Below are 144,179 nucleotides of genomic sequence, written 5' to 3' on the forward strand. Positions count from 1 at the left end.
TTTGTTTAAAAGACAAGGAATTTTCAAATCACCAGAGTCTTAATAACCTTGAGAAAGGAATGATATTATATGCCAAGATAAAATTCTCTTGGTTTATTAATTTTAAAGAGGTCATTAAAAAACAAAAAACTATTCCAGAAACAATTTTATGAGAAGATATGGCAAAGGTGAATAGGCAACAACAGTGTGTCTTCATACTCAAAACAGTAATGGATGGTTTGTATTTAAGTGTAAATATACTTTATTAATATAATTAACTCAGTTTTCTGTGGTGGGTATTGTCCAGGTGTATATTTTACCTTCATTTTACTTTCAACCTTCCTGTGTTTTAAAGTTTTAGGTGTGCCTGTTTTGAACAGAATTTTACTGGGGAACCTGGGTGGCTCAGTCAGTTAAGCCTCCAGCTTCGGCTCAGGTCATAATCTCACGGTTCTGTGAGTTTGAGGCTTGCGTTGGGCTCTGTGCTGACAGCTCAGACCCTGGAGCTTGCTTACAGCTCAGAGCCTGCAGCCTGCTTCAGATTCTGCGTCTCTCCCTCTCTCTGTCCTTCGCCTTCTCGTGCTACGTCTCTCTCTCTCTCTCTTTCTTCTCTCTTAAAAATTAACATTAAAAAAAGTTTATGAACAGAATGTCACTAGCTGTTGAGATTATCTTAAATCCAATCTGGCAGTAGTGACCTTTTCAGTCTGCTTACTGTCTGTGGATTTATTGCCATCATTTCATTATATACAATATTTCCCCTTTGCTATGTTTTTAAAATTCCTCTTCTTTTTTATCGCGTTGAATTGATTGTATCTTACAGATTACAATTATCCCTTCTACTGGTTTAGAACAAGGGTCAGCAAAGTATAGTCTATGGGCCTAATCTTATCCCCACCTTTTTTCATAAGTAAAGTCTTAGTGGAATACAGCTACACGTATTAGTGTATCTATTTTTTTTTTTTAAATTTGGGGAGAGATGGAGAGAGGAGGACAGAGGATCTAAAGCAGGCTCTGTGCCAACAGCAGTGAGGCCCACACATGACTCAAACTCACAAATTGTGAGATCATGACCTGAGCAAAGTGGGCCGCTCAATCCACTGAGCCACCCAGGTGACCCTAGTGTATATATTTCCTATGACTGCTTTCACACTACCACAGTAGAACTGAGTAGTTCCAACAGAAACTTAAAACCTAAATTATTTATTATCGCATCTTTTACAGAAAAATTGTATCAATCCTGATTTAAAATACACACTATTTCGTGTTCTGAGGTTAATGAGTTTAATCATCATTAAATAAAATGCAAAACCATTTCCAACCATCCATCTTCCATTATATATTCCATAGTTGCACTGTATTTTACTCTACTTAACCCGAGTTAATGTTATTTAATTCTCTTCATTTTTAAAACCATGATTATTAGACATTATTATTTATTTTAGCCTACCGCCATCTTCTTGCTCATCATTATTGTATATATTTTGGGGTTAACTGTTTTTCTCCCTAAGGTAAAATCTTTAGCAGTGGTTTTGCTATTGATGACAAATTGTCTCTCCGTTTTACTTGCCTAAGAATTATTTTGCCCTAATGTTTGATATAGTTTTGATGGGTATAGAATCCAAACGATGGTTATTTTTCCTTAGCAATCTGAGGATAGTAATTACCTGTTGACCGACTTCCAAGTTGAGAAGGCGGCTCTGATAAAGAGGTCGGCTGTTGACCCAAAAATTGTCTCCAATTTTCTGGAATACTGATTAAATAGATGTTAGAACTCCCTTTGATCTTCATATACTTTAAGTTCTTTTAAATTTCTTCTTGCATGTATTTTTCCTTCCCCGAAGTTCATTTAAAATTTTTGTACTCCCGTTTTTATTCTCTCTTCTTTAAGACATACAAAATTATTGGGGCTCCTGGGTGGCTCAGTTGGTTAAGCCTCCAACTCTTGGTTTCAGCTCAGGTCATGACCTCAGGGTTTGTGAGTTCAAGCCCCACTTCGGACTCTGTGCTGACAGCTGCAGAGACTGCTTGGGATTCTCTGTCTCCCTCTCTCTTTGCCCCTCCCTCCACTCATTATTTCTCTCTCTCTCTCAAAATAAATAAACATTTAAAATAAATGAATAAAATATATAAAAATATGCCTATTCATATGTGTGCATGTATGTGTGGGTATATGTGAATTATTGAAGAAAGTATAAAGATGCATAATCTAAGACACCTCATTGGCCTTGTGGCTCAAGGTAGAGAATTATTTTCCTAGTTTGGACTTTTTCTAGAAGCATCCGTGGGAAAATAAACACAGTCCAGCTTTTTAAGTATGTCCTATTATATTTCACCGTCTAGTAGTAGCCACAATGAACTGGGGAACAAATACTGCTCACCTCAATAAGCTATCAACTTAGGTTCTGGTTCCAAACTGGCTGGGTCTGGGGGCTGTTTACGCAGTCTTTTGTCTCTCATCCTTCTACATATAAGTTCTAGTTTGAAGCTGTAGTGCTTCTACCCATGCTCTCCATTGTGTACCTATATTGACATCTCAGGAATGATTGGAGGTTAGCTGCCTCTGCAAAGTTGACACTGAGACGCAAAGGTTTTAAGGTGCATGCTTTAAAACTTCTGAAATGTCTTTGTTATTTTTAAAGGCTACATTTGATCCAGGTTCTTCTTTGAAACCCCCATGTTTCAAACACACTTTCACAAATGTTACGACAGACGTTGAGGCAGTTTTGCAGACCCTTTGCTCTTTTTAAATTGCTAACTTGGATAAAGTGTCACTTTTCTGCCTAAATAGGAATAAATACTGGCATTGATTGTTACTTTACCTACTTTCTTCTCAATTATGATCTTAACCAGTACACATAAAGTGTAGACGCATGGATGTATACTTATCAACATATATGTTTTATCAGCAAAGGCATTTTCACTTCTAACTTTAAACAAAGTTCCAGGCAAATAAAATAAAATAATAAAATAAAATAAAATAAAATATGCAAAAGAGAAACCATAGAAAAGCAGGTAATCTGAAATGGAAATTGGATGATAGATGGAGCACTTGACTGAGTAGTTATGAGATGGTGACTTGTGTTTGGGAATGATGATTTCTTCTGCCTTGCATGGAACTGCATCATAAACATTATTCATTGTAAATTTCTTGGGAGATGATATTTGCCAAACTGTAGAGTAGCCAGTAGACTCTGGCTCAGATTCGATGATGGTGATATAGGGATTATAAAATGACAGTTCTTGCGGAAAAAAAAAATAATTTTGGATATTCTTTACTGCATTTTTCTTATTTCTTTAGTTCGATGTAGACGATTTATTTTTGTCTTAATTTTAAAGAACTGGAGTGTTTGTGATTTATGCCCTTCTCCTTTCAAAAAGAATTAGGGCCACTTTACAAAGCAAAATGCATATAAAGCAGGAAATTTAAAAAACAAACACAAAAAGCCAATACCTAAAGAACTAAAAAGACTTGAGTTATTTGGATTCTATTAAAATAGGCCAAATTATTCTGGTTTCTGACAGCAGCTTAAGTATTACCAAAGTAATACTACAAATTTACTATAATAGTTCTTTGAGAATAATGTAACTGAACATATGTGCATATATGTACATATATTCATATATCTAATTTGAAAAAGTGGGAAAATACTGATGCTAATGATCTACTTTCTTAAATGAAAAAGAACCAGTGGGGTATTTTTCCATCCCTATCATTTTTGCTATTTTCAAAATCTCTTTGTTATTGGAGCCGATTAAGAAGATATTTAATTCATGGATTGTTGCTTTATCCATTTAACAGTGAATTATTTATTAAAAACACAAAAGTTAGTTTTGGCAATTAAAAACAGCATAAAGAGTCAAGTAACCCACGAACATTTTACATCTGATAGTCTTCTAGTCTCAATTCATAGCACACTTACATTTTTGTATCCCTCTTAAATACAGCACAGCAGAAACTAGCGTCACACATTTAATAGATTTTAAAATATAGAAATATATTTAAACAGCACATTTAGAGAATAATATAATAGACTTCCATTTCTTATTCTTACAATGGCACACTATTTATTTTAAAATATATTACTTAATGTACCCCCCAATATAGTTATTATCAAATTTTCTTTAAGATAAACTGTATTTTAAAACAACATTGCAATATACCTGAATTACAAATGAACTTATAACATTTTGGAAGCTATTTCTGATATAAGTTTGATTTGAAAGATCCAAAACATGATTAGAAAGTGGTGCTTTATGAATATTTTAGATGAACTGTAAATAAGCCTAACCATGGAACCACCAGAAAGAGCAAGTAATCCATCTAAATGTCATCCTTCCCAAAGTAACTGTGTGTTAAAGAGAAGCCTTAGAAGGCAAAGAAAGAAAATAAATTAATTTCAGAGGGAAGAATACACATGCACATACACACAACAGAACCTTCCCGTTTGGAATTATTTGCTCTTGGAGGAAGGTTTACAAAATCCCCTTACAAAATAAGGTTTTCATTGAGCTCATTCTCAAAGATATGAAAAATGGATTTCAGCTGTTCTTTCGAAATGGCAATTCTGTCAAAGCCATTCTGGGGTTTTTGGTAATTTCCTTCAGTTTAGTTTCAGTGCTTTCACCTAAATAAAATCCCTTGCATCACATCAATCAGCAAACTCAGTTTGAAAGGAGAGCTAAAGAAAATGGCTCTGTCGGCATCTTTGCTCCGGTATGTTTTATGTATGCAGTGACTCTTGTCTGTGGGGAGGGAAGCGGAGCGCATGTAAACGTTTCTTTATTTTGGACTGTTTTTAAATCTGGGGAAAAAAATCTGCAGAAGTCGTGTTCTAGATAATAGGCAGACGTGATTTATTTGAGGTAAGAAGGTTGTACTACGATTTTTTAGTGTGAACTTGGAAAGTTACGGACATAGGCTCAAGCCTGTCTCCACAGAGTTCCTGAAACTTTGAGTGCTTTGCAAAATCTCCAGTCCACAAGCCAGGAAGGAACATACTCCTCCAGTTACACCAATTCGGTTAAAGAAAACAGTTATAACAATTGTGTGTCATCTTTCGTCTTCTGTGTTCTGCCTACTGCTTATTTATTCAAATCCAGTTCAAGATTTCACTTTATCTAATGAAGCAGAAACTCTAAAAGAAAACTTGTGTTTATCCAAGCATTTTTGTTTGGGTTGTTCATCTTTTTTTTTTGGTTTTAGTTTTATTTCTAAATAAATATCCTATCACAGTTTTCACTGGCACAACATAACTAAATGCGTTCAATTTCCCTCACTGATGACAAAGGAGTCCTGTCTGATTTCAGATAATCATATAAAGATTGTATTAGAAAAAGAATGTTGAAATGGAATTGAATTGGACTTAGCATATCCCATTGAATGTCAAACTAGGCTATCTACACTTAATAGACCTATAAAATAGATTTTATTGATAAGGCATCCACAAAGGAGATACATACCATTAAATAAATAAAAGTGACTATATACATGATATCGTACATAGGAACAGAGATGAAATGAGTCAGACTAATTTTATGAAATTCCCTTTTTGTCTGAAAGCATACTTTTTATTTTAGTCATAAACCTTAACACAGATCTTTTTCTTATTACCATTCTTATTTAATATTAATGACAGCCGCATGAGCGCACTACCATATTTCTGTATTTTTTCAAAATGACATTGGAGCTGTCATCAAAGTACAGCACAGAGATGGCATTTAATTTGGTTGGAGCACAACAAGGCTTTGGCACATGGTCAGGAAACATCAGATGAACCTGGGAAAGAAAAACATGTTTTGTTTTTTTTTAAGAAATAAGACGTTTTGTCCACAGCTTTCAAATAATATTCCTGTTTTGTCACTCACAGTCAGGTACACCCTTAACCTATCACTCTTCTCCTATTTATGCTCAATGGCTGGGGTGGGGGTTGGAAACTGGTAGTGAAGAATGTATTTTTAAGCATTAACACCTAGAACCAACTCACCAGTTCTAATTATGTGTTGGGGCCTTGAAAAATATTCTACCAAGTAAGGAAAACTCCTTCTATGGAATATTCAGTGGAAATTTTCCTGGGGGAAAGAACATGGCAACCTGCACTGAGTTGCTTTGGGTTAAAAAGACAACTTCTATAGACTTCATGAGAAGTACAGAAGTTATAAATGCAAATCAGTGAAGTGACACCACGAGATTTGAATCTCAGAAAGATTTGAATCTAAGAATTATTTTTTAAAGGACAATTAAGCAATAAATCACTAAAGTTATGCCAACTCTTAATTTTCCACAGTTAAAGGAAGCATAAAAATCACAGCAAAATATATTCCAGGTACAATCCAAAACTTGTTTTAAAGCAATGATTTCAACTCTTCTCTATAGAATTTTTTGTTACCGGATTGGCTTTGACTTTCTTTCTCTCCTAGCCAAGCGCCAAAAAAGCAGGCCAAGCTAAATCAGAAGCAAAGAGCCTAGATATTTTACAAATTGAATATCCCTCTCCCCCAAAAGCCTAAAAGGTAGCTGTATACTGAAAGTGAAATACTTAAGTAAAGGGTTTACTCTCATTTCCATCAGACTGGCAGTCTGCCTATGATTTGCAATAATTGAGCAAGGAGCCAGAACATGGTTTCCCCTTTCCCACCCACCTACCCTGGCCCTTTCCCCAAAGGGGTTTATGGGAAGTCCCACTGATGAGTCCTGAGGGATGCACAAAAAGCAAATACAGACTCTTAGAGTTTTGGCTGCACAGTGTCCTGGCTGAAATGATATAGGAGCCCTGCATGTGGATAGAAACAGCAGGAAAAATGAGGTGATCTGACATGAACTTGAAATTTCCTAAGACCTCACAAAACTAAAAGTTGGATAGTTTCTACAAATTTCAGATGCAGCTTTTGTCCCTCATCAGCTTTATCTTCCATAACCCACACATACATGATTGATAACCCCTTGTTTCAATGGCCTTGGCAGCTTCACGAAGCAATCATTCTGAAAAAATGGATTGTTCTTGAATAGTTGCTCAAACATATTAGTCACAAATATGCTTGCCTTTAACAACAAACATGCCTGTCTTCTTGTTTCATGTCCTACACAGAACAAAAGTAGAGTGCACAATGCCAGGAAAAAAAAAATCAAACTTCCCATGTATGCTTCAAGTTTTGCAATGACTTATGTCCCATATCCCAGGACAGTGATACACAGCAGGGTCTTGTTCCAAGTCCATGTCAGATTTTTTTTTAAATGTTTATTTTTTGACACTGCCTTCCAGACTACAGCCCTAAAAGCTGACAGTATGTGCTTGTATATTTATAAGAAAAAAAATGAAAAGAAAAAATGAGAGAAAGGGAGAGTTTTTTGACAGAGTTTTTCAATAATTAAGCAATTCTTAGCCTGAGGGAAACTTTGATATATTAGATGCATATCTCATGAAGCAGAAGTCTGCTGAGTCATTGAGATGACAGCATAAAAAAGCAAAGAATTTTCTGAAAAAGTGTCATTTCTCTATAAGCTAATAGTGACTGTTGCTCTGACCCTACAAAAAGCCAGTGATCATGGCTATTCTTCCAAGGCTTAAAACAGTAGCATTTCTCTCTAAGTAATTGGCTTTTGGGTTATGATGAAGTTTCATAGGCAAGGATAGATGGCTAGAGTTCACATAGTCTTTTTACTGGAGGAGGTTTGAATACAACTTGAAGACCTGCCCATTCCCCAGAAATGATCTCCTGTATCAAGAAGTGCTTCTATTTATAAAAAGCAAAGATGAAAGCATAACAAATCTTAAAATTCTCACAGGAATTTACTCTATACTTTGCATATGGCACAGAAGTAGACAATCTCATTAGTCAAGCATAAAAAGAATATTTTAAATGAAAGCCTTTCAAAATATACATTTGTTTTATCTCTGGCTTTTTGTTTTGTTTTGTTTGTTTGTTTGTTTGTTTTTACTCTAAATTATTTCCAAAGTTTTTGACAATATGCATGCTCTAGTTGCCACAGATGTGTGTCTTTGGTGTCTAACTATTCTCTAGTACCTATGATGTCAGGGAAGAGAATAGAAAATACCAAGTCATTCAAGGATTAATCTGTCAATTTAGATATACCCTTTCTTATTCAGAAGAAAACTGGGATAGTCTTTCCATTAGCTTTAAATTTTAAATTAATTCTGAAACAATCTTCTGAAGAGTCAACTCACAAATTCTAATAGTTATGTTTCTTATTGGCCACAAACAAGACTCACCCACAAAGATTTTTTTTTTCTTATAGCTACTGCTCACCTACTGCCATCCACCAAATAACCACTCTGTCACTAAATCTTAAATCTCAAATACTTTGTTCTCTTCCTTCTATACTGATGACATACAGTTAAAATGTTCGTATTAACCTAAACATTACTTTGTAATGTTATCAGTCTATTGCACCTTCTAGAAGCCTTTCACTTAGTCTTCCAGACTGCCCCACTGCCAAATCCGTAAGTCATATACCATAAGGCAGGTATGTCAGAGTCTCAAGAGGTTTCTCGAGCTCATTAGATATAGTAGAATCATTTAGACAGCATGAAACCAACACTTAACTATTGTTTTCACAAAAATAAGCCCAGGTTATTGGAGATTAAATCACTGCTAAATTCCTGAGTGAGGAAGGGAAGAAAAGAAGATTAAATCCACCTTAAAGATTATTTAAAACAAACAAACAAACAAAAAAAACCTAGTATCAAGAAATAGAAACGAGTCTTCTACTTACATTCTATTCGAAGAACTTTCATAATATGAAAATATGTTGTGGAACATTCTTAAATAATTAGAGTAAAAGCGCTCAGATGAAATTCAGTAAGGCTATTATTCAATGTTTTTGCAATGATTACTAATGAATTGCTAGGTTAGAAATGGCCCTTGGGAACCTGTGTGGTTAGTCATATTGCATAGTGAAGAAATCAGTGCAGAGTGACTACTTCATGTGGTTACTCCAATTTTCCTAGCTGAATCCTTCCCCATTCTGGAATCAGGATTATTCTTTAAACAAGCCCAAATGTCCTGACTATATCCACAATTGTTAGTTTGGCTCTAAAAAATACCAAAGGAGTTTTAAAAGAAAAAATCATACATTTATAGCTATAAATGGATGCTTCCCTTTAAAATAACTTTTATATGATGCTTGCATCATAAACCACTTTCAATTCTACAAAAACAAAGCATACCAGAGTCTGAACGATGGCATGGTTGGTGGCATTCATGTGGGCATTGAGTGGAAAAGAACATTCTCCATCACAATAAAATGCAGCATATCCTTCTGGTGCTATAATCCAGTCCTAAAATACACACACACACACACACACACACACACACATAAACAGAAGACAAAACAAAACAAAACAAAGGAGGAGGAAGAGGAGGAGGAGAAAAGAAATCACAAAAATAAAAATAAAATAATTCTTGAAGAATACCCATATTTAGTTTAGATAGGTTTGTCTTCTTCATCCAACAATTATTCTAACATGACAGCCTTCCTCAAGCCATTAATTTATTTTTAGGTTCAAGTTTACAACACAAGTATAAATATTTTCACAAGAAATTGCCCTCTGTAATTTTTCCCAAGAGGTTGCTATGTAGGATATTCATAGTATGTATTAATTCATGTATTCATGAATAAAACCATAATCATTAAATAGCATTATAAATATTGTTTAAACAGGAAATGATGAACTTTGGAAAGTTCAAGTGAACCAGAAAGGAAAAGAAGAATAAACTTAATTGAGATAATTCCCATTACTTCTTAATAACTCATTCCTGGTTTTAGAAGTCTGACAACCTCCTAAAGCTTTAATATTTGTTCCTTTTTCTGTTTTTCTTTCCATTCATGTGTTAACTTTATAGTCTCCTTAGAAGAAATAATTTGGAGCAAACTCTTGAGAAAGGCACATGAAATTTTTTAGGAAGCCAAAAATTGGCATGTGGAATGGTTGTCCTGATGTTTTTTTTCCCCAAGAAGTAAAACTTGGTCCAAATATAAACTTACTGAATGAATCATGTTGAAGGTTTATCATAAAATTTTTAAATGCTTACATTTTATTATTACTTTTCAATGAGATAACTCAAATTCTGCAAATCCATTATAATCGGATAATATAATCTAAAAACTTCAATTTAAACTATCAATACATAAAGCCATTAAAAACTATTTTGGTTGGGGCACCTGGGTGTCTCAGTCGGTTAAGCATCCAACTTTGGCTTAGGTCAAAGCCACGGTTTGTGGATTTGAGCCCCGTTGGGCTCTGTGCTGACAGCTCAGAGCCTGAAGCCTGCTTTGGATTCTGTATCTCCCTCTCTCTCTCTGCCCCTTCCCCACTAGTACTCTGTCTTTCTCTCAAAAATAAATTTAAAAAAAATTATAAAAATTAAAAAAAACTATTTTGGTTAAATTCTCTTCCTTACCCTCTTTGTGAAGCATTTGTAAAAGACAGCAATAAGATTTTTTAAGTTCAAGAAAATGGTTTTTTTTCTGTAGATCTACTTATTAATAACATTATAGACAAGGATTCTGTTTCCTAGCTCTTGAGTTTGAGACCATAAGGGGCCAAATGCTGTTACTCAAGTAAATCTGAAAAATTGGTATAAAATTAAAACTTTGAGATATGTAAACAACAGCACCTGTTTTTCCACTTTCTAAGTATCATAGGATTATGTTTCTTCTTCAGGGTAGTTGATTTTTTCACTGTAAACCCTAATAATGATGTTTCAATGGCAAAAGGATAAGGGAGAAATAAAAATGATGTGGGTAACTTATATACTGAATAGTCATACCAAATATAATTGGTTAATATATTGGAAATATTACTAACAAAGATTATGAATAACTCTGGATTTATAATAAAATGGGAAAGAAGCACCCTAGTTAACTGACCATTCTTACCTGCCATCCCAGATCCCGGAAACTCACATAGAGTTCATGCTTCTTACAGGCTTGTTTTTGTTCACTTGTATTATAATCTGAAGGTAAAAATCAGATTTTAAAGACAAGGCAGCTTATCAGGTATCATAATGTTTCTTTTGTGAGATCACTGGTAAAATTAAAAAGAAGCTGTATTTAAAGTTGTAAACTAGGAGTTTGAATCATAGACTAGGAGTTTGAAGCCAGAGCCACCTAATTAATTATGTGAACTTTAGGCAAATCACTTGTCATGAGTTTCTTCTTCTGTAAAATGTAGAAGATACCATTTACCTTCTGAGGTTCTAACAAGAATTTAGTTAGACTCCCTGCTTTATGGTGCACGGTCTGATGCCTGCCATTCATTGAGTACTAGCTGCTCAATGAATGCTCATTTATTATTTCACACTGTAGTGGTACTTCTTATATTTGTACACATTAAATGCTCATACAATGTTTTTTTAACATCTTCCATGAGGTAGACACTGGGAAGGTACTAACTGGGATCTTACTGAGTTGATTTTAATTCACTAAATTCAGAATACTCAAAGTTGAGCTTTTGATGTTCTCCCAAAACCTGTCCAATCTGTAAACCCCTCCATTTTTTGACTGATGGCAGCTTCCCCCCAAAAAAGAGAGAAAGTGTCAAAATATACTCTGCTTTTTCCTCTTGCTCTTGCATCCGGCCTGCCAAGAAACCCTACACATGCTACCTTCGAAATGGTCCAAAATCCACCTACTCTTACCACCTCCCTGACTAGTCCTGGTTCAAGCCACGAGGGCTTTCACCCGAATTACTGCAATATTCCCATTCCTAATTCCCTTTGCTTCTGTTCTTGCTCTTCTACAACAAAAGCAGTCAAGTAGACCTTCTAACAAGTAAATCAAATTCTATCACTCCCCAGCAAAAAGTCCCACTCTGGTCTCCCCATATCACTAAGTGAAATATCTTTACAGTGGTTTACAAGTTCCTGTATGATTTGACCCCATCATCTCTCTCACTCATTTCCTATTAAACTTCTTCTCCTTTACTCCATTCTGGCCATTATACCTCCTTGCTGTTTTCTACCCAGGTCAGCTTCCGCCCATCTTAGGGGCCGTTATACTCACTCTTCCCTCTCCCTGAAATGCCTACCCCTTGGATTTGGATATATCCAAAAGTTATATATATCCAAAAGTTGAGGAAGCTATAGGCATTCCTCAACTTTTCACTTAAGCATCATCTTGTCCGTGAAGCCTTCACTAACTACCCTATTTAAGATCACAACTCCCACCATGATATTCCTGATATCCCTCACTTTGCTCTTATTTTTTTTTTCCATTTCACTTACCATCTTTTAATATGCTATAACTTTTATTCATTTATTATGTACATTGTTTCTTGTCGGTTTCCTCCCACTAGAGTATAAGTTCCAGAGGGCCAAAATCTTGTTTGGTTCTGTTTGGTTCACTGATATATCCCACATTTCAGAAATAGTTTCTGACATATAGTAGGTACTCAATAAATAGTTGAGGAATATATAAATGAATTCCTCAATGTGTTCCACAAATAACTTGAAGCAAAGGAAATATATTATTTCCTTTATATATTTTAGAATATAATTCGCAAAACTCACAATCTTTTATAATTACTTAAAAGAATTAAGAATTTTTTAAAAAGAATTAAGGTTAAATAGAGAGCCTCCATACTGTATCCAGACTAAAGCAAAACATCAAAGAAACACAGAACTTTATAGAAACTCTATGTTGCCTTCCTTAGAGCTTACTCACACTTTATACAAATAACATTCAAAAAACCAACCCATTTTTTATTATTTCCAATATGACATATGAAAGAGGAAAAAATGTAGGGTAAGGGAGCCAGCAAAATAACTTATTTTCAAAGAAGACAGCTATTTCTTTCTTTTAGGAACAACTGCTACATTCACTCTGACAGTCATCTCTGTTAAATCAGTGTAGTTGTTTACTACACAGAGTAGTCTGTCTTAAGATGTCACCTTCCAGTTTAATTATTCTCAACCTCTAATGAAAATGTAGACATTTCAAAGATCCATGGAGTCTGTCTTAGCAGGTCTTGCCATCCACTTTTCACAGTTACTTCATGTAGTTATTTATTTAATTTCTGCCTAGAGGGGCACCTGGGTGGCTCAGGCTGTTAAGCATCCTACTCTTGGTTTTGGCTCAGGTCATGATCTCACAGTTTGGTGAGTTTGAGCCCTGCACCTGGCTCTGCACTGGCAGCATGGTGGCTGCTTGGGATTCTCTCTCTCTCTCTCTCTCTCTCTCTTTCTTTGTCCCTCCCCTGTCCGCACTTGTCTCTGTCTCTCTCAAAATAAATAAATATACTTTAAAAAATTAAAAAAGAATTTTTAAAAATCTCTGCCTAGAAAACAAAATAATGATTAAATATTGAACTCAGGCTTTTTTACTTCTAGATCAGAGTTATCCCTGCTGTGCAATTAGCTTTATTAAAACAAATTAAATATGTAGACAATGACAGGAACTGGAGAAAAGAGAATTTATTTGAAATACAGCACTCTTATTCTTTGGGCAAAGAATATTCTTTGGGCCATACAGAATACAGCACTCTTGGGGCGCCTGGGTGGCGCAGTCGGTTAAGCATCCGACTTCAGCCAGGTCACGATCTCGCCGTCCGTGAGTTCGAGCCCCGCGTCAGGCTCTGGGCTGATGGCTCGGAGCCTGGAGCCTGTTTCCGATTCTGTGTCTCCCTCTCTCTCTGCCCCTCCCCCGTTCATGCTCTGTCTCTCTCTGTCCCAAAAAAATAAATAAACGTTGAAAAAAAATTAAAAAAAAAAAACAGAATACAACACTCTTATTCTTTGGGCAAATTCTTCTTGGGGCAGAATAAGAATTGCACAGGGAATCAATTTTGCCCAGGACAAAATTGGACAAGCATGCTGTAACAGTAAATACAAGAACATGAAATGGAATAATTGCCTGTGTAATTTTTAGGGGAAAGAAATAATTGATTCTGGTGTTATTTTGATTCTATAAATTCTTGAAATTCATAAGAAAATAAAAGTCAGCAATGCAGTAGACCAGGGGTCAGAAAACCTTTTCTTTAAAAAGATAGTAAATAGGGGCGCCTGGGTGGCGCAGTCGGTTAAGCGCCGACTTCAGCCAGGTCACGATCTCGCGGTCCGGCAGTTCGAGCCCCGCGTCGGGCTCTGGGCTGATGGCTCGGAGCCTGGAGCCTGTTTCCGATTCTGTGTCTCCCTCTCTCTCTGCCCCTCCCCCGTTCATGCTCTGTCTCTCTCTGTCCCAAAAATAAATAAACGTTGAAAAAAAAATTAAAAGAAAAAAAGATAGTAAATAGGGGTGCCTGGGTGGTGCAGTCAGTTAAGCGTCCGACTTCAGCCAGGTCACGATCTCGCGGTCCGTGAGTTCGAGCCCCGCATCAGGCTCTGGGCTGATGGCTCAGAGCCTGGAGCCTGTTTCTAATTCTGTGTCTCCCTCTCTCTCTGCCCCTCCCCCATTCATGCTCTGTCTCTCTCTGTCCCAAAAATAAATAAACGTTGAAAAAAAATTTAAAAAAATAAATAAATAAAAAAGATAGTAAATATTTTAGTCTATGGGGTCTACCATTACAATGAGTGAACCTTGCCACTACAGCGTGAAAGCAGCTATATACTAATGTAAATGGATAGATATGGCTATATTCCAATAAAACTTTACTTTTGGAGGCTAAAATTTGAACTTCATATGATTTCTACAGGAAACAATATTTTATCCTTCTTTTGAGTCTTTTTCAAACATTTAAAAATGTAAAACCTATTCTTAGAAATTGGGTCATACAAAAAGAGGCCCTGAGTCCTTACTTCGCCAACCCCTGCATTAGACAATAACAGGAATATTATTCATTCATCCTTGTCTTAATTAAAACCATCACATATGAATAAAGACATTGTAGCCAATAACACATACAAGTATATATGAAAAGCCATAAACTACATATATGGTTACATGAATTCCATGTTTATAAAAAGAGAAAGTAAAACTTAAAAGTCAAATAGATCTGTTCCATCTATGCAACTTTTCATGAAGGCTAAGTGATGTATATAATGTAACATCACATAAAGGTAACGAGCAATGAAATTTATAACAGAATCTGGTTCCAAGAGTCTGATTTCATAAAGCATTAGGACCATATGTTTATTCTGTCAGAAATAAAAATTAATGGATGAGTGAGGTGAATGTGGTACCAAAACCAGCAAAGCCTACAATTAGGTTTACTATAAATGGTTGGCAGAATAAACTAAAGGAGGAAGGGCAAGGAAATTAAATTTATATCTTTAAAAATTATTGATTGACAGCTCTTTGAAAATTATAATGAAAGGGACATAATGCCACTGTAGATTAACCTGCTGAAAAATGAAGAATTCTTCCAGAAATTATTAAAATGTTCTGTTGCCACAACCACACTAGAAAAGTATGCTAACATTCCTCAACCACAATGGAGGTGTTACAAATGCATCATCTTTGTTTTGTCTCATAACGGTAATAATATTGAGAAACCAGTGCCAATATTGCAAATATTGCTAAATACTTTATGCAAATTTCTTTATGATCAGTTTCTGCAAACAGTGCAAGTTTAATCTTTTCTTTTAAGGGGTTATGTTGTCTTAGAAAAAAATTGTGAAAAAAAATATGGAGGTTAAAAGTAGCAAAAATCGGGCGCCTGGGTGGCGCAGTCGGTTAAGTGTCTGACTTCAGCCAGGTCACGATCTCGCGGTCCGTGAGTTCGAGCCCCGCATCGGGCTCTGGGCTGATGGCTCAGAGCCTGGAGCCTGTTTCCGATTCTGTGTCTCCCTCTCTCTCTGCCCCTCCCCCGTTCATGCTCTGTCTCTCTCTGTCCCAAAAATAAATAAACGTTGAAAAAAAAAAAATTTAAAAAAAAAAAAAAAAAAAAGTAGCAAAAATCAATAATCCTGAACTCTACATAGGACTTCAATGGTCTGTCTACTAGTCTCTGAAAAACAAACATTCAAGTAAATAGACATGGGTTAGTTTAGCTATGAAGTAGGCCAGAAAAATTAAATCCAGACAACTCCATATACCAATATGGGTTTTCTTTCTTTCTTTCTTTCTTTCTTTCTTTCTTTCTTTCTTTCAAATCTAGTATGAGCTTCTTCAGTGGGTGAAATATAGACATACCTATAAAGAAAAGAAAAAAAAATACCCAAAACACAATTTAACACTCAAGCATGTCAAAAGCTTAAATAAGTCAAATATGATGAGAAACTATGCTTCAAACTAAAAGAGGTGTTAGCATTCTCATGCTCAGGGCCCAACAGAAAAATGGAAGTCAGCACCTAAGCAGCAGGGTTTTCACTAATTTATAGAAAATGGAAATGACAAGTGAATGAAGGTCTAAGAGGTAAAGAAGCAGGAATAATACTAAAATAGACTGATAATGTAAACCTTGATATGGCACTGGGGGGTACAGAAATTCATGATAAACTCCAAACACATAACAATCCCTTTCAAAGATAAGAGATTTTCAAAATGCTACCGCCATTCTATCTTAATCACCATCTTCTAAAGCCAATGAATCCCTCTCTTGAATTTATGCACAATCCGCTAGGAACTACTGTTATTGATTTGTGTAGCAGTAACTGTGTTCTTCTACGTACAGATGTCTGACACAGAACAGATTACAACAAAATAATAACTATCTGCTGTGTTTGTTGAATTCTGGTTAGCGAGGCATCTATGTGGGTGATCCAACTAATATCTTCAACTTTGAACTTACTGATGTAAAAACTGTCCAGAAACCTGAGTTTCCAACTCCCCACCAGGCATTTCTAAATAAAAGCTTCCTAAATGCCTCCTACTCACTATTTTTACTTCTGACCTTACACTCTTAAGATGCTACCCTTCAGATCACTACTTTGGTTAACAAGATCACTGTCACCTAGTGGCCCAAGTGAGAACGTTTAGTAAGTTTCTTGATTTTCTTTCTTTCTTCTTCATGTCCTACACTACATTAGTCCACAAAGCCCATTGACTGACCCATTTCTAGTCTAGATAACCTTTTGGAAACCCCGTGCTCTCTTGGTTACCTCACACTTCCTCAACATCCTCTTCCAGTAACTCTGACCTAGGATAACAGTTCATCCCTGCTTTCCTCCTCCATCTCTCACCATAGTCTTCTATCTCTTTTACGGAATTGCTTTTTGTCCTTGCTTATATTTAAAGTACTGATGCTCCCACAGGAAGCTCTATTTTTTTTTCTTTTACTTTATTTTCTGTGTCACTGTCAAGTCCTAACTTTCATCTAACAATCTGGGCTCATATCCATATCATTTTCCTATACCTTCCACTTATTCTTGACACTCTCATCTCCCAAAGCCCGTCTCACCACCCGCTGCTGGCCCCATCCCACATGTTTTGGTTTCCACTTCCCCTTTCTCCAATCTATAATCTTTGCTACTTGGAGTGTTGGACTAGCCTCCTAGTCATTATCTGTGCTTTCGATTTCCTCCCTTGGCATCCCATCCTTCACTCTGATGCCAAGTTTAACTTTTTAAAATGCATATCTGATTATGGTACTCCTTTTTCCAATTTCCGGATGAAGACACCATAGTTCCTAACTATCACATACTCTACTCTTTATAATCTGGTTCCTGCATACTTTTCTAGTTTTTCTCACACATCTCACACAAAGCAACTTGCATGCCCAGATATTTAACATGGATTCATGGCTCTGTAACTGCACATCCATCTGAAATGGCTTCACCTCCCTTTCCATTTCTGGAAAATGTCTATTATTTCTCATATAAATCCCTCATGAAGTCTTTTGAGCCATACTTGGTATTGGTTAGGTGCTCTCTCCTTCCTACTATTACACTACCTTATATCTACTCGAATAGAATTGACCTCCTAATAATTACTAACTCTCATGTCTTTCCTATTTCTGTGGGAGTGGTTTTTAAGAAGCAAATTCCTTAGTTATCCATCTTTTATCAGCATATAGTTAATACTGTGCTTATTGCACAATGGGTGCTTATTTATTTAAAAAAAATTTAATGTTTATTTATTTTTGAGAGAGAGTGTGAGTAGAGGAGAGGCAGGGAGAGGGGGACAGAGGATCCAAAACAGGCTCTGTGCTGACAGCAGAGAACCCAAAGTGGGGCTCAAACTCACAAACTCACAGACCATGAGATCATGACCTGAGTCCAAGTCAGACTGAGCCATCCAGGTGCCCCAATGGGTGCTTATTTAATATTGAATACATTTATTTTACAATAAATCATGCCCAGATGTATTCTCTCTATGGATTCTTTCTAGACAGAGAATTGGCAACAGACACAATCTATTAATGTCTATTGATGAATTTATTTTATATAATTAATTGCTCAGATAGACTGGCCAAATCAGTGAAGGCCTCTAAAATCTTTCTTGTGGGGCGCCTAGGTGGCTTGGTCGGTTAAGCGTCCGACTTCGGCTCAGGTCATGATCTCACTGTCTGTGAGTTCGAGCCCCGCGTCGGGCTCTGTGCTGACAGCTCACAGCCTGGAGCCTGTTTCAGATTCTGTGTCTCCCTCTCTCTCTGCCCCTCCCCTGTTCACGCTCTGTCTCTCTCTGTCTCAAAAATAAATAAACATTAAAAAAAATAAAATAAAATCCTTCTTGCTTCTGAAGTCTCAAAGGCCAAGAAACTCCAATAAGCAGGAATATTGGTACTTTTTAGGGAGAGAGCTTCTAGTTTTCTCTGATATAAGAGTCTGAACTCTTTATGCACCAGTTCTGAAACACCAAACCATATAACTCATTAAGAATTAACAGTGATAATGGCTTATACCAAATAAGCCATGTACCAATGTTCTCAGTTTTTTGTTAATATTAATTCATTTAATTCATTTAATTAATTAGCTCATTGAATTAATTTAATTCTCATCTGAGGGGGCAAATACTATGAACATTCTTACTTTACAGATGAAGAAACAGAGATAGGGAAAGGTAACATCTTGTCCAAGATTTTACAAATAGTAAATGGTGGACTCAGGATTAAATGACAAAATCCTAAATAGATAACAGATAAATAAATGTACAGATAGATAATATATGCACAAAAATAATTGTTGCTTTAGGAGGGATTTCCAAAATTTTGCATGATTCAGGGCACAAATAACAGTTTTTAGTATTAACTATTAAATAAATCAAGTGAATTAGAAACATTCTCACAGGTGCAGCCTTGTAGGGTTTCCACTGCAACCGTGATCTTGAGAGCCCCAATTTGGAAACAACCAAAATGCTGTTTAAGAGTGGCATGACTAAATCTACCCTGACACACACACTGCTGACTATATTGCAACAGTTAAAAAGAATGAGGTCACTCTATTTGAAAGATGGCTGAGACATATTGTTTTTTAAAAAATCCATAAAACCAACTCTATGACATTCTGGAAAAGCCAAAACTTTGAGGACAATAAGGAGACCGGTGGTTTCTAAGGGGAGAGAGAGATGAATAGCCAAAGAAAAGAGGATTTTGAGGACAATGAAAGTACTCTGTATGATATCATAATGATGGATACATATCGTTATATATTTGTCCAAACCCACAGAAGGTACAACACCAGGAGTTAACCCTGATATAAAATATGAACTTTGAAAAATTATAGATTCTTCCTTGTGATTCATCCTTGGTAAGAAAGGCACCATTCTAATGAGTAACGTTGATAATGGGGGAGGCTAAGCATGTCTGGAGCAGCGGTATGTGGGAAATCTTTGTACCTTCCTCTCAATTTTGTTGTGAACCTAAAACTGCTCTAAAATAGTCCTGAAAACTACATAAGATATATCATTTATGTAATTAAAAACACATAATAAAAATATATTCTCCACAAGAGATGTATATAATGAGGAAAAGATTTGCAAATACATGTACAAAGAAGTACAAATACCATGTTGATATGTGTATCAGAGTAACCTATTTCAAAAGTACTTAGGGGATCGAGAGAGAATTTTAGTTTTGCTTATTATTTGCTTATTTTTAAGTAATGAAAATATGTGGTAATTACATGATATAAAACCTTTTGGGGAAATAATTGTAATTAATTGTTCTTTCTGGTTTTGATCAACATCAGTCTGTCCAAGAGGCATGACTTTATATTGTATGTATTAGGCAAAAGATAGTGCCTATCAGAGTTGAAAATACGTACAAAATGTTTCCATTCCAATGACTCTTTGAACTAGTTGGCCTAAGAAATCACCAAAATCTTAGGCAGAGCCACTAATGACTGGATTCACCTTCAACTACACTGAGTATCCAGCACACAATAAGCAGACTTTTCAAGATCTGCAGTGAACGAGGACTTGCCATTTGTCTTACAGTTCTTCCAAATTCTTAATACTCTATTCTTTTCAGCACTGATATAGTCCTTAGAACGGCATCTTGTTCTCAGCAGATTCTTTACAATCTTATCAACCTAGTGCATACAGCGTTTTTAACCTAACTAATAAAATAGCTATTACTTCCAGTTCCTTCCTCCACATGTAAAATTCAAATAAACATCCATTGTGCTGCCTCATGGGGAGGCAGTATCTCCCGCAGTGTGTCTGCTCAAACTCCTTGCCAAAAATCTGAACAGAAACAAAGAGGGACAGGTTCTACAGAAAATCTGGGCACTGTGGCACTGTGTATACTCCCCTGAAAGAGGAATTTAGTTTTTTCCATACAATGGACACATTAATTTACTTAACAATTCCTATTTTGTGCTAGACAATGTTTGTTCTAGGCTCTTCCATAGAGCGAGCCTACAGAACAAAGGGTTACTAAGAAGTTGGAAGGCAAGAATCTTTGAAATAGAAAAGAAATTGGGTAGAGAAAGTGAGAATGACCTGGGTTTTAATTCTCCTGCATTAACTGAGACTTTTGACATTTGGCAATATGCTTTGGAGAAGAACAAAATGCAATCAGGTAAACATCTAATACAACTCTCTTCCCCCATTGGCTTCTTTCTTAGCCATGTAGTCTTCAAACAGTAATTTATTGTAAAGGCTTAGTGCTATTACAGCATTTATTATTTATATTTGAATAATTTTAAAATTTCACTGGCATTTCAAGTCTCCTAAGTATCAAATGTTGTGTTTATATTAGCATTCCCTTTCCTTAAACCCCTGTCTGTTAGGCCAAATCCTATGAGACTTCTTCCCGTCTGCTTGATTACTACCTATTGAAAGGTTACGTCTCCTAGACACAAACCAGCTACTTTCTTTCTTATTATCAAAATATGAACATGCTCCAAAACATCTACCACATATTTCACAGAAATGGCTGCCAATGACAAACTTTTTAAAAAGAAAATATTGGTCTGTATTAGAATAATTTTGTACTCTAAACAGTGTTAGGAAACTGGTGAAAAGTTACATGATTTCTGCTCCATGTGTTTTATTCATCTCTAGTTATAGAAGTACATTTGTTACTTGTGGTCAGAAAGAGAAGATAAATAGAGTTCACCAACAGGGAAAAGAACCTTGATGATTTCAGTCTCTGGAACGCCTCTGCCACAGTCGTTACAAGCTCCAATAATAAGTATGCAACTTGCACTTTTCCCTTTGTGACTTCCTAAAAAATTATTCACTATTCTGTCCATGGTTAACAAAACTTTTTCTTAATGCAGTCTGCTACATCAAATTAAAAACATTTCAACCAATTTCAGAACCATTCTACATGAAAAGAAAAATATACAACTTTGACAGGCTAGTATTTACAGGGAAGAAAAGGTCTTAGAAAGTTATTTTTCTCCATCTTTCATATGAAGCAATTATAATTTTTGCCAAACTAAATATCTTGTGAAGATCTTTATAAAATAGCTTTGTAACAAGGCACAAATATCATGTTTTACTTTCAAGTGAAAAATATGGCTAAACGTATTTGTTGAAAAATCATTTTAAAACATTGCTCTATATGTAGTATGTAGTTTAGTAAAATGTAATTTCATAAAGAAATCTATCCCCATTTCTGTTGCTGGATACATCAAATAGACTTCTTAGGAAGCTTCCAGTGAACTCCAGCTTAGTATGTTTGTGGAGCGTCCCAGGTGTAAAAAACTTAATCAAACGTGTTATTTTGGTTTTATTTATAATAATTTCTTAACACACATATACATGTGACTAACAAAAAAGTGCAGTATGATTTGTCAGTTTCAAGTGATTGAGGGAAAAAAATGAAGATTGCAGGAATAACGGCAAATATTGTCTGAATGTCTTTTTGGAAGAGTAAAGCATTCTAATTTGTTTGAATACCATATGCAGAGATCTTGTCTGTTTTGTTCACCAGCTCATCCATTGTGCCTGGCAAGTACACTCCATATGGTGGCCATTAACATAGAACACATACTTTTCAAATGAACAAACATATTGTACTCAGTTGGGATGTTCTAGGGTAAATTTTCCCCTTCAAACAGATTTATTTTTTATAGATAAAGAAAATTTCTTGGAATAAAATAGCCATCATTTCCATCTAAGAAAGGCTTACGAAAATCTGTTTGCAGCCTGGACTAAACAAGGTACTTACTGGTATAAATAATATGATTCAATAACTTCAGATTTTGGCAGTTAACCATTCATTCCAAGCTACTGTATTTTTATCTTCCTTTTCTATCAATTAATAGATTAACTTGCAAGTACATTGGGATAATTGTGCATCTGTAATATTTTGTTATTAAATGTTATACATATGTGTGTACGTACATACACATACTTAAAGCAGATTATCTAGACAATAGTGTCCAAATAATTAGTGGAAATGGAAATATTATCTTAATTTCCATTTAATCTGTCCTGCTTTTATTGTCAGAAAAAAAAATGTAAACTGCATGATTCACATGTATCGCTTCAAGTACTAAAGAAGTATTTTTCGGTTGAATCTACCTGGTTACCCATCCATATTTGAGAGGTTCTGGGAGATGTCAACTCAGCAAGTTGTGCAGTTCAGTTTTGGCTAGACTCTGTTGACGTAGCCATTTCATAATTTTATTACTGCCAGCTTGATTTTAATTTGAACTGAATCTTTCAACATACAAAGGCGAGTCGAGTCGTACTTATTTTGAAATGCACAACTGAGTGATTCAGTGATGAAACATTCTGAGGATGTTCGAAACATTGCTGCATGATTTAATAGACCAAACAAAGGTATATCCAAAGGGTAAATTTATTGTGGCTACTTGATTTGCAACATATGACCCCATAACTCTCTGCACACAACTGCTGCTCTGGTTTTATCTTACCTCCAACACTGGACATTCTGGAGGAGTCCTGATGAGAGTTGGATTTATTGCGGTTTTGATTTTTCCGTTTGTTCGCCGCTCTCACAGATCGAAGAAGTACCTCACTTGCCTTGAAGAAGGCCACCATGAACGGTTGTTTTGACTGAGGCCCATGTCTTCCCACGAGACCAGCGGATTTTACATTGATACTTCGTCCTAGAATGGAACGCACAAGCACTTGGTTTATGAAAAGAGCTAAAGTTTACCTGCCGTGAATGAATTCTGAGGGTACTTTGAAAAAGTAACATTACTTTTTAAAACATGATCAGAATGTTTTCTTTGCAGGCCACAGATTTTTATAAACATTGAGAGTTTGCTGTTACAGACAATTATCCATGCTTGGTTTTCCATTTTGCTTCATTCTTCACCACAGAACACCCTCAGGCTGCCTTCACTAGCTGATCCTTCTCAGACCTGGAAGTCAGCAATATTTTATATGGAAAGGCTTGACTACCATCAGCCTGGAAATGTCCACATTAAGTAACAATTTCAAAAATATTAGCTACGGGCTCTTCTGCATTAAATGCCCTATAATTTTCCTCTAAGTGAGAAAAGCCGAATGGCTGGCTGGGTGTTTCTACTTTCTCCAGCTTTTGCACGCCTTTCAAGTGTTAATTAGTGCTGATAGCCTTCCCCCTTCACCTCTGGCCTGTGCCCAGCAAACTTTACAAAGCTATAGCTCCACTAAAAGCTCCTCACGGGTCATTCTGCAAGGCCCTGCTGGGGATGGAGGTTTGCTTTAAATTCCAGTTTTCTCGACCTCAGAAGTATTTTGAAGTAATCATGGAAATGTCAGAGTCCCTCCCTTTCTGAGTTTTGACACACCTGGATGTTTACTCAAAGGATTTCACAAGTTGTTAACGGAGCCTGGAGATTCTCAGAAAGGAGACAAGACTCCAGGTGAGTTTGGAGACTCACCTTTGTCTCTAAACCAGCCTGCATCCCAGACCCTTCTGAGGCTGTCGGTGTGGTTGTGTATCAGAGAATGATTGCAACCAGAGCCTGTACCAGGAATGCATTAGAAGTCAAGGTGTTTTAGAGACTAGAAGTAGATGTTGATAAAGAACCTATCCCATTGGGTAGTAATACTAATACTTACAGTAATGCCAAATGTGTTTGGAACATTGGCAATATATGTGCCAGGCATTTTTCTAAGTGTTTTCCATATGATAATTAATTTGATTCTACAGATACTCTAGGAGTTAGGTGTTAACTATTTTCCCCCTTTGACAATTCACTCTTGTTCTGCTCTTCTAATTTAAAAAAATCACTGAAAATTATATATATTATATAAATATGTGTAATTTATATATGATTATAAAGAAATATATTTATAATTTTCAGATACATGCGTGTGTGTGTGTGTATATATATATATATACTTCCAGTTCTAGTCTGATATCTAGTTCTATGAAAATCACCCAAGGAGGAATAACTGTTTAACCTTAGGTTGTAAATTTAGTTGAGAATTGCTAAAAACTCATGCAAAGTTTCTACTCTAGATACAGAAGTCACCAATCTTTTAAGAGTAATATATATAATGTGGCTTGAAATATGTGCATGATTGACTCTGCCTCGCCCCCTGAGAGATGAGCATGTTTTCTTAAAATATTTATTCAGTAAAGACTGTGGAGTAACCTCAGTCCATTATAAGACCTGACCCACCTTAGAAGAAAGGGAAGGAAAACAAGTCCTTGAAACGGCATCAATGGCATTTTAGCAAATAAACTCTTGCTCTTAACAAAATTTATTTTGGCAGCATAAACACTTTTGTGTATACTTGTATTGTGCAGAGACCTTCTACCGTCAGAAAATGAGACTGTGTCATGTGAGGCTGTGCAGCTGTTGAGAGGGACACAGAGGTCCTTTAAATGTGGAGGTATTGGTTAAAAGGGGGGAAAAAAGAAGAGTGCGTGCTAATCCAAGCTGCATCCGTATCCTCATCAATTGTTCTACAACGTCTCAGGAAAACTCAGTTCCCACAGTTATGAAAATGGCTATCTGCCTCACAAACGCCACTAGGCTCAGTCCTACCAAAGAATTTACAAATAATCAAAGCAGCAAACCTTAAACAAATAAGCATATAGGTTCCTCTTTTTAAATGCAAACTTACAGTGGCTCTATGCCAGAGTCTATATTTCTTAGAAAAACTCTATCACTGGCATAAATGAAAGAGGCAGTTTGATTTGTGGTCAGAGCAGTTTCCATTCGACTTCCACTGTAACAAATGTATTAATTCAGCTCAGACTTCCTCCTTCTGGCAGCCCTTTTGCTGTAAAAAGAGAAATTAGAAGTTCCAGCCAAATACCATACCTTGAACTGACCCACTTCAATACATAAACACTTTTACAACATGTTTATTCAGGTGTAGCACTTGAAATTGGTTTAAGATGTTTCCAGTGACAGAGAGCTCAGCAAAAGAAAAAAAAAAAAAAGAAAGAAAGAACTGAGAAACTTAGCTGTTATGGAATAGAATAACTGGCAATCTGTTCTTCAAAATTTTTTTCTATCTTGCAGTACAACATAAAATGTATTTGTTGAGCTTTTATTTTGATTTTTTTAATGAAGTGTTAATTTAACAGGAACCAAATTTTTACTTGTATACATTGGTGACTGCAGAAATCATTTTTTAATATATGATCTCTCTAATACTAAAATAGGTTGCCACAAGATGTTCACAAATGGAATAGAGTAAAATCGGTTTTCCATTCATTACAACACACACTGCCCCTTTTATAGTTAAATAAGCACTTAACACAAAGTTCCAAGTTTCCTTTGGTTTGCTAGAGAGTATCTTTTATTATCATTCTAGAGATTTTCAAAGTTTTAATGTTTATCTGTGCAGAAATAATACCACCCTGAAGATTTACGTCCTGAAAACTGTAAAGATGTGTGTTGGTTACAAATACGGGTTTCTTGGCTTGACAAAGGTGGATATTGTGTGTGAAGAAAAGTAGTCTTCAAACCAATGTGAACTCCCTTTAAAATAACTTTTGATATTATTAAGTTTCCTTTTGGTTTCCTTTCTACTTCAGCAACGAGGTGACTATTAAGATTCCATAAGTTAATGCTTGTTCAGTTGCTCTGGGTCTTGAGCTACACCAATAGAACAGTAACTATGTGATCACCCCTTCAGACACAATATACCTGTGTTGATCATGTTGACTAACCCTTTTGAATGGCTGAACAGTTGTTTTTGCCAGAAGTGCTAATGGGACCCAGGCTATATTGCATGTATTAAAAAATAGTGAATCTTTTATTAAATGTGTTCGAAAATGTTGAATTTTCTTTTTAAAAGTCCAGCTTGTCTTATTTTTTTTAATATTTCTTAAGTTTTATTTATTTTGAGAGACACCAAGCCAGTGTGAGTGGGGGAGGGGCAGAGAGATAGGAAGAGAGAGAATCTCAAGCAGGCTCCGCACTGTCAGTGCAGAGCCCGCCGCGGAGCTTGAACTCATGAAACCATGAGCTCATGACCTGAGCTGAAATTGAGAGTCGGACACTTAACCGACTGAGCCACCCAGGCGCCCCAGCATGTTTTAGATATTGCAAATATATAAAGAAGGAAGCCTCCCTAAAACATTTGATGTAGAAAAATTTTATGTAGGTGTGTATCATAGTGGTTTTATTTTTCAAAGGTGATCCTTATGTTTGATTTCTAGCTAAAATCAATAGATATATAAGGGTTAAGGATTGGATGGATATACAGTGAAAATGGAAATGGGCTTGGGTAGTGAAAAGAATATTAAATAAAAGGATGATAAGGACACCAGCTTGAGCCCAACCTTCAGCTCCTTGGGATTTAGGCATGCTTAGGCATAACTAGAACGTTGCTAGGTTTAATGCACTAGGCATGGAGTATAGAGCAGCCTCATGAGAAAGAATTCATCCAAAGAAAAAGGTGAACCCAGAAAGTATAAATTCAGGACAATGTCCCAGTGAGTATAGAGAAATGAAACCATTTGAGCAGCAAATATATGGGCATATTATTTCTCAGTTTCATCAACCACACAGTGAGTAAAGATGGGCTTCAGGTGATACCTTCTAAAGAAATGATTATTATTCTCACACAAAAATCTGAGAGGGAAATATGTGAGGCTGGAACTCTAACCTAGTAAATTTTGCCATAGCTGAAGCTGGAGATTTGAGACTTTCAGACCCGCTACTCTGACCCTTATGACTTTGTATAAGCAGTGGGGTCAGGGGATTGTATTCACATGTGCCTAAGGGTACAACCATCCATTTCAAATTTACAGTCACTGAGAAGGTAGACTGGCAAACAAAAGATCTATCCCAAAGTTACTAGTGTTATATCTCAGGCCATTCTTTTCGGAAAATGTGACTTTCAAAATGTTTATTTCTTTAAAAAGAAGGTTATTAAAGGAGGCTCTGACATAAAACAGCTCTTCAGAGGCATGTTGATATTATAAGGATAAGTGGTTCCAAATTTGAGCATTTAGTTTTCCTCCAGAATACACAGTTTGAAAAACATTCATTTGAGGGTTTATCAGTCTAATGTTGATATCGCTCTAAGATGTTTGCATAAATTCCAGTTTGCTTTTTTTTCTCCTATAAACCCACGGTAATTGACTGCTTAACCCAAAACACCTGTGATGGAACTAGTGCCCAAATTACCTTTCCTTCATTTTGAAAAAGACTCTTGCAACATCCTTTATGGACTATTTCATAGAAGACAAATCATTCTATGTCATTCTATGTGCATTGTTTCTCATCCACATATCCTCTTGATCTGCCTTTATTTTCAATCTGTGATTAAATTTGATTCTGGTGCTCTTAAATTATAGTTTCTGGGACTCTAAATTATACTGGATTCTACCCTTTTTTTAGAAACAGATGATTTAAAATGTGCAGAATTCGCTACCCAGTATACAGACTAAATCCTTTTTATATCAGATTTTAAGGAATGTGGGGAAGAAAGAATTCTGTCTACTTAAATTCCATATGCATTCTAACTCAAATTGACTTAAATTAAGCATATTGTATTCTAGCTATAAATTTCAACTCCATTATAATTTGATCAAATTTGCTTAGTTTCTAGTTGTATAGTAAACTCCCTATTGCCAGTTATAAGCACGTGGATTTGAAGTATCACAAACATAATTTTACATTCGTGCTCAAAACTTTCTTGTGTTTAAGATGGTTTACATTGCCTTGTAATCTTAAACAAAAACAAGGAAAAGTTGGGACTTGAAACTATTTCATGTTGCTGGAAACTCACAGTTAAGTGGTAGCTGGAAAAATTTTTTGAGCTTTAGAATACAAGGTAGTAGGATCTTTGATTTGTTCTTCAAAGTAATTCTGGGGTCCTATTCGACGAGCTGGGCACTTCATGTAATGCCTTTGCTAGATCTTTCCATTCCCTTCTTCATACTGACATTTAAAAGAGTAAATTAAAAATAATCACTTTATTTTATACGAAATAATATATATGTGCAATTATATATTCATTATTAAAAAGTGTTAAAAACAAAAGAAGGGACAAATTTGATAATATATGTGAATAGGATAGGATTCTGTGGCTGATAATAAAAGAGAAATGACACACTGGAGGTATGAAATCCATGGAGGGCAATTGGGAACCAGATCTTGACACAGTGACATGAACTAGGAGTTCAGAATTATCTGCAGACAAGAACTGAGTTTACCATTCCTGGTAACATAACCGTAGGGGAAAAAAATCCATTTTCCTCTATCTAGTGTGTGAAGGGTAAAGAAGTTTAAAGAAAGAAGATATTTTTTAAAGAGTTGAATTTTTTTTTTTAAATTTTTGTTGAAGGGACTATAATGCCTCACAGTTTGAGAAAGTGGTGGGGATTAGAAAAAAAAGTGTTCAGAAACATTGGCATGATGAGTCAAGGCGCACGTGAGGGGTAAGGGTGGGGGACACAAACATTCAGAACTGAAACTCATGTGACTGCAGGAAGGAGGGCCTGGGGGAAGAAAGGCTGAGAACTGTAAAGGAGCAGAGAGGTTTGTGCCTAGTTGTGGAAGCTGTCCAGAACACTCAAGTGTTTTATTGCACCAAGGGTGGGACTGAGGTGATGGAAAACGATCGGTCTCCTTCCATAGGACATCATTCTGAAATGAGGAGGCTTACTGTCTCAAGCCTGACAAGCCCAACAAATGTTTTTTACTCAGGCCTTATTTTCAGCTTGTGAAAATATGAATCTCAAACTAGGAACTGCAGTTTACCTTCACATAAGCACTTATTTTTTAATAGCTCTTCTCTTTATATATAGCGCTTTTCCCCTGAGACCCTACAAGCTTTACAGACATCATCTGTCACATGCTCCCCAAAGATTGGTTAGCAGTTGGTCTTACAGTCCTCATTTATTTTAAGAAAGCAGAAACATTCTTTTCACAAAACCATGAGAAGAGTGGATTATTTTTAGCCCTGTTTCCAGTCTGATGTGACTTTTTAAAATAAAAAAGTCCACACTTCTTTCCTTTCAAATCATAGATTTAAATAAAACTATAACATAGCAGACTTTCCACAGAAATCGACAAAAAGCCTCGAAACACTATTTCTGTGGGTTAAGAAATCAGTGAACAGAAATTTTAGAAATCAAACATGTTTTAGTTTGTTTGATAGCAGTGAAATTAAGTTAATTGCAGTGAAATTAAATTATTTTCACACTTCGTTTTATCTCTAGTAGGTGAAAGTGGCCTTTGAAATGAACATAATGCAGTTACTTGGGAAACTGATAAGTGTCTAAAGGAATCATTCATTTTTACCAGTTTATATGATATATTATTCAAAAGAATTGTTATCATACAGAAAAAACATGGTTCATTAAATGTTTGATCTTTCCTTTCCGTTTGATAAGTAAGCCATGAAACCATCACAAGCTACTTGCAGAATCTTTAGACAAGTCCATACCACCAAAATGAAAGAAATTTATTTTGACACCTAATAGAGAATGAAGAGAGTAAAAGGTATTTTCCAAAATATGCAATGAAGACCTGATACTGAGATACCTAAAATGTACACCATGGTAAGTATCTGTTTTTGAAAAAAAAAAAAAAAGTTAAGACTTTTGGGAGTTAATTCTTTCCTTCACATATGAAGTTTGGATCACAAAACATTTTTTTTTTTAGTGAAAAAAAGCAGAACTTTTCTTCACCCGTTTCTCATGTCTCTGGCTATGGAAAGAACGTGAACTGGCCTGCCTCACATAAGGGAGCAGTCGCACGATGAGATCTCACACCACCATGAGGCCACGCGTGGTGTTCCCCAGAGCAAGTGCATCCTGCTGAGCTGTCTGCATGCAAAATAATAGCTGGGTTCCAAGAGCATTACCTTTTGGTTATCCTGGGTCAGCAGCATCATCTGATTTCATAGCCTAAGTAGATCTTTCATATTTCCATTAGCTCCATTACTTTGGAGAGAAATTACGTGAATACTTCCGCATATAAATATGAGTACCCATAATAAATAATAAGCATGCTCTTCAAAAGGATCAAGAAAAGTGGGAATTGAGAAGTTGGCTAAGTCAGTACTTCTGATGATAAAACTGTTGCCATCTATTGAAGGGAGGTACCTCACTAGATGTATATGCACCATATTTACACCTTGCAATCACACATGGGTTACACTTGAAAATTGAATAAAATAACAATCAGAGAAGGATCGGATCTTTGACTCAGCCCTGTCAATCCTAAAGTAGCATGCTATTCCTTTAAGTGTTCCCCTTTGTTGATGATCGGTTAGGCCTGATGCTTTGTCTTGGGTCTCTGCTTTCCACCTTGCAAAGACTCCAGGAAAACCATCTATCTCAGATCTGTCAGTGACACACACGTAGTGTCTGGAAGAAGTGTTACAGCTGCTTGTTTTGTTAAGTTCAAGGTTGGACTTTCCTTAGTAAGCAGGAAAATAAGGATTCAACACTTCTCACCAGCCATGAAAGGGCAACTGGTTTCCCCAGTGTCTATGCCACTCAAATTGCAATGTGTCACACTACAGAGAAATGAGCATTCATTTCTAAGCAGCTGAGATATGTCATCCCCTTATCAAAGTATTTTCCCTCTACTTTCAATTTCAAATTCTGATCACCTCTTGCAACACAGCTATTGGCTGTGTTTGTCAGACACTTTTGCTTCTCTTTTGGTTTTCTTCTCTCCCACTTGAGCTTACACCAGGTGTGCCAGAGGTGAATTCTCAGTTGCACAGAATACAGTGGCAGCTCATGCCTTATATTCACTAAAGCTTCTCTTTTCTTCCCACTGTGTTCTCTGCTCACGATGCAAAACAAGCACTGCTGTTATTTTCACAATGTGTCTTTAAGAAATATGGATCTGCAATAGGTGAAGTTCACAAAGAGAAGAGTGGGAAACACGGAGTTAACTCTAGTGTATGATGAGAATAAGGAGAATCTCATATTGTTCATGGCTCTAAATCAATATTACCATGAAAATATTTACCCTCAGATCATTAGTTAAACCAGAATTAGAGTCTAGAATAGGGAATATAATGAACAACAATAACTGGCATATGTTCCTGACATTGGCATTTGTTTGGCAAGATTGGTGATCCATGGTTACTGTTCTGAATTAGGGAAAATCAAAAACAGAAATACAGATGTAGCCAAACACTTCCATATCCTTTTTCATTAAGGGAAATCTAAAAAATGGTAAAATACATCTTTCACCAGATAATGAAGTAAGACTAACTCCTGTTTGTCTCTGCTTACTTTAAATCACTGATTTCAAAACTCTTTTTCACGTATGTTTTTGAGTTGTGATGATAAAATCTGGATAAGAAAATTATGTTTACCATGTGTCTCTCATTGAAATATCAACATACTATAAATTAAAACAAAGAAAATTGCCTTTAAAACCTAGTTTTAAAACATTGTATATATAATGGACATGGTAAAAGCAAATTCAAGTTCTTCCATTTATTACCGAATATATTCCATAATCAACATCTACTTATAAAGGAAAATTATTTTCTCTCTACGAACCATTATACAAGATTAAATTAGGCTATGAGAGGCCCATTTCAGCCTACTGATCAGATAAAAAATATAATGCAGACATTTTAGAAGAAATAAGAATCATGATTCTTCCTTTCTAACAGAACTAAAGGATCTATAAATTACATTCTGATCATTTTGTTCAAAGCACCAGGTTTTTAGAAAAGCAGTCATGGTTCACCCAACTAAGATCTGCTTATAGGGAAACAAAATGAAACAAAACAAAACACAATCACAAATTTTAAAAAACGTGTTTAATTGCCAGAGGATTTATTTTTCAATTTTGGGGGGAATATCACCCTAATGTGTTGATTCCAAAACACAATTCAGCTAGTCCAAGATCTCTTCAGGGTTGAAACAATACCAACTCGCCGTCAGCTTTGATGCTGGAAGGTGGGAAGGTGAGATGGGGGAAAGGATTGACTTCACACTGACTTTCTGTAAAATAATTTTAGAATTTGGAAACTGCATGCTTGACTGGCCTCAGGGCAAGTTTGCTGCACTCCGACTTAAACTACAAACTTAAGCACCAGTTGCCATTTAAAAAGGGCGGTGAGGGAGGTAGATATGAGGATTCCATGATGAGGAATATGGATTACGGGAGAGAAAATGACAGGAGAGCCTATCAAAATACATTAGTGAGATATGTACTGTACCAAGGAAAGACATGTTCATTATTAAATTCAAAATAAAGAAATTAAATTTGGCTAAATTTAATTACATGTTGAAGTGAATCACTACCTTTTCTACTTTTTGATTTATGAGTGTATCAAATTAACTATAATTGTGTAGGGGCTGAAAGAAATACTGAAGTAGTTAGATTTAGAAAACAAAAAAATATGGTTAAATTGCTGTTACTTTTTGTGGTAACAAAAGGTAGATCAAAATTCAATACCAGACAGAAAATATAAAAACTCAAAGGTAATTCCCAAAAGGTCCAACATAAAATTCAATTTTGTCCCATAACAATCATTATTAATAGCACTGTTTTATTTGGAAATTATAAAATTACCTTTATTTTTTCAGTTTGGAATTTGTACAGAATTCATATAATTTGTGGGAATCATAGTATATAAGAGCTGGCTCTGAAAATAAATCATCATTAGATTCATGGGCAAAATTATTAAACTTCCTAAGACTGAGTTTCCTCATGTACGAAATAGGATAATAGTGAAGATAAAGTAGATATTCCATTTAAAGAGCTAGTAAAATGTCAGGCACTTAATAAGCTCTCAGTAAATGTTAGATTCCATTAGTTATTAATATTATTGCAACTGACCATCACAGCAAATACACAGTTTGAATATTTATTTAAGATGAACTAAAGATTTACCTAGGAAGTAAAACTTAGGTTAATCATAAAGAACTAAAAAATATGAAATATTAGCCTGGAAGAATAATTGACGTTGGCAAAAAAAATATTGCCAAAATCAGGGTATAAAAAAGCATATCTTTATGTAGACAGAAGATAAATTTTGATGAATACAGTGAGCTTGAAAATACATGAAGTATAGTTTATGAAAACCATATATGACTAATAAGAGAATTAATAAAGTCTAGGGTTGAACAAAGTACAAATTTACCAGTGCTCCAATATTTATGTATAGTTACTCTAGCCATGAAAGACATATTGATGATTTTGCTCATTTTTATGCAGTGGGAAAATTGCAAAAATCTAAAGCACACAGAAAAGATTTATGTTCTCTGATGTGCTTTAAGACATTACACGAGTTCAAAAACCCATAGGTCACAGCCTACATGATTTTGGAAAATTAACAATACTTATTTTAAACCACAAGGGAAATCTATGTCGTACTTATTTTCAATAGACATTTTTACCATAAAGATACAGGAATTCTTCTCAATGGAAACTTTTCTGAATCATTCACATAAAGTGACCAATATAGTTTGTTTCTTCTAGCCATCTTTTATTTATTTTCTTAATTTATTTTTTTAATCTTTATTTCTTTTTGAGAGAGAGACAGACAGAGTGCAAGTAGGAAGGAATGAGAGAGGGAGACACAGAATCCGAAGTAGGTTCCAGGTTCCCAGCTGTCAGCAAAGAGCCCGACACGCAGCTTGAACTCATGAACTGCGAGATCATGACCTGAGCTGAAGTTGGATGCCTAAATGACTCAGCCACCCAGGCTACCCCTCTTCTAGCCATCTTCTAAATACCTCTCCATGGTTTGATTCATACAAAGAATGATTTTTTAGAAACTAATACATTTCCATAGATTAATTTATGCTTTAATGTTTTTGAAATTCTATAGAAATAGGATGGACACTGAAGCCACTTTAAAGAAAGTGTTCTGGAAAATTTTAGATTAAGTTTTATGTTTTGTTATGATACTGAAAAAGTTTTTGTGGCCCTTAAAGTAAAAGAAACTATAACCTGTCTAAATGCTGTAATAAGAACTCTCTAAAAACCTTAGTAATTATAGATTATCAACTGTGAACTTATATCTGATTCCTCCCATGATTACTTCAGAATGTGTTTATGACCAAATATTTTCCCTCTACACACACGTGTGTGTGCACGCATGCACACATTCACCTACATGCACTTATCCCAAAAGAAAGTTCATGAGATGTCTAACATTTCTTTCCTCTCTTTACCAGTTTCTCCATCTCTGGTTTTTATACAATATCTTTAATTTTGGTTTGAATGTAACTATTTAATACCAGGTTCCTTTAAGAGGGTACATTTCCACTAACTGCACCCTCTCTGAATATAATATTCATATATGTATAACGCTTAAAGTATAAATTTAAGCTCATAAATTACAATTACCTGATAACTTATGCAATGCAACAATCCTTAGAAAAAAGGTCAAATAAATGGTGAATTCTTCCAGTCACATGTAGCTCATTCTGTCACCATTAACGTCCACTTATTAGGCACTTTTTTTTTCTTATGCCTCAATCTGCTTCCCCCCTCCCCCCCACCTCACATTAATTTAATTTCTGGACTGTGGGGTAAAAGTTCAATTTTATTTATTTATTTATTTATTTATTTATTTATTTGAAGTCTGTTCTTCAACTCTCTTCCTAATTTATTCTTAAATATTCATCTAAAAGTCAAGCAAGTATGCTCTAAATATCCTTAACATGAAATAGTACATAAAGAATGACTTCCTTTATATTAATCATAGGAGTATATGCTCCCTATTATTTTCAGAACATTTAGCAAGATATGTGATTCTTGCAGTTTCTTGGATATGCAGTTTCTCTCATTTATTTATTTGAAACCAATTGTCATCATCATAAATTCAGCAAAAGGGAGCCATATGGTTTTATGAACAAAAATGACTTAATTACTTTATAAGATAAAGTTCAGATAAGGGAAGAGAATATTATCAATCTCAAAATGTTTAAAAGATCCTCTGATAAGTAGACATAATTCAACTTTTTGAACTTAGATAAATACTGAGAAACTATAGTCAAAACAGCAGGACAAAAAGAAAAATATCACCCTTGATCTCTGAATTTCTTCTGCTACTTATTAGCACTATGTCAGCTGATATTCAGATTAACTGGCCACATAGATCATCTGACCCTTGACACAGATAAATAGTCATTTGACAACACAGGCGCTTAATTTGGAGATTTTTCCCCTGTGGTAAAAACGACTCTCTTAGGAATCCTTAGGATAACACAACAAACTTATTTAACCAAATACTTCCATTTAAAAATAGCAGATTCTAGGACATTAAATGGAAACAGATACACATTAAGAACTCTTCATCTATCTCACATCAACATGCTCACATTCAATAAAGTTTAAACGAGTATCAACTTAGTAACTTACACGTCTGTTTAACATATAATGACACGAGGACTGTAGACACCAGGATATATTTTTCTAATTAGGAATAAATATTCTGTAATTCGAAAGGTGCCAGTGAATTTTTTAAAAATCTGACTTTTTAACATAGCATATTTAAAAGATATAGCACGATATTGCAATTTTGAGGAAAATTTTTATCAGTATGTTGAATTACTCTTCACTGAGTAGGGAAAATTAGCAATTAACACAGACCTCATGGCTGTAGAAAAAAAATGAGTAATTCCATTCCCTATCATTAATGTAGATGGAGTAGCTGCTAATTCCCAGGAGTGAACAGTAACAAAAACCCATGAGTAGGAACCCTGGGTAATAAAAGTTCAAAAATACTTTCAAGATAATAGTACTGATAACTAAAGTTGACTTTTTTTTTTTTTAATTTGCACAATGTTGGTGAAAATAATAGAAGATTAAATTGTGTCTTTAGAAAAGCTCTGATATGTGTGACTTCTAAAAATACAACAGAGAAAACCCTTGTGCACTAACAAGCAGAAAAAATGCTCCAATTTTACTCCTTTACAATGTCTGAGAAATAGACAGCTGCTGACCAGCATGGGTCAGATTATAATCTGAGGAGGAGGAACATTTACAATGGTTTGTTTCCTTCACTTTCAGGAAGGTCTTCTCTGATGTTCTTCCAATGAATTCATATGGTATCTTCCATTTTCTGATTATTTTATAGAAAATGGCATTTATAGAGTGGGAATTTTATGCAATGTGCTATAAATATCAGCATGACATGTTCAGAAAAACCCTTTAGCAAAGACCATCAATATTTCTTTAGCCACGTGTTCTTTGAACATTAAAATACTGCTTCTAATTCTACCTTCTTTGTAAGAAGACATCTTGATGCTAATAGGTTTATGAAGCCAAATACTAGTAATTCATACTGAGGCATCTTTGGTTTGGAAATTGTTTCTAATGGTAATATAGGCTAGCCTTTAATCAATTATCCCTATATGGGTAAGTTTATTAAGTGACAAAAACTTGTTTCCATTATATTCTTTTTTTAAATTTTTTTAACATTTATTTATTATTGAGAGACAGAGACAGACCGTGAGCATGGGAGGGGCAGAGAGAGGAGAAACACAGAATTCGAAGCAGGCTCCAGGCTCTGAGCTGTCAGCACGGAGCCCGATGCCGGCTCAACTCACAAACCAACAGATCATGACCTGAGTGGAAATCGGACGCTTTACCGACTGAGCCACCCAGGCGCCCCATTCATTATTTTCAATGAAGTCATTTGTTATCCCCAAAATATCTATAATATGTTTTCTAAGAGTAAGATGATTGGGGCTCAAGAATGCTACTATATTAGTACTAATAATTTTATAATCTCTGGTACCTATCAATAACCAATATAAGGAATCAATTAATCATGATGTGTATCTCTGAGTGTTCATTTCTATTGGCTTCATACTCCAGATTGGAATATATTTAAAAGTTTCCTATCAATAATCACTTTATCAACCCAAGTTATTAGACATGAGCATAATGTAGCTACTTATACATTTGGCTGCCAACTCAAAGTTTAAGAACATTTATCAATAATCTCACCTTTTTCCAGTGGACTATCATTTGTGAATTTATCTAAAACTTCCTTAAATCATCAGTACAACCTCTATATTTAAAAAAAAATGGTCCTAAGTTAAATGAGTGTCACCTGGAGTAAGTGAAAAGTCTGTGTGCATTCTCTAGTCCTATTCAGCATAAAGACCTTTTATTCCTGTCTTACCATATGCCAGGTCCTTTCAACCAATACAGCCTCACACAGTCATTGTAAGTAATTAGCACTAATACTCATTCTATTAATGCTATGGCTAAAACATGAACTACTTTGTCAGAGCCAAGATTTAAAAATTTTTTTATGCTTATTTCTGAGAGAGAGAGAGTGAGGGAGAGAGAGAGAGAGGGAGATAGTGTAAGCAGAGGAGGGGCAGAGAGAGAGGGAGACACAGAATCTAAAGCAGGCTCCAGGCTCTGAGCTGTCAGCACAGAGCCTGACACAGGGCTCAAACCCACGAATCATGAGATCATGACCAGAGCTGAAGTCGGACGCTTAACCGACTGAGCCACCCAGGTGCCCCAAACAGAGCTAAGATATGAATCTAGTTTTCCTAATAATTTCTTCTTAGAATTTATATTTCTAGAATGGAGTTATTTATTCTATTTCTTTATCCTTCTTATGTCAATTAAGTATGAAAAAATTAAGTATACAAACTAAATTCTATGTTATCTGTAGTAATAACTATGTTTCTCTATCTTATATTTAAGCATCAATCATGATGGAATTTTATTTCATAGTTAATACCTCTGAAGTTTGTTTTCTTGAATTGGCTACAAAATTCAGTGAAACGTTGAAATCTGTCTTTAAATCTGAATTTTTACCTTGATATGCTTGGAAATTATGCCACAACTTCATTTGAAGAAAAATGGATATTAGAGTCTTATTAAAAAAAGAACTTTATAATGTTTCTGGGACATTAAACAGTACTCTGACAAAACAACATTTTGATGACTTGAATACAAATGAATCAGAAACATACGGATTGAATTTTCTTTGACGTATAAGTGGGTTTGAATAGAAAGAAAAAAAAGTCATTGGCAAAATTCATTCTGAGTATTGCCAAACCTAAAATGTCTGAAAACATAGGATTTTTTAAAGACATTCTAATGAACCCAAAAATACTCTCTTTGTTTTTCCATCTCTATAAACCCAAGTTTGAAAAAAGGATTAATGTACTTGGAAGGTTTAAACTATATAAAGCATCAAACAGTGGGAAATTGTAGTGTTTTGGGGGAAACACTTAGTATTTAAAGCTCAGTTAAATTGCTATCTGTGTAATAAGCCCTGTATGTATATATGTGTAAAGAATAATGGTACCATAGGTTTATTAACAATTTTAATAAAGACCTAATAATTCAGATGATTAATGTGTTTTTATAACTTGGTGAGCTAAAAATCTTACAATAAATTATAAGACAGACCTAAGCCTACTCATTTGCTGTTAATAAAGAGAGACTATCTTATCACAGGAATCTATTAACCACCATGAGAGAATGCTTGAGAACTTTGAAAGTGATTTTACACAAGTGGATCCATGTCTGGAATCTCTAGATTAGACCATTAAGAAGCAGCAGTGTTTCTTTTTTGTTTGCCTGCTCATATGTTTGCTTAATTTTGATGAAACAAATGTGTGGAGTTCAGGGAATTATTCTGTATGAAAAAAAAATCAATGGAATATTCTTAAAGTCTCTTGCCAAATCAATGGCAGTTCATTTGTCAAATTTCTAAAAAGAATATTTCATAAACTGAAATATTTTTCACAGTTCCTCTGAGGAATCATAATGCTAGTTTTGATTTCAGCAGTCTTTTGACTTCCAAAATATATTTGGGCCTCTTTACCTTTTTTTCTCTTTTTGCGGGAGAAAGATAATCAAAATTTAATAATATACATCACTGGTTTTCTCCTCACTTTATGACTGAAACTGCTTTAACTACTGTACTGTGAGTTGGGTACAAAACTCTGCTCCTGTGTTACGCCAGACTGACTTGGTTAATAATCACCCAAAAGTTATAGTTTGGAATGTCTTCTTAAGAGTAACATGTTCAGTGGCAGATGGTGTATAAAAGTCTTTTAAATCACAAACTCATTCAGTGATCATTCAAGACACATTTGTAATACCTACCCACAAGCCTCATTGTACCAAGCACAGAGGGTACAACTGTGAAGGTGAAATATACATCCTATGACCTCATGAAACCAACATTCATACGATGGTGTTGCTGTGATTGACTAAAGCAGCAAGTCTGGTTCTTTTATGACGTGTGATCAAGCAACAAGAATATACTATACATAAGTGAGATTTCATTTTCCTTCCATGATTTGTCTCCAAATCACTTTCCTAATAGCATTTGCAGTCATATTTCATACATGATTGTTGTTCTGGCCAACTCTGAGCTATCGACTTTTTCCAGACTATACCATGCGATTTGCCATTCTATTCATTTACTCACCTTGTTTCCTCATCTAGGAATGAATTCTCCCTTCCACCACTCCACATACGCCCACAGTTCCCTCTCTTCTCATCTCCATTTCTTGAAATCTTATTGAACTGACCTGGCTTAAAAGTCACCTGAACCACTGTCCTTCTGGCTCTGACTTGTTTGGAGTTAACTCTCTCTCTTTCATTTTCCTGTAGTGTCTTGATTGTGCTACTATTTTTAGCATTTAGAATGTTTTATCCTTTCTAAAATTAGCTACATATATCTGTCTCCCAGATTATATTGCCCTTTAACATATTGTCTTTCATGTATAGATACTCAATAAGTGTATGCCAAACAAATGAATAAGTGGGTAATCAACAAATCATTTGAAATCATCTGAGTATCATCCAATCATGACTGCCAATTACTTTTGCTGAGAAGTAAATGTTTTCAGAACCCATTACTGTAAATTAAAAATGGTTTGCTCTGTTTGAAGCAATATCACAATATCACATTGAGCACATCAGCAGTAGTAATGAATGAAGCAATAATAAGCTGAAGCATCTGGTTATTCATATTTATAGAGAAATGTCACAAGTATATTCTCCATAAGGTCACAGTTAATAAAACTAAGGGACCAGGAGGGCCATTTGCTTTCTGAAGGCCAAATATGCTCTAGCTCTGGTTAAAATCTGTTTTAAGTATTGCTTAAAGGCACAAAGCCAGTTTGCCTAGCACATTTAACCATTTTCATATTTTAATATTGGACAGTATTACAGAGATAAAGAAAAGCAACGAAGGCTGTATATAACCTAAGTCTTAAATAAAGGACTTGGAAACCTTTGAAAAAAATGAAATATTAATTTATTTTAGGCTCAAAACAATCTTCCCATATTATTAAATAATACAACATAAATTTAAAGTAAAATTACCCTAACATATAGGAGAAATAAATCAAGGAGTGGGAGGAAACTACAAAATATAAAGTAGTTCTTGGCGAGAAAAACGTAAGTTGAAAGCAAGACAGAAGCCAAATTACATAGATAGTAAAGCAGAGAGATCCAATACAGAAGAAAGAGTGAACAAAAAAAAAAAAAGAGAAATATCAGAATTTTCAAGTGGGGTGCGAATGGGTAGGGAATGAAAAAGAAAGAGGCTGATCATATTTCATAGATCTCTTGAATTGTTTAGTTAGACATTTCAAGCATCTCCCTGAGGAGAAGACTAGGAGAAGCACATACCACTAATTTAATTTTTCTTGTTTGGGCCACATACCAGGGAAGAAATGACTGCTCACCCCCACAGTGCTGATTTCCCAGTCACATTTCTGACCATAAATGTACAGTAGTTTGACAGTGTAAGAATTCTTGGAAGATTATTTAAATGCATACTTTCTCAGTCTACATTCATAATGCTTGAACTCTGCAAATCCTCAATGCTAATCGCAAAGCCATAATTGAAAAATAACCTATACTTCAAGATATTTGAATTGTTTAAAAAAATTTCATTCAGTGCTGTCATTAAAATCTATGAAAAGCCTAGATTTGGTGGGAAAATGCCTGAAACACTTCAATAACACTAAGAACTTCAATAACTCTATTACTAGATCAAGATCTGAGGATGAACTCGGTAATATATTTGGTTTGTATCTGTCAGTCTCATTTCATATACACAATCCTTGGGGAACCAGCATTGGTTATAGTATTCTTCATCTATGAATCTGGTTATATAGGTAACACAATGTCACTGTGAAGTCCTAATGCTTACAGCGATGAACCCCTTTAAAAGAGACCCAAATCAGACCCAACTTTTACTTAACTGTATGTTTTGAGCAAGGCTGTAGTGTAATACAGCAAAGAGGAATGAGTAGGGCAGCCTCTAGGGTGAATGTGTCTACTGACTGATCCTGCAGAAAACTAAAAGAGTAAAACTTAAATAAGGTACACCCTCTAATTAATCATCCTTTTATAAATCACCCTCCCTGGGCCTGGCCCTAACATTCACAGGGTGTGAGGCACAATGTAGCCCACTTGGTATATTTCTAAATATACCATTTTACGTCTAGCATCTAGCCAAGCGCATGCCATACAGTTGGTCAATGAGTACTGGTGAGCATAAAAAAACTTCTGGAGCTTCTTCAAAATAAACCTTTCCTACTGATCCCCTCCCACCCCCAACTCAACAGATGACCCTGGAGGTGTTGTCTTTGACCAAATATTGGAATATGTTAAGACCAAACGATGTTATTTTCTGCAGTATTTCGTGCCTCTTTTCTCCCCTGTATTATTGGTAGTTCCTTTGCCTGTTTCCCTAGCACTATTATGTATATGTGTATGTCTTTGTTATTTTTAGTCAAGTTTTGAGATATTTTTTACATACAGTAGTGTTCATTTCAATGTACAGTTCTATAAATTCTTATAAACTATATAGTTGTATAACTACCATCATAATCAAGACATAGATCCATAGCATTTTGTATATAGCTTTCTTTCGGTGTTGTTATGGTAGTGCTATTTGTTTGCATACAGTTCTTCAAGACTAGATTAAAAACTCTTTCAGAGCCAGGACCAATACATAATTCTTCTTTACCCCTTATCCCCACCACAGAGGCTGAAAATAAATGTGTGTTGAGTAAATATGTTTATAAATCAATTAACCAATTGATGTATTGCACTATCCTATGGCGGGTGCTACCTTGCACAACGTAGGTATAAAACATATCTTGGTTAAATTGTGTACAAAGTTGTAACTCTCAGTGTGTCAAAACTAGCCCCATGAAAAATATTGAAATTCATTGCTTACCATCTCCTGTTTCTGCACAGAGCTGTAAACCCAAATTATTCTGTGGATTAATTACCCAATGATTGCTGGTCACAGTGATATCAAAGACAAGCCAACCCACATCTAAAGCTTGGGTCTTTCTTGTGTCTAACAGGAACAGATCTGCATCCCTAGGGAGAAAAAGAACAACAACAAAAAAAAGTTAAAAGTGTGAATGAAAATCATCATTTCCTATACTTAAGTGAAAACATTCCAAAAGCACTCTTTAAAATAACAAAACTTAAAAGAAATAACAAAAGATAATTAAAGCACAAGGGGAACAAGTGACTCAAGTGACGGGTAAATAAGACACAGAACGTTTTATTGTTGGGCCCCCAACCCAAATCTGGTGCAGATTAGTAATATCTGAAAGTAATTTCCATTTTCCTGCTCTTCACTTGCCTTTACAAACAGGCTTTGTGGTCTAGATTTGGTCTCTGGTAATCAGTGTTCCCTGAAACCACTATCTGTACATAGCCATCATTGGCAAGTTCACACTAGCAAGGATTAAATTGAAAGGAAATGGAGATGAAAGTAGCTACTCTAATTTGGGTGATGAATGTGGCTTGTTAAAAGAATGGAGCACAGGCAGGTGATGCAAGCATCTGTTTGGGGGACGTTTTTCTTTTTCATTTATTTTTTAGTATATGTTTTCCCATTTTTATAATATATTTTTATTTTGTTTATTTCATTCCATTTTTATTATGTAATTATTTTATGGGTACCAAAGGCCAAGAGAGGGTCTCAGACCACACTACTTGATTAAAAGTGAATTCAATGGATTGAGCAGCAGGTGCACCCTGACTTGCTTTAACATCCTCTGCATGCATAAGACCCCTGCGGTGATAATTATGAACTTGTTGTTTTAGAATGATCTCCACAGTGATTGACATTTATCAAGATTAATTTTAGCATTCAATTTCCAAATGCATAAATATTTGTTGAATTATAGCGAATTGCTTTATTTATTATTTCCTTACTAATGGCAGCCTCGGAGCTAAATGTTACAAATTTCCAACATGTCATCTTGACAATAGCTCTTTCATATTGATGAAATTGAAGGTCAGGTAGGTGAAGGGAAAAGCATTAGAACTTCTTCAAAGCAGAATAGAAATAGACTATTATGCACTTTTATGACCTTTTATACTGTGCTGATTCTGCTTAAGGACATTATTTATATGAGGAAAGTCAAAACTATGTCATAATCAGCTATGTTAAATACTGTTCTACTGTATTTGCCATCTATCTGCATCACACAAGACACTTAGAAAATGGCTTAGAAAATGTAAAAAGCAAATTTTGAATAAAACCAAATCATGTATATATTATTTCTTAAAAAATATTATAATTGAAAATTTATTTTTAACAGAAGTGAAGATTCTTAATGTTTTGGAAGCTACATCTTCATTTCTTTATTTCAACTTGATTTATTCCATCCTTCATTAACCTAAAAAAGTTAAAATAAATGCATTATGATTATTTAAATCACCCATCTATACTACTCCGACTATACAACTCTCATCCTCCTTCACAATTTTATTTTTTTAATTTTTAAAAAATGTTTTATGTTTTTATTTTATTTTTGAGGGAGAAAGATACAGGGTGAATGGGGGGGGGGGCAGAGAGAGAGGGAGACACAGAATCTGAAGCAGGCTCCAGGCTCTGCTTCCAGGGGTAGAGCCTGACATGGGGCTCGAACTCATGGACTGTGAGAACATGAGCTGAGCTGAAGTCAGATGCTCAACGGATTGAGCCACCCAGGCACCCCTCTCCTTCACAATTTTAATCATAATGTTTACCAAAGGAGGGTTCCAGACACCTTTTCATTTCCAAAATCGGACTCAGTTTGAGATATCAAAGACATATGACAAGCATATACTACAATACAGTGAAAATATACAATTAGTTCCCACTTGAATTTTAAGGACCCATTATATTCTTAGTGGGAAGGGATCAATCAAATTGTCCCTCTTCTTCCTAACTTGGAAAACTCACCAAGTAAACAGAATCCAAGAAAATACAATTTATAGTTAAATTCTTGAGATATTTGATAAGTGTCTTTGAGACTGTAATATTAGAATTAATTTAATCACATTATTAGCTCTTAAACAGAAGGAGTCGCCCTGCAGCTTGGGAAATACTTAAGCGCCACCCTGCTGTCAAAACTGCTTTCATTTGAAATACAGTATACATGTTCTACTAAACTCCGCAAAGCTTTTAATGTCATCCCTTGGTATGATATAAACAGACACTTGAAAAACAAACAAAAAAAAAAGAACAAAGAGGTAAAATTTGAGAGCAATCACCACTAATTAACAAAGGTCTTTAGGTAGTTACTCAGGTAATATTTTCTTTTATTTTTAAATTATGCTATTTTTCCAGAAAAAAAAATTCCCAAAATATCCATGCTCAAGTCCCCAAATTTTCAAGCATGACTGTGAGGAAAATGGTTTCAGTTTTAATGCACATATTTAGAAAACACACCAGCCAGAGGATTCAATCAAGCCTTAAATATACGATTTTCAGAGATGCAACTTGCAATTCATTAGAGGGTAAATTTAGGCAGATAGTATGGCTTGAAAAATCCATCCATTTCTAGTCACCTCCCCCTGAAGTTATGACATTTCCATTGCTTTCATAAGCTCCATGATTTCCTATTCATATTCAAAGCTATTTTATTTTTGACTGATAAATTGTATGTTTTAATTTCTCCTCATTCCTTTTATAGAAACTCTTCTGCATTACCTACGGGCAACAGAATATGCTTTGGAAAAATCAAGTCTATTACTAATCAATGCAATGGTAACAATTCTGCAATTTTCACTGATGTAGTACCTTTCATAACAGTCTCTTAAAAATAAATTCCCACTCGTTCTATAGAAAATTAGATGTGATTTCTTTTGAAGTATAAAATTACTCCACTAAAAAATGGAACTTACATCATTGGAAATACTAGAAATAATAACCATGTCCTATGAATAATATAAAATAAACTTGTAAAAGTTGCCTCATCTTACTATTTTCACCTGATGTTTTTATAGAAATTCTCAAAATGTCTAATAAAAGATATTTGAAAATATTAATTCATTTAAAAGGAATATGGTAGAGAGAAAATATATGTGTAAGAAAATATATTTATTTGTAGAAGAAATAAGTCCATAATAGAATTCTTGTATATTTTTTACAATTATAATAATGAAACCAAAAATAAAATCTGCATTCTAGCAAAGTCAATCTAAAGTCCATTTACATAGATGTATATAAGCAATTATTTCAGAATGCTAGTGTTAGTTCCTAAGGTTGCCATAACAAAGTACCATAAGGGCACCTGGGTGACTCAGTTGGTTAGGTATCAGACTCTTTTTTTTTTTTTTTTTTTTAATTTTTCTTTTTTTCAACGTTTATTTATTTTTGGGACAGAGAGAGACAGAGCATGAACGGGGGAGGGTCAGAGAGAGAGGGAGGCACAGAATCGGAAACAGGCTCCAGGCTCCGAGCCATCAGCCCAGGGCCCGACGCGGGGCTCGAACTCACGGACCGCGAGATCGTGACCTGGCTGAAGTCGGACGCTTAACCGACTGTGCCACCCAGGCGCCCCGAGACTCTTGATTTCAGTTCAGGTCATGATCTCACAATTCATGAGTTTGAGCTCCATCATGGGATTCTCTCTCTCTCTCTCTCTGCCTCTTCCTCGCTCATGCTCTGTCTCTCTCTCTCTCTCTCTCTCTCTCTCAAGTAAATAAACTTTAAAAAAAAAACTTAAAAAAAAAGTACCATAGACTGGGTGGCTTAACAGAAATTTATAGTCTCACAGTTCTAGGGGCTGCAAGTCCAAATCAAGATGTCAGATGTCAGTAGGGTTCTTTTGAGGGCTGTGAGGGAAGGATCTGTTCCAGGCCTGACTCCTTGTGTTGTAGATGGCCATCTTTTTGTGTCTTCCTATCATCTTACCTCTGTGTATGTGGCTGTGTCCAAATTTCCTCTCTTTATAAGGCAACCCTAATTGGCTCATTTTAATTTATTTATCTCTTCAAAGACCCTATCTCTAAATAAGGTCACATTCTGAGGTGCTAGAAACTCAGACTTTGATATACGAATTAGCGGAGAAAAGGGGGCACAATTGAGCCCATAACACTATTTTAAAGTATTTTGTAAGGCATAAATTATTCTGGATGTGAATCTTCTATGTTTATTTATGCTATAGCAATTATCAACACTGAAATATTTTCAAAAACAAATATATGAAAGTAAATGTATATTGATGAAAATAATTGAAAATTGCTAAAATTTGTATTTTTTCAGATAGAATTGATTATTTGTCTAGACTATGATATAAATAAGCATAATAATTTCTTATACAGCTAAATGAAGTCATCATGCAATTGTTAAATACAGGCATATTTAACAGAAAAAGGATTTGCAACATGCATGCAGACCTCTTTAATAACTTTAATAAAGTAATTAAAAATAGTTACTCAAAGGTGAAAAATCATATGCACATATGTAGATACATCTATAGCTCCGTACAAACACATTGGAGCAGATTTTACTTTAATCATGACCAGAGGTTTAAACATGTCTAGTCATGGGAAATCAGTGGGCTGTAGATGCGGATTTACAAGGGTGCTTTTTATTTTACTGAGAAAGGAAAGAGTTTTGCAAATGTGCCTTGGGAGTCTCAAAATACCAGGAGGGTAGGTAGTTCACTATAGACTGAGCAGCAGGGGCCAAAATCCAGCAAACTTTGAATTGTCATCATTCTTACAACTCATCTGAAAATTTAGATGGATGGGATGAGAAAACTGAGGCTATGTATTTCATTATATGGCAACAGATGAAACTAAAGCTTAATTTTATCAGTATGATATAACTATTAGTGTAATGTAATGAAAAAAAGGATTTGGGTATCAGACAGAGTTTGAACAATTAAGGGGTTCCTCAGCCTCAATTTCCACAATGTTTAAAATATAGTATGGTGACCCCTGCCTTAAAAGATTCTATAAAGACGGAAATGTAATATGATCTGAATATCTAAATGAGAAGCAAACTATATGTGAGTTTTTACATGCAGTGTCATAACACAGATGGCTCTAAATTGCTTAATTTTGACCTGTGAAGTCTGGGAAAGTATTTCTTGGGGAGACACATTAGCATCAAGTAACCTGAATTGATGTTATTTGTGGATGCTTAGAGATGTTAGGGATAGAATTGGTTACCACTAAAGCAGAAAGGAGGAAGAAGATAAAGGGGGGAGTAGAATGGGGTAGGGTGGGGATGGGGAGGAGATAAGGAGTCAGAGAAGGAGAAGACCTAAAGAAATTTAGTAATTCTTCCTGGGTGTGTTGTCTTGAAAATCCAATTATTGGCTGTCTTTGTTAAGTCACTCTCTTAAAAATCACATATATAGAAGCATAGAGTCAGAAGCTGCATTGTGGATATATCATTTATCCATGTAGAAAAGTCTAAAAACAGGCACCTGGGTGGCTCAGTCGGTTAAGTGGCCGACTTCGGCTCAGGTCATGATCTCACAGTTCATGAGTTCGAGCCCCAAGCTGGGCTCTGTGCTGACAGCTTGGAGCCTGGAGCCTGGAGCCTGCTTCAGATTCTGTGTCGCCCTCTCTCTGACCCTCCCCCGTTCATACTCTGTCTCTCTCTGTCTCAAAAATAAATAAACGTTAAAAAAAAAATTTAAAAAAAGAAAAGTCTAAAAACAAACAATAACAAAAACCGCGTACATACCGGTGCTTTTGATAACATAGTATTTCCAATGACAGCATCAAACACAGATTCAAAAAATGTTGTTTTTCAAACAACAGAGATGGACCTGCAGATGATGTGGTTTGTAATACTGTGATATATGACTCGAAATATAGCTACAGTGATAGATATGATGTCAAACATGCATGTAAAAAGTTTGAAAGTTTTCACATATATATTTTGAGAGTGAAACAAGGACTATTGCTATACTAAAGAATATTTTCTACAATATGACTAAAATATATGTGCATAATTATTTATGGTATTATTTAACTGCATTGATTATATATCTGTGTTTATAAACAAATACATTATATAAATATTCAGTTTCTCCCTCTAATATTTTGGATCTTTTACTTGAGTAAAGCAGTTATCATTTTTATAGGATCATATCATGATTATGTGTTCTCTTTAAAATCAGGCATATAAGTACGCCCATATAAGTATCCAAACATGTGCATAGTAGCACACTATGCATGTAGTTTTAAATGTGTGAAATGTTAACTTCCTCTACTGTCTAAATAGTTGAATAATGAGAGTATTCTCTTTATAAAACTAAAATAAAAATTATGACCAAGAATGCCTGATGTGAAATCAGCTAGTCTGGGATTCTACCTCTGAAGGTAACCAAAACATATCAAAGAGTACTGGAACTAAGTGAGATATAAATTACTTAGCTGAATTGTTATTTTATTGATGAGAAAATTTAAAAAGCAATTAAATTAGTCCTATGATTACTCAGGCAGTTGGAGGACCAGATCCCAGGTTTACCCAGGTAAATCTATTTACCCAGCCATTCATTTATTCATTCTTTCAATTTAACATCCATTGACTCCTAGTGTAGGTTTTATACAACATCAGTTTAACTCAACTGCAGCTATCCTATAAGGTTCTGGACCTGGGTTGGCCACAAAAGAAATTTGGTTAATATTTGAAAAGTAAAAGTGAGGCAGTAACCATATTTATGCTTGGAAGACTTTTGTATGATCGAGTGTTATTACAGCTTAGGCATACTGTTGAGATTTGCTGGTTCACCATATTGGTGTGGGGCAGCTGCAGATCCCATTGAAATCTCCTTATTCAGTTCCTCTGAATCCAGCATCAGGCATCTGGACACATCTATGAGGAAAGATTTGGTAGCTAGGAAATAATCTGCATCATTGAAATTGAACCTTGAAGATAGGTTCCAATTTTGTTGTCCTCATGGTTACGAGACCAACCTCACAGGTTCTACTTTGCCCTTCTTTTTCCCAACTCACACCCATCTTTTCTTCTAGTCTTTCCTGAGGACCTCGGGCTCAGCACCAAATGCGGAGCAACAGCCTTACTTAGACTGTTTAACTATCTTCCACAATTGCATAAGGTCAAATCCCTACTCTAAATCCTTGTAGTATCATTGTCCAGAGGGATTAGACAGCTACCTTGTGTTTGGTCAATTAGATTGAAGCACTTACATCACAGGACGGCAGTACTTGTCCTCACTGGAATAGGCATTCTGAATATAAATTTTCCTTCTCTGCCCATAAGGTTTCTGCCAAAATCACTACCCATGCACTTATAGAATGCCTTATTAACTGTTGTGGAATTTTAATGCTGCTTCTGATCAAAAAGTTGATTTAACAGCAAATGAAGAGCAGAGTGGCTCATGTCATGGAATTCTCTGGTCTCACCATGTGTCCCATCACCTTGCAGCAGATGGCCTGGCAAGATGATGGAATGGCCTGTTTGAAGACTCAGTTGTGCCACCAGTTGTTCGTCAGTATCTTGTGCAAATGGATTAATATCCTCAGGAAGCTTTGTATGCTCTAAACCAGCAACCGATGTAAGACTATTTCTCTCATAGCCCTCTCTCCTGGCTCTAGAAATCAAGGGGTAGAAACAGGAGTGGCTCTTCTCCTCACTCTTCCTGATTCAGCTAGCGAAAATTTTGCTGCTTGGCACCAAAATGTTGGGCTCTGTTGGTCCAGAGCTCTTAGTTCCCAAGAGTGGAATGGTACTATTGGTAGCCTTAGCAGTGGTCCATTAAATTAGACATCGAGACAGCCTGGGGTCACTTTGGACTCCTCATGCCAGTGAATCAACAAGTTGAGAAAGGGCTGCGTTAGTCTGTGGGTTAATTGATCCTAAATGTCAAAAGGAAACCACGTTGATGCTACCACAGTGTGGAAAAGGAGAATATCCGAAATATATGATATTACCTCTTAGTATTCCCATGTCCAGTGATAAAGGTCAATGGAAAACTACAGCTGAATACAGGCATTACTGCTAATAGCCCAGACACTTCAAAAATGAATGTTTTGTTTACTTCACTAGGCAAGGAACAATGACCAGCAGTAGTGCTTAGGGAAAACAAAAGGGTAAAGATTACATAACAGAAGAAGGAAGTTATAAATACCTGCCTCAACCATGTGACCAGTTGTAGAAGTGAAGATTGTAATCGGTATGAGTATTACTTTCTTATTTTGATATTAATGTATTTGTACACATATTAACCAATTCTTTTTTTCCCTTCCCCCTCTGCCTACCATATAGTTTAGGTAGTTTTGATAGTAGCTAACCTTACATTTCATATTGAAGTGACAGGATATCAAAGGGGCAATATGACCCAGCTAGAAAAGGAATGAACAACATCCAGAGATGGATAAAAAAGCAGAGAATGATTTTACTCTTATATTTTTTGGAAAGTGTGGATGGTTATAAAATGTATGTTTGTGCCAATTCAACAAAGATGGACCACTACGGCTTCATACTTTGTCAAATCAGCTCCACTGAAACCCAGACTCGCAGAACTCTCTTCCCTGTTTGGTTCTGTGTTACAGTGAGCCATATAAGAAGTTTGTGCAGGAGTAGAAGCAAAGCAGCAGCCAAGTTTAGGCTTGGAAGTTTGGTAGAGTGCCAGACTCTCTCCTCCTGCTCACATGCATTGTCGCTGATCAGCTGGCTCACCTTGTTGTGGGGAACAGATGGGCCTACAGCTCTTTGAGCTTCCCCTGGATCTCAGCAACACCAGTTTCTCCAAATCCTGACCCACAATTCCTCCTGCCAGATCACCCCCTTCACCTTCTGCACATCCTGAGCAAGAGGTATGTGGAGCTCATGGTGAAGTTCACCAGCTACCCCTGCAGGTCACCCACATCACTGAAGTTGGCATTTCTGAGAATTAGAATGGTTCCCCAATGTTTTTGGAGTTTGAGCTTATCCTCCCAGGTTTCAAGTTCTCCTCATTCTCTCCTACTCCACATCCATTTCCCTTACCAGTTGCCTGTACTACAGACTTCAGACTCATCACCAGATGCAGAAGCAACAGCCTCACCTAAACTCTTTGGCCAGGTCCCACGATTGCAGAAAGACAAATCACTGTAATAAGTCCCTTATTCCTTATCATTCATGTAGTTCTATTTCTCTTATCTGAGACTAACTGACACACTCCCTGGTATGCATTGAATGCATACGGTATGTTGAAGTCCTAATCCCTGGCACCCATAAATGTGATCTTATTTGAAAACAGTGTCTTTACAGTGTAATCAAGTTGAGATGAGGTCCTTACGGTGGGGCTAGTCCAGTATGGCTGCTCTCCTTATAAAAAGAGAAGAGACATAGACACACACAGAAGGAAGATGAAGATGAAAGCAGAGATGGGAATTATGCTGACAAAGCCAAGGAACTTTGGGGGCTACCAGAAGCTGGAAGAAGGAGGAAAGGATCCTCTCTTAGAGGTTTTAGAAGGAATATGGACCTACCAATACCTTGATTTTGGACTTCCAGCCTCCAGAACAGTTAGAGAACAAATTTCTGTTGCATTAAGCCATCCAAATTTTTTGGTTGTTTCTTACAAATACAGATATTTCATGTGTTAAATAGGAGGTTGTAGGCAGCATCAAAGAATGAAAATGTGTCCATAAGATTTGGTAACAAGGAGGCTGTTGGTAGATGATCAAGAGAGTGGAATTATGGGAATCAAATTGCAGGAGTTGAGGGGTGAATAAATGTAAGAAAGTGAAGGAATTTAAAGGAAGTTTTATATCAGTGAGTTTGGATAAAATGAGGAAAAGAGAAATAGCATGGAATTTGGGACAAAAGGAGCAAACAGAGTCAAGTAGAGGAATTTTTAGTTAATGCAAGAGAAGTGAGGGTATTGATAGGACCCATTTAAATTCACATTTAGAAGACAAAACAACTTGTACTATTTTTAACACAAGAAGAAATATGCATATACAACACTGAAAATCTTCCAAAATAGGCATATGCTTGGTTACTTCTTTGTAACACTATCCTTGGTTTCGCATGTAAAACTTGTTTATAAAAGAAATCACTTCTTAGCAAAGGGAATTGGGTAAAGTAACACGTATTGGATGAGTCCTTATATGGGACTCCCATTCATCTTTTGCTGAAATCTGTTTTATCAGGATACTGTATCACAGACTTAGAGCAAATACTTTCTTATTACTTAAGCAGAAGGAGTAGGACTCATGGATACTCTGATGAACCTCATTATTATAAGCCTTCCTTTATAAATCAAAGAATCATAGTTGTAGGTGGAGTTGTTATCTGCTTAATTTCAACAATGACTTGCTATACATAGGCTTTGTTTAGTACTAGAAAAATAATTATTCCCTTCAAGTTACCTTTCTGAGCTTGTTTTTTCTTCTTTAAATAAAGATTAAAATATCTAACTCTATAAATATATTGTAGGTATGAAAAGATACACAAATAAAAAAATGCTACGCAAATGACTACCATTGCTATTTTCTTAGCAAAACACATTTATTGCATGTATGTATGTATATAATAAGTTGTGTGCATTATGCTTGATAGAATAATTAGGATAAGAAGTGATTTATGCAATTTTTACTGTGAAATTTCTTTAATAACCCACACTTACAAATTTGGGGTATAGGTATTAATTCATTTAAATTTAGTAAAATTTTTTGATGCATATAATCCATACTGAACCTTTATATCTGAATCAATTAGAAGAAAAAAATTCAGTGGAACATTTATCAAAAGAAGTAAAATTATTTGTATAATCCATAACAAGAAATATTGAGGCAGAAACATTCCCCAGATTGTTATAGTTTCAATATCTATTTCTACATGTGTATATATATGTGTATATATGTGTGTATATGTGTGTGTGTGTGTGTGTGTATATATATATATATATATATATATATATATATATATATATATATAAAGAGAGAGAGACAGAGAAAAGAAATAGTTACCCAAGAGTATAACCATTCTATAATCTAACCAAGAAGCACTCAACCTGGTCAAGGAAAGCTTTCAGAATTTGTCTGGAAGAAACACAGATACATTTGGAAGAAAAGTTTCAGTACTTTACTTCCATAAGTCATGAACCTTACAGTCCACAGGACATCTCCAGTTTTTCCAAAATTTCTACTATTGTAAGTATTTTACCTCCTTCCATCACCCTTTGCCTTTGGATAGCTTACCAAGTCCAACAAAAATGTAATGATGGCCACGCAAGGAGAAAGCATCATACATCTTCCTCTGGGTGTTTGACATACATACCATAACACCACTTAAGGAGCCCACTGTCCAGTTCTGGTATGGAATACATGAACAAGGGACAACAAATTAATAAATTATATTCTCTGGAGTTCATAATGTCAGAAGTTTCTCTCACAAGCAGCTGTAACTTAAAAGTGTTGGAATTTGTTAGCTGATTGATATTTTCAAGTGTTTTTTTCTACCAAAACAAATGTGAAATAATAAAATGCTATGAATCTCACAGGGCACCAATTTTCAGAATATCTGATGCAATGCTGTATTTACATTTCAAAAGTACAGACGCAAACTGGTAAAATAGCAATATTAGATGAAATTGGATGACACACATGGCAAAAATGGGAAAAAAAGTTGAACTCCCACTATGAAAGTTCAGTTTTCTCTCTGCAAATTTTTTTTAATTGCCAAGATATTGTTAATGTTTAACAGGTTTCCTGGCATGACATCATCCCATATTTTTCCCCTGCAGAGAAATCCAAACATGTGCTACTGGATATATATATATATACAGAGGCCCCATCATTCAACAAGATATAAGGAAGTAAGACGATCAGAAAGATAGTCCCACCACATTTAATGCCCCCTCATCAATGAGCCATGTGTACAAAGCACCATGCACCCCAAACTCTAAGACCTCTAAAAACTCTTCCTTGCTATGATTCTCAGGACCCAAAATATGAAATTAGTCAAAGAAAATTGACTTGACAGTACTTTATTCCTGTGTTTAAATTTATAACTTAAATCTATAAAAAGAGCAGGATTTCTTGGGGTGCCTGGGTGGCTCAGTCAAACATCCAACTTTGGCTCAGGTCATAATCTTGCATTCATGGGTTCAAGAACTGCATCGGGCTCTGTGCTGACAGCTCAGAGTCTGGAGCCTGCTTCAGATTGCGTCTCCCTCTTTCTCTTACTCTCCCCCGTTCACGCTCTGCTCTCACTCTCTCAAAAATAAAGAAACTTTAAAAACAAATACATAAATACATAAATACATTAATACATAAATAGAAGGACTTCTCAACCTCAGCATTATGGACATTTTGGATCAGATCATTCTTTATTGTGTGGAGGTGCTGTCCTGTCCATTGTAAAAGGTTTACCCTAGCATTTCCACCCACTAGATGCCAGGAGCACCCCATCTTTCCACCCTCACCAACTGTGACAGTCAAAAATGTCTCCAGAAATTGCTAAGTGTTTCCTGGGGGGCCAAATCACCCAAGCTGAGAACCACTGAACTAGAACGTAAATCCCTGCACAGTGAAGAAATTTAAGCTATACTTGTGTACCTACGATCCTGTATACTTAGTAAAAGGTCATCAACCACCAAGTGTCCTCCTCTGCTATCCTGCTCTCAAGAGCCCATGAAATCTTCCCGAGTAGAAATTGTCAATGTACGTTCTGAAGTACCTCCACAGAAGAATCACAAATCTTAGAGTTGCAGGATCGGGAGATGATGTAAATATGAAGCTGACTGTGAACTGGAACGATGACAGCTTAACTAAATATATCCAAGTAGTGAAGGTGGCTAATGACATCGAGCAGGCTAGCTTCAGATGTTTTTGCAATGGAGTACAAAAATGTATATTCATAGCAGAACATTAGCAAAAGGTTGAATTATACATAATACATATATATATATATATATATACACACACACACATATATAGGTATATAGATATTAATTTTTTCACATACATATAGGCATATATGTGTGTGTGTGTGTGTGTATACATGCGAAAAAATTAATTCAAGTAAAGCATTTAGTACAGTGCCAGACACATGGTGAGTGCCCATTAAATGGTGAAGTGCTGGCTGCTATCCTTAGTAGCAGTAATACTGGCCCTGATAGTTTTCTTTGTATTATTTAATTTATACATTTAAACATTTTAATGTTTAGGAATATTTCTTCTAGGACATGTCCCCCTCCCTGTTCCCCTGTCTCTCTGTCTCTCTGTCTCTCTCTCTCTCTCTCTCTCCCTCCTTCCCTCTCAATTGCTCTCTCCTTATAGAAAATTCCTACTCATCTCCAAAGGCCCAGCTCAAGGGTGCACCCCTCTCAGTGGATTCCCCTAAGGTCCCTCACCTTCCCACATGAAGAATTAATTTCCCCTTCATTTGTGTTTCCACAACACTTAGTGCATACTTACATCATAGTGCTTAGCACATTGTATCATAGTTATTAAAGTCTGCGTGCGGCAGGCCCACCACAGCCCCTGGCCCTCGGGCTGTGGGCTTTTGGGATTTTATTTACTCGGCCTCCTGTCCCTTGTGCTAGCTACATGGTAGGAGCTCAGCAAAAGCATGCCGACCTCAGCTGAATTATCTGGAAAATTCAATCATGTGGAAACCTCATTTCCCAATAATGCCAGATATATGAGGTGTGACTGAAGAGCACTGCCTTCTATATAGAATTGGGGGCTGTCAGCCTTATATGAAATGATTAAATCAGTGAAATGATGCAAAGTGTGTTAACTTTTTAACCAAGAAAAATAAAAATCTGGATAAATATCAGAACACTCTGTTAAATTTCACACATTTAAATACAAGTAGGAATAAATGGGGGAGGTGGGAGATGGTAGAACTAGAATATATCATTTTAAGACTTTTAAGTCTTGCTAAGATAAATAGCTGTGAAAGAGATGACATAATGGGGCATTAAAATTTTTTTGATTCATTAATGCTGTCAAAAAATTCACAGACTAGATGGTTAATAGATCAGACAATGTCTTGAGTAGAAAACATATCTATAAAACATCAATCTGAATTACTTCAAGAACCCCCACCACAACACTCCTTGATAATACGTTAGGGAAAGTAAGCCTTATATATTTAACACAGTGCATTCAACAATGCATATACATATATGTATATACATATACATATACATATACATATACACATATATGCATTGTTGAATGCACTGTATTAAATAACACAATCTGTACCAGCTTTTTAATTTTTTTGAGTTTAATTCAAAACACTAAGTAGGAGTGCCTGGATGGCTCAGTTGGAAGAGCACACAACTCTTGATCTTGGGGTCATAAGTTTGAGTCCAACGTTGGATATAGAGACTACGTAAATAAATACACTTTTTGTAATTAATTTATTTATTTTGAGACAAAGAGAAAGCAGGGGAGGAGCAGAGAAAGAGAGAGAAGCAGCTCAGAGATGTCAGCACAGAGCCCAACAGACATGGGGCTTGATCTCACAAAAACATGATATCATGACCAGAGCCAAAATCAAGAGTCCCACGCTTAACCACCTGAGCCACCTAGGCACCTCTAAATAAATAAAACTGAAAAAAAAAATCTAGGTAAAACCCGTAAGCCTGAAGGTAGAAGCTTTAAGAGGTGACCCCAGCTTTTAAATTGGCCAGAGGTACTGGTTTCTTTTCCTATGCCCATTTTGGTTCTTGATCTAGGAAATATATAAAACCGTAGATAATCAACACTAAACAAAATATAATAACATTTGAATTTCAAAAGTACTTTTTAAAATTGAAATTCTTTCTGTTTTAACTGTGATCACATGATTTGTAAATTATTTTTAATCTATTCTTCCTCACCTTCACAGAGTTAAAGTCAAAGCTTTCTGTTGCAGAAAAACTTTCCTTAGTATAGAGGAAAAAAATATATCTATTTCTTTATCTCTCTCCATATTCTGTATGGGGAAAATGCCTTCCATGGCTTAATTAAAAATAAGAGCTACTTATTGTTAAATGCTGGTGTTTTGTTTAGCTTCATTTTGATTTGGTTTTTCCTGGTCTCAACCTGGAGAAGTTTGGGAAGGCTATTTTGTAGAGAAATGTGTAGCATAAAGTTGTTTCATTATTCTCTCTCCCTCTCAACTAGAATTATGTTTGTTTCTAATTATAAAAATAATGTTTGTTATAACAAATTTCAAAAGTACACAAAAAGGTAAGAATTAAAATTTCAAACCCACAAATCTGCAATAAACACTTGGTGCTTCCATCTGATCTGTTTTCCACATGAGTTTATTTTAAACTAGTATAATCATATATCATACTTTTAGTCAACTAATGTTATAATCTGAGAACCTTCCAGTGTTATCCAATATTTTTAAAACCTAATTTCTACTGGCTATATAAAGTATAGTATCTCTGTTTTTCAGAAAACAAAGTGTAACTTCTTACCTCCTGTTTAACACTGAACTGAAATATTCTCAATTTATGCAATTGCCAACACTAATACTGTAATAAACACTTATATGTGAATCTGTGTCCAATTTGTCTACATCTCTGATATTCCTGTAAAATAAATTCATAAATAAGTAATCTCCCATCTCTACCACTCTTCAGCAGTATTTTAAATAAGAGCTTTATTTATTTACCATTTGCTTTCAGAGACAGCTTCATTGGTGTTGCTAGCAAGTTGAGTGGTATTCATTTCATTATTAAACTTAAAAGCATACTAATTCCTTTTATATGAATCAAAGATCAGGTGATTTTTTCATGAAGTAAAGGCACCTGGCATCATATGACTTACTTGATCTTTACATAAAAATAGGTGTCAGTAAATGGTAGCTATTATTATCATAATAACCACCTACTTTTGGTTAACCTATGTATGCCATCCTCTAAACCTAGTAAACTAGGTGCTCCTACTGAACTATATGAGTATATATTGACCAATGTATTTATAAAGTATCAGCTATGGTCTTTGTACTGTGATAAGCACTAGTTCTTCCCAAATCATCTCAAATACTATTATTGTTCTGAAATACTTATTATTACTTTTATTCTTTTCATATTTGTAAATGGAGACCCTAAGATATACAGCAATTTCCCCAAAGGGAAATTCCAAACTCCATGCTGTTATTGCTATACATGACTACTTTCTGTGCTGGCTGAAATCCTACACGGACAGCTGAAATATTCGGAGAATTACATGTACTGTTTGTATATCATCTGTCCCTTAAATCTATTTCTTTGGAACAAAAAGAAGAGTGCAAAACGTGATTCCTGGATGTATAGACAAGAACCTAGGACTGCATCTTCTTACACTGTAGATTAATGAACACCAAGTAATGGGTGAATGCCAATTTCAAAGAAAAAGAAAGCACTATTCCAGAGATTCTCTCACCTGATCAATAGAATATAAAATTGAAATGTAGGGTATACGTGTGGGAGTTTGTATATTTTGGATATTGAAAAAGATAATTGGCAAAAATAAAACCCACAGAAAATAATAAGTATAGCATAAACTTACAGGATGATTTAGCAACAATATGTGATAGTAGATTTCAAGTGTGTGAACTTGATAGAATGAATATGGAATTGAATTTACTGAATTGAATTTTAATAAATGCTATTCAGTAAGTTGGATACCAATCTATTCAATCTATGCGATCCTAGAGTTCAGAATATCAAATACAAATATTTAAGAATATCAAATACAAAAACAAATATTTGAGAATTGATCAATATATACATGTATTTTAGAAATCACTTTTCAAAGATGTAGGGAAAATATCACGGACATTAGGAAATCCTGTGTCTTAGATTTAAATACATGTTAAAAGAAGTAAAGACTTAGCCAACTTATACCCAAGAGTACTGAAAAAGCATACAAATGTAGCTATAGAAACATTGAGAGTAATATTTTTTAAATCATGTATAATTAGATAACAAGCTTTCAAGATAAACAAATGTCCCATATTTAAAGAAATAGAAATTCTCAAAATTGTGAAGTCTGATAAAGTAAGCATAAACACCCATAAATATCCCCAGATGTGTTATTCATAAAAATCAGCATGGGTTCATCAGAAATGAATCTATAAACTATTATCGATAGTCTTTTCTATTAGTCCTTTATTTTCATCACATGTATTATGTCTTAAATTATACAGTTCACATACTTAGAGGTGAAAGAAAGCTAAATGGATGGCTGGTTCAATGGATAACATTCAAAAATATCCTGAGCAGACAGAACAATAGACCTGATTAAAGGTTAGGCATCAAATTGTGATTATTGTAAAAGTCTGTATTTAGATTCACATAATCAATAAGTATATTCTAGAGGTAGAGATCTGGCATACCAGTGGTTCCTGTAAAAACCACTTGGGTGGTTATGAAATCACCAACTACAAATTCTGTGTGCATAACTATTGTGAATGACAAAAAATAGAGACAATTCAAGCATTTTGAGATATGTTAATGGAGTGTTATCCCAATCATGGACAATAGTAATTTGAAAACTAATTCATATCAAGCAAATTAGTGCTGAGGATTCAAAAAAAGAAACTACTTAAGACACTATCCTTTCTTTAAGGAGCTCACAATCCAAATGTGGGAACACACATAGAAAAACAGAATTATAAATAAAATATTTGTTAAAGAAATATAATTAAATAACACATGGAGTATTATTTTAAATTCTCATCACTTAATTTTAAGGTGCCATCATTATTTAGTACTAAAAAAATAATGTAGTATGCCAGGCTCTGTCTCTAACAACAACAAAAAAAACTTAGTATACTCATTTTTTTTAATTTTTAAAAAATATTTTAATGTTTATTTATTTTTGAGAGAGAGAGACAGAGTGTAAGCAGGGGAGTGGCAGAGAGAGAGGAGACACAGAATCCAAAGCAGCTCCAGGCTCCAAGCTGTCAGCACAGAGCCCAACTCAGGGCTCAAACTCAGGAACCACGAGATCATGACCTGAGCTGAAGTCAGACACTTAACCGGCTGAGCCACCCAGGCGCCCCTTAGTATACGCATTTTATAAATGAAACCACTGAATTGAAATTTAAATAAACAACCGAAAACTCACCCACAGACAAATAGCTAGTAAGTGTTAGAGTTAAGAAAGGAACACAAATCTTTCTGCCATGGAATTACTGCTCTCAAAATAAGATCAGCACTTAATCAAAGTATGTCCTGCTGAACCAGTGTTTCATGGGCATTAAGTATTATACACCCAAAGGAAAAGATTCCATAATGAGATAATTTTGAAGAAGACTAGGTTTCCTTACTTATAAAGCCTTTCTAAGACTTTAATATATGATGTGCATTGTGAATCTACTAGAGAAAGGTCTAGCAGGTAGGATTTTCAAATGCATTTAACCTCAGAAGCTTTTTATTCTTTTTTCTTCGTTGAGTATTGTGAGGGACCAATGTCCCATTGAACATCCACTGGGAACTCTGGCACTCTCCAAAACCAAGAAAAATCTAAATGTCAGGAACTAGAAATTTTCAAGGAGAGGGAGGAGCCTTGGAGGGGACAAGATAGCTGTCTTTAAATATCTCATCAAAGAAAGACATACTATTTCACCAGAGGGATGATCTAGATCTAATAAATGGAAACAGATTTCACCTTAACATTTCACTGTTGCACTATATGCTAACTTGGATGTAAATTTTAAGAAATAAAAAAATAAAATAAATAAATAATCAATGAGAGTTTGAAAAAACTACATATGAGAGCTGTCCAACATAGGTGGCTAATCACCCATGAAGGTTTTACCCAAGAGATTTCTTCAGTGGATGAAAGGTCAGACAACTCTGCTAAGCTTTCTTTTCAACTCTTCTATTTGATGGTTCATTTGCAGTAATTATCAACTGAAGTTTTCATATATTTTGTATTTCAGACTATCTGTCCATTTTTTGCAACATTTTGAATTAACCATTTTGTAGACAGAAGAAATACAGGTTAATGGGCAGAATGTTGCAAATATAGTGCCTTATATCAAAATACACATAACAACACACATATAATTTACATCCATGCCAGTGAGAAATAAAGGGTCTCTTCTCCAACTTAAAAAAAACAGCAAGTGATTTAAATCATTTCAATTATAAATTTTGTGTGTGCTGACTAAAACGAAAGTTTTCTCATTTACAAAAGGAGACAAGGGGACTGGAAAGCAAATATGGGGGAAGCATGGGACCATCCAGTGCAGATTGGTGTTAGGAGGAAGGAGAAGCTGGGGAATGTGGAAGGCACTCTTCAGACCCATTACTCTTACTTTCAATGTGTCTACACCTGGCTTTGAATGTCATTACACCCAAAGAAAACATAATATGATAGATCACATGATTATCAATGGATTTAACTACAATTCATTTGCTAGGATAGTAAGTTAGACATAGAGTTGTTACCTATTAGTGTATTCCTTGATGATCTGATATATGCTAATCTTAATTGTTTCATTTTCAAATCGGCTATTACTCTGGTCCTTGTATATCCGGAATTCAGCTGCTGTCACTGCTTCCCCATGAGGAATTTGAGTCAGATCAAACCTGAATTCTTTGTAATGCCTTCGCTGGTGAGAAAAATCCTTGTCTCTTTCAACTGGAAAAGAAAAAAAAAAGGGAAGGAAAAAAGTTAATCCTTTATAAAATATGGAAATTAATGGTAAATTCTCCTGCTTTGAAGATGAAAACAAGCAAGTAGGATATTTATAAAACTGGGAAAACACTGGAACCGCAGGCTCATACATGTTTCCAGTTGAAGGAAATTCCACAAACCAACAACCTTTATTTCAAAAGCAATATAACCTCTGTGGTTTCATACAAATTCTTAGATCCTAACTAGAAAGGGTATCCAAAAATGTTTTTAAAAGCGAAGGTTGTAAAATGATTACTACTATTTTATCAGGTACCAGAACACAGAGGGGTTCATACAGGAATTAGGGATATGTAATAGAAACCCCCAGGGTTCCAGGTGAAGTCAGTGATGAGATTTAGCACAGCTGAGGGAGGAAAATAGCAAGGAGGACTGAGAAATTGCAGGAGCATAAGAACTATGTTTATGACATTGCAAAGGTCAAGTAAATAAAGTAAATTCAGGTTCACGAGAGGGATTATTTCTAAAATGCCTTCCCCAGAATTTTTTTTTCTCCTTTCAGCAAATGAAATGTCCTTCTTTTGTTTAAAAAAAAAAAAGCACTTTTATTACTTCTTATACATTGTTTGGTATAACCTCCTTATCCATGGGGCAGCATAAAGCCTTCCAAAGACTTCTGTCTGTTCTTACTCAAAATAGAGAGGAAAACATATTTTCCCCCTTCAGCAACCTTCCCACCAAGTGAAGTCAGAGAACTTTTCCTCTTGGGAACATTATGGAATGTTGAAGAATTTGGGTAGTAAGTGTGAGGCATATTATTATATAACCTGGCTTTGTAAAATAGTATATTATTTGATACTATATCCACTGAACACCAAAAACCATCGTAAGAAATTATCTATGCAAAGGACTCATTTTTAGTAATGCACTATCATGTGGTGGAGTTATGTTTCTCAGTATTGGTAGCTTGCTCAAAATCTCTCTGTTATCTAAGATAATATATAGGTCAGGATCACAAAAATTACACTGCAAAGCACTGGGAACAAGGTGCCTCACAATTACAGCCTATAATAATACTTCTACATATTTCCAGTGATGTGTTCTATTGCTAAAATTTTGTTACAAGAAGATAAAAAATGGGTAAGTTGCATAAATGAACTCCTAAGTTTCAAAAATTGCAGGAAGATAGGAAAATATCTTTAGGTGCATCATTGAAATCATGTCAACGCTGCTGTAATTATGTGAAACTTGGGGGTCCTAAACAAGAGGAAGGATTAATATTAAGGAAAAGATAAGAGGGTCACGACCAACCAGGAATGAGGGTGGAGGCCATGGCTGCTAGAACTCTTAGTTCCAGGACCAGATGGGTTCCATGTCTAGAGGAAGCTCATGACAAAGGAATGCATGATTCCTGGCCTTCATCCTTTGAAACAATCTTCAGTTTATTTTCCCCAGGAGTAGGAGGCCGTTTAGGAGGGCAGGGAGCTCATCTCCACCTCCACCTCCCATACCTAAGCCAGCAAAGAAAAATATAATCTACACCTGGCCCCGGGAAGCTTGACAAGAACAGTGTTCTGGCAGTCAGGCACATACTGACACAATCTCAGCATGACATTTTGTTTTGTTTTGTTTTTTTAAGTATCACTATCTTGGTCCTGAGAGAGGTCTGCTCCCAGGAAGATCAGTAATCAGCTTCTCACTAAATAAGGAAGACAATCCCATTTTTAGGATGCTATTTTGGTCCATAATTTAAACTTCTCCGTCTAACCTTCTGCTGGCAATAGCTTAGACTGGTATGAACATATCTCCCTCTGTACTGTTTGTCCATCCTCCTGACTCAGGTATGTGAGTGGGAATGCGTAAGGGTAGAAAATGCCTATAAACTGGATGTCTAATAACTGAAAGTGCCTTAAAACTTGCCATATTAAAACTTGCCGATTGGGCGCCTGGGTGGCTCAGCCCATTAACCAGCCAACTTTGGCTCAGGTCATGATCTCACGGTTCGTGAGTTTGAGACCCGCGTTGGGCTCTCTGCTGACAGCTCTGAGCCTGGAGCCTGCTTCGGATTCTGTGTGTCCTTCTCTCTCTGCTCCTACCCTGCTTGCTTTCTCTCTCTCTCTCTCAAAAATAAACAATAAAATTAAAAAAAAAAACTCGCCACAACTTTTGTTTACAAAGAACTAAATTTAATTCACTGCAAACTTATTCTTTTCTGATCCTCATTATATTTGGGCACTGTTCTAAGCATTTCATTCATATTAACATATTATACTTTGTAACAACCAATGAGGTATGTTCTCTGATTATCTCTACTTTGAAGGTAAAAAAAAAAAAAAAAACTGAGGAGGCAGAGAGAATAAAGACCAAAGAATATGAATTCAAGTAGTTGAGGCCACCAAGCTATGTTCTTATGCAGCTTCTGCTTGTAGATTATTACCGTGTCCTAATTTATTAAGTATTTATGCTTTACTAGAGATCTGAAATCTCATATTCACAAGTCCAAAATCCAAAAAGCTCTGAAAACTGTTTAACTTCAAGTTAGTTTGGCAGGAGAACTGGAAATTAGCTGATTTGAGGCAATTTAAAGTCTCTATTTATCCCACTTTCTATAAATATTTACTGCTTTGCTACAGAAATGTTCATGTGTTTGACTAGGTTGCACTGTTCCAGACTCTGCTTGAGGACTTCCATATTTTATGATGTATAAACCAACCAGCCATTCAAAAACGTATTTTTCTATTCTTAAAGTCAATATTTAAAATTCTAAATAACAATCATCATGCAATTTTTCATTAACAACCATTTTTTATTTGAAATTTAGACCAAAGAAATTATAGTCCTAAAAATAAGGCCTGAGACACAGGTTAGCATCCAATCTAAAGCACACACCTGCATAATGCAGGTAAGTATTGAATTCATATTATGTAAAGTCATCTACTGTTTTGGAATCCCCTGTGAGATGTTAGTATAATAAAGTGGAAAGCTAGAATTTCAGCTGTTATTATAAAATTTCAGTTTTCTAATCCAGGCTATTTAACCTAACTCCTTAAGGAGGCAAATTTTCAAAGAGTTTAATAAAATTTTATATTAAATATACCACACAAAATAAAGTTGCAGTGCAGATTTGTCCAATGACTCAAATTCCTATATCCTATTGCTTTGAATTATAATTGCACTAGTAAATTCCATGGGACATCTTGGAGTGAATAATGGAATAAAACTTATATTTATATAGCTTTGCACTCCTAATGATGCTCACAAATATTCACAAGGTAAGCTCAGTTACCTCAAAGAGCAATCCTAGGGAGGTGTGAAATATTAATATCCCTAATTTAAGAATAAGAAATTGGGTGATGACAGCTAGGCGGTAACAGATGTCTGTCTTCTAAAGCTCATTATAAATCTTTGTTCAATGTCCATACCACCTACATAATGACATCCTACAGTTCTGTACTTAGAGACTAGTTCATAGCTATATTTACACAATGTTTTTCAGCAATCAAGGATTTGATCAACAATAGTTAATTAGCATCTAACACAAAGAATGCTTGATCCAAAGAAATCTTTCAATAAATACTAAATGAAAGACTATATGAATGGATCAAAATCTGGCTCTGTTCACTAAGTATCATCCTGCTGCATTACCCGATGACAAAAGGCATGATAATTTCTTTAACTCTCATTTGTTTGGCACATATTTGTCTAATCCTTACAACCTTACTTATGTTTGTAAGTTTCTATAACTTGCCCAAGAGCCCACAATATATAATTGGGAGAGAATAAATTTCATTCCACAGCCAAGATTTCAATTCCTCATCCCTCAACAACACAACACTGTATTTATTTGTTATTTTCTGGATGTGGTTTTGTTTGTTTTATCTCATTATTACTCAGCAAAGTTGATCTTTCAATGCTTTCATTCTTCTCTGTGATGCTCCTACTTAAGAGGATGCCATACTTTCTGGAATCTGCTCATTCTTCTAGAACTCAGTGCCTCCAATATTTATCTGGGTAAATACTGTATTATATTCACTTATTTAATATTGATTCCATTTCTTATCTGAGGAGTTTTTACGACTAAACAAGTGATTGTATTCAGAGCTTGAATTAATATTATATAACATCTATATTAATATGCAAGCTCATTCTTTTACTACAACCTTATTTTAAAATAATTGTAACTCACCAGCTGGATCCCTCCATTCTCCAACTTTTTCTCCACCAGACCTACCAGCAGAATAACTTTCTCAAACAGGTTGAAAAAGAACATACAGCCACGTTTTATATCCCTTAAGTGTAAGCTTTTTGTAAGAGATATCCTTGCCTTGTTCATATCTGATGATTTGAGTAAAAATTAAGCATTATTTCACCATATATTACAATGTACTACAACCCACTGCAGTTATAAATGTCTTGGAAAGCTTAAAAGATAAGCAAGTAAACAAGAAAAAAATCAGAAAAATATATACATCTTTTGTTTTTTATGTATATTGTGTTAAATATTTGGTCCTTCCAATCTGCATTTTAATTTGTATATTATATCAACTAAATACCATGAGTTTCCTTAATCACCTTTATTATCATTTCTAATAAAATCTGTATTACCAGATTAAAAGACATAAGACTCCATAAAATCATAATTACATTCCTCTTTGGTAGTAGAAAAGACTCTCTTAATTACTAGACAAACAGAAAACAAATGGAAAAACAAAAAGGAAGGCAAGAGGGTTAGCTCATCGAAAGAAGACCCAGATTTGTCAAAGGGGATAGAATGACACATGTTAAAACATACTGAGGTCAGGAGGTTGACCCTTTTCTCTAGTGAAGACCATTCTTTTTTCTCTTACCATAGATACCATTTCTCTCATGTGAAGTGAAAAAGAGAGTTTGGGAATAAACTTAAGTAGATTTAAAACACACCTCCTGTATCAATCAATTCACCTATGGGAATTGCATTTAAAAAGAGAACACAATGACCTGCCCAGACTGCTATGTTCATATCTGCTTATATATCTAACAAGGTTCATAGGCTGTATTTTCAGCCATATGTACATTACACTAATGCCACACTCTCTTTACGATACATGCTTGTTTTGAAGATTGTTAGGTGTAAGCCAATGAATATCACCATAAAAATGAAATAAGGCCATCAATATTGGACTGTTTATTTTTTTTATTTTTTATTTTTATTTAAGATGATGGTTGCCAACAGTTCTGTCTACAAAAATTAAAGAGTTGCTGTACTGCATATATATATGTTATAACATAATATATATAATATTATTATATTATATGTTATATAATTTTACATTATACATTATATATTATATATTATATATTATATATTATATATTATATAATATGTTATGTACTATACATATATGTTATATATGTAATGCATATATATGTTATACCATATATAACATATAACATATATATATGCAAACTCAGAGAAAATAAACCATCAATAAGTCAGCAAAATTTAGAACGTTTATCACACAAAATACAATCATAATGATGGTGAATAATCGCTTTCAGGAAGCAGGTTTTTGAATATTGCAAACATTTCCATCTATGCGAACTACCAAGAGCAACTGAAAGCTCACCAACCCTGAGAGAACCAAAGAATTAATTTATTATTACCATTTGGTTTTAAAAAGTGGCAACATCAAAGCACACAAAAGGTAGAATATGAATCCAAAGAGTCACATTCTATAATTAATGGGCTGACAGTAAAAAGAAACAGACTGCCTTATATAAGCACCAAACTACATTCTCAATGCTCTAAATTGCTAACGTTTTGCAAAGATTAAGCTTCTTGTGTTTAAAGACAGCCACTGAAACCTTTTATTGCCAAGATACAACTGAACAGAAGTTAATGACTGATTGCAGTCTTTCTTTTTTCCAAACAGACACCTCTCTGAATGTCTTTATCACTAATAGAAATTGTATAGAAATGTCCCGATTAAAGATTTTTATGTCTACAACATCTGGAGAATATAATTAATTAACAGAGGATTGAAGTTTTATCTATTCTGTGATGTATCTGCAGTCTTAAGGAGATGCATTCATGGGCAACCAGCCTTAATCTCCCACACAAGGGCTATAACTTGGAAGACACAAATAGAATCAGTAGCTGCAAGGCAAAGATAGCATTCTCCCAGGAGCCTAGCCAGCTGTTGAAAGAGTACAGATCATTGTTTGCTGCTGAGTGCAAAAAATCATTAAGAGATTACTCATAGAATTATTACTTATCTGTGCTGCATTTTAAAGTTAAAGGGGAAAAAAAAACAAAGATAACATGTGACTACCAAGATATATCACTTCACAAGATATCCTTCACTGACTAGTCCATTGAGAAACATAAACTTGTCCTATAAAGGCCTATTCATTGATCAGTGAGTACACATGTACATGTTCCTTTAAATGGATAACCATTCCGGAGAGTATGGTAAACTCCAGATTCCAGAAACCCTAAGAGCCTCTTGACACCCCAGTCATGTTTGACCTGAAGGAGAGAAAACGGTCCCCCTGAATGTGCTGTTTCAAAGAACAGTTTCAATGGACTTTCAAGTGTTCTGTAGTTAAAATACCCTTACTTGTACTCATAAATGCTTCATAAATACAGTTTTCTAAAGAAGGAAAAGAAAGGTGAGATGGTTAAATATTTTACATATCTTAATGAAATGCCTAAACAAATTGATTCCTGAATCAATTTCAAATACATGTGATTTTGAAACTTACAAAATTTAATTCATGACCCAATAGGTAAATATTATTTTGCTTTACAAAATAGAAACGACTTAGGAACACAAAGAATTCAATCTTGTATGAAGACAGCTTTAGGACACAATGAAGATGGCACCATGCTCTACTTGGCTCCAGATTGGATGAGCCCAGCATTCAGCCCTCGGTGGTTATTAGAATGCTATAATGATAACCCTTTACATATCAAGCATTGGCATGAAAATGGATATATTTAATAAAAATAAATAAACACTAACAATTAAGTAATTTCTGATTTCATAAAAGCAATATATATCAAATTTTTGGTCCATCTCCTTTATTGGATGCAGTCCATCTCCTGGCTGTCAGATGGCTGCTTTTCTTTCTCATCTTCCACACATACTCATTTTGATTATCCTAAAACTAGCTACCGTGCTACTTCTCCATTTATTCAATCCCAAAATATTTACTGAATAACTATTCTAGGTCAAGCCCTAAAAGCTACAGAGATATAAGAAGAAAAGAGATATGTGCCCATGATAAGGAAGACAGACACGGAAAAGTGCAATTGTGATACAATTGTGTTGAGGCTTCCAGGGATAAGTGTAATATAAGGCAGAATAATGAAGGAAGGAACAACACATTGTATAGGAGGCTTCAGGAGGAGATCATTTTGAGCTTGGTCTTAAAGAAGTTTTTCCAGATAAAGGATTCATATAGATGGAAAGAGATTTGGGAGCTTATAGCCAAAGAATGAACAATAAATAGTTCGTTGTCATTGCACAATATGGAATCTGAGCACAAGCAGTGCAATACGAGGAGTGGTAAGAATTTACTGGGAACAGATCAGTTTTTCACTATTCCCATTCTCATCAATGCATTCTGTATTCTAATAACCAAAGACAGGAAATTATTTTTTTGTAACCAATATCACAGGCAAGTGTATAGTCGACACTTTTGAAAGAAAGTTGGATGAATTAATGATTCCTCAATAATCCCCTTCCTCTCCTAACTTGATAGTTTTCCTCACTTTTTCCTCTAACTAAAATGCATTCCCTACTTTCAGAGCTCCAAATCCTACGTCTGCTTAAAATCTCCATTTCCAGTGCCACAAATACTACTTTGAAATGTTCTGTCCAAGTTATTTTTCCTGCTGGAGACATTTTCAGTACCTGTGCACTTTTTCTGTACCTCCCTTTTGATAATGGCCATGACAGAATGCCATACTTAAGAGTGCTGGATTTGAAGTAAAAAAACAAACAAACTTGAATTCCATTTAATTTACCTAACTTACTAAAGAGTGTGGTATTAGGAAAGTTATTCAACATCGCAATGCCTTTATTTATCCATCTTTAAAATGGAGGTCGATAATAAAAGGCAGTGTGTTGTAAAGGTTAAATGATATTTGAGAGAGTCTTCATGTAGGTGTCTGCAACACAGTAAGTTCTCAGAAAGTGGTAGCTATCATATTAGTAACTTTCCACTTGCATTGTAATTATTACATCACCATGTAAGTACCCCAGGGGTGAGATACTTTAGAGAAATATCCATATTTTCTTTTTGTTTTGTTTGTTATCTTCATATTCCTGCACAAACCCCCAAACATGACTTTTTTCTATAGCAAATGGTCAATAAAAGTTTAATGATAGAAAATTGTTACCTGTCCTAAAACACAACCATTTTGATCATCAGAATGTCAGTATGTTTCCCTGGAATATAGGTATATTCATAAATGGAATAAATATTATTGGCTTTTTAATTTGTTCAGTAGTGTTAAAAAAAACTTCAGGCTAGAGCTAGATTTTTATAAGGGTGGATGGATAGAAAATAATTGTGTTTACTTGATACCTTGTTTAGATATTTCACATCTATGAGGTAGAGAACACAGCTGCACATAATTTGATGTTCACATATTGCCCATTAGTCTAATCAAATTTGCTGGTTCTGACGCATCTCCTCTTTAAGGGAGTCTGACAGTCACTTAGTTCTTTTTATCCCTGAGGATCAACAATGCATCCTAAACACAGAAAATATTTTGTTATGGTTTTTATTATAAGCTTTTTATACCAGAAATTATTAATGGGAACTTAAAACAAATGTTCATCTTTTGTGAGTTAGATATTAATATTAAATTTCAAAAATTAGTTGATAGTTAAAACAGAAGATAATACCTGATTAATTCACTTACTGTAATGAAAAATGATTATTTAATAACAAGTGAATATATTTAGTATATTAATAACAGATTTCAATCACACTGTGTACAAATATTTGAGAAAAGTTTGTGTTTGCCTGTAAGAAGTCAACATAAAAGCCCAGCTGTCTGATAATCACCTTTTGGTAAATATTTAGTTCACATGTTTTCTTTACTAGAAAAATCTGTGGGTTTTATAGATTGCCTGGCAGCTAGAGGTCAACCATTCTAATCTCACCAGATTTCACTGAATGACCTTGCAAATTCTTCTGTTCCATCAGTAAAATAAAACAGTCCATTTTTAACCACCTGAAGGTGATAGAGGTTACAGTAAGTGCTTATACAGCAAAGAACCTTCCTTTACGTCTTGAATACAATGAAATGATAGTTTATCTAGAGTGAATACTTGTGGTTATCTGACAAAAACAGGTCAAAGGTTTTGTGAGTTTTCTTCTGAAATTGTTCGGTGCCTTCTCTAATGACTGATAATTGAAAACAGAGATGGGAACTATACAATGTGGTGGGTGACAGATAAGCAGTAGATTAATGCCAATACTTGGTTAGGAGACACTAAAAGGTCAGGAGTCACAGGAATTAGCTATTGTGCTACTGTGACAAGACAGACATCAAAAGTCTATTACCCCTTCAACAGCCCTTCCCCAAGCCTGAAATCTATTCTCACTTCCTTTGATTGTAATTAAGAGATAAGTTTTATGTCATTATATATACAATGTCAAACTGAAGCCACTCACCCTAAGTGTACCAATAGTTAGAGTTTCAATATGTTTATTTACATAATGGATATCTTTTTCATAGCATACTTTTAATGTATTCAGTGCTTATTTTGGAGAATTTTAGAAACATTTTATCCAACAAAAAATAATTATATTTAATGGGAAGAAAGAAAAGCCTGAATAAATTTGTTTGGAATTTCTCTGTGGAGGAAAAATGAAGGTTAAAACAGAGTTTGCATAGCGTGAAAGATATGAGAATTTTTTGTAGCTGAACATATAAATGTCTTTCTCAAATTAAGTACTTTAAATTCTAAATTGGTATGATACCTTTAATAGGGTTCACTCAAGTTCAATCTGTGGTTTGGTATGTCATTTTGAAACAAAAGCAAACTATAAATTGTTTCCGCCAATAGGGTTTCATCAGTGAAATTTGGTGCATTCAAAGAGGTCACGGAGAAATGTGGTTGTATTTAATGACATATAAAGTTATTAGAGACATAATTACCTGGTTTTATACATTTTTAAGAAGGATAGAATGATATATAAAAATATATCACATATATGCTCTATAATTAATATAATGGTACCTGATCTATTAGGCGAGGACCACAAGTGGCCATCGGTACCCACGTTTATTTCCTACGAAGTGTTTATTTGCTGTCTGTCTCCCTGACTAGATTTTAAGCTTGACAACAGCAACACTTTAGCTTGGCTCATTTTTGTATACTCACCTCCTAACTCAATCTCTGGTACACAGTGGGTATTCAACATACATGTGGAATGAACGAATACAGGAATATGCATCAGGTTCTGGTTCCTTTTTCTTTTTCTTTTCTTTCTTTTTTTTTTTTTTTGGTTGGTTGGTTGGTTCGTTGTTTCAGGAGGGAGAATATACAGGTCCTGTTAATCCAACTTAGCCAAAAGCAAAACCCCTCAGCCACTTATTCTTAAGTGAACCCTGCCCATATTACAAAATAGTATTGTTCCTAATGATATATTCCTTTTTTCCTTTCTTCTCTGAAAGGAATTCAAATAAATAATGATAACTTAGAATCTTAATGTCATATATTTATTTTCAGTTTCCACTAGCTACTTTAAAACTTAAAAATACATGCTAGACTAGTAGAATCTCTATGATCCTTAAATAGTATATTACTCTTGGAGAAGGAGAGGAAGATCATAGAAAAATTAAATAGCATTGCTCTTATTTTATGGTTGTTAATAAAATTGTATTTAAAATAATTAGAAGAATGAATCATGTGTCATAGAAGGTAATATTTATGCAGTTTTTGATATAACGGTGAGTTATATGAATCTATACATTGTATTAAAAGATGTTTTCTATAATTGGAGACCTACTTCAGAACACGTGTTAGATCTAATAAAAGATGTAACAGGTGCCAAAATCAATAAAGAAATCATACGATCTTCCCACATTTATTGAATGAGACCACACTGTAATTAGAGTCAAGGGATCCTTAGCGGTCTCAGATCACAGAGTATTCATATGAAGAATCTCATATTTTGGCTGATCTGGTTTCACACTCCTGGGCTTTTCCTTTGTATTGGGATTTCAGGTCAACCACAAAACTCAGAGCAAAATTCATCACTGAGCAGTATGTGGTTTTGAGTTCAAACCATACAAATCCTGCAAGTTTCTTAAGATGCACACCTGGAACAAACAATAAGTCTTCTGAGATCCAAGTCAGACTATCTCATTTTAGATTCAAATTTAACAACTTCCTGAGTCTCCAATCCAATTGTATGTTAATTATCAGATGGCCTATTTTCTAATATTTTTGTTGCTAAAACGTTGACATGTTCTTCATATTACTTAATAATCCATCCAACTAACCCATATGCACTGTTACATAAAGGACCAAATTCAGCAACAGGAAAAGCTAAGGGCCAACCTTATTTAAACCACATATTAAATGTGGTTCAGTGTGTTAAGAGTCCTGACTCTTTATTTAGGCTCAGGGCGTGATCTCACAATCCTGAGATCAAGCCCTGCGTCAGGCTCTGCTCGGAGCATGGAGCCTGCTTAAGATTGCCTCTCTCCCTTTCCCTTTGCCTCTCTCTCTCTCTCTTTCTCTCTCTCTCTCTCTCTCTCAAAAAAGAAAAAAAAACACATATTACTAAAAATGTGTGAGGGTTAAAATAAGGATCCTTGAGTATTAGAAGTTTAAGGAGATGGATTCTTAGATGGTTCTCCACATCCCACATCTGTGCTGTTCAGTGATTGCTCTTCCCCACTGAGCCACAGTTTGGAAGTTCTCTGGAGAGGGGAAATGGTGGCATCAACAGACACAATGAGAGTGGGATAGGATACTAGAAACACAGGAACTAGACAAACTTATGCATAATGACAGCTGAGTTCCCAGGCCTCTTCTGCCGTTTGATTCCCAGAATGTTTGACAGCCAGGCTTGTGCCCTTCAGAAAAGAGAATGAAAGAGTCCTCTCATTGAAATCTGACCATTCCAGAAGTAGGACTAAGTCTCCATAAAATGGCAAAGCAAGAGTATCTTGAATAGAAAATTATACTAACAATTTCTACCCATATGCATAAAGCTTCTAATCAGCTTTTTTTAAGAGTTTATTTTTTAGGGGCACCTGGGTGGCTCAGTCAATTAAGCATCTGGCTTTGGCTCCAGTTTGTGAGTTCGAGCCCCACATCAGGCTCTGCTGACAGCTCAGAGCCTATAGCCTGCTTTGGATTCTGTGTCTCCCTCTCTCTGCCCCCCTCTGCTCATGCTCTGCCTCTCTCTGTCTCTCACAAATAAATAAATGTCTAAAAATATTTTAAGGGTTTGTTTTTTTAATTAAAAAAATTTAGAGAGAAAAGAGAGTGCAAGCAGAGGAGAGGGGCAAAAGGAGAGAGGGAGGGAGAGAGAGAGAGAGAGAGAGAGAGAGAGAGAGAGAGAGAGAGAGAATCTTAAGGAGGCTCCACACAGTGTGGAGGGTGATGTGGGGCTCAATCCCATGACCCTGGGATCATAACCTGAGCCAAAATCAAGAGTCTGATGCTCACAACCAGTTGAACCACCTAGGTGCTCCCCTAATCAACTTTTTAATCTTTCACTGTTACCTAAGAGCAGAGAAACAAAAAGATCACTAGATATCTGAGAAAATTCTCTACCTGCAAATATAGAGACAAAGTAGCTTTTTAAAACAGGAACTTGAAGGAACTTAACAATAAAGCAAACCACTAAAATCCTACCATAATATCATTTAAGCGCTAAGAGAAGGTATTACATTCATGAAACAAGAAGATGCTATATAAAACAACAACAACAACAACAACAACAACAACAACACATTCATTGCTAAACATCTCTTGGAAATAAAGCTAAAATCCATCTGAGTTTGAAATATTAAGTTGAAAAATTCTTCATAAAGGAGAGAAATTAATCAAAGGAGCGGAAAACAGAAGAGAAGGACTGAACAAAAAAAAAAAAAAAAAAAGGAAAGAACACAAAGGATTAATCCAGAATTGGTCCTAATAATCATGATTCCATAAGGAGAGATGTGGGTGGGGGAAGAAAATCATCAAAGAAATATTTCACTTCACTGATCGAAAGTGTAACAGTGTCAAGGTTGAAAATATATGCTTTGTTGGGGCGCCTGGGTGGCGCAGTCGGTTAAGCGTCCAACTTCAGCCAGGTCATGATCTCGCGGTCCGTGAGTTTGAGCCCCGCGTCAGGCTCTGGGCTGATGGCTCAGAGCCTGGAGCCTGTTTCTGATTCTGTGTCTCCCTCTCTCTCTGCCCCTCCCCCGTTCATGCTCTGTCTCTCTCTGTCCCAAAAATAAATAAAACGTGGAAAAAAAATTAAAAAAAAAAAAAGAAAATATATGCTTTGTGGACAAAGATTATCCAAGCTTCCAGAGACAAAATACGAATCACATACACAGCGATCAGGAATCAAAATGGACACAGACTGCTCAAAAACAACACTGCAACCTAGAAGACCAAGGGACAAATACTTTCAAAATCATGATGAAAAATTATTTCTACCCTAGAACTCCATACTCAACTAAATTATACATCAACTATGAAGGTAAAACAAGGATACTTTGAGACATGGAATATATAAAAAATCAGATTCCCAAAAGCATTTTTTAGGAATTTCTGACACAAGTTGCTCCACCAAAACGAGGAAAGAAGCCAGAAAGAAAATGAAAGCATGGGCTACAGGGAAAGGAAGTTTAACACAAAGGAAACAAAGATAATTCCCAGAATTATTTTGGAGGGAGTTCCCAGGATAACAGCTGTACTCCAGGCACAAGGCAAACAGTCCATCTTGGGTGTGACTGAACAGAAAGACATGTGATGGCTAGCATCACAAAGATGGCGTTCCCCATTCATACCACTCTTTGAACTTGACAAAGTCTAGGTGAGCTCAAACCAGACTTGTATCTCTCAGTAGCTTTCCTGACATATATTTATAGAGTTCCTGCTCTCTCCTCAAAGTCCCACTGCCTGGGTCCTCTGAGAATAGTCACTTTCTCCCACAGAATTTTTTTTTTTTAATTTATTCCTCAGCGCTGTATGTTGACCATGGTAAGCCTAGAAACTAATAATAAAGGAAAAGCGTGCACCTTCTCACTGTGTTTCAGTTGACCTAACCTTGCCACACTCCATCTCCCCAAATTCCCAGGGCAATACCTCCCCAGAAAGAGGCCTTTAAAAACTGTCAAGCGGGGGCAGCTGGGTAGGTCAGTTCATTAAGCACCCAGCTCTTGATATAGGTTTAGGTCATAATCTTGTGGTTTGTGGAATAGAGCCCCACTTCAAACTCTGTTCTGAAAGGGCAGAGCCTGCTTGGGCTTCTCTCTCTCCCTATCTTTCTGCCCCTCTCCCACTCCCTCCCTTTGTTTCTCTGTCTCTCAAAATAAATAAATAAACTTAAAAAAAAAACTGTCAAGTAAATTAAACCACAGTTATATCCAGAACCTATGTTTAGCTCATCTGGAAACATTCACCTAAACACTTAAATATCCAGCTTTGCACTTCCTATTACTTTTAATAGTAATTGGCTTTATATTTACTTATATGTGAAATATATCTGATAACATGTAAAATATGCAATTGAGAGAACAACATATCCAGGTACATGTATATCATAATCCATGGAGCACAGTTTCAAATCAATATCTGCCCCCTTCGATGCCTGTTAGGAAATATTCCAATAAGCCACTAATTTTTTTTTTTTTTACCTTTTATCTATTCTATGCCTCAGTGTTTACACTAATTCCAAAAATCTACTGTTTCTCACTTTTCCTGTGGACGTCTTTCCTTTACAAATAAACCACAGAGTGATTTGATATATTTAACACTAGGGAGCATTTTCAGTAATCCCATCGGCACTGATTACAGTACGGGATGTTTAGAGTCTGCAAAATGCAAGTGTTATTCCTACAATCACACCCAAGCACACCACAAACTGCTCTTGCATAGAAACGAAAAATACATTTAAAGTGCTGTTTTATTTTCTCACCCCTTGATGTGTGATCACAGGGGCAAACAAGGCATAACCCTGAAAGCTTACAAACATCCCTGAGCAGTCTCCTCTACATTGCTCTTAACACAGAGTGACAATAAAAGCTATCTCATAGCTATGTTTCATGTATGTCCACTTATAACTAGCTTTCTTTTTCTCTTTTGAAAGAAACATACTAAAGCTAAAAATGGTGATGAGAATACTGATTAAACAGGAGAGAGCTGACAGTAATAATGGAACCGGTGAAAGGAATTCATTTGAAAAAGAAGACACTGAATGCACCTGAAAGTTGGGGATTAAAAAATCATTAATACCCATTTGCTAATAAATTCGAGCAAGGGATGTCACAGAACACATAGACAGAACAGCAACTTTAAGCAAAGTCTGTGGCATTCACTGTATTAATGATGGTGTAGAAATTAGAAGCTATAGTGTCACCTTTCTTCTTTTTTTATTAAATATTTTTAACATTTATTCATTTTTTGAGAGACAGAGCATGAGTGGGGGAGAGGCAGAGAGAGAGGGAGACACAGAATCTGAAGCAGGCTCCAGGCTCTGAGCTGTCAGCAAGGAGCCCAACGCGGGGCTCAAACCCACGGACCACGAGATCCTGACCTGAGCCGAAGTCAAATGCTTAACCGACTAAGTCACCGAGGTGCCCCATGTCACTTTTCTTCTTACTCAACAGAGGATATTCTATATTCAGTCATAAAATCCTAATGAGTTTATGAAGCTTCAATAGATTTTTGTTTGTTTTTTAAAGTTTATTGATTTATTTTGAGAGAGACCAAGGCAGTGCCAGCAGGGTAGGGACAGAGAGAGGGAGAGAGAAAATCCCAAGCAGGCTCCACTCTGTCAGCGCAGAGCCTGGTGCGGGGCTCCAACTCACAAACCACGAGCTCATGACCTGAGCCGAAACCAAGAGTCGGACACTTAACCAACTGAGCCACCCAGGTGCCCCAGCCTTGATAGATATTTAATAGTTTTATAATGTTTGGAGAATCAATAATAATAATGACTATATATATATATATATATATGTATATAATAACTACCTTTTCTGAGACATTATGCTAAGTGCACATAGTCTTATTTAACACAATACATATTTTGTGAAAGAAGAGAAATTCAGTCAGCATTTACTGAATGTTTATTACCCAGCCACCACTTGAGGTAGAGAAGACCAGGGAACAGAAGGGAGACTAGGGCGGTATGGAACAAAAAGTTATCTTCCTGCAGACAACTGGTTAATTGCTCCCTGAGGTGGTTGAATTCTAGAAAAAATAAAGATCATGGAAAGTAACATGAAATTACCGTTAATTAAATTAGAGCATTTTTTCTATCTATGATTAATGTCTTGCTTGTTGAAATAAGAAATTGTCTGTTCTCTTAAAGCCACTTTAGATTAGATTTCAAAAACAGGCACTTCGTTTCCTCTCTCCTTGAATCCTGCCCTTTATTCACTCCTAGTTATATTGTGAGAAAATTAAATAAAAGTAAATATTATTAAGGGTACCTACATTAGCTTGATAAGTAAAATGACATACTCAGATGTTTAACAGTATTCACCTCTTGTCTCTGACATAGAGGGCTGTCTTTATTTTTTTAAGATTCTAAATTTTCTCAAAGGAAAATTTGCACTCAACTGGCCCATGTACATTTTTTTCAGATCTATACTCCATTCATAGGAATTATGGCTATAAAAATTCAATCAACTCTCATTTTGTTGAACCTTTGCATGCAGCTGATACTATACTATATGTTATGGGGAATACAACTCTCCAAAAAAAGTGCCATTCATAGTTTATATGCCCCCATTGATATATTTTAAAAAATAAATAAAAGAACACATTGAAGTTGACAGCACAGATGCGATTTCAGAAAAAGACTCTATCTGTACTCAGAATATAACAAACAAAGGGTACAAAACTCTAGATGCAGTTAGTTTGAAAAACCTTTTGCGACTAGAAGTCCTATTTAGTATTTTGACACAACTTCATTTCCAGGGAAACATTTACATTATACTTGATATACCACCTAAAAAATAACTGAATGAGAACAAAGACCCTGTCCCCAAATCCACACCCCTCCTCCAAATTCCCAGTAGTGAAAAGAGAAGACAATTCAAGATTTCTTCAAAACCTTACAAAATCAATTATCATGGATGGGACGAAACTCCCTAACCAAGCAGGGATCATCTTTTGTATTTAAAATGCACATGTATAGGAAAATATTGACTTGGTTAAGCAATGCTGTTTTACCCTTTGCACAACATTCTATATTGCAAATAAATTCAACTTGCAAATCAAATTCCCTTCATATTCAGTGGCACCTATTTGGCACAAGGTAGTCAGCTTGAAATCGTGAAGAGGGGAACAGAATATACGTTATAGAAATGATTTTTGTGCTTAAGACTAAACTACATTGTTCAGGGCTCAGGATTATATAGTTCTGTTTTTCCAACTCTCTGTCTGAGGCTTGGATTCTGTCCAACTTCCAGTAACCCATTTTTCCTTTCTAGAATGCCAACTATAGTCTTCATTGTGTTCAAGAGGAAAGGCAACAGATAGAGCAGATTTGCAACACTTGAAAAACACTTCAGTGGCAAGGGACTAAGAAAGGAATTTTCTGTCAGAAACTATTTGGGGGAAAGTGTTACAAACAGTTTTCAATTTAAATTTAAAACCAAAGTGAGAGATGAATTTAAAGTTAAAGAGCACTTGTTTAGAACAAAAGAATAGTCATGTAATCTATACCATTGTTGGTATGTTTTCAATATGTGTTTCGATGTAACACAATTAAATACTTAATTTGTTCTTTCTTTCTTAAATATTGAGGAGAATCATAAGACCATTTCATTATCTATTAAGTTGTAGGACACATGGCTCAAATTCAAAACAAAAAACAATACGTGTGTGAACTTGATCAGGATTCTAAAAACACTCATAAAAATAGCAGAGGGGGAGCACCTGGGTGGTTCAGTCGGTTGGGAATTCAACTTTGGCTGAGGTCATGACTTCATGGTTCTTGAGTTTGAGCCCCCGTTGGGCTCTGTACTGACAGCTCAGAGCCTGGAGCCTGCTTTGGATTCTGTGTCTCCCTTTCTCTCTGCCCCTCCCCTGCTCATGCTGACAGCTCAGAACCCGGAGCCTGCTTCTTATTCTGTGTCTCTTTCACTCTCTGCCCCTCCCCCACTTGTGCTCTGTCTCTCTCTGTCTCTCAAAAATAAATAAATGTAAAATAAATAAATAAATAAATACCTTAAAAAATACCAGAGGAAAAGCAATTACTAAATAAGTAAAGTTGGTGTTTATTGAGCTTTTAAAGTTTTCCATACAATGAATTAAGGGCTATAAATGAATTTTTAAATTCAATACTATATAAAGTCCATTACTAAAATTCAAAATCATCTTGAAAGTGATTGCTACTGAATTTTTGCAACACAATTATTAGCGTTAATGAGTAAACGTTAACGAAATCCTGGTGCATGTATACATATAGAATTATTTTGCAAAGAATCGAGAGCCTATTTCAAAAACAAAAGCAAAAACCTTCCCCCATCACTCTAAAGGGACTTAGATCAACACAAGAGTTTCATTGTCCAGTGTAAAATCTAACTTGCTAACTCTTGGTGAACCTAGTTATGTGATGAATCAGTAGTAAGAAGGAGATTTTTTGGCTACTGACTTTGCAGATCTGTTCCCAGTTGCTGAGCTCTAGGTTGTAGGGACCTTAAATCCCCTCCACACACATACATCTGAGTAGGTATCACCGGGAGACTTCCCAGATTGTCTAGTTTGTCCTCTCATCCCCAGATTGGTGCGCAACAAACACAGTTCAGAGGGTGCTTACAATTCTGGACTCACCTGGCTGTACATTTTATAAGTACAGTATATAAGGCTGTGTGAAACATCAGTGTTAGGAAGTTCATAGATCTATCTTTAATACCTACTCACACAACAGTTTAAAAACATTTCTTATATTGAACTTGGGGGATATAAAAATTCAAATCAGAAGAACTATTGTGGAAGACTAAAACTAATTAATTATGAACAAAGTTCTTCACATTTCTAAGGTGTAATTCTGTCCAATGTGCTTTTTTAGGCATTGAAAGTATGGGATGAACTCCTGAAAATTATATGTGTTAAAAGAATCCTTTGCTAACTTACAAAATATAACTAATTTAGATAGATGATGTATGGATAGATAGATATTTAATTTGAGCAAAATCATTCTAGTCTTTTTAAGTTGTCCCATTAAATGTTACTTTAAAAACTTCTGTGGATGTTCTCCAGATCTGGACCGTCTCCAAGTTATTTGTCTTAAAAAAATATATTTTCTGTCCTATTATTTTCCTGGTGGAACATCTACAAAAATCACATATTTTCTGTTACACCTCTGTCAAACTTTATGAGTTATGAGTGCACACATATTTCTCATCCCTTTTCCTTCTAATTGCATTTTGGAATTTCATACAACTCAAAATAAGCTTTAACAAATAGGTATATAGAAACCACAGAAAGGGCAACTACTAGAGTCCTATTATACTGAACTATTTTGAAAAACAAAATGCACCAGTAGATGAAGGGTTAGGAAATTGTTCTCTAAAAGTAGATCTTATTAATATCATGGTATTTATGGGAATGAAACTTGACTAAGTTTCCCAATGTAATCTGTTCACTAGAGATACTTTAACAATTATTACTCCGTTTGATTTTTAACCTTATTTTCTAAGACTGTTTTAAATATTTTCTAAAATAATATGGAAAATATTAAACTGTTGAGAGAACTATATCTGTTTTCATACTTGATCACTGATACACATTCAATTTTCTGTCTACTCTAACTCCTAGATGACTTTTAGGACACACTGAGTATCACACACTGTGTAAGGGGTTCCTTCATTTTTTTAAATTTCTTGTGGCAGTTTTCTAAGTATCTTTATAACACTTCATATTCTTCTGAAATGTTGGCAGGGACCAAGAAAAGGAGACAAAACTAAGAATGATATTGAGTAAAGTGTGCTAGTATTTCAGCAAAGTCAAAATCCAGTAAAATGACAACCTACTAGAGGCTAGTATAGGCCATCCACACCCCAAAAATGCTACCCCCCTTCCTTCTCCTCCCTCCCTCTCTTCCATTCTCTCTCTCCCACTCACTCTCTTTCTCTCTCTCTCTCATATACACACACACAAATACCCACACAATGCATAAAGTATGCTCTGGCATACTTTGCCTATAATAAAGGATTTTGTAATTAGAAGGTTGTTTTCACATTGATGTAAAAAAAACGTAGAGTTAATTGCCTAAAATCATATATTTAAGGGTTTTTTTAATGGAAGTTTTTCTTAAATGAGATAAAGTTGATATACAGTGAGATGCACAGCTTAGGTCCACAGTTGTGCTATCTGATGAATTTGGATACGTGAATACACTCATATAGCCAACATTCCAATCAAGGTAGAAGTTACTCACTTCAGACAGTTCCCCCATGTCCCTTTCCAGTCAATCTCAACCATCATAGATAACTATTTTTATTTTTATCATAAAATCTTAGTTTTGCTTATTCTTGAATTTCTGGCTTCTTTTAATTAACAAATTGTTTTGGAGATCCATTTGTGCCTTGTACCTATTCATGTTTGGTATCTGTTCATTCTCTAAGTATGCTAACTATTATTTAATTTTGTGAATATATCATAATATGCCTAAAATAGATAAATCTATTTATTGACATATATTGGGCCATTTCAAATTCAATGATATTATGAATAAAATTCATATATATATATATGTATATATATATATATATTCTAGTAAGAGTCTTTTTGTGTACTTAGATTTTTTTTAATGTCTCTTGAATAAATACCTAGAAGCACAGTTGCTGGTATTTCAGTTGCTGAAATACCTTCAGAAATTTTTAATTTTCTGAAAAACTGCCAGAAAGTATTCCGAACTGGTGGTACCATTTTTCACTCCCATTAGCAATTCATGAGCATTCTAGTTGCTCTAAATCTTTACCCAACATTCGGTGCAATCTTTTAAAATTTTGCTGCTTTAGGCAATGATTTTTATGACTTACATTTCCTTCATAGCAAATGATATTAAATACTCTTGCGTATTTTTTGCCACTTATATACATTTTCACCAATGTTTCTTATATATTTATAAACATGTTCATGTTTTTTGCCATTCATTCTTTGTGAAGTGCCTTTTCAGTTTTCTTGTCAGTATAGTATTGTATTATTTAGTTTATTGTTAATTGTTTGTATGAATATAATATTCATTTTAGATGCAAGCCCTTGGCTGGATGTGTATATTGATAACGTTTTCTCTGGGGGTATGACTTTACTTTTCATCTTAATGGCGAATCATGAACAGAAGTTTTTCATTTTGATGAAGATCAATTTATCTATTTATCTAGACACGAAGATAAAAGGAAGGAGAGAGCATTAGAAGTTACTAAGTTCTTTCAGGGTCATGAAGATATTGTCCTAGTTTTGTGTAAAAGCATTATAATTTTTTCATTTAATTATATGATCCATCTCATTGGTATGTGTATAGTGTGAGGTAGGGGTTGAGGTTAGTGTTTTCAGTACATTTATCCAGTTCTTTCAGTAACATTTCTTGAGAAGACTTTCTTTTTCCATTGAATTTCCTTTCTTCCTTAGCACTTTTGTCAAAAATGCTTTGAATGTAATTCTGTGGATTTATTTCCACACTCTCTACACTGTTCCATTGCTCTATTTACCTGTTCTTACTCTAATGCCACATTGTCTTGATCATTGTAACATTACACTAAGTCCTGAAATTAGATAGTACAAGACTTCCATCTTTGCTCTTCTTTTTTCCAAGATTATTTTGATGATTTCAGGTATTTTTCATTTCTATACAATTTTAAAGTCGGTTTGTCAATTTAGATTTTTTTTTTTAAGATTTTTGGTGTTTCAACTGTCATACCATTAAATGTATAAATCCAGTTTGGGAAAATTATCATCTTAACAGTTTTGAGCTGTCCAATTTGTAAATTCAATGTATCCCTACATTTATTTAAATCTCTTTATTGCTGCTATGTTTTATCAAGGTCTTATATATGTTTTATAACATTTATTTTAATGGCATAATAGTGTTTTAAAATTTTATTTCCCAATCCTTTGATGACAGGATATAAAATTACACTTATTATTTTATATTCACCTTGTATGCTGTGACTTCACAAAATCCACTAATTATTCTTAGCGTTGTGCAGATTTTTTAAAGGATATTGTACATTCATGTGCTGTCTGCAAATAAAGAGTGTTTTACTTCTCTTTTTTAAAGCTTTGTATCTCTTATTTCTCCTGACTTATTTTACTGGATAAGAACTACAATACAATGTTGAATAGACATAATAAACCTAGATATTCTTACCGTATTCTTTTTTTTTCAAGATTTTATTTTTTTAATTTAAAAAAATTATCTTTATTTTTGAGACAGAAAGAGACAAAGCATGAGCAGAGGAGAGGCAGAGAGAGAGGGAGACACAGAATCTGAAGCAGGCTCCAGGCTCTGAGCAGTCAGAACAGAGCCCGACATGGGGCTCGAACTCATCAACTGCGAGATCACGACCTGAGCTGAAGTCGACTGAGCCACCCAGGCACCCCAAGATTTTATTTTTAAGTAACTGCTACACCCAATGTGGGGCTCAAACCCACAATTTAAAGATTAAGAGTCACACACTTTACCAACTGAGCCAACCAGTTATTCTTTATCTTAGAGTGAAATTTCTACTTCTGGTATAATAGTAACTGCAGATTTTACATCAATGTCCTTTGCAATACTGATAACATTTGCCTGACCTTGAAGATTTTCTTCTAGAATTTATGAGAATGCAGACCGCCTTGCTTTGAAATATCCCCACTTTCATTCATTTGAACACATCATTATTTTAGCCATGATTATGAATAATATATTTTATAGAGTTTTAAAAGACAATTACATTTCTCATGAATCCTTTTAATGTTTTCAGCCTTCATAATTATAAAATTCTGATGTTTTTAGAGTAGATCTGTTTTAGTTCATTTTTAGTTCTAGGGTATGAGCCCTATCCATGGTATCCTCACTCCTGAGGTCTGACTTCTCTGGGGTTCTAGCCGTAAGTCCAAGACAGCAATTTCTGTACATTCTGGGTGGGCTTATATTGTATGGGTTGGTCTCCTGCGTGTCCCATGACTTGGCCACTGGCTTGACAGTCATCCCTGTAGCCACTGCTGTCTGTTAGAGAGCCTCAATCTGCACATGCAGAGCCCAACCCTTGACTAAGTTCATGAGGGCAGTCCAGTGCCTCCACATAGCTTGCTCATCTGTAGTACCTTTCCCTGAAAATGTCAACTGCCTCAGGAGCCCAGATTCTAAACAACTACCTCCTCAGCTCAATGGCTGCTGCTCTCCACTTAGCTTCTATTTTCTTGTATACAGCCCCTAAAAATGCCTCCACACAGAAAACTTGAGCAAATATGCATCTCACCTCTTTAGTACTCATTCCACTAAAGATTATAAGTCTCCACTGCCTGCTATTCAATGCCTAGAAAAATTGCCTCATATATATTTTTCCCCAGATTTATAGGTTATTTTGCTTGGTTTTATTCTATTTTTTAACTTTCACATTCAAGTCTAAGACCATTAGTCTGTCATAATCAGAAGAAAAAATATTATTTACATATTTTTTGTTCAGCCACAAGAATATATATCATCTAATTTTTGCTAGGAGACTGAAGAGAAACCAGCTGCTTGCTTGCACCAGAGATAGTCTCCTAAGAATAGACATCTTTAAATCTGTTTTCTGACTATTGATACTGATCCTTATGAAACATTTAAAACCTAAAATAAAATAAAATAAAATAAAAATAAAGTAACACTTGTCCAAATTTTCTCTGTTCATAGGCTTATCAAATAAAAACATGTAATTTGCATGGCCACATTCTACCATGCAAACACACTTTATTTTCTAAGTATACTTACTTAGGATAGATTATTTTTAGCCTTACTGATAAATGATGAGCTTTTAAAGCAGACTGACTGTTGCATTAGATTGTTTGAGACAGGTATAAAATTTAAAAACAATTTCCTTTAAGTATTTAAGTATTTTATATACTATACAAATCAATACATTTCTGAAGTGAAGAAATAAAACCAACGGGGCACCTGGGTGGCCAAGTCCATTAGGTGTCGGACTTCTGCTCAGGTCATGATCTCATGGTTCGTGAGTTCGAGCCTAGTGTTGGGCTATGTGCTGACAGCTCAGAGCCTAGAGCCTGCTTCAGATTCTCTCTCTCTCTGTCTCTGTCTCTGTCTCTGTCTCTCTCTCTCACTCTCTGCCACTCCCCCACTAGCATGTGCGTGCTCTATCTCTCTTAAAAATAAATAAACATTGGGGTGCCTGGGTGGCTCAGTCGGTTAAGCATCTGACTTCAGCTCAGATTGTGATCTCACCGACCGTGAGTTTGAGCCCCGCATCAGGCTCTGTGCTGAGAGCTCAGAGCCTGGAGCCTGTTTCAGATTCTGTGTCTCCCTCTCTCTGGCCCTTCCCTGCTCATGCCCTGTCTCTCTCTGTCTCTCAAAAATGAATAAACGTTAAAAAATAAATAAATAAATAAATAAACAAACAAACAAACAAACAAACATTTAAAAAACATTAGGGGGCATCTGGGTGGCTCAGCGGGTTAGGTGTCTGACTTTGCCTCAGGTCATGATCTCTGGAGTCGTGGGTTCCAGCCCCACGTCGGACTCTGCTGACAGCTCAGAGCCTGGAGCCTGCTTCAGATTCAGTCTCCCTCTCTCTGCCCCTCCCCCATTCATCTGTTTGCCTCTCTCTCAAAAATAAATAAACATTAAAATTTTTTTTTACTTAAGAAAAAAGAAATATAGCCAACTAAAACTTAAGTGACATCTCTATTTTAATATTTGGAGCAAAAACTTCAAAAACTTGCAAAACCATTTTTAATTTGATAATGTTAACCATTTGATAATGTTCAATGTAATGCTTTTTTTTTTCAAATTCAGTTACATTTCTTTGTGTGTCCGATACCCTAACAAAAAGGTCCTTGGATTTCACATTGAATATGCTATCTTTATCTCTTTGGCTCTTCTGCAAGCACAATCATTTACAAATAGTGAAGGCTAAATAAACTGTGTGTATGTTAGATATAAGAATCTGTAATAAGTCAAGCTACTACCTAAAGGTAATATGAGCATACTATTGTTTTTCAGGTTTTATTATTTCAACTTTAATAACTGAAAAACTAAAATAAATAATAGACTAGTTTCTACTTCGGTGGAACTTTTTTCTTGTAATAACAACAAAAATTAGGTACTAGTTTTGAAGTGAAGCTTTATATAATGATTTCATTTAATAAAATGGATGAGCTATTACTCACACTGTATAGCAGTCTGATATTCAGAAAGAAAAAAAGTGACTAATCTGGAACAGCAGAAATGATTTATCTGGCATACTATCGCATCGAATGCAGTACCTGGCACTTGGTATTCACTTAATAAATGGATGTTGAATGAATTAACCAGGCTTTCCAGTACTCCCTGAGCCAAGATTCTAATGCAGGTTTGCTTGACTCCAGAATTGGTACTCTTAATATCCTGCCCTGAATAATATCCTTCACATCCTGCAAAGAAACTTGAATTCTCTGAATAATATTAAAGTTCAGATTATGGCACTTTTGTTTAACTACAAAGGAATCGTCCTTAAATTTTAAATAAGTATCAGTTCCCAGATTTCTCATGAAGTCAAACTTGACCATAAATAGCTCCCTTCAAATCTCTACCAACATATACACAGAGAGAAAGGGACTGAGGGAGAAACCTACATATCAATCAGTTTTGATGCTACAGGATGAGTTGCTTTTATTTTAATGAAGTTTCCACCCACCCTTTGGATAAAGCATCATATTATTTATCTGAACACAGCAGGAGCCCAAGAGTTGATTGTTCTGTTCTCTCTGTTAAGCCATTTCCCCCAGAAAGATTTTGTAGTCAGAAGAGGAAAAGCAGGCAGAATTTGGAGACGATCCACTGATAGTTTATCAATTCTTTTAACTATGCTGCTGTCATCATGCCTCATTAATCAAATTTTGATTTGGATAATTGAATAAAAACATTGTCGGGTTCTCTTTCCTGTAATATCAATCTGAGGACAGCAAGGCCTTTTTTCAATTAAAAATAAAATCTATCAGCAGAGGGAAGATGTAATATCGTGAAGTTATACCATTTTATAGCTATAACAGATTATGCATATTGTGACCTCATTTTTAGTGTTGTGTATTTAAACCAGAAGTAATTTCCTTTTTATAATTGACTTTTTCCTTGAAAGTTATTTTATGAGATCTACACATTAACAGGTAACATTATTTTTCCCAAACTTCAGACTCCAAAGTAGCTCACGGCAGATTGCTATAATTCAATGTGTATTCGATAAGTAGAGTAGCAATGCTATTATTAACAATTTTACAAACTACATACTCTACTGAAACTTTGTCTTCATGCCCTTGAAATTCTAGTCAATGTACAGTTTAACTCTTGCTATAAGTAATTCTGAAATTCTACAGAAAAACACAATTTCATACCACATGAAATATACAAGACATAAAACTTAGTAAGATAAAAGTAATAATGCTGCTTAACACCTACCAAAATATTTTCTAAAATATTTAGATGTTTAGCTAAAAGTGTATACTTTGAAATGTTGATTTTGACATGTTAAATTCATTTTAAGTGCATTTCAAACACAAAAAAATGACACCTTATGTATATCATATAGCTTCAGTTTAATTCACCATGTACATGACTGTCAGTTGTATTTATTATTTCCTATCCACACGAAAAACCATAAACAAATGCTATTCTTCAAGTTATTTAAAACATACTAAAGTTTGAAATCCCCTAGAGGACATTCACCAAATTTTATGGCTAATATCTTTACACTACACATGCACATAATAGGAAACAGAGCTGTCATATTTACTTCAATGGATATTTATAATGAGATTTATATTTTTGCCAAGAAACTTGAGTTTCACAACAAATCAGATATGCTAAGACAATAAAAAATTAACATGGAAATTTATGAATTATTCCAAGTTATGATTTTACCATACAAATTACTTGACATCTGCAAGTAACTAAGTCACTCTATAGAAAATTCACCTAACAGATAAAATGGGTCTGTAGAGCAACTCTTGAAACAAAACTAGGGTCTGGAAGCTTTGATATAATGATATAATCAGAAGGTGGCAAGATTTCCATGGAATGTGTGAATATGCAACACTTCATCTACTATAAATATGAGTGTCTTCTACTGGCTTTAAGATTTTTTTTTTTTATTTACTAGGCAGATCTATTGGTAATAATAACAGTGTGCTTTAAAATTCCTTAAATAGCCAATATATTTACCTGGATTAAAATATGATGCTGAACTATCACAAACCACAGCAAGAATACTTTCAGAGAAACACAGGGAAGCAAGAACTGATTTTCTCTTATTCAGAGAAAGAAGCATGGTGCTTCTGTCCCTCCCTGACTTGGGAGATAAGTTATGAACCCTTTGTGCTCAGTTTATCAAATTCTCCCATGTCAGTCTTCTTGGAAAACATATATTGTACCACTAGGCAGCTATTTTAATTCCTCATGCCCATACTTTTATGGAACAAAGTATTTGGGAAGAAAGACACCTAATATAATTCTGTCTCTTCCCCAAGCCCACCCCTCACCCCCAGTGTTCTAGGGTAGTGAAAATCTCAGGGCAAGCAATCCTGTCCCTAGACAGAGTTTGAGAAATTTACAGAGCTTAGACATTTCGCAGAAAGAGCAACCCCAGAGTTTCCCATAGGGAAGAATTTTCTCAGGCCCCACATTGCCTTTGAATGGCCACCAAACTAAACCTCCATAAATATAAACTGGTCATTCTTTAGAACATAATAATACTAAAAGTTTTTATAAGAATTTACACGAAAATACCAGTAATTCAACAAAAATTCAATGTAGAGAGGGAAGCTTATGTGGAATAAGGTGCTGACCTGAAATTATCCAAGTATTTACCTGATACTCTATACTGTAGCCAATGTATGATTTAAATGTGATATATCCCTAGTATATAAAATGGGAAAGGCAATACCAGTAGTGACTGGATAAGTTTAATTTTGTTAATATTTGACAGAATTTGGCTAAAGACACATGGTAATTGTTTGCGACGGTCCTCATTATATTATTAGAGAAAAATTAGTAAAGAAGGCAACCTGAAAGGCTCATTGTGATAGCATAATTATACTCCTACTTAATACTTATCTTAACACGAATCTACATGCTCATATTCCTCCTGAATGCTCTCTAATTTCAGTGTGTTCCTTAAAAACATTTCTTCTGACATTACTTAAATATCTTACATTTCAGTATTTTCATTTCTAGTAGGTTTAGGCATTGATTTTATGGTCTACTGAAGTAAGACCCAAGTCGTTATATATTTAAATATACAATAGTTAAGAATAAATTCTTTTTCTTCTATCCCTCCTTTATATTACATGTAAGCATTAGCTGATATTATTATAATCATGCATAGGTAGATTATATATTTTGGTAATTGTCACTTCAGGAAAGTAAATGTTTGAAGTTAAAAGATAGTTTGAAGACCAATTGCCTTCCCAAAGCAAGGAGAGGAAAAGTAACCACCAGGGGCTAACTATGGACTGGATCTGTCCCAAGCATTGCATACCTACAGTTCCAATTTCTCACACAGTGGGAATTGCAGTTCCTATTTTATAGATGTGGAATAGGAGGTCCCAAGAGATTTACCTGTCCAAGTTTGCACAACAAGAAAGTCCAGGAACCGGGATTCAGTCAATGCATCCTAAAATGCACCCAAGTCCCCATACTCATCTTGACCAGGCCCAGGATCAATGTGCCTGACTGCCCAGGCAAACCCAATACTTCATTTCATGCAAAATATTTTGTAATGCATTGTTTCCTGTCTTGAAATAAAACTCTTAGATGATATATCCTGCCTACCTTCAGAGCCTCCAAAACATCAACATGAAGTCAATATTATAAAGTAAGTTATCTGTACAGGAGAAAGAGTCAGGAGTTGATATCACCAGGAACACAATAGCCTCGAATGCAGGGCACTGCCATCAGCCACAGTATTTATTAAAATGGAAGATGGAGCTTCTTAAAATCTCCGGCAGAAATAACTAAGTACAACCATCGTTTGATATAAAAAAGGACAAACATTGAGGCTCCTGGGTGGTTCACTTAGTTGGGCATCTGACTCTTGATTCCAGCTCAGGTCATGATCTCACGTTTTGTGGGATGGATCCCCATGTTGGGGGGAGATTCTCTCTCTCTCTCTCTCTCCCTCACTCTATCAAAATAAATAAACTTAAAAAAAGAAAAATATTAATGAAGAAAACAATCTATGTGTTTTCTATTTTTCTGTTGAGTGGGTTTAGAATCTAGATTTTGTTTTTTCGCCTGCAAGCCATGTCCAGTAGAAGATTAGAAATTTGTGTAAGAAGCAGAAAATTCTTCACTGCATGAAATGTTTATGATGTGTCTCACACTCCACTTACAAAATATCAGCAATATGTCTTAATATCGTGTAAGTAAAGGCTGAGCTCCAAAATCTGAAAAGGACTCCTAGGGCAAATCACATCACTCCTACAGTTTTCATATTCCCAGTGAAGAGTGCTTTTAATTATACTCCAGTTAAGGTTTTTTAATAAGGATAAATGATTCTAACATATCCAGTTTGACTCTTAAGCCATTATTTCTAAGACAACTTTCTAAAGACTCCTATTTTCTTTCTTAGTCAAAACTGCTAGCATAGCCTAAGTTACACTGAGACATCCCCGTGTAAGGCAAAAGTTTCTGCTTTCAACCGAATGCTTCTTTGTGTATATTTCTATAACATTGCTTGTAAAACGTTCTGTTTGTTGTTCTGTTTCCCGGAAGACCACCCTAATGTATGAATAAATATCCTGCAAAAATTCAGCTGACTCCTGGTTTCTGGTTGACCAACTGCTGTCACTTTGGTATAATCATTCAAAGGCCAAAAGAATGTGAATTTGTAAACAGAGAAAGCCCTGCATCCCAGTCACCACATTTTATCCTCTGTCTTTGTCATTTAGAAATAGCATACCAACTTTAGCTGATTGGCACACTACTCATACTTCAATATAGTCATACGTGTATTTAATATATACCCACATGCATTTACACACATATTCATAACCGTAGCTACCAGATGATGGATGGCATCACAATGAGAAGACATTCCTTGTTTATCCCATTTCCTGCTATAACCCCAGGGTTGCAAACAGTGCCTGGTATGTAGCTGGAGCTTAATAAATATTTTGCTGATGACTGAGGAGCTGGGACCTTATGCTGTGGTCTGTGGGTGACCACAGAAAGCCTGTTGCAGGGGGATAATATCATTTCCTAGCTTTCAACTTCATTTTCTATAAGACCTCTAGTGTCTGTCAGCCCTAAAATGTTATGATTCTGAATATGAGCCACACATCGAGCGGGACAAAAGACGCTGCAGGGGTCATTTTTCTCTTCTTTTTGGTTAGGAAAGAAAGCAGAGATAAACCTGTTCTCAAAGTTCATCTAGTCTGCACACGATCCCCTCTAGATCTTCACTAAGTAGCAGATGCTACTTGAGTGCCTTTCATCACAGGGAAGGAACACTACCTTGAGAGTCTACTTAATCTCTGCAAAATTGGGACTGTTATGAAATACTCCCTCATCTTGAGCTCAAGTGTGATTACCAGTAATTCAGGGCTATTCCATATTATGTCTAGCCACATTTCTATGCAAGCTCAATTCAAATATATGATAATAATTATTAGCCACGCTGCATTTTTCCCTTCTCTAGGCTAAATGGTCATCATTTGTTCCTTCAATAAATATTTACTGTGAGCCTACTACGTGCCAGACACAGTTTTGGGGATTGGGTGTACAGCAATGAACAAACTTGACAAATTCCTGTCCTTAAGGAGTTCATAGTCTAGTGATGAAAACTGTGATAACAATGACTAAGAAGTGATGGATGGATAAACAACATCAGATGGTGTAAGTACCACATTATGGATGCATACATGCCTATATTCACATCAGCGGAGGAGGAAAGAATAATATGGATACTATCTTGGATAAGATGGTTGAGGAAGGACTCTCTGAGGAAGTGGAAATTTAGAAAAGTGAGAGTAAGTCACATACATACATACATAGGAGAAGAACATTTAGGCAGTGTGGGTGACAGGTGCAAAGGCCCTGAGGCAGGATGTTGGCAGGTGTTGGCTTGTTTGATGACAAGCAAATGAGCCAGCCAGAGTCAACTGAACTGCAGGAAGAGTTAGAAAAAACTGTAGGAGAGCTAGCTAGAAACTGAATTACTTGGAAACTTGTAGGGCAGAATAAGGAGTTCAGATATAATTCAGTGTGATGGAAAGCTTATAGATTTCCTTCCAAGTGTTCCTGAACTAATTAAATGGTTTAGAACACCCTCACAACCTTTATTCACCTCACATGAACCTACTGAATTTTCTCTGCATGTCTTTTAAATAATAGGGGCTAGGAATAATGAAAACAATTCCACATTTATCTGACCAATGATAAGAATAGGACTATTTCTACCTTACATTTGATCATCTATTAATAAAGTCTAAATTTGCATTGCATTCCGGTGGGCCTATCAGATTGATTCCTCCTGAATTTAGGGTCAAAGAACATTTTGGAGCCTTTCACAGTATACATGGCAATTGTCAAAATCTGCTGGTGCTGTTTTTCTTCTGTTTTTTTATCTAGAGCAAAACTTCAAGTTTGTCTCTAATATATCATCTATTTTGGATGACCTGGACTCTAATCCCAGCTGCCTTTTACTAGTGGTACAACTTTGACTAAACTTTTGTATATTTTTTTTAAATTTTTTTTCAACGTTTATTTATTTTTGGGACAGAGAGAGACAGAGCATGAACGGGGGAGGGGCAGAGAGAGAGGGAGACACAGAATCGGAAACAGGCTCCAGGCTCTGAGCCATCAGCTCAGAGCCTGATGCGGGGCTCGAACTCCCGGACCGCGAGATCGTGACCTGGCTGAAGTCGGACGCTTAACCGACTGCGCCACCCAGGTGCCCCAACTTTTGTATATTTTATTTAATTAAACTGTAAAATGGGGACTATAATAGTATTTATCGTAAATATTTTTGTTGAAGATTACACGAGATAATAGATATAAATTGCTTAGAATGGGCTTGGTGAATAGCAAGCCATATATAAAAGTTAACTATTTTTACTTTACATGAAATATATATATATATATATATATATATATATGTATATATATATTTATATACACACATATACACGTGTATATATATTCATACATACATATATCCACTTATAGATTATATATATGCATTATTGACTTTATATAAGCATATCCAACATTCTTCCTCATAACTCCCTAAGCAGGAGTGCTGGATCCCAATTATACATGCAAACTCCTATATCCTCACACTACTCAAACCGTTACTCCATCCCACAGATATCTGCAGTCCCAAATTCTATCCAATGTCAACCTTATCCAATATGAGCCTTATTCTGTGCACATGTTTTCCACCACCCCTTCTCCGTCTGCTCTCAGTTATCATGCTCTTTTCCAACAAAAGCTCTCTTGCAAAAATGTTTATTTTTTGACAGCAGCACTGCTATAAAAACTATTTGTTATCATAAATTCATCCATTAAATATTTATCCAGCATCTACTAAATGTATATCTGGAAGCTGTCTGATATGGTGGTTAACAGAATAAGTTCCACCTTCATCTTCTTAACTTACTAGTTGTGTGACTTTGCCCATGTATTTAGCCTCTCCAAGCCCCAACTTCCTCATCTGCAAATGGGACATAATAAACAGGACTCACCTCACAGGGTGTAGAGTGGTTGAAATGATAAAATGAATGTACAGCATCCAGCATTTGGTGGATGCAAAGCAGGTATATAGTAATAGGTGGTCATATCCAAAGTTATTGTTTTAATCTAATAGATTATAAACTCCTTAAGGAGGTTTTGTGTCCCATAGTTCTATATATATACCATAGAGTGCATAGTGACATGCACTGTCAGTGTTGTGGTTTGCTGCATCTTTGACTGTTTTAATAGAATAAGGACAAGGAAAGCTGTTTATAATTTTCTCTTAATTTTCCTTTCCCCATTACAAGGACAAGATACGTCTTTGTGCTATCTTTTCTTTCGGGGGCTGATTAAGTTCTATGATAGAAAGCAGAGGTGGCCTGTAGGCAACCTCCCTTCCTGGCTTTTTTTATGCCTATAACTTAATGTTATTGAGGGGATTATGCTGAGTATTTCAGAGATGGAGAGAGAGGCTAACCCTTTTGAGGGAAAAGAGGTGGGGGCAGCAAGGCAGAACAGAAAGATTTCCCAAGACCATGGAGGGGGTCCAAAGCCAGTTCTTTCTTGGAAGTAAGGGGTGGTAATACTTCTGGAAGGGGTATGGAAAGCAGTTTCCAACCCCAAGGAATATAATTGGAACATTTCTCAAGAGGGGTATGGGTAGCAGAGTCACCAAAATTTAAAGGAATCTGTGGGCTTTGAAAATAGAGAGTACTTCTTATTTTTCTTAACAAATCTTCATATCATGATTTAAAACACGTGCGTGTATAATTTTGAGAAAAAGTAAAAAACAACTTAAAAGGATCAACTATTACAAAAACTACTTATTAATTTTAAACACTAGTCATGGCTGTAGTGTTCTTTATCTGACAAATGTCATAAGAAGCATCTGATAAGAATTCTACCTGTTTCCTCTGGTGAATCTCAGGAAATAGGCCTTAAAAAGTATGAAAACTCTTTTTTTTTAAGTTTGGGCTCTCTCAGATTTTAAGAAGTATATTTCATTGCAAAAATATCTTGAGTTCATGAACCAATAAGAGAGTTGATGATTCTATTAATTTTCCAGTAAATTCAGAAAAAAAAAGGCCTTCACCCAGACTTTCATACCTCCCATTGCCAAAAGAAAAAATTAAGGATAATTTTTTTTATTTTGCCATGCATTTCTTAATAAGAAAATTTGGAAAATTGTTCTGTTTGTGTATCTATCTACCCTCACTATATTTAAATTGATCCAATTCAGGAAGCATGTTATATACAAATCTTGTTTTGTACATAATTGTTGCTCAATAAAAAAAATGGAAGGCATGCAGAAAATTCTGGAATTTATATGAAATATACAAAGTAAAGAAATTTTGATGTAGGTATTTTAATGACATATGTCTAATGATAAAAATACATATTCATTATATATGATTTTGAAAAATAGCAGCACATATAAAGAAAAAAATTAGTAAATCACTATAAATTTAACTCCCAGAGATTAAGCTCTCTTGGGAGGAGGTTGTTTCCTTTCTTCTCAGGAATTCTGTGATAGATTTTCAAAACATACGCATAAGTAGTTGCATATTCCTTAACAGTGGTTTGATCCATATCTCTATTAAACTCCCTGCTTTTATTTATTAGAGTCCTGTGCTTATGCTAATTTATGTAAGCTCACTATACATTTAATTTGTAATATTTATATTTTGTGTTTGTCACAAATTTTTTATCCAACTGATATTGATTTTCAAATTCTATTCTCCTTTTCTTATGTGGGAAAAATGCTCATTTGTGATATAGTGAAAACCAGCTATCTTTTTTCCAAGATTTTTTCCATTTCCATTAACAGTAGAACTTTTTCCCCTAATGAATCCTTCAAAATAAATGTTCACCTGCACTGCATGATGACTATAGTTAACAACACTATATTGTATATTTAAAAGTTGCTATAAGTATAGATCATAAAAATTCTCATCACACACGAAAAAATGTGTAACTACATGTGGTGACAGAGGTTAACTAAATGTATTATGGTAATCATTTCACAATGTAAACATATATGAACATCATGCTGTGCAACTAAAACTAATACAATGTCATCTGTCAAAATATATCTTAAGTAACTAATAAACATTGACTCTTTTTACTTCTAAATAGGCATTTATTATATATTAAATTTTTATGCATGGTAGTGTTTCTTTTTTTTAATGTTTATTTATTTATTGTCATATGTAAGTGATGAAACACTGACTTCTTCTCCTCAAACCAATACTACACTATATGTAAACTAACTGAATTTAAATAAATACATTTTAAAAATAAATAAATAAAGGTTGTACATGTTCTTGCTGAGGGTTCCAATTAAACTTTTTATGTCTTTAAGTTAGTCCTTGATTTTACTTTTCTACTGTCACTGGGGTGTAATTTTTTCATCAGAGTTTTTAACTGGTTGTTTATGTTCAAGAAACCTGTGTGTTTTTAGTTTTAGGATTATGTATGCTCATTTAGCCAAACCGATCTATTTTAGTACCTTTTCAGTTGATTCCAAAATAAGCGATAATGTTAATTATGTGTAGTTAGACTTGTTGCATTTTTCAGAACTTTCAGACTTGTTAATTATTTTTTTTTAATTTTAATGTTTATTTTATTTTTGAGAGAGATACAGTGCACAAGTGGGGAAGGGGCAGAGAAAGATAGAGGAGACACAGAATTTGAAGCAGGCTCCAGGCTCTGAGCTGTCAGCAAAGAGCCCAATGCGGGCTCCAACTCACAAACCATGAAATCATGACCTGAGCCAAAGTTGGCACTCAAACCGACTGGGCCACCCAGGCCCCCTAGACCTGTTAAATATTGATGATGATACTGTTGTTTTGTTGTTTAGTTTGTTTTGTTTTGTTTTTCATAGACAGGTTTTAATGTTAAAATATTTGCTATCAATTTGTGAAAGTTTCACCATGTGACTAAAATATCTCTACATACCTAGTTTTCTCTCTCCAACAGGATCAAGAATTGAATTTCATTGTACTCCATTAACTTTCTGTTAAGATCATTGGTGTCCCAAGAGTAGGCAGTTTGAACAAGCCACACCAAAGCCAGGGAAGAAAGGGATTCATTAAAGACAATAATGCAACCAACTATAAGTTACTCTGCTTTTTATTATCACCAGACCTCAGCAATTCTAAACAGTGTCAGTGATAAAATATTCCTCAAAGAAATAATTTTGTGTTGATCAAAGTTCAAAAAATTGCTATTGTTACTGTTGTGTTTTCATAATACATATGTAAGCTTCAAATTAGCACTTTTTATTATTTATCCTTTAATAAACGCTGTATCATTTGCAAGTTAATATAGAGAACTGTTAGTTATATAGTCGACCTCGATGCACATGGGTAAGAACTTAAGTTTGCTTATATTTTTCCTCTATAATCACTGTGCTTTCATTATTTATACCTAATCTGTTTAAATGCAGAAATATGTAGTGTCACATGACTTGGCCACAAAAATAGCATCCAGAGCAAGCTCAAACAATTCTGAACCATTATCAGCTTCAGAAGTTTTTACCAAATACAACAGAATTTTACTATGAATTTTCTGGTGAAGATATTTCATCAGGAAATTTTCAAACATGACAACTTTTGAAAGCCACTAGAAGCAATCCAAGGAAACACAGATAGACAGTATTGCAATTTCTAGAAAGGTGAAATGGGTTTTTTGTGGATCTCAAACAAATTTAACCATATGTTTAAGACTTTCCTTAACTATTTGCGTATCTGTTGCTGTAGGAAAAAGGAACTTGTCAAAGTTAAATTTATAAAAATTATTCATTGATCAAGTAGGAGTGAAAACAAATTAACAAAAATGGTGGTACTGTTGCTGAATGCAAATAAAGATAGTTTTTAACAAAATCATTGACAAATTTGCAGAAGACTTGAAAACAGAAACTCTAAGGTTATTTCTTACATCTTTGACCAATATGCTGACATTGGTATTTTTATTTCCATTTTTTTTAAATGTACTAATATAATTTATGAATATTGATTTAGTAGCTCTTTTCTTATATGTAATTTTAAATTATTTTATTGACATACATACATATGAACATGTGTATATATCTCATTCAATAAAATTCTACTGTATTTTTTGTGGTCTTATTTTACTGGATTCATTTCATGATTATTATAGAAAATAAAATCTGTCACATAGAGAATATTAAAATGATCTATTCTGAGTGTCTAGTATTATAGGTATGCCATCAATCAAGATAATATAATTTATTAAATTGACAGATTCCCTGATACCAAATCATCCTTTCATTTCCAGGATCAAATTCAAATGGTAAAGATAAATGACTATTTAAGCTTACACTTAATTTCATTTTGCAAGTATTTTAATTAAGACTTTGCTACAGGATTCTTAATTTTGATGTGCAAGCAATTTTAATTAAGATTTCTGCCATGTTATAAATGATCTCTTTTTCCTATTTTCTTAGCCAAGTTTACTAATATATTAAAAATTTCTATAGGGCCATGATCAAATTTTTAATAACTACCAATGTTGTTGACTTACTTATGTTTCTCATTCCTGAAGTACCTCACTGAGATTTTCAACTTATTAGCATAGAGTTAATGTAGTCTTCTATAAAGTGTTAAATAAATATTTATAATTATATATAATTTATCTTTTTATTATTTTTGTTCCTTACTATTTTGATCATATTTGCCAGAAGTTTGCTGATTACTTGGTCCTTTGAATTAACAGCTCTTGGCTATATCACTTCTACAGATTTTTTTTCTCATTCAGTAGATTTTGTTTCTATTTCTATATGTCATCCTCTAAGATCTATTATGTTGAATAGAATGTTTAATTTATCAATCTATATTTGTTATCTTTTTCTTTGAGTACACAAGCTCTAAAGGCATGAATTTATCACTGAGATTAGCTTTGGCAACCACTGTTAGGTTTTAGTAAATTTTCATGTATGGTATTTCCTAAATCTTATTCCTTAAACATTTAATTCCTCTCTTAATTTAGCCAAAAGATGTATTTTTTTAAAGTTATATATTTTATGAATGATTGCAAATATGACATATGAAATGCCTACCTCTTTTTATTTTTTTTTAAGTAAGCACTGCACTGAACACAAGGCTTGAACTCAGGACCCTGAAATCAAGAGTCACATGCTTTACACACTGAGCCAGCCAGGCATCCCTTGTAATTTACTTTTACACATGAAACAGGATATTAGGTCTTTTGGCAAATGCAGAGTTCTGTGGCCACCATGACAATTAGATACAGAATACTTCCATCACAGTCCTGCAGCTCCATAGTAGTCAATCCCTTGCCTATGTTTAATCCGTGGCAAATACTCATCTGTTCTCCATCTCTTGAGTTTTGCTTTATCTAGAACTTCATAATAGGAAATCATACAATATGTAATCTTTTGGGTCTGATATGTCTCACTTAGCAAAATGTATTTTAGATTTATCTGTTTTAGCACATATCAACAGTTCTCTCCTTTTTATTGTTGAGAATTTCATTGAATGAAAGTACAGCTATTTGTTTAACCATTCAGCTATGGAAAGACATTTAATTCTTTCTACTTTTAGGTAATTATAAATAGAGCTTTTATAAACATATGTACAGGTTTTTGTGTGACATAGGATTTCATTGCTCTGGGGTAAATACCTAGAAGTGAGATTTCTACATCACAATGGCAAGTATATGTGTAATATACATATATGAATATAAAATACAAATGCCATAATTTTTTTAAAATGGCTGTATCATTTTGCATTCCTAACCAGCAATTTATGGCAGCTCTACATCCTTGCCAGAATTGGTTGACTTTTTTTTTTTTATTTTCCATTTTCCATCTTAGCCATTTCTGTGACATGTAGTGGTATCTTATTGTGCTTTTAATTAGTATTTTCCTAATAACTGATAATGTTGAAAATGGTTTTGTTTCTTGGATATCTATAACTTCTATAATTTTTTTATTTGAGAGAAAGAGCATGTATTCATGAGCAGAGGAAGAGAGAGAGAATCTTAAGCAGCACAGAGCCTAACGCGTAGGATCACGACCTGAGGCAAAATCAAGAGCCTGATGCTCAACTGACAAAGCCATGCAGTTGTCTCTGTAATATTTTAAAATTTATATATTATCTGATTAGTGTTTTTTCTAAAACATACCATAGAATCAAAAAAAAAAAGTATGTATTGCACTGGGTGTTGTATGGAAACCAATTTGTCAATAAATTTCATAAAAAAATAAATAAATAAAATAAAATAAAATAATTGAAAAAAAAGTATGTATTTATACCATTTAACACGTGTCAATGTATTTCAAAGTGCAATTCTTGAGGTGTGTCAATTAATTCAACTTCACTGATTACATTATTCAAGTACAGTACTTTACATTTGTCTGTGTGCTTTACTATGCAGTTTTAAATGTGTGATAAGATTTCATACTACAATTTTGTTTCCACAAATTTTCACACATACTTTCAGAAATTGATGTTTTATACATTTTGATTTATTACTTTCATATAAAGAACAGTGCTAAAGCTTTCTTGAGTTTTAAATAGTTTATGATCATAGTGACTGGTTCTGTTCATGCCATTCATTTTTCCTTGAATTCTAGACTTGCTATTATGAAATTCTGACCCTTGCTTTCATCTACTTGTATAGCCCCGATACACTTCATTCCTTGCTTCAGAATTTATCTAATTATTTGAGTTGCTTTGGTTGAGTTCCTTCTGTAGTTAATACACAATCATATCTAAATTTTCACTTTTGTTTATTAAATATATTTTTTAAAACTACACTATGTTACAGTATTAAACTCAAAAAGTTTATTATATGTGTGATAGAAAGCTTCTCAAAGCTAAGAGAGGTTGATAAGATGATTAACATGTATAATGAAGAAACATGATTTAGAGACCAGATTTAGCCAAGACGAAAATGCAGGTATACCCTGGCACTCTTCCATAACCTCAGATGTAGCTATCAACCTGGAAGGTGCGAAAGAGGTCAAGGTGATGAAAGTGGGTTGTGAATATTCTATATGACTGTGATCATTTAAATAACTGCTGATGACAAAAAGTGATGCTGAAATATCTTGGGATTCCATAAATAAGGCTTAGACTCAAAACTCAGACTAGGATACTAAACTAGAAACAGTGTAATTTATGGCTAAATGTTGGCAATTGCTGATAGGTCAAAAAATAATATGTGTATTTACTTAGTACTCCTTCCCTTTGATCCCAAAATGTACCTTTAAAGTAATATAACCAATGAGATACTTATGACACTCCTGCATTCCAAATGTTCTTAGGTCATAGGTATCTGCATGTTCTATAATTAAATTACAGATCATTTGGGCATAAGTTTATTTAGAGCAAATCCATTTGCTCAGCTGATTTTAATTCTAAGACTGTGTCTCCTCGAAGACTATGAATTCCCCATTCTTCTTAATTTCTATTTCAGTAATCTACCACAGCATGGCTGTGAGCAATTCTTTCCAAAATGGAATGTGGGAGATAAGTTTTACAAACTCTTAATTATCTGAAAATGATTTTATGTGACTGCTATATGTAAATTACAAGTGGGGGAAAAGTAAGAAATCAGGCATAAAAATAGGGAAAAGGTGAATAATTCTTAAATATCTAATCCTAGGAGGAATTCCTAAGCATGAGCAACAATGAAATAGGACAAAAAAAAAAAAAAAAAAAAAAAAAAAAAAGAGAGAGAGAGAGAGAGAGAGAGAGAGAACAAAAATAGCATAGAACTTCCCAAAGAGAAAACATAAATGGCTAATAGACTTGTTAAAAAAAAAAAAAACTGGGGCGCCTGGGTGGCGCAGTCGGTTAAGCGTCCGACTTCAGCCAGGTCACGATCTCACGGTCCGTGAGTTCGAGCCCCGCGTCAGGCTCTGGGCTGATGGCTCGGAGCCTGGAGCCTGTTTCCGAGTCTGTGTCTCCCTCTCTCTCTGCCCCTCCTCTGTTCATGTTCTGTCTCTCTCTGTCCCAAAAATAAATAAAAACGTTGGAAAAAAAATTAAAAAAAAAAAAAACTCAGAAGAAATACAAATTTTAAAAAATATAAGTTTTCGATTATTAAGAATATAAATGTCATATTTAATTTAGGTTTCGTTTTCGATTATTAAGAATATAAATGTCATATTTAATTTAGGTTTCATCTAGTAAAATAGCACTAACATTTACTTGTAGGTGCACATATAAAAGAAACAAATTTACTAAAAAAATGAGTAATATATTTCAGGAGATTTGAAAAATAATACCTTTTGTTCTAATAATTCACTTTGTAGGAACAGACCTTAAGGAAATGATCAGATATTGTCAGCAATGTTTACAAAACTTATAAAGATATACATTACAATGGAGTATATGATAGTAAAAAGTAGAAAAATTGCATGCTCTATAATTAAAGAATGTTTATATAAATGGTAAATTATTCAGGTGAAATAATATTTGTCATTAAAAATGTGCTCATAAAAAATGTGCTCATAAAGAGCAAGTGAACAAATGAGAAAAGTCATATACTAAAAATCAAGAACAATCTAAGGGCTCAGAAATAAATCCATGCTTATGTGGTCAATTAATCTATGACAAAGGTGGTAAGAATATACAATGTGGAAAAGACAGTCTTCAATAAGTGTTCAATAAGTGTTCAAGTGGAAAAGACAGAGTTCAATAAGTGGCTCTGGGAGAACTGGACAGCTACTTGCAAAAGAATAAAACTGGACCTCTTTCTTATGCCATACACAAAATTAAACTCAGAATGAATTAAAGACCTAAAAAGTGAGACCTAGGGGTGCCTGGGTGGCTCAGTCCATTAAGTGCCGGACTCTTGGTTTCCACTCAGGTCATGATCTTGCAGTTCCTAAGATTGAGCCCTGCCTCAGGCTCTGTGTTAAGAGGACAGCCGGAGCCTGGTTGGGATTTTCCCTCTCCCTCTCCTTCATTCTCTGCCCTTCACCCACTGGTTCTCCCTCTTTCTCTCAAAATAAATAAACTTAAAAAACAAAAAAAAAGATTTGTCAATCACCATATTGTGCACCTGAAACTAATATAACACTTTATACCCAAAATACTTAAAGAGTAAAAAAATAAAAATAAAAATAAAAATACATAAAAATTGAAGAGCAAACTAAGGGTACAACACATTACATAAATATGTTCAACCTGATGTAAAAGGTATATTTTTAAAGTATAGAAGGAAATATATAAAAATATAAACAATATTTGGTTCTAGACAGTGGAATTAAAATGTCTTCCAATTTCTTTTTAATTTGGATATAAAATGACCACAGTGTCCACAAATCATATGGTCGTACTGCTCTGTTTGCCATATTTCCAAAACGGCTTTTATAAAATAGTATTTCCACATGGAAGAGTGATTCTCAGAGTGCGTTCCCTGTAACAGTAGGCAAATCATGGGGCTGTTAGGAGAGTTCCAAGGTCTAAGGCTCCAGTAAAACCACAAAACCATGTCCTCCTTGCAGAGAATCACAAAGCTAATCAGCATAAGAAAGATACTGAGAAGTCTCCTCTTGGAAAAAAACAAAACCTATTCAATTATGGTTTCTCAGCAGGGCTCAAACTAAGTTGACTATAAAATTTCAGATAACACCTCTTAAGAAGATGTGGAAGTGCTTTCAATGAGATCCACTTTAGGAAATATTGACAAAGAATTCTGATCGTGATTGAAGTGCCCAAGAGATTTAAATAATTATGAGTTACCATGTGTTTGAGTTATTACGTGTCAAGGAAGTTAGTTGAATGAAAGTTAAATTTTTGACCTATTCATAAGCGATAACTTTATCATATGTCTTTCTAAGTACATCTCAGCCTAAGTAATTAGAAATCAGATACTGAGATCACTTACACTCATTACATTACAATCAGGTTATACCTAGATTGCGTAGGTGTGGTTAGGTAAAGGCAAATAGAGAAAGTGAGAAAGAAAACAGAATTGTTAGAGTAGCAGATGACATCCTAAATGCTCGTCTTTATTCTGCAGCTGCCTCTTGGCTTGCTTTGCAAAGCAGAGATGAGTCCTCATTTGTTCACCTGGAAGTTGATATATTAACTATGAAACCTGCTTTTTACAGTTCCTCTTGAATTTCCTTGCCTGGTATTGAGAGCTGAGGGGAGCTGAAAATGAATTGTCCTCATAAGCTGTATCATTTTGTTCTGAGAAATGTTGTCAGCCCAAAAATATTTCCTCTTGGAAAAAAAAAATTATCCCAAGGCCTTAGTCTTTACTTCATAATATACCAGAGGAGCAGAAAGAATAGACTTAGCTTTTGTGTGGTGAGTGGGAAATGAGTGAGCTGTGAGAAAGAAGCTGACTCCACACGTGTAACAGATAGGGTCGTAGCTGCTACAGATCAAGAGATGTGCATTAGATGTGGAGAGTTCAATGTTGTATAGAACACAGAGATTTCAGCCATAACTAGTAGGATGAAGCACAGTCTAAGTGCCAGAGTTTCTATCTATAGCAAGAAGAATTTTCTAATTTGTAGTGTGTCCTATAGCCCAAGTTCCACTTTCATAGTCTTCTCAGGAGACTCTCTGGCCAGTCCAGGCTTGGATCTGAAACAGTGGACCAAGGACACTCATACTAGTCTGCAGGACAGGTTGCTTAGGTGGCTTCAATACTGGTTAGCAGGTTGGCAGCTTTCCAGCATCTAAATGAGCCCACTATCAGTTTGCTTCAAGCCCCAACCCCAGCTTTTGAGGTCTTTTACTGTTTGCAGTTTTGATATTCTGCCTCTCTTCTGTTTTGCTAATGTTGTTATTTTACCCCGTTCATGCCAAGTCTATCTTTTGAAGTTGGGAATCAACACAGACCACCTTTCCTTCCCTCAGTTGGTTCCATGGCACCAAGGTCAGTACCGTTGGTGCCTGCTAAGTGCTGCTTGCCCCTCTGCCTGTGAGTATTGTGAATATTTGCCTCCTTCAAGAGGCCACAGCACATCAGTTTAGAAGTTTTGTAGAGGGGCGCCTGGGTGGCCCAGTCGGTTAAGCGCCCGACTTCAGCCAGGTCACGATCTCGCGGTCTGTGAGTTCGAGCCCCGCGTCGGGCTCTGGGCTGATGGCTCAGAGCCTGGAGCCTGTTTCTGATTCTGTGTCTTCCTCTCTCTCTGCCCCTCCCCCGTTCATGCTCTGTCTCTCTCTGTCCCAAAAATAAATAAACGTTGAAAAAAAATTTTAAAAAAAAAAAAAAAGAAGTTTTGTAGGAACCCAACTCCAGGGATAAGACTCTTGGTTAAACTCACTATTCAGTGATTTTCTATAAAAATATAAAGCGTTACTGGGACACCTGGATTTCTCAGTTGGTTAAGCGTCCAACTTTGACTCAGGTCATGATCTCACGATTCATGGGTTTGAGCCGTGCATCAGGCTCTGTGCTGACAGCTCAGAGCCTGGATCCTGCTTCAGATTCTATCTCCCTCTCTCTCTGCCCCTCACCCACTTGCACTCTCTGTCTCTCTGTGTCTCTCTTTCTCTCTCTCAAGAATAAACATTAAAAAATTTTTAAATATAAAGCATTACTAATGAAGTGAAAATATTCCAAACCCAATGCACAAAATGTTGGGGAGATATAAAGAACTTTACAAAGAGTTGAAACAATGCCCCAGTGGCAGCTTACCCAATTACATTCACAAAGGTAACAAAGCAGAGCAGTGATAGCTTGGACTCTGAATTCACTTCCTCCTCTTACAAGATGTAGGACTTTGGACTAGACTTAACATCGCTGGGTCTTACTTTCCTCATCTCTAAAGTAGGATCTTTTTGTGAGAATGAAATGAGTTAACACTTGAAATACTGTTAGTGCCCTGTCTTATATTTCATTCACACCAGATACATGCTACCTGTGGAAGACAGTGAATTCCAAGTAGAGCAGAACTCATTGCACATCTTCAGTTCTATTATTATTTCACTTGGATAATCTGGCGGTTTGTTTGTATCAACTGATAGGTAAACACCAATAACTGTGTTGGAGTACCAGCCGACTTAGATCTGATTTTGCTGCAACATTTACTTCACAGTTACAGCAGACTGTTGGTAAAGAGTAACACAGTTATAAAACATTAGTCTGTTTTTTTTTCCTCCATAATCACTTCAAACTTGAAGTAATAATTGCCTAATGCCTAATATCCTGAGTAAATTGAAAGCAATGTATCAAAGAGGCCTTTATACCAATTCTTGGAACTCTCTACCAGTTTCTATATTAGAAAATGTGTCTCCCTTCACTCTTACTATAACTTGAATCCACATCATGCACAGTAACAGTGGAGTATACACAGAACACGACCTTGTTAGCACACCATTGAGGAAGTAAGGTAAGGTCAGGGATCAAGACTTAGACAAGATCAAGCAACTTAATTTTGAAAAATTGTATGACATTTTACCCTTATATCCTCAGTACAACACAAATAAATAATGAGTGTTTAAGCCAAACTCATGCTCCAGGGTATGCAGGAAGCATCCAGAGCTTTTCGATTCACCTTTAAAATCACTGGAGGGGCGCCTGGGTGGCGCAGTCGGTTAAGCGTCCGACTTCAGCCAGGTCACAATCTCGCGGTCCGTGAGTTTGAGCCCCGCGTCGGGCTCTGGGCTGATGGCTCAGAGCCTGGAGCCTGTTTCCGTTTCTGTGTCTCCCTCTCTCTCTGCCCCTCCCCTGTTCATGCTCTGCCTCTCTCTGTCCCAAAAATAAATAAACGTTGAAAAAAAAATTTTTTTTTAAAAATAAATAAAATCACTGGAGCCTCCATATTGATAAAGCCCTATAGCTACAAACACAGATTTCTGAAAGAGCCCCTATGCTTTGCTGAAGCTTGGTTCTACCTTTGTTCTGTCTTTTGGACTAAAAGTCTTCCTTAGGTTCTGCTTGCTGGTAACAGGCTTTTATCTATTTATTTTAAATTCATTTAGGGGCGCCTGGGTGGCTCAGTCGATTGAGCATCCGACTTCAGCTCAGGTCATGATCTCACAGCTCGTGAGTTCAAGCCCCGCGTTGGGCTCTGTGCTGACAGCTCAGAGTCTGGAGCCTGTTTCAGATTCTGTGTCCCCCTCTCTCTCTGTCCCAACCCACTCGCATTCTGTCTCTGTCTCTCTCAAAAATAAAAATAAACATTAAAAAAAATTTAAATTCATTTAAAGGGATTAAGATTTGGAAAATATTTTCTCTCTACACAGAAGGTTATTTAAATATACACCTGGCTATTTAAATAACAAGACATATTCTTTCAGATAAGGTTTGCTAGTGCTTTTCATTTTAGTTGGTACTGGAATTTTTGTGTGGATTTTTTTCAAAGTATGTGATATTGAGCAAAAAACTCCTGGCATAAGAATCAGGGATTCTGGGCCTAGACCTTTTTCCTCTTGCCTCGTGATCTTGGCAGTAAAAGAGGCACAGTCTTTCGCACAGTGCCTGGCCCAATAGTAGGTAATCAGCTTATATTTGTCAAATGGCTGAATGAACGACCTGTCAGAATTCAGGTTTCCAGAGATGTTATATACTGTGGAATCACATCTACTTCCTCAAGTGCCATACGCTGCAGCGATCCAGATAAAACTACGTATTGTACACAAAAATGCTTTCAAGAGGGAGAAACCATTATTGTTCTTGCTATTAAAAGTTGCACTGTTTTTCTAGTTTTCAGAAGTGGGTTTCCAAGCTAAAAAGTAGTAGCCAGACACATCATGGTTCCAGTACTGATTCTACCATTTACCAGTTGGGTGACCTCTGATGAAGTCTCAACTTTCACATCAACAAAATAGGAATAGAAAAATATTTATGCATATGATTGAGATGCAAATTAATTAACATAATGCATGCCAATCACTCAGTCCAGTTTCTGGCATAGTAATTATATATTTATTGCTGTTTTTGTGGCTTTAATTACTACTGCTACAACTATACTATAACTTAAAACTATATATACGTGACAATGTCATATACTTTAAATGTATCACATACATACACACCAGAATGATAGTGGTTTGCTTAATTCCAATAAATTCTTCCTCAAAGTGAAAGGTAACGGTAGACTGGTAAATGTTTTGACATGGCAGTAGGGAAGAGAAAAATCTTACATGTTGATTTGAATAGGTCAATATATATAGTTAGAACCTTTATTTTAAGAACTTTACTCATCATAATTAAAAAGTTAACAAAGACCATCTTTCAGCAAGCTATCAAATAACAAAAAAGCATATTTTTCCACTCAATGTATTATATAAAATATCAAAAGTCAATGTGATGACTTTATAATATGGATATTATAAACACCTATGCCTTTTGTTTGACTTTTCAGATGAAACTCATAAGTTTCCATCCTGCTTCAAAATATCACAGAACTCAATTCAAGAAAAGTAATAAAAAGAACTGACTGTCGTCTGAAAAAAAATAAACAGCCCAAACAAATAGTTTAGGAATGTCAAAATACTTAAAGCTAAATGGTATTAAATAGAAATAAAATGATAATAATAATGCAAATAGTAATGCGAACAGCTACGAATCAGAAAAACATACATCAAAACATGATTTGAGTTACATACAATACAAAAAGTTCCTGGATTGAGTAATTATTTGAACAGAATGGCTTTTCTGTTTAGAGTTGAAGAGTTTATTCACCAAGATTTTCATCATAGATCAACTTTTTAAAACATTAAAACTAAAAAAAACAGGTTGACTTATAAAAATAAGCATTAAAACCCTTCAAGATTTTTCTCCCCTTCTTTCAAAGGGCCTTTTAGAGAGTGCCCATGTCTTCCCAACCAAATATTTTCTAATTGTTTATTATTACTTTGGCCTGCAATCAGCTTCCTCTTCCCCATAACAAACAAGGAAATAGAATAGGTAATATCTGGAACTAAACTAAAACCATGGGTTCATTCTAAGGATCTGGCCAAAGGTATCATGAAAAGCACTTTTCGGTAGCACATGACAGAAAATGTTGCCTCTGGGTCCTCAAAGGGAAATCCCACAGTTACCTTTTGGCTCTCTCGGGGACTCACCTTATTTATTTATTTATTTTTTTCAAGACAACCTGATGAGGGAAGAATACAGTCTGTCAACAGTCAACTGAGAGACAGGGTCCCTGGGGCACCTGATGGCTCAGTCAGTTAAGGATCCAACTCCATGAGATCGAGTCCAGGTCTAATGATTCATGAGACCCAGCCCAAGTCAGGCTCCACATTGGCAGTACAGAGCCTGCTTGAGATTCTCTCTCTCCCTCTCTCTCTACCCCTCCCCTGCTCATGCTCTGTCTCTCTCGGTCTCAAAAATAACTAAACATTAAACAAATTTTTTTTTTAAAAAGAACACCATAGACTCTAGTAGAAGTAGTTGTAGTAGGAGTGGGGACTGTTAATTGAGTACTTTTTTCATGTAGTCTTAAAGGCCTCCAACCTTACTTTATTATGTACAATTCTGTATTAGGATCTCCACTTGACAGGTGAGGAAACAGTTTTAGTAAAATGAAATAGTTTGCTCAAGGACATGGAACTGTATGCAAAGATGGGTTTCAAACTGGTCTGACTCCAAAGCCCCTACCTACATTTACAGTATTCTGAGAGAGATCAAGAACTAAGTAATCCCTCTTCCCTCTGAGCAAAGAAAGCATCTACAAAACACTAACCATAAAGCCTATTCAATGGCTGACCTTCATTCTTCCTGACTAAATAAGTCCTCAATGCCTGCATCAAGGTTATTTGTAGAGGAGCTTATACAATTTCCAAGCTGAACCCTCTCTTCCTCTGCTTTTGATAATTACAGACATAAAATCAGGTTAAAATTACCATCCTTAGCAGCTTTGAAGGGGAACATAGGCTATACTGGAAAGGAGTTGTCTACTCTGTGCTTGTCTGTGATTAAAGGGCAGGGGGATGGCTCTGGGCCTCCAGGCTCAGCAGTTGGTTATTTATGAGAATGAAATAGCAGAAATACCTGCTCCTCCAGTAAATTTTGCCTCTGTGAGTCACAAGAACACTGCCAGAAGAGAGTGAAGGTAGTAACTAAGAACAACAATCATCCCAATTTCCCTCATCCCAACACTATTGCTGCCTGAAACATTAACACGAAGGATATCGGGTGATTCCACTCAGAACTCACAATGCCTTAGCACACAGTCATGGGTCACTTCAGGAGGAATGACAAAGGATCGAGAACAAACAGATGGAAAGACTGAGAAAATATATCGCTCTTCATATTTGCTCGGCAATTGCTCTGCATATTTGCATGTAGTCTAGTGCTCTCCGCACTAAGCTTTCTGATTGGCAACGGCAGTCCACTGTTCGTTTTGTGATCTAAAAGTGCTACGTCTCCTTGGACTTTTGATTTTTGTTTTTCATTCACTTTGCTCTGAAATCATCTTAATAGATCACATGAAATTACTGACCCATATACAATTTAAAAATTTTTTTCAGCATGCCATGCCCATGTTTCCACCTCACCAACTTGTGGAGTTAATAACGTCCATGCAAAATCATGATTATCTCTCGCATTTTATAATAAATTAGTAGGATGAAGGTTAACGCATGTGTGTGTATATAGACACACACAGATATATATCTATATGTCTATATAGATATATAATTATCTTGCGTTGACATTGATGTGATTCTGTAACTTATAGTAATGAAACACTTAATATTCATTTATCTATTTGTGCCAAATATCTTCAGTGTCTGCCTCGAGGTCCACTCTCCATATCTCTCTACTCTGCTCTCTGCACCAGGAGGCTGACTTTCATGAGCTCCACCAGTAGGCTCCATGGCCCTGTGGTTTTCAGTGAGGACCGGCCAAAGAAAACATGGCCAAGAAGTGTGGTCTGGGTATTTATTCCTGGGTCTCTCTCCCTGCTGAGTCTTTAGAGGTTGGCTACATGGCATCTCTCACAAAGGCTACAGTTCCTGTCAGGATACCGTCCCCCTAAAGTTCTCCTCTGAGTTTTCTGGTAACTATTTCTGCTCCCTGCCCAGAAGTAGTGAAGGAAGGCTCCCTCACTGTTCCAGGTGCCGCATTTATCCCGTTTTGCCAGAAATCTCTGCCCACAACTCAATAAATATTACAGCATTAGGTAAACTCTCCTAGATGATTCCATTTGCTCATGCTGGCTCTTTTTTTTTTTCTGGGACCCTGATACGCCCTGGGGATAAAAAGGGATGAATAGGACATGATTCCTGCTGTCACAACATGTAATCTTCTCTGGCATGTGACCTGTGCAGTTGCACAGACTCCCCACTCAGAAGGACCTCCTACTTGAGCTTATACTCTGCTTCCCCTATGTTGGAATTCTTGATCATTTTGGAACACTGAGGCCCCACACTTTTATTTTGCAGTGGGCTCCACAAGCTGTTTAGCCACTCCTGCAGATGTAGTGCAGACACTGGATACAAATGCAAGTCTGGTAACAATAAGAGCTATTTCCTGAGGTCTCACTATGTTCCAAATGCTATTCTTAACATTATATGCCTATTACCTCATTTAATCCTCTCCACACATAATGAGGAAGGTGGCATTATTATTGGTACTTTTTAGATAAGGAACTAGGGGCACAGAGAGAATTTAAGTAACTTGCCCAAGGTCACAGTGCTACAAAGTATGGAATATGGGATTCTAATCCAGGTATTCTGGCTTCTTCTATGCTATTCTGCTCCTGTGATGGAAACACAGAAAGGAATATAATCAGGTTTAGTCTGTAATTAAACCTTAAAGGCATGTGTCCAGTAATATGCCACGGACTTAAGACTCTAGCAATAACTATGGCTCCTACATAGGAAGGCTAATCACAACGTTACCATAGGGACAGAAAAACTATGCCTCACAAATAAAATTGAATTTCTCATATCATACAGCATAAGAATAGCTGAAGGGGCTTGTAAATGCTAATAAATCTTTTGGTTTTGACAGGTCTCTTGGTTCTGAATAAAATCGAAATGAGATCTACATCTGGTTATCTTGACTTTCTCAAACTATATTCTTTATTCCCTAACACCTCCGGGATAGCCGATAAACAACAAGAACAATAAAAATTGTTATTTACCTCCAGAAAGAAGTTAAATAAACACAATATCTAAGGGATAATTTAATTAGATTCCTTTATTTCTACAATACAGAGTTGTTTCTTCTAATGCAAGCACCAATACTCTACTGCTTATAAAAAATAAATAAAAAAAATAATAAAGGCCACATCCTTATGAAGACAGGGGTCTTCACTGTCTTAGAACTTATAAAATAGCACATATCCCAGTTTAGTTTCTATACCAATCACATTACGTAAAATCACACGTCTTGGTTTTTAAGTTTTATGTGATGTTTACATAACTCACTGCCTTCCTCTCTTTGGTTATGGAGCGTTGTTATTTTCCTTTCTCCCCCAAACCTCTAAAGATCCTTCTTACTAATCAGAAATGTCTCTTAAGCATTGCACACTTTAATAGATTTTGTTTCTACTTTCTTGGGTGATAATTTTATGCCTTCGTTTAGACAAGACTCACGCAAATCAGGGGTTACTACTTGATTACGTGGATTCTCGGATTCTCGTAAATATCTCTGAGAAAGGCAGGTAAATACCCCAAGTATTATTTTTATCTTCTGTCATCACTTTAAGATCGGCAACTGGATCTTACACATCCCAATCGGACATCAAAATCACAACAGACTCCCTTTTCCCCCCAAATAAATGAGCCAGTTGTCAGGGCTGACTAGTGCATTTTAAAGGATATCTCAGCCAAGGGTATTATTTTAAGAGATGAGCAAATGGGGAAACCCCACAGCCCAGCCAATAAAATATGAAGTGAAGGTGCAAAGAAGCACTCATAAATACGACTTCGAACAAGGGATTCATTGTTTGGCTTCAACCCTTTCAGTGGCTCCTCTGATCTCAGCCCCTCTCTGTGCGTCAGGGAAGCCCCTTCCTTTAACCTGTGGTTTTTTCAAGCTGAGCCATTGCATTATTTATGACTGTAAATGTGAGTAGCCTGTCTGTACGCTCCTTGTACACACACACACACAGACCCCCTCCCTTTTCCCCACTTCGGTATTTTAGTGTGGAAAGATGAAAGGGTTTCCCCCTGGAGCCGATGTGGTTGGGGATGTTGAATTAGCTGCTGTGTCAGTATGAGGTAGACTGAGGATTTCCCAACACATCCTCCACCTGCACAACCCAAAGACCAGCCTCTAGTGACTCATTTCATTCATTCTCTTTCTTTTAAGGGCTTGTTAAAAAATTACTATATTTCTTTCTCTGTTTCATCCTCATTATTCTCTCCTCTTGATCTTTTTATCCTCCCTCATCCTCTTTCTCAATTAAAAAAAAAAAGGAAATACTCTCTTCACAGATGGGACACGAGTGTTAAAAATAATGTAAGCTAAGGAGTTTTATAAAGTAACAGAGAATTACATTTTCTATCAGTGTTATTTTTGTTCGTTTTTTTTTTACTTTCCCTTAAATGTCCCCTTTTAAATTTTAATTATGCTATATAGTAGAGAAGGCAAAAACAATTAAATTCTGTCAATGGGATGCTCCAGGAGAGGTGAGGAGGCAAAGAAGAATAGGGTGGTGAAGAAACAATTACAGGGGATGGCCACAGCCAGAGAAGTCCTGATGCCCTGGGGAGCTTTTCTCCTGATGAGTTGAGGCCGCAGTTGGCACATCATAACCTTTTCCTTCTCAACACCAGAGAAACAGGAGACTGTCCCTAAATGATCAAGCTGTAACTAATTGATTTTCAGCTAATCTAAGCCTCCAGCTATGAAGAAACAAGGACTAAAGGCAGACCTCGGGAAGGGGTGGGGGCGTAGGGAGAGGGGTGCCAAGAAAGCCTGGAGGTAGAGAGACCAGAGAACTAAAGAGCAAACAGGAAAGGCCAAATAATGTGAGGGGAGGGGGTGAAGAGAGAGGGAGGCAATATTGAAAAAATGGAAGAATAAAAGGGGGAGCTGGAGGTGGTGGGTGAGACCTTCCCAAGCCCTTTGGGTTCATGTATCATACCATCTCATTTCCAGCTGTTACTTCTTATTCAACTTTTAAATCGGGCTATTTGTGAAGGACCATTAAGATGAGAAAAAGCTGTTAATTAAACTATATGATTACACCTATCTCTTCGGCCAGGCCCATCATTTCACAATGAACAAGAATCCCTTGGGTCACATTTATGGATGCCAAAGGTTGTTGAAGAATAGAGCAAGGAGATTTCCACCATCAGCAACTTCTTTTCTCTTCAAAAGTTAAAGGTGTTCAAGAATTACTGTTTTGCCCGTTGTTGGTATCTGTTATTCCAGGTATAACCCATGAATATGTACTATAATGGTTTTAGATCATCTTTCTTCCTTTCCCGTCATCCCCCCCCCAAAAAGAATCTTGTGTTTATGGGTATGTTTATGTTACACAAGTGTTAATAACCCTGTTGGAGAGACTACATAGATAGGCATCTTTAGGTAGATCTGTGCATAAATTCCTGTCCACTGGGCACTTGAGTCAGCCAAAAGCAACAATAAATATCAATGATGTCTTTCAAACCTGTCAACCGAGAACATAAGCATTTTTTCTTCCAGTACTAGGTCCGTTTAATGATTTGGGGAAGTAAAGGGAGAAGGGTTTAATTTAAAGTTCTAAAAGTATTTTTTTTCTGCATCGTATCATAACATGCTAAATATGTTATAAAATTTTAAAAAATCAAGTATCATATTTATGTGCTTTCATGCTTTGGAATTAATATATGTTCTTGAAATATACCTAAAGTTTTTGACTCCAATCCAACCGATGAGAAATCATTAAAACCTCCAAATTCTTCTTTATCGGAGAAATACACGTAGACAGGGAATAATACAGAAGTAAATTTCCCTTGTTTATTGCTTTTTGTAATTTCCTTCAAAACATCTACAATAAGACATCATTTTAATTGTACCCTTGCCAAATTTCCAAATAAAATTGCACTCTAAATTTAAAGATCTTAGAAATACACTATGTGTTTATCTTAATGTAAACAGAAGATATAATTAAAAATTATAAGCAAGTTACCTAACCTTCCCTTTTATTGGCATAGATATCTGATATATAAACTATCCTTAACATTTTTGAAAGAGAGATGGTTAAAAAAGAAAAGTTTTATCGAAAAGATATTTTTGTTCTTAACAAAATAACATGGTGTTGACTAAGTAAAGATGCCTGTGATAGTCACCAGTTTCAGGGACAAAGCAGAAGAGTAAACCTATAAAATCTGGACAGTAGGAGACTGACAAAAGTTGGCCTAAAAATAGTGAATCCAATACAGTGAGAAGTTTCTCTTCACACAGCAATTAATATTTATCTCTTCAAAGTGAGCAAATCACTAAAACAACATAAGGGTCAAAATAATGTGTTTGTGTTCCTATTTACATGTTTACATTGACCTTAAGGCAATTTTTTTCACATTTTATTTTTATCTTTTAGGAAGTTTTAATCTATTTTTCACTTAGGAACAAACAAATTTAATCTTATCTGAAATTTTAAAAAATGGTTCATTGGTTAAATATGATACAGAGTTTAAATTCATTTTAATTGTTCTTGAGCAAAACTAACGTTAGAAAAAATGTCTTCCTGAATGACAAGATAATTGTAGAAAATCCATTACTTGACTTGAAAATGACACACAAGCATTAATAAAAAGCATACTGCTACATCCTTTTAATGTAATTCACCTTATTATGGGGACTGTCAACAGATTCTTTTCACATATTTAAACATCCAAGTGACTTCCTCAATACAAATCCCTTGCCTATTGCTAATTTAGTAATTTGCCTTTAGCCCCCACGATGCACTTATCTTTTAAGACACATAAATAAATAAATAAATAAATAAATAAATAAATAAAATCCCCCTGAGTCTTCTAAGAACATGATAAAAGTGGCAGATACTATTTGTTAATGAATGTTACATTAAGAACCACGGAAATTCTTAATGCGGTTAATCATGATATTACACTTTTACCTCTTCTAAGTATGCTTTGAGCTATTTCAGTATGGAAGAAATACAGAAGTTAAAGCGTTTTACTAGGTAGTGATTGGTTATAAGCTTTGGATATGTTAGAAAGCATGGTCTAAGGATAAAATAAAATTATGGTTCAATTTTCCTCAGAGACTACGAAGAAATACTCAGTATCAGAATCAATTTGTCAGTAATTGCACGTGAGACATTTAGTTTGGAATTATTAAATAAAAAAACCAATATGGTTTATGATTGAAGATAAATCACTACTCAGCAGTTGAAGCATGATAAAAATAAATATTTCCTGAAGGTTTTATCTGATATTATTCCTCCAGAGTAAAATGAATAATTGTGTTTCACGATATAGTTAGCAAGCTGCTTTGTTGTTATATCCAAACAATACAACCAAAATTTCACTGATTTAAAAAATGTAAGTATTCTTTAATGATAAAATGGTCCAAGAAGTCATGAATAAATCTGTTTATTATTGTTTTGGTTTTCTTATTCTGTGTAAATGTATAAAAAGTAATGGCACATTCATTCAAAAATCATGCTTCTTTTCTAAAATATATTTATTTTGTGAATGATCAAAATATTTGATTGCAATAAAATATATTTTAGAACAGATTCATGACTGAGCTATTGTTTTTTAAAGTACATAACACATTCCTCCCTGTCAGATTTTACGTGACCTGAACTAATTTTTTCAATGATTTTATTTTATGAATATGTAAATCATGCTGGTCGAAATTTTTCCATTAAAATATTAAAACTCCTTTAAATTATTGACTCATGCTTTAGAAATTGCAACAAAGTAAAATATACCATGAGCCACAGTGCATTTACCACTTATACTAGGAAAAAGCAATCAAACTAATTTAGAATTAAGCCATATTTAATGGCTTGAAAGTTCCTAACGAAACCTGTTAATTATATGTAGAAGAAAAGGCCTCCAGGACACCTGATTAGGGCAACCAATGATGACTTACTAAAACTTCATAATGAGAGCTTTGTCTCTAGTAACACGAAACATGATTTATTAAGCACCTTATCCTTCATGGTAGAATTGCTAAGAGCAAATGAGCAGAGCATTTTAAGCAACATGTATTATAAAAACATTCATGTATTTAAATTTGTTGCTATCTGACTTTTCAAAGACTATTTTCTTTGAGATATATGAGGAAGGTTTTAATTAAGTATAACAAAACATGTCAATTTTATGTCAAAGCAGACTGCAGTTTTCAAAGTTTTGAAAGTTTCTAATTTTATCAAGTTGATTCAATTTGTTCATGAAATTGTATCTTTAAAAATAAATATATCCTATGATATTTTGAATGTCTGAAGATAGTAAATTTTCATCTTCAGACTCGAGTAAAACATTTTTTTTTAATTAAAGCCCGTTTAAAATCACTTTGAAGTGTTAACTCTTTAATATTTTTGAGACATAAAATATTGGACACTAATTTACCATTTGATATGATCACTATTTAAAAACTACCATGAAAGTACCAGCATTGGGAAAAATATAATTTAAAAAAGTATTCTCTAGTAATGTTGCTAATTAAAGAATTTTTCAATTCATTTTTCATCTTAAAGGAAAATTTTGCATAGGTAAAGACCACATAGCATGTTTTATATTTCTCTTGCTTCTGGAAATAATCAAATGGGAAGGATATCATTTCATCATTAAGAAGTTAAGAAATGTTAGTCTGAAGCTTCTTTCCAAAATATTTTTCATAGCATTTCAGAATCTCTCCCTGAAAATCTTTGATAGTAATCTCTTACAATAGTATTTGATCTTAGTTAATTGCATGTTAATATTTTCACAGTAGTTATCTCCCCCAAATGAGAGTTTTTAGGTGGCATACCTATGTATATTTATATGTTTGCTAAATTGCTAACAAAAAATGTTTTAGAGTGTCACTCTTACTTTTCAGTCTGTAAATGCTTGTTTCTTTTTTATTTGTATTAATACCTTTGTGCCCATAGCATAGCTATCCTCATAAATTTTCCTTTTTTGTAGACTACTGCCTGTTTATTCATACATTAAAGCAAGGTTGAAATTTTAACAAGAGCTAAAAAGACCCAAGTCTGCCCAACCCTAAGTGTTTAATTTTAGTTTTTCATATTTAAAAAATCATGTATATATAATATATACACGTACATACGTGTGTGTGTGTGTGTGTATGACTTTGTTGCCTAAAGCAAAATCTTACATTGCTTCAGTGAGAGAAAGGAAACAGAAGCTGGAGGAGAGTTATAGAAAATGACTCTATATAAACATGACCACCTACCAGGCAGCTACTTTACTATTAGTAAAACTTCCACTTTGTAATAGCAGAGTTTAACAAATAAAAGAACAACATACCTAAATTGACAAAGCTCATGACCATGTCAGCATCATTCAGAAAGTTGGTATCATGTAGGCTGGCTAGAGGAGGGCTCTGGGTGGTCAGAGGAGTCGTTCGAGATAACTGTATGCGACGAGGGTACCCATTGGGAGAAGCTGGGTATCCTTTTCTTGCCCCTCTGGCCTCTCCTGCCAAGGATGCCCTCACTGAGTATTCCGATTCTTCAGGATTTTCTTCATTGGCCATAGCATTGTATAGGTCCAGCATAAAGAGAGGTGCAGAGGAAGCTTGTTTTCCAGGTGAAAATGGTCTGGGTCTATGAGGCAAACCCAAGATAGAGAGAATTTCCCTCTGTATTTCCCGTCTTTCGTGGTTCCGTAGTCTTCTATAAATAAAACTGGAGTGGACATGATTGTCTCCCAAACCTCCTTTTGCATAACCCACTAGAACCCAGCAGCTCCAGAGGAAACCCACAATACTCCTAAGTAGAAATACAGTCAGATGCATTTTTGTCCAAAAGCAAAAGTTGATATTTTTAGTCCTTCTTGTCCTCTTAAAAAAAAAATGTAAAAGTTCCTAGGAGGTACGCTTTCCCAGTAGCTGAAAAAACAAATTTACCTATTCTTCATGACAGTGACATTTCTGAACATAACATCCTCACGGATTTTCCTGTCCTATTTTAAATATTTTGGAATATGTCAAGAGTAGTTATCTCTAAGAAAGCTGAAACTTGGATTTCTAATTATCCACAGTTGTTAAGAGTTTTTGCTGCATTGATGTAGAAGACGGCTATTATTATTTGATCAGATGACCTATGCATTCCTATATAAATTTATGATAATCAGGCCTTTGGTATTTGGATTAACGCAAGTTGATCTTCTGATAAACTGTAGTTCCCAAAGTTATCTTCACTTGCTCTTGAGTTCTTCTCAACCCTTGAGCTCTTTCCAAGACAAATCCTGATTTCTGAATCACAGATCTATGCTGATCTGCACCTTGGTGTTGGAATATAGATTTGTCCGGCAGCTTGGTGATAACTTTAACATCTTTTGTGTCGTCTTAGTGTAAAGTAACACTCAAGGTTGTACTATTCAAGTAAATGTGTTACCCTGAATTTACTTGAAAACCTTCCTCTAAGTCCATTCAATCCCTTTCTCCTTCTAACTGTTAATTCCACCTCCAGCAGGCACAAATATACCAGCCCTCTTCAAGGGAGATCTAAAGAGTAATGTAAGCACAACCCTGCTGGGAAAGAAGAGGCTTCTCATTGTAATTTGAAACTGGTAAAGCAAAAAGAACTTAACCCTTTTGCTACCAGAAAAGCCTTCATTTTCACAATTTTATAGCCACGCATCTAACATAGCACAGTGATATGCGGGGCATTTAAGTTCTGGGGGTGGTGGGGGGGGAGCAAGTTTTCAAGCAGCAGGCTGAAATTTTTTGCCATCAATTTTATATAGTACTCTCTTAGATCTCTCTTTTCATAGTACACGTTTAATACACTTCTATATTAAGTCTCAGGTTGTGGCTAAATTAGCATACATCTCAGTTATATATTTCAGGTTATTTCTAGCCTTTATGAGTTATTGAAGTTTATGTCTTAAAAAATAAAAGGAAGAGTTGTAAATTGAGGTTATTTTGTTGTTTCTTAATGACAGCCAGATCTTTTTAGAATAAAATACAGTAGAGAATTAATCACCAGTAAATATATTCTAGCTCCCAAAGTAGTAGTTATAGTAATTCAATAATGGTGGGGAGATAGCCCAGCTCTAATGATTTTAAATACAAAAATTTTAAACAGAAAAATATATTTATATTTCTCTTATTAAGTCAGTTACAGTTGACATACGAAGACCCTAGAATACAGTGTCATGATTCTTTTAAGTCATTTCAGTTGAAATGTAAACACACTTACAAATTAGATTTTTCCCATAAGTTATACTCAGTACTTTGGTTTGTTTTAACCCATGCAAATAAACACAAGTCAAATATTCTTTATGACTACATGCAGATTGAAATTTGCGTTTTCAACATTTGATGGGCATAATGGGGAAAGTGCACACCTTTCTAAAATACCATACTTAATCCAAGGAAATGAGCAAAGTATGTGTTTATCCTTAATGTTTAATGCCTTTAAAATTTGGAAGTCTACAATGTTTTTGTGCAGCTATAATTTTCCTTACAAGCTCTCACTTAACCTTAGGGCTCACAGTACTTTCATTGTCTGGGATATTATTCTGATACCAGTGTAGATTTATCGAGCAAATTCTAGAACTATTATGAAATTTTAATGTTTTTCTTTTACTCTACCTAGAGGCGCCTGGTTTCTTGTTTAATTTCTTTTTAAATATTTCCTCAGAGTGTCTAAAGCATAGTCATATTTTTCACAAGTCTTCAGTTTATTGGTGAAGGCAAGATACTGAAAGGACTTGCAGAATTTTATTGTATGCCTCATTTTTCTCACACAAACTCACTGCCCTGAACTTGATAATTCTGTTTAATATTTGCCCTGCTGAACTTTCTTTATTGACAGTCATGTAGGATGTACACATAGTAGCAGACCCAAGTACTGACATACGTGGAACACCTCTATAAAAGACACATCATATAAACAGGTTATAAGTCAGTGAAAGAATACGGTTTCAATAAGAAATGGATTAAACCACTCAAATTCTTGAAATTGTTTATTTCATATCCAAACCAAAGGAAGAATGTTTTGGTCATTGCTGTGGATTCAAATCAAGCACTTTGAGACCAAAAAACAAAACAAAACAAAAACAAACAAACAAAAAAAATCTTTTTCTCTTCATTTATAAAACCAATCCCAGATAAAGTCTACTATAGTTGTTGTCTACATTTTAAAATAAATTATCAAGTTCTGGATATGCTTCATGTCTCTAGAGTACAGCATAAAGTTATAAGTAAAAATTGGCCACACTAGAGGAAGAACAACTTTTATTATCTTCCACACGTGCTGACTTTTTTTCCTTAAGATACAAGTGAAAAATAAAAATGAATCTAGGTGTCACCAGTCTCAAAAACTCATTTTCTCAAAGCGTGATTTATAATATCAATCAGTGTCATTGTAATTTAACTGTTTAACCAGGCATGTAGCCTACCTGTACATTGGAAATCAGTTGCCAATATTTCTGGACAGAATTTTTAGTATCTCCCCTCCCCCACCTTCCCTTCCAACTCAGACTAGATTTGGCAAACATTCATTTTTCAAAAGGATCAACATGTGCAATGAGAGGGAAAAAAATAAAGAAGCAAAAAACTTGCCAGGAATAAAGGGGAAATGCTAACCACCAAATGAAAAGTCAGATTCGTTTTAAATTAAATGCATTTTACTACATCATTTGGATTCCCAGGTAGATTTTTATTTATTTACATGAGAGCAATTTGAAAGATAAAGTATCTGCAACTGCAAAGTATAAACATTTTAAATTTCAGAGCATGTATTTAAGAGTTGTATAAATCTTTGAACATACTGAATAAATATATGCTGAGAAAGCAATTGGGACTGGAGAAAGACCAGGGCATCACAAGAGTTGTCCTAAAGATAATTACATTTCAAGAAGAGGAGCCTTCATAAAAACCTACCTCTCATAATATAATATTTGTCTGAGGTATATACTAATGGAAGTGACCTTCTGGTCGGGTACAGATACAGTTGAATCCAGATAAGAAGTATTTCTTCACTGCCATTCTTTGTGTTCATTTTCTCTTTCCTTCATGAAAATTTGATGCATTTCATCTGTGAATATGTAAACCAACTACATCCAGTAGACAGACTTTCAAAAGAAACTCGCTCAAAAGAAAGCTAAAGTATTTGTAAATCTGTTTTGTCTGGAAGGGTCTTTCACTTCTGTTTCACTTCTGTTTTTGTTGTTGTCTTCTCCTTGAAACAAAAATTCCTAAGTGAAAGGTATGACTGCAGTGAAAGATACCTTAATATACATGATATCTGCATTCTTAAATTATCTCTCAAGTCTGGAAAATATTCCAAAATAATTTTAATGTGATTCTAAAATTCTTAAGAAGCTATCAACTGGAGGGAGTCAGGGGAAAGGTTGGAAAGGAGATCACTGAGGAGATTGGAAAGGCTGGCAGCAATGGGAGAATTCGGGGAAAACATAGGCTTCTGGAATCTTCTTGGTGAATACATGCACAAGTACCGAAGAGAGCAGCATCTGCAATATTAAATTGCCTTCAACTCACTCTTTTTGAGCCCAAAACATAGCACATATACAAGAATATGGCACACTTAGCAGTGGTCCAAAGGAAGGCTGAGTGGTGCTATCCCACCACTCTCTGCCTTAGATTTGTCTGCAGTACCTGAAAGGGGTCGCAAACACGACAGCCTACACTTTTCCCTCTATCTAATTAATATTTGTTAAGGAAAACTTGGAAATGAATAATTAAATACGGTCACCAAAAATTTTTAATGTCTGTTATTATTTTTAATGAATGGTGACATTAGTGAATATTTTTAAGTTAAGACAGAATTTTTCAATATGCTTTGCATTATTACACATTCCTAAGATAGTTTTATATCATTTCATGAGAGAAGGTTTTCTAATAGTTACATAAGGAGAATAAGCCAACATTTATTCATTACGAATCAAACACTATTAATGAAATACCTAAGGACTATATCTGACAAATAGACTCCAATGAACTGCCTTGAGAACAATTGGTCAAATTATGAATTGACATTATATTTTAATAATATGTCATAATATTAATGACATAATATTTTAAATAGTTGGGTATGCTATGCAGTTAACCATGTAAGAATATCTTCATTGGTAAAGCAATTTATAATGTCAAAACTCATTTGCAGTAGCCCACTGTTTGGAATTATTTATTCCTTCAGCAAATACTTATTAAATGCCTACTAAGTGCTATATACTTTAGGTACAACAAAAACTTCACACAAGTTTCTTGTCCCCACAGAGTTTATAATCATATACTATCATTTCAATTGATCTAAAGGCATCAAATTATTCAAATGTGGTTATTAATTGAGATATTTCTACTTCTTGAGAAGTGAGCTAGAATGTAAGCTGCATAAAACTAGGAGCTTATTTTATTTTGTTCATCACTGTCAAACCGTACATATTAGCAGCTCAATTAATACTAGTCACACAATCTATTTTTTAACAATGATGAACAACATTCCAGAGGATTTTTTTGTTTGTTTGTTTTTGTTTATTTATTTGTTTTTAAGGCACTACTCTCTGGAAGCATAGGGCTAAGGATTCATTAGGCATACTAGTTGACCAATCACTTTATCTCTTAGTGATTAGGCTCTTCATTTCATGAAGTAGTTACTACTTTCATGAAGAAATTTGCTTATTATATGCCTCATCCCAGATGTAAATTGAAGTACAAACTTCTGTCAATACCAGATAATCATAATGACTTAGAAGGAAAAGCATCACGCAATGAATTACATTAGTAATTGCAAAATACCTTGGTCTATCATTACAGGGAGAGCTGGTTAGGTTACTGCCTATTCAATTAATGTGGTCCTTGACCCAAAAGAGCAACTTTTGTCCCTGTCAATTAATACCTCATTCTTTTGAGTTGCAATGGCTTACTTGTTTGGTCCTTTTAGGTGCTGTTTTATGGCCTATAGTACAATGCAAGAGACCTTGACAGAGACCACTCTCTACTGGTCTAGTAATTAACGCTACCCATGCCAAGGCTCATTCTGGTATATATAGAGTTGAGACACCCAGTAGACACTGGGATGAGTTGAGACCTGAAAATGCCTGGACCATGGGAAAAGGCACTTGATAGAACAAGTTAGAGAGTACCAAAATAAAGGTTTTTAAATTCATACTTTCTATAGTTTACACTTTTACAGAGAGAAGACTTTACCAACATATGGACAAATTCAAAATCTATAGGACTGTGACAGTTCAAGAAAGGGCACAGCTGCCAATTTACCCCAATAATTACCATGAAGAGCAAATTAACCTCAGTGGAAAATAAATCTATAAATGGCACTAGTCATGTTATGTTCAAATAAGACAATTTAAGGAAAGTTTTCAATTATCTAGTGCAAAATAAATAAATATATACACGCATGATAAAATTTAAAATTACCTAATGCAAAACTACCTTGATAGCATGCTTCCTATTATCTATAGTATTTTAATTAAATGGCCCTACTTTCACATAACGTCTTTTTCCCCCCAGGAAACAGACTGTATTTCATAGATCCTCATCAAAAGGTTTAAGATAAATTTAGAGCCTAATAAATTAACCCCAACTATATCACAAAAATTGTCCATTAACAACAGAAAAAATGTGTATGCATATGTCACCCAAAACCCATTAATATTCTGAAATATGAGAGGATGTAAACTCTTTTTCCTAAGACATACCATGCTGAAGAAATATAATAATGAGGATGATAGACAACAATTACCAATATTCAAAATATAAACGTAAGATTCCTCTAACACAAAGTTTCTCAGGTCAAGTTGAACATTTCAATCACAAATGGGGAGCAGGGAGGATTTTTAAGAAATGCTAATGGCTGGGCCACACCAAAAACTAATTAAATCATAATTCTTGAGGAACCCAGGCATCAGTATTTTTTTTAGTACTGATTAATATGCAGCCAAAGTTAAGAACCCGTAGCAAATAGTCTTGGAAATATCAAAACCATTACATACATAATAAGGCTATGTTTCGGTGTCATAATAGAGTTTCCAAATTAGAACAAGACCTTTGATTTTTCCTTGATTGCTGCTAAGATTCCATGGTATATAATAAATTCCTTAAACAAATACACAATGCTTGCATCCAGAAAAAACATTTTCACCCATTACACACTGAATACAGCTTATTCAGCACCTACTACAATAATAAAAACACCATCCCTGCTGTTCCCAAATTGAGAGGTCACTTGTTTCTAGAACAATCTCCTTAGATATTTTCTATTTGAACACCAAGCTAAAAATTCAACTTCTAATACACAAAATGCTGTCGTACCACAGAGTGAATAAGAATATGTTCCTCAAGGTGACATCTCACTTCTATGCAGCTCTTTCTTGGGTTATAATAGAATGTGAACAAGGTTTTCCCCCTTAGTTAAGTCTTTAAATTCAATTAAAATAGTCATCAGAACTCACATAACAGGTGTCCTTCATGCCTATGCTGGATATGTTCAGTTCTGAAATTTTCCTACTTTCTTGGGTTTTCAGAGTGGTGTGTGTGTGAGTGCACACACATGCACACACATGCACACACGTGCACATGCACATTTGTGGGTGCCTCCTATGTCCATGTGTATCTCTGAAGTTCCCTCTTGCACGGGATCTCCTTTCCATCTTCATTCCCCAGTTACTTTCTATTTTTAAAAGCTATTGATTTTCTCTTCTTAAACTTTGCATTCTCTTGACATCTTTGTTCCTCCATTTTACAATAAACTCTATCTGTGTCTCCAGTTTTAAAAGCCTATCCTCCTAGTTCTCTTATCTAGAACCCTCTTTCAAGTGTGTAACTGGTTTTTGTTTGTTTGTTTGTTTGTTTGTTTATCTCTCCCCTTTCACCACCTCTCTCTTTCTTCAGGGGAATCCTACCTCCCTACTCCTAATCTCCAGCTCTTTCTCCCTCCTTCTGGAACAGTTAAATCTTCTATCACTGCAGGTTTACCAGCAAGGCAATGATAGCATCAGACTGCAGTATAATAATACTTTTCCCATCTGATAAATGAATTGCTACTGTAGAAATGGAAGCAAATATTGTAGCTTATCAATCCAAATCTCAGTCCGTGTTTTCAGATACACATATGAATCCTTTGGAAACACTCACAACTTTTTAATATTTGTAGCCAAAAAGTAACAATAATAATAACTAAATTTTAATGAGATATGTAGCCTTATATTGAAAGTATAAGAAAATAACCTAGCCTACAACTGAAATTATATCTGGATGCCAGCTCATACCTAGCATAATGGATAATTACCTTGAGTCCAAAGATGAACATTTTATTCTCATTACTTTTATATTCTGAATATGAAATATAGTTCTCTAGATAGGAGGCTCTATTCCCCCAATATGCAATACCACTCAGTACTGTCTTCTAAAATGTCTTTTAAGACTTCTGCTAGAAAATTCTCTAGAAAATGGGTGGAAATGATGCTTATCAATTGCATGTTATCTTCCAACCATTTTTAAGTAAATAAAGTTAAACAAAATAGTCTACAATTTCTAATGTAATCCAGGAATTCTTCATATGTAGATGTTGTACTCATTTACATATATTTTCAAACATGCTTCTTAAATCAGTGAGAAAGACCCATTGGACAAAGACCAATCTGATAATGTCCCTTAAACAGAGTGGTACAAATGTCAACATTCACAACTGGTCAGGTTTTCAAGCACTCTCTGGGTGGTAAAAGTTATTTCCATGGAATTCTGGAACAGTTCAGTTATTCTGAGCTTTTACTGTTCTAAATCTACAGATGTTAATGGGTGCTTAGTTCTAAAACTATAAGACCAACAATACACTGGTGTGATTCCTCAACCAAACATAAGTATTGACTCTTCTATATATGCTGAATCAGAATTTTTTGCATAAAATAAATAAAGTCATGGCACAGCAGCTTAGACTCATTGCCCTATAATGTGTATACTATTTTCTTTGCAAGTGTCCTTATGTTATTTGGATGCTTAAATCTTCCAGTAAGTATTCACTATACTTTATCACTTGTACTCAGAGAATGTCAACCAGGTAACTAGATTTATATCTTGGTTTTGCCACTTACTGTCTGAATGACCTTGGAGAGGTCACTTTGGAATCATACAATTAGGGAGCAATAGTAAAGAGTCATGTTTCTGAATCTAAATTCCTTCATCTGTGAAATGGGGGAAAAATACCTCACCATGAGGTTGTGGAATCCATTAAAATGAGACACTATATGAGAAACTGCTTCATAAAAAATCAGTGTGTTTCATAACTTATTATCATAAGCTCATGGCACAGAACTTAGATTCCTGTAAGTTTCTCCATTGGTTGGTCCACACTGATAAACTGAGACTCAGTGTTTGTATTCCTGTTTAATCCCTTGATGGGGAGAAAAACATGTAAAACTTATCATGAAGAGATTATTCCCCAAAAGATGGTTGTTATGTCTGCAGACAGTTAGACAAAGCCAAGGATTCAATGCTGTTATCTTTATGCACAATCTCCTAACATCTTGAAGGACATAAAGCATCTCTCTCCCTAGAGATATCCCCTCCTTATTTTATCAGTCCGTCTCAAATCTGTTTTTATGGTATCCCATTGCAGTGGCAGAAAAATAAGCTTGATTAACTAACTCTTCCTCCATTGTACAAGGGAGAAGATTTTAAATGCACATCTACCCTGAGGTTTTCCTCTAGTGTTAAGAAGGTAGTCCACATCTGAACTTGGTGAGTAAAAAGAGAGGAAGAATTAGCTCAAATAAGCAACATATGACCAAAGTCTAGGAAAAAGGATGGTCCAAAGCATATAGTCCAAGCCTACCAAGATGTGGTCCACAATGAAGACATTCACTCTTGACAATTTAGAGCATCGGGTTTTGCATCAGCGTGGTTTCAAGTAGCAGGTCTGGTTCTGCCTACTTTGTTACATGTGAGAAAGGACTCTCAACACTTCCACTCAGTCTCCTCATCTTAAAAAAGTGGTATATTATTAATATGTATTCTAGAATATTGTTATGATTCTTAAATGGCACAGTTCTTTCATAAGTGCAAAGTAATCATTATGACAGCACTTGGGAGATTATTCAGAATGCTGTCATTGAGAGGTGTACTGGACAATTTTTATACCTTTACAGAGAGATCACCCAAAGGATTTAGCACGCAGGTACACATTTAGAATAAAGATATTTTAGTGGCAATGGTGGTAGTATGCAGTATTTTCCATACAAATTTTCCCATGGAATTATTTATGTAAGTAGATAATTGCTGTTTTGCAAAACACATCCTAGGGCTGGTCTTCAACTTGCACATTTTGAGAAATAATTAATCTATATATTATAACTGGAAAGGCAAGATAAAACAGTGACAAAGAGCCTATGCTCAGGAATCAGAACGAATGTAAATCCTGGCTTGACTATTTCGTAGATATGTAGCCATATTCTACCTCAGTTTTCCGATCTTGAAAGTGGGGACAATAACAGTTCTAACACACAGGGTTTTATGAGATTAAATGAGTTAACAAATGTAAAAAGATTTAGCACAGGGCCTGGCACATAATAAATGTCAGGTACCATTAGATTTTATTACTTAGTGACCAATTCCTAGAGGATTGGACTTTCTTTTTATGTATCATTCTATCCCCATGCCTAATGTAATGTTTGGCAGATAGACGCCCAAGAGAATGAATGCTCATTCATTTGTTTAAAACATATTTACTAATGGGGCGCCTGAGTGGCTCAGTTGGTTAAGCGTTCGACTTCGGCTCAGGTCATGATCTCAAGGTTCCTGCATTCGATCCCCTCATTGGCTCTGTGCTGACAGCTCAGAGCCTGAAGCCTGCTTCAGATTCTGTGTCTCCCTCTCTGTGTCCCTCGCCCACTCATACTCTGTTTCTCTTTCTCTCAAAAATAAATAAAAATTTAAAAAAATTTAAACATATTTACTAAGTATTTACCTGTAGATAAATAATACTCACTGTTAAGCAAAATTTAGTAAGTATTCACGTTCCTTATTACTTTACCAATATAGTATTAAACTCTAAGAAATGTAGTCATGATTGTGACTGGTACATATAAACTGTTATCACATTGATAACACAACTCAACAAGCTACATGCTGCGATTTAATATACAAAAGGTCAGAATGTTTATCTCCTAAAGGATGTTTTCTTAGGCCAATGTGACCTATAACAACATGAGCCAAGTGCACCAGATGAACTATAACAAATATGAATCTAGAAATGTGTGCTTTGAACAGTAGTTTTCTTGAACTGAAAAGACATAGTTTCACTTTTTCAAGTTATATAGATGCTGTGAGATTACTATGGAGAAGTAAACAACCATCATAGGAGTCTAAGATCTAAAAATCAGTTCATCAATCTTTCTCTTCTTCTCACTGACCAACTGGAGACAGTTTTACTATCATTTGCCTTCTCTCAATTGGAAGGCACAGCAGTGGAAGAAAGATGAATTTAAAGAACAAGTCAAACTTGTTCTATCTCAGACATTCTTCTTAGGTTAGGTGGTAAAGGGGCTTTAAAGGGATGAATAAATCCCTTTAAAAAGACTTTGAACACTATCACAGATAGCTGGAAAATGAGTTTTTATTCATTTTGGTAACATCAGTCATAAAAATGAATTTTGTTTCACCAACTAAAAATAGCTATCCTTCAAACACATAAAGGCTTCCTTTATAAGTTGTTTTAAAACTTAAAGTGCCATGAATGGTTCACTAATTTGTATTCAGTATCATCTGCCAAATATAGCCAACTCTAACTTTTATATGTCATAGGTAGACAGAGATAAAATCCCCACGCCCAAAAATGTAACCATAATAAATGGAAGAGTTTACTTTTTCCCACATTTATGAGAATAAAAAAGAAAGTCTTTTGGTGTTCAGGCCGAACTCGAAACAAAATTGCTCAAATTCTGTTTTATAATTTCGATGCCAATCTCTAACTAATGAAGTAACAATCCACAGCACTGTTGCAAAGCTAAAAAAAAAAAATGGGGTTTTATACAAACACTGACAGGCTCTGACCATCAGTGGCACTAGAAGGCGCCACCATAATTGCAGTCTCCTCAAAACATAACTTATTTTAGGCTAAGCAGGCGAGCCAATATTTTGTATTTTAATTAAGAAACCTGGACTTTGTTTATAATAATTGACTGTTAGGTCAGTTCTTGCCAGGATAGGCTTGTAAAAGAGAATTTTTGCCTCAAGTAAGCTTTCGTTTAAGATTTTGGAACAGATTTAAAATTTGGAATTGAAATCTTTTTCAGTCATTTATTTTAGCATTCTTTGTAATATTAACAGTTTAAGAATACATTTGTGGAGATTTCCAACATGCTCATCAATGGCCGTAAATACTGATTTGCTCCCTGAAGAAAACTTTTAGTCATACTGATGAAAATATATTGTCTGCTATGAACACAAAAACCAAATTGTTTCCCTCATTAACAACTTAGACCTGGAAAAAAGAAATCAATGCTTGCATAGTGTTACAGGATGCATCAATCAGTAGTCAAGACAGAATAGAACACCAAAGAGATAATCTAGTAACAGATAAATTATCTGAGATATGAAGCACCCATATACTACTTTTGAAAATGTCTATTTGGACATTTAGGCTCTTTCCATAATTTGGCTATTGTTGAGAGTGCTGCTATGAACTGATGAATGGATAAAGAAATTGTGGTTTATATACACAATGGAATATTACATGGCAATGAGAAAAAATGAAATATGGCCTTTTGTAGCAACGTGGATGGAACTGGAGAGTGTGATGCTAAGTGAAATAAGCCATACAGAGAAAGACAGATACCATATGGTCTCACTCTTATGTGGATCCTGAGAAACTTAACAGGAACCCATGGGGGAGGGGAAGGAAAAAAAAAAAAAAGAGGTTAGAAAGGGAGAGAGCCAAAGCATAAGAGACTGTTAAAAACTGAGAACAAACTGAGGGTTGATGGGGGGTGGGAGGGAGGAGAGGGTGGGTGATGGGTATTGAGGAGGGCACCTTTTGGGATGAGCACTGGGTGTTGTATGGAAACCAATTTGTCAATAAATTTCAGAAAAAAAAAATAAAAAAAAAAAATAAAAATAAAAATAAGATGAAGAAAAAAAAAAAAAAAGAAAATGTCTATTTGGGGGCTATTCAAATGAAAGCATTCTATACAATGAATCCTTTAAGGTTCCTATTGTCAAATTTTTTCTTTTCAATCATAATTATTTTTTGGCACATGTGGTAATAGCAATATTACTTAATATTGTTTTAAAAGCAAATTAGAGGCAGAATACATGTGTAAATTATACCTCTCACAAATGAGGTTCCAAAGGAAACCAAATGGAACACTGCCACCTTTTGGTTATATAATTTGTAAAGTTGCAAAAGTTTACTGTACAGTGTTTCAATGAAAATATTTAGACATACTTGCAGCTTTTAGAAATAGCAATCCTATTTCTGTTAACATATGAAAGTTTCCATCTTTAAATTTTTGTTTCTCAGTTGTAGTCCTTTAAGTATTTCAGTTTTTATTTTGCAAGTTTGTCCCCCAACTCTTGAACTTTAGTACCTGGAAACAATTCTTCCTGTTTATTTTGTAAAGAAGGGCAAGTAATGACCTCGTAATGAAAAACACAAAGAGACTTTTATATCCTAGGGCTCTGTTGTGAACATTTCTATTACTTCTCTTTATACCATACCACACCACCACCCTAAATAACAGGATTTTTCAATGATACACTCAAATTCCCCAAAGCACTAATTGCATTTCTTTAGCTAGAAGGATTTATGCCTTCTCACCCCATAAGTGTTTTATGTATATAGTTTTAAATTATAGGGTAAAAAAATGATACAGTAGGTGCCTAGACACATATAGGGAGTAATTGGTGGGTGAGAAGAAATGAAAGGCTATACATAGACATAGATTTCATTTAGGGCAAGATCTGAAGTTATGATGTCTAAGTATAAGGACAAAACAAAATAAGGAAAATTAAGAATGGGAGAATAGACAGCCTTATAAATAAGGTAAATAAAGGATAAATAATAATAAATGAGGTAAATAAAAATAAAAATAAATATTTACCATATATATATATGTATATGTATATATACATATACATATATATATATATATATATATATATATATATATATATATGAATGTAAAGAAAAGAAAGATAAAATCTTAGGTGCCAGCAACAAAGAAGAAATGTAAAAGCACGAATTTATAAAGTGACACAGTAGATGTTCAAGAAGTTATCAGGCTCAGGTAAAGCCTCATTTCTAGGAACTTCAGATTAAATGGCCATTTGGGATATGAACATGACCTTGGGACTTATGTGAGATTATATGTAGTACCTGAGATCCCTATTAAAAACAAGGAGAATGAAAGAAGGATTCCTGAGTGGTAGAGGAATGGAATAGGATCACTACACCTGGGGAAGTCTGGATATCTCATTTAGCCTGAGAGTCTAAGTGGAAAAAAATAAAATTATCCTTTAAAGATGAAAACTACAGACTTCGTGGTAACATGCCCTCTTTCAGGATGGTAGCAAAATCCTCAAGTCGAGAAATTAAAAACTAGTCCTAAACCAGTTGAACAAACATGACTACCTGTTGTCCCTTCAACAACCTACTGTCCACAGAATTCCAACAGGGAGTAAAATCCTTATTTAAGAGAAGTTCAGGGGCGCCTGGGTGGCGCAGTCGGTTAAGCGTCCGACTTCAGCCAGGTCACGATCTCGCGGTCCGTGAGTTCGAGCCCTGCGTGGGGCTCTGGGCTGATGGCTCAGAGCCTGGAGCCTGTTTCCGATTCTTTGTCTGCCTCTCTCTCTGCCCCTCCCCCGTTCATGCTCTGTCTCTCTCTGTCCCAAAAATAAATAAACGTTGAAAAAAAAAATTAAAAAAAAAAAAAAAGAGAAGTTCAAAATCAAAAATTACAAACCACATAAAGAAATGATCTAACAGAAGCAGGAGTCATCAAATAAATAGTGGGTGGTATAATACATTCAAAAACTGGAGGCAATAAAACCATCTGAAGTAGGACTATTTTAAAAACTATGCTTGATATAGTTAGAGACAATAGAAACCATAATTAAAAAAAAAAAAACACCAGGACATTGAAACAAAAAGGAAGATATGAAAAACAAACAGAAATTTTAAAAATGTAATTATTGGCTTTTAAAAAATCAATGAATGATTTAAACAACCAATTGGGGGTGACTGGGTGGCTCAGTTGGTTAAGCAGCTGACTTCGGCTAAGGTCATGATCTCTCAGTTCATGGGTTTGAGCCCCGCATCAGGCTCTTTGTTGACAGTTCAGAACCTGGAGCCTGCTTCAGATTCTGTGTCTCCCTCTCTCTCTGCCCCTCCCCCACTCCTGCTCTCTCTCTCTCTCTCTCTCTCTCTCTCTCTCTCTCTCTTTCTCAAAATTAAATAAACATTCAAAAAAATAAGCAACCAGCTGGACATAGCTGAAAGAAAAATTAACAAACTATAAGATTTAGAAAGTTTATGCATAAAGAGGAAAATATTTGAAAATGAAGTATTAGATATCTCTGCAAAACATCGTGGCAGGTTTCTCTTCAACAAATTTAGGTTGTTTGCCTCAGTGTAATAGTTATAAACCAATTTCAAGACCAACTAGACTAGTATCCCCCACCATTGGACTCTCAAAAATTGCTGGAAATAATCATAGAAAAACTTTTCTGCGAGAATTGCCAAATAGTAAGCATGGATTTCAAATTATTGAAGTTAAGAATTTTCACACATTCTACAATGCAGAAATTTGAATTGCTCATGAAAATTCTAGCTTTCGCTTTACATACTCTTGCCATAATAGGCAGCCTCAGAAATCACTTCCTGGTGTTCATGCCTTAGAATAATCACCACCCTAATTGTGGATTGAACTTATGGACTTGCTTCTAATGAGTAAAATACAGAAGTAATGGGACTTTCTTCCAATATTACGTTAAAAAAGATTGTAGTCTCTACCTCAGGTGCTCTGTCTTTCCCACTCTCTGGCTCTCTCTTTCAAGTCACCAGCCATCCTGCTGTGAGGACATTCAGACAGCCTATGAGGTGAGAAATTGAGGCCTACTAGCCACCACGTGAGTGAACTTAGAAGCAGATCTTCTGAGGCCTATCCACAGCCACATGAATGATCTTGGAAGCAAAATCTCTGGCCCCATCCATTCCCAACAAACCCATCAGATGATACCACAAACACCAACAGCTAAGATCTTGAGCCATGGGCATCTACTTATTCTGGGGTCACATTCTTGACGCAGAAAGTATAAAGTATTATAAAATAAGAAATGTTTATTGGCTTAAGCTTCTTAGTTTGGAAGGTATGATGTAGTGATGGATTATTTCTTTTTAAGAATTTTTATTTGAGGGGTGCCTGGGTGGCGCAGTCGGTTAAGCGTCCGACTTCAGCCAGGTCACGATCTCGCGGTCCGTGAGTTCGAGCCCCGCGTCGGGCTCTGGGCTGATGGCTCAGAGCCTGGAGCCTGTTTCCGATTCTGTGTCTCCCTCTCTCTCTGCCCCTCCCCCGTTCATGCTCTGTCTCTCTCCCAAAAATAAATAAACGTTGAAAAAAAAATTTTAATAAAAAAAATAAAAATAAAAAAAAGAATTTTTATTTGAGGGGCGCCTGGGTGGCGCAGTCGGTTAAGCGTCCGACTTCAGCCAGGTCACGATCTCACGGTCCGTGAGTTCGAGCCCCGCATCAGGCTCTGGGCTGATGGCTCAGAGCCTGGAGCCTGTTTCCGATTCTGTGTCTCCCCGTTCATGCTCTGTCTCTCTCTGTCCCAAAAATAAATAAACATTGAAAAAAAAATTTTTTTAAATAAAAAAATAAAAATAAAAAATAAAGAATTTTTATTTGAATATAGTTAGGCATTGATGTTATGTAGTAGTTAATATATTAAATACTTTAGTTAATGCATTAATACATTAGTTACATGCATACAATGTCATGTTAGTTTCAGGGTGTACAACATAGTGATTCAACTTCTTTCTATGTTATGTTATGCTTACCACAAGTGTAGCTACCATCCGTCTCCATTTAATACAATTACAATACCACTGATTATATTCACTATGCTGTACCTTTTATTTCTGTAACTTATTCATTCTGTAACTCAAATCCTGTCCCTCTCACTCTCCTTCACCCATTTTGCCCATACCCCTTCCATCTGGCAACCATCAGTTTGTTCTCTATTTATAGGTCTGATTCTGCTTGTTTATTCATTTGATTTTTTTTTAGATTCCACATACCAGTGAGATCATATATTTGTTTCTTAGTTTGACTTATTTCACTTAGCATAATAAGCTCTAGGTCCATCCATGTTGTCATAAGTGATACGATCTCAACCTTATTTATGGCTATGTAATACTCCAGTTTATATGTGTGTGCGTGTGTGTGTGTGTGTGTATGTATACACACATATACATACATACAACATTTCCTTATCCATTTATCTATCAATAGCCATTTATGTTGCTTCCACATCTAGGCTATTGTAAATAATGCTACCATAACATAGAGATCCACGTATCTTTTTGAATTCATGTTTTCATTTTCTTTGAGTAAATACACAGTAGTAGAATCTATTGGACCATATATTATTCCTATTTTTACTTTTTGAGCAAGCTCCATATTGTTTTCCACAGTGGCTATACCAATTTACATTCCCAGCAACAGTGTACGGGTTCCATATTTTTCACTTCCTCACCAACACCTGCTATTTCTTGTGTTTTTCATTTTAGCCATCCCAATAGGTATAAGGTGATATCTCATTGTGGTTGATTTTCTTTGATGATGAGTGATGTTGAGCATCTGTTCACATTTCTTTGGCCATCTCTAAGTCTTCTTTGGAAAAATACCTATTTAGATCCTCTGCCCATTTTTTAATCAGATTGTTTTTTTGATGTTGAGTTGTTTATTTGTATATTCTAAGTATTAACCTCTTAGTGGGTTCATCATTTGCAAATATCTTCTCCCATTCAGTAGATTGCCTTTTTGTTTTGATGATTGTTTCTCTTGCTGTGCAAAAGCTTTTTATTTTGATGTAGTCCAATAGTTTATTTTGCTTTTGTTTCCCTTGCTTTAGCAGACATATCCAGAAAAAATGTTGTGATGACCAATGTCCGAGAAATTACTGCCTGTGTCCTCTTCTAGGATTTTTATTTCAGGTCTCAGATTTAGATCTTTAATACATTTTGAGTTTATTTTTGTGTATGGTATAAGAAAGTGGTCCAGTTTCACTCTTTTTTCATAAAGCTATCCAGTTTTCCCAAAACCATTTATTGAAGAAACGATCTTTTCCCCATTCCATATTCTTGCCTCCTTTGTCATAAATTGACCACAAAAGCATAATTTTATTTCTGGGCTTTCTGTTCTGTTCCATGATCTATGTGCCTGTTTTTGTGCCAATATCATACTGTTTTGATTACTATGCCTTTGTAGTATATCTTGAAACCCAAAATTATGGTACCTCCAGCTTTGTTTTTCTTTCTCAAGTTTTCTTTGGCCATTCAAGGCTTTTTGTGGTTCCATATTCATTTGAGTTGTATTTGTTCTAGTTCTCTGAAAAACGCTCTTGGTATTTTGATAGGGATTGCATTTAATGTATAGTTTCTTACATGAGTAATATTCCCTTTAGTTTAGGAGAGTTATTAGCATCAATATCTCAACATTTACAATGGAACGTTAAATAATATCACTTGATAGTCCAATTTCTAAGGAATATGGATCTGCCATCAATCAACTTTAGATATCAACTTTTTTTTTTTCCAGTTGAGGCAATTTATTTGCACATATGTATCATATCCCTAGAAAGAATCCCAGAATTTTCTTTCCTGTGTGTTTTGTCTTGCTTCTCCATGGTCCAGCTGAGATTGTTAGTACAATGAAACCAAACTGGCAGAATGAGGGCAGATTACTCTGCAATTTTTCTAGATCTTTCAGTTATACATCAAATTGGGCTGATCACCATGGAATATACATCATCAAGAGTAAACTCTAGGGTAAACTATGGACTTTGAGTGATTAAGATGTGTCAATGTAGGTTCATCAATTTTAACAAATGTTCCACTCTAGAGGGGGGTGTTAATAGCAGGGAAATCTATGCATGTGTGGGGGTAGAAGGTATATGGGAAATCTCTGTACTTCCCTCTTATTTTAATGTGGACCTAAACCTGCTCTAAAAAATAATAATAAAGTCTTTAAAGAAAAGAATCAATCACATAAAAAAATGCTGGTAGAAAAATAATTTCTCATGGTTTCTAAGCTTTGTTACCTGTGTGATATCAATTACTTCATCAAAGTTCATTCCTGGAAACTTCACCTCTTCTTCATCTACCTTCATAAATTCTGAATTCTTTTTTTTTTTCAACGTTTATTTATTTTTTGGGACAGAGAGAGACAGAGCATGAACGGGGGAGGGGCAGAGAGAGGGAGACACAGAATCCGAAACAGGCTCCAGGCTCTGAGCCATCAGCCCAGAGCCTGACGCGGGGCTCGAACTCACGGACCGCGAGATCGTGACCTGAGCTGAAGTCGGACGCTTAACCGACTGCGCCACCCAGGAGCCCCATATAAATTCTGAATTCTAAGAAAACATTTTTGAAAAGATTTTGTTGTGTTTAATATCTTTTTAATTCATATGTAATTTTTCATATTTCTACCCATAACATAAGCTTGTCATTTCATGGCTCTATTTTTTAATTTTAATATCCTGTTTAGAATTGATTTCATTAAATAAATGAAATTCAACTTTTAAAAAAAAAATCTGGGCTGATCATTCCACGCTTGTTTAACTTGCCCATGAGGTTCACAACAATTTTCCCAGCTCTGTGATCTTCAATGATTTCAAATTCGCCAATATAACCATGCTTCATCAACACGGTTAGAAACTGGACCATGACTTTGGAGCATGGCCTAATTAATAAGAACCTGGCATTTGACTCACTTTTTGGCATTGTTCATGCTCTTGAGAGCATCTGCCAGGCCATTCATGCACACCATTATGGTGACACAGAAAGATGGTGGAAAGAGCTAGAGATATCAACAGTTTTTACTCATCAAAGAAATTAGTTATCAAAATCAATTTTCTAAGTTTTCAAAATTGCCAAGAAACAAGGTATTTAGGAAAGGTAATCTAATGGGGGCTCCTGGATGGCACATTTAGTTAAGCATCTGACTCGATTTCGGCTCAGGTCGTGATTTCACAGTCCTGAAATCGAGCCCCACAACAGGCTCCATGTTAGGCATAGAAACTGCTTAAGATTTTCTCTCTTCCTCTCCCTCTGCCCCTCTCCTGTTCTCTTTCTCTCCCTCTCTCTCTCCTTCTCTCTCTCAAAAAAAGAAAAAAAAATCTAACGGACATGCCATCCATACATTCCTTGAGACAACTTGATCAAAGAATATAGTATAATGTAAGCTCAGAATGTTAACTTAGAATTGCTATAACACTGATGTTGAAAACACTGTCCATCTCTAAGTATGTCCCTATTCAAAACATTGCGTAACGTTTTTATTTTAAAATTTAGTACTAGGGAAACATGTTTCTTCTATAATTGCATTCATTCATTTATACAATAAAGAGTTTATTTAGTGTCTTACCATAAGTGAAGCCTTTAGGTTGGTACTGGGAATACATTTGCTAGAAAAAAAAAAGTATCTGCTCTCACAGAAGTAGCTGTCTAAGAAACAAGCCAGCAATAAACACTGATCACAAGGAAAAAGATCTTGAAAGTGGAAATTTTAACCAACCCCTTAAAATGGCAAATATCAGACATCAACAAGAAGTGCTAAGCAAACATAAGAATTTTCAAAGGAAGTTTATAAAAACCAGCTAAACACCCAGTAAGTTCTTCACCTTAGGAGTAGAGGAGGATCAAAAGTAGAAAAAAAAAAAAACTGCTGGCACGTTGTGAATTCCTTCTCCTTTTCAGGGGGAAGAATTGGGGAGGGTGTCTGCCTCTAACATCAAACTTAATTACAAGGATTTCATTCAGACACCTCAGAGAACATGGTCATGTATGCCTTAGAGTTGGGATTTACAGTGGCTGGTGTTCTACTTTGACCTAAAAAATGTAAAGGCGAGAAACCAATGGCTAACTGCTCTGATAATGGGGCAAAGGGAGGTGGCTGATTTGAGATAGGCCTGTATTCCCAGCATCTGATAAAGCCACAGATATTTTGGGGGGTTTTCATAGGCCAGATCTGGGCCACAAATGGAGGAGAGTCTGTAATGCTGAGCTGTGTTAGAGCCTAGCCAAGAAAGGCTACATAAGGAGTGACCTGGTTACAGTCAATACAACTGAAAATCACTCCAGGCTTCTTAGAGCCTACAAAAGAAAGAAACCACAAATGAAAGCATCACCTACATCAGATAGTACGTAAGAGGCCCCTGGTGATGTGGCGTAGCAACAGGCCTAAATCATCCACATAAATACTTTATAAAAGAAAAGGGTCACTGTTGAACATCTGTAGGCCCAGAGAACAGGAAACAAGGACAGGAAAAGTTCCAATCTGCTGCTTTTATTTCCCTGCATTAGTTCCCCAAGGCTGCCATAACAGATTACCACAAACTGGCTGGTTTATAACAACACACACAACACAGCGCTGAATGCTCCAGGTCTGAAATCAAGATGTCAGCCAGGCCATTGCTCTCTCTAAAGTCTCGGAGGGGTGGGGAGGGGGGGTGGGCAGGGATCCTTCTCTGTCGCTTCCAACTTTTCCTTATTGTCAGTAATCCTTGGTTTATCAATGTATCCCTCTAATATCTCCCTCCTTCACAGGGTTTTCTCCCTTGTGTGTGTCTCTCTCTTCTTCTTATAAGGACATCAGTCATATTAGATTTGGGGACCACCCTAATCCAGTATGACCTCATTACAACCAACTACATCTATACGGACCCTATTTTCAAATAAAGAGGCATTCTGAGGTTCTGAGTAGACATGAATTTTTGAGGACACTACTGAACCACATATGCTCCCCTATAAGTGATCTTTCAAAGGTAGCTGGTGGTGCAGGAGGTGAGCAGTTAATGAGAAGAAAAAATTCTGATCATTTCACCTTCAACCTCTCCCCCAACTCCTTGCTCACTTTTCTTGCTTAATTCTACATTTTCATGTTATGCTACCCTCTGTCTTTCAGTCACGTTCATTCTCTCAGTTCCTCAAACTTGCCACATTCTCTCCTGCCACAGGGATGATCCTTCTACTGGGAATACTCTTCTTGAATATGCACTGAAATTATGTCCACTGTCCATACCTTCAGAATTCACATGAAATATCACCTTCTCAGGACCCAAACTTTAGTTATCAGTCTTGTACCAGTCCATGGCAAGGCTTTATGACAAAATGAACAAAAAATTAACTATGGTAGTGATGATACCACAATAAAGATAGATCAGTAAATTGATGGAGAGACAGATGTGTATGCATGTGTATGTAAATTTAAGCACAGGAATTAATATAATTGCAAAGTGTGCTTTCTTGAGAAAGACCATTTTTTTTATTCTGAGATTTTGCCTTTCTCGCTTTTTTAATATTAAAATATACCTTATGTTAGCACATTATAGTGTTAGCAGATGGCAAGACTTCTTTATTGTCCTGAATTGTCAAAAATACATAAAAAATTTTAAAGTGACAACATCATGTAAGTAAAATTTGAAATTTTATTGGCTTATGAAACTAAAAGTCTAGGAATCACACAGAATCTAATGGTAAGACACCTATTCAGGCCACAAGGGGAGAAAAACATGGAAAAACCCTCATTATACTAAAAGTACTCTCCTTTCACTTCTATTGCTTGTTATCCCATGTGTTTTACTCTGTCACCCTCACAGCTACTAAACCTATTATTTCTGTATTCACCTTTGATCCCTCTACCATATTTCTCAATCCATTCACTCGGTATTGCCTTACTCGGCATAGCCCAAATGATGACTCACTTCAGAACCATCCTTCATCAAGTCTCTGAATTCCTCATCTCCCTAAATTTCTAACATTCCCATCTCACAAATCGACTTCTTTGAAGCCTACCAAGTGAACATTTTCTCTGCTTCTGTTCACAGAGTCATGCTGTATCAGTCAGGCCTTCATCACCACACCACAAGTCATTTATTACTATTACCACATTGTAGATAGTAATATTTTTACAGTGGCTTCTCCAGGCTAGCCTAGTAAACTCAACTTCCCATCCCGATTCAACATCCTTCTTCAGCCCGTGTGGTAATTTATTGAGAACGTTTAACAACTGTGAAATTAATTCCCTTTCTATCTTCAAATGATTCTGTGACACCAGATATTTTCTTTTCCTTTTCTGTGTCATGCAAAAAGTTGCCTGGAACCTTTCCAATCTCCTACACGTGGAATAATTCCATACAAGCCTACTTTGCCTGAGGTTATCCTCTACCACCAACTCCATCTTTAATGTTTTCTACCATCCAACATTGGTCTCAGCATAATACGAACTTTTGTTTCCACCTTCCAGTCCCTCCAATTATCAATCTCTCTCTCAGATGAACTTCCACCATTTGATCATTATCCATTTTGTAGACTACCAGTATTAATATTTTGTTCCCACCACTTAGCTGAAACCGTTTTCTTACATGCCAACTCTGAAATCCTGTTTATACTATAAAATGTATTTTCTCCATTCTCGATTTTTCTGATGTATTCCAATAGCATTTGACATTATACTTGCAATATTTAACACTGTCAACCCATTATTTCACCTTGACACTATTTCATCTGTTGAGTCATATGCCACTGACTCTCCTCCTTCTCTTTGTATATTTAGAAAAGCTTCTGATGGGTCTTTTTCACTATCTCTTCATCTTCTACTGCCCCACTAAGTATATGTAGACATACATGTACATGCAGTTATTTATAATTTGTATAATATATGTACAAACTTTTGCAATTTGTCCACTTTTAGTTTCATTTTTCCCAAACAGATAATGTCTATTTCTTATGGCTTAACGAATACCATCCTGCAGATTATTACCAAACTAACATTCTTAGTTCTGACTTATTTCTTACTTTAAGACCCACACTTCTAGTTGCCCACTGAGTACTTAAAACTGAATAAGTCAATGGCCCCTTGGTCTCAATATGTGCAAAATGAAATTTATTTGTTCTCCTTCAAACCCAGAGTCCTTTTTTATTCCATAAAGAGTCACTATCTGTTAAGTTTTCTGCACTCTGATGCCATAGATGCCTTGAGCAATACCAAGATATAAAATACAGTTTTGTACCCTTAGCAATAACAATTCCTACCCTTAGGTCTAGTGGAGAAGATAGAAATATACGATTTATTGTATTTTGATAGAGCTAAGCCCAGATTGTTGTGGGTGTCTGTCGCAGACTTAAAGTGATCCCAGAAGAATTTCTAAGAGGATCATCTCCAAGTTGCCATGTTCTGAACAAAATGCAAATTACTAAAAGAGCTCCTGTTCATTTTTTCTTTGAGATTGTTTAGCAATAGTGTTCCAGCTTATATGTACATCACTATAACCTCTAGAACTGTGGACCCCACAAAGTGCCTGGACCCCAACTGAAGATCCTGATTTAACAGAATCAG

General features: G+C 35.3%; 1 protein-coding gene across 1 annotated transcript; it reads right to left on the reverse strand.

The window, feature by feature from the left end:
* Positions 1 to 3,769: 3,769 nt before the first annotated feature.
* Positions 3,770 to 121,103, reverse strand: BMP5 (bone morphogenetic protein 5). Its single transcript, XM_047860435.1, has 7 exons — positions 119,886 to 121,103; positions 62,244 to 62,436; positions 42,821 to 42,969; positions 23,149 to 23,343; positions 10,880 to 10,956; positions 9,168 to 9,278; positions 3,770 to 5,758 (listed from the first exon to the last, which is right to left on the reverse strand). Exons 1-7 carry the CDS (start codon positions 120,373 to 120,375, stop codon positions 5,609 to 5,611), a joined length of 1,365 nt encoding a protein of 454 aa, XP_047716391.1. The 5' UTR covers positions 120,376 to 121,103; the 3' UTR covers positions 3,770 to 5,608.
* Between the last annotated feature and the right edge of the window lie 23,076 nt (positions 121,104 to 144,179).

Source organism: Prionailurus viverrinus, chromosome B2, assembly GCF_022837055.1.
Source record: "Prionailurus viverrinus isolate Anna chromosome B2, UM_Priviv_1.0, whole genome shotgun sequence".
Taxonomy (NCBI): Eukaryota; Metazoa; Chordata; class Mammalia; order Carnivora; family Felidae; genus Prionailurus; species Prionailurus viverrinus.

Coding starts and splice junctions, on each gene's coding strand:
- BMP5 (XM_047860435.1), bottom strand. CDS start 120,375: ATGCATCTGACTGTATTTCTACTTAGGAGTATTGTGGGTTTCCTCTGG. Junction 10,957..23,148: donor CAGAATGTCCAGTGTTGGAG/GTAAGATAAAAC, acceptor TTTTACCTTCAG/ATTATAATACAAGTGAACAA. Junction 9,279..10,879: donor TCCGGGATCTGGGATGGCAG/GTAAGAATGGTC, acceptor TGTGTATTTTAG/GACTGGATTATAGCACCAGA.